Source organism: Natator depressus, chromosome 2, assembly GCF_965152275.1.
Source record: "Natator depressus isolate rNatDep1 chromosome 2, rNatDep2.hap1, whole genome shotgun sequence".
Taxonomy (NCBI): domain Eukaryota; kingdom Metazoa; phylum Chordata; order Testudines; family Cheloniidae; genus Natator; species Natator depressus.
In genome coordinates, this window is record NC_134235.1 from 262,625,376 (window position 1) to 262,769,554 (window position 144,179).

General features: G+C 45.7%; 2 protein-coding genes and 1 pseudogene across 2 annotated transcripts; 2 read left to right on the top strand and 1 right to left on the bottom strand.

The window, feature by feature from the left end:
• Positions 1–20,165: 20,165 nt before the first annotated feature.
• On the top strand, positions 20,166–20,913 carry LOC141981952 (GTPase IMAP family member 2-like; annotated as a pseudogene).
• An 18,340-nt stretch (positions 20,914–39,253) lies between these two features.
• On the bottom strand, positions 39,254–82,117 carry LOC141981953 (GTPase IMAP family member 4-like). Its single transcript, XM_074943567.1, has 4 exons — positions 81,933–82,117; positions 75,370–75,424; positions 40,836–41,827; positions 39,254–39,358 (listed from the first exon to the last, which is right to left on the bottom strand). The coding sequence occupies exons 2-4, from the start codon at positions 75,422–75,424 to the stop codon at positions 39,254–39,256; spliced, it is 1,152 nt and encodes a 383-aa protein (XP_074799668.1). The 5' UTR covers positions 81,933–82,117.
• Positions 82,118–102,933: 20,816 nt separating this feature from the next.
• LOC141981954 (GTPase IMAP family member 2-like) lies at positions 102,934–110,121 on the top strand. The gene is made up of 3 exons (XM_074943569.1): positions 102,934–102,969; positions 107,650–107,681; positions 109,329–110,121. The coding sequence occupies exons 1-3, from the start codon at positions 102,934–102,936 to the stop codon at positions 110,119–110,121; spliced, it is 861 nt and encodes a 286-aa protein (XP_074799670.1).
• The last annotated feature ends 34,058 nt before the right edge of the window (positions 110,122–144,179 follow it).

Sequence of the window (144,179 nt, forward strand, 5' to 3'; positions counted from 1 at the left end):
GTGTTGTTCAACAGTAGCCAGCTGAGCCCCCAGAATCCTATTGAACCTTCCCCCCCCCCCCCAACAGACTGTGTGTGTGCTGGGGTGGGGTGAGGTGGGGATCCTTAGACTCTCACAAACCTGCTGAAACACTTTGGAGTCACAGTTTCTCCTTTGATCCATGCAGTGGCGGATTAGCCAATGGGCCCCTGGGCCCCGTCCAATTAGGGGGCCCGGAAAAATGGGCACCCCACCCCCAGCAGACAAGCGCTGGGGCAGGTCAGGGGAAGTCTTCGCGCCCTGCCCCTACTCCCTGGAAGCAGTGCCGGACGGAGTGGGGGAAGCCCATGTGCCCCAACCCCGCTCTGCTCCCTGGCAGGAGCGCTGGGCAGGCAGGGTGGGGCAGGGAAGCCCCCACTCCCTGACTCCGCTATGCTCCCAGGCATCAGCACCAGGCGGGGCATGGCAGTGGAAGCCCCCGCACCCAGACCCCACTACACTCCCCGGCAGCAGCGCTGGGAAGCAGGGGAAGCCCCAGCACTGGGACCCCGGCTCCAGCCATAAGACCGGAGGAGCTCTAGCTCCCTGTTTTTGCCTCAGGGCTGGGGAAGCTGTCACTCTCTGCTGCGGCCCCAGGGAGCAAACGGGGGGCTGCAGTGTGGGGGCGCAGAATGGGGCAGGACCATGGGTAGAACAAGGGCGGGGCCGTAGGGGAAGGGAGAGAACGGTGTGAGGCCCTGGGCAGGGCCACAGGCGGAAGGGAAGGAATCAGGGTGGGACTTCGGGCAGAAGTTGTGGGGAGGGGGCCCCCCACTTACTCTGGCCAAGGGCCCCATGGAACCTTAATCTGCCTCTAGTTTCCTGTGCAACTCACTTGGGACCCCAGATCTGGTGAAGAATTCATTCACTAGAACCCCTGCTACTGTCACAGCAGGTCTGGACTGCATATCAGATAAGGCTTAGGCCATTTTGTGAAGTATCCGTCGCTACCAGCAAATACTGATTGCCAGCGTCTGTGTCAGGCAGAGGCCCCAGCACACGGACAGCAATGCACTCCCTTGGTGCTCGAGATACTGCTGCAAAGGGCCCTCCCTGTGTTAGGGGCGGCTGCTGTAAGACTTGCGGACTGATAGACCCACCCCATTTGTGAGCCTAATGATGAGAAATTGGGGTGGCCAACCTGAGCCTGAGGAGGAGCCAGAATTTACCAATGTACATTGCCAAAGAGCCACAGTAATATGCCAGCAGCCCCCTCCCCGCCATCACCTCCCACACACCAGCAGCCCCGCGGATCAGCTCCTCCCCCTCCCTCCTGATCAGCTGTTTCATAGCGTGCGGGAGGCTCTGGGAGGGAAGGGGGGAGCAGCGAGGGCACGGCAGGCTCAAGGGAGGGGGCGGGAAGGGGTGGAGTGGGGGCAGGCCTGTGGCAGATGATCATGAGGAAAAGTTATGAAAAAGGGAGACAGAAAGACAAATTAGCCCAAACAAAAAGGTCTCCTGCTAGGGATTCATAGATTCCAAGGCCAGAAGGGGCCATTGTGATCGATTAATCTGATCCCCTTCTGACAGGTAGAGGGCTGGGCTTACCCGTGGTGTCGCCTAGTGGTTAGGTCACTGGGCCTCCACTCCCCACACACCTCATCCTCAACAACAACTCTTGCCGGCATACTCTCTCGTTGGGTCACCAATTCATGCCCCTTTCTGGAGTTACAGAGTTCAAAGAAATATACAGAGTCCCAAGGCCCTACCTGTGGTGAGGATGTAAGTCCACCTCCTGACCCCTATAGGTGGCTCACCCTTGCCTCGGGGCTTTGAATGTCTCTACTCTCTCCTTACTTCTGAGAGGGCTGCTGCCGAGGGCATAAACCTCCCTTCTATGCAACAAGAGCCTGGGCCCTCTCTCTCCAGTGGGCTCCGACCAGGGCCCTATGAGAGGTAACAATATCAAGCACCCTGGAGCACTTCCTACCATTCACCTCCCCCAAAAGACTCAAAGTTCAACATAAGAGAGGAGAAATCCAGCTGGGCTCAGCTGGTAGCCTCTTCCTGAGAGCGAAGGCTTCTGCAGTTCCCTCATTTGGAAGCTCTCAGGATAGGTCTGTCCACTTCTGAGCTGTCTGGCTCCCTTTTAAGCTCCTCCTCCAGCAGGAGCAGGCTGTACAGGTGGCGGGGGCAGAGACACCTGGGCCCAGAACTTCTCCTTAACTCCTTCAGTTCCAGTGTGGAACTATATACCCCATCACACACTGTATAACACAGGCCATAGAATCCTCCCAAAATGATTCCGAGAGCAGATCTTTTAGAAAAACATCCAGCCTTGATTTAAAAATTACCAGTGATGGAGAATCCACTGTAACCCTTGGTAAATTGTTCCAATGGTTAATTACGCTCACCATTAAAAACTTATGCCTTATTTCCAGTCTGAATATGTCAAGCTTCAACTTCCAGCCATTGGATTGTGTTAGACCTTTCTCTGCTAGACTGAAGAGCCCATAATTCAATATTGGTTCCCCATGTAGGTATTTATAGACTGTAATCAAGTCACCCATTAACCTTCTCTTTGTTAAGCTAAATAGACAGAGCTCCGTGAGCTTATCACTATAAAGGCATGTTCTCTAATCCTTTAATGATTCTCATGGCTCTTCTCTGAACCCTTTTCCATTTATCAACATATGGGCATCAGAACTGGACACAGTATTTTAGCAGTGATTGCACCAGAGCCAAATCCACAGGTAAAATAACCTCTCTGCTCCTACTCAAGATTCCCCTGTTTATGTATCCTAGGTTCTAATTAGGAAATTTGGCCATAGTGTCACACTGAGAATCAATCATGTTCAACTGATTATCCACCAGGACCCACAAATCTTTTTCCAAGAGAACACTGTTTCCAAGGATAGAGTCTCCCATCCTGTAAGTATAGCTTACCTTCTTTGTTCCTAGAGGTATACATTTGTGTGACAGGGTGCTGGCTAGGAAACCCTGAGCCAGCCTTCTGTCACGCCAGCTCCAGCCAGGAAAGGGGAATTGGAGCTGCCTGAGGAAGCCCAGCCCTAAGTGGCAAATAGAGAACAGCTGTCGGCCTCGTTAGCCACAGCTACATAAAGGCTTGCAGGAAGGAAGCCAAGGGGGAGGAAAGGGAGTTGCAGGCCACTCGCTCCATGGCTGCAGAAGCTAGCAGTCCCTGAGGCTATGAGTCTGATGCTGTTGGTAGCTACAAGTTGGTGGGAAGTTGTACTGTAAATAAATAGCACAGGTGATTTCACCACAGCAGAGGTCTCTGGCTGGTTTGTGGGTGCAGAAGTGGCAGAATACAAAGGGGCCTCCCTGTGGCCTGTTACATGTGGGGCCTTGTCCAGGATCCTGAGCCAATGGATGTGGTTGGTGGCCTGGAGATGGAGGGAACCGTGCAGTGGCTCATCAAATAGCAGGAGCAGATGCACAAGGCCCTGCAAGGCTTCCAGCAGTCCCCCAGGCAGAGTCAGGCCTTGCTAACCTGGCAGGCAGAACAACTAAAAAGCCTACAGGACTTTATAAGAGAGCAGGCCAGTGTAAAGAAGCATCTCCCAATGAATGGTGAGTCATATCATAGAATCATAGAATCATAGAATATCAGGGTTGGAAGGGACCCCAGAAGGTCATCTAGTCCAACCCCCTGCTCGAAGCAGGACCAATTCCCAGTTAAATCATCCCAGCCAGGGCTTTGTCAAGCCTGACCTTAAAAACCTCTAAGGAAGGAGATTCTACCACCTCCCTAGGTAACGCATTCCAGTGTTTCACCACCCTCTTAGTGAAAAAGTTTTTCCTAATATCCAATCTAAACCTCCCCCATTGCAACTTGAGACCATTACTCCTCGTTCTGTCATCTGCTACCATTGAGAACAGTCTAGAGCCATCCTCTTTGGAACCCCCTTTCAGGTAGCTGAAAGCAGCTATCAAATCCCCCCTCATTCTTCTCTTCTGCAGACTAAACAATCCCAGCTCCCTCAGCCTCTCCTCATAAGTCATGTGCTCTAGACCCCCAATCATTTTTGTTGCCCTTCGCTGGACTCTCTCCAATTTATCCACATCCTTCTTGTAGTGTGGGGCCCAAAACTGGACACAGTACTCCAGATGAGGCCTCACCAGTGTCGAATAGAGGGGAACGATCACATCCCTCGATCTGCTGGCTATGCCCCTACTTATACATCCCAAAATGCCATTGGCCTTCTTGGCAACAAGGGCACACTGTTGACTCATATCCAGCTTCTCGTCCACTGTCACCCCTAGGTCCTTTTCCGCAGAACTGCTGCCTAGCCATTCGGTCCCTAGTCTGTAGCGGTGCATTGGATTCTTCCATCCTAAGTGCAGGACCCTGCACTTATCCTTATTGAACCTCATCAGATTTCTTTTGGCCCAATCCTCCAATTTGTCTAGGTCCTTCTGTATCCTATCCCTCCCCTCCAGCGTATCTACCACTCCTCCCAGTTTAGTATCATCTGCAAATTTGCTGAGAGTGCAATCCACACCATCCTCCAGATCATTTATGAAGATATTGAACAAAACCGGCCCCAGGACCGACCCCTGGGGCACTCCACTTGACACCGGATGCCAACTAGACATGGAGCCATTTATCACTACCCGTTGAGCCCGACAATCTAGCCAGCTTTCTACCCACCTTATAGTGCATTCATCCAGCCCATACTTCTTTAACTTGCTGACAAGAATACTGTGGGAGACCGTGTCAAAAGCTTTGCTAAAGTCAAGAAACAATACATCCACTGCTTTCCCTTCATCCACAGAACCAGTAATCTCATCATAAAAGGCGATTAGATTAGTCAGGCATGACCTTCCCTTGGTGAATCCATGCTGACTGTTCCTGATCACTTTCCTCTCATGTAAGTGCTTCAGGATTGATTCTTTGAGGACCTGCTCCATGATTTTTCCAGGGACTGAGGTGAGGCTGACCGGCCTGTAGTTCCCAGGATCCTCCTTCTTCCCTTTTTTAAAGATTGGCACTACATTAGCCTTTTTCCAGTCATCCGGGACTTCCCCCTTTCGCCACGAGTTTTCAAAGATAATGGCCAAGGGCTCTGCAATCACAGCCGCCAATTCCTTCAGCACTCTCGGATGTAACTCGTCCAGCCCCATGGACTTGTGCACGTCCAGCTTTTCTAAATAGTCCCTAACCACCTCTATCTCCACAGAGGGCTGGCCATCTCTTCCCCATTCTGTGATGCCCAGCGCAGCAGTCTGGGAGCTGACCTTGTTAGTGAAAACAGAGGCAAAAAAAGCATTGAGTACATTAGCTTTTTCCACATCCTCTGTCACTAGGTTGCCTCCCTCATTCAGTAAGGGGCCCACACTTTCCTTGGCTTTCTTCTTGTTGCCAACATACCTGAAGAAACCCTTCTTGTTACTCTTGACATCTCTTGCTAGCTGCAGCTCCAGGTGCGATTTGGCCCTCCTTATATCTTTCCTACATGCCCGAGCAATATTTTTATACTCTTCCCTGGTCATATGTCCAACCTTCCACTTCTTGTAAGCTTCTTTTTTATGTTTAAGATCCGCTAGGATTTCACCATTAAGCCAAGCTGGTCGCTTGCCATGTTTACTATTCTTTCGACTCATCGGGATGGTTTGTCCCTGTAACCTCAACAGGGATTCCTTGAAATACAGCCAGCTCTCCTGGACTCCCTTCCCCTTCATGATAGTCCCCCAGGGGATCCTACCCATCCGTTCCCTGAGGGAGTCGAAGTCTGCTTTCCTGAAGTCCAGGGTCCGTATCCTGCTGCTTACCTTTCTTCCCTGCGTCAGGATCCTGAACTCAACCAACTCATGGTCACTGCCTCCCAGATTCCCATCCACTTTTGCTTCCCCCACTAATTCTACCCGGTTTGTGAGCAGCAGGTCAAGAAAAGCGCCCCCCCTAGTTGGCTCCCCTAGCACTTGCGCCAGAAAATTGTCCCCTACGCTTTCCAAAAACTTCCTGGATTGTCTATGCACCGCTGTATTGCTCTCCCAGCAGATATCAGGAAAATTAAAGTCACCCATGAGAATCAGGGCATGCGATCTAGTAGCTTCCGTGAGTTGCCGGAAGAAAGCCTCATCCACCTCATCCCCCTGGTCCGGTGGTCTATAGCAGACTCCCACCACTACATCACTCTTGTTGCACACACTTCTAAACTTAATCCAGAGACACTCAGGTTTTTCCACAGTTTCGTACCGGAGCTCTGAGCAGTCATACTGCTCCCTTACATACAGTGCTACTCCCCCACCTTTTCTGCCCTGCCTGTCCTTCCTGAACAGTTTATAACCATCCATGACTGTACTCCAGTCATGTGAGTTATCCCACCAAGTCTCTGTTATTCCAATCACGTCATAGTTCCTTGACATCACCAGGACCTCCAGTTCTCCCTGCTTGTTTCCAAGGCTTTGTGCATTTGTATATAAGCACTTGAGATAACCTGTTGATCGCCCCTCATTCCCAGTATGAGGCAGGAGCCCTCCCCTCACAGACATTCCTGCCTGTGCTTCCTCCCGGTATCCCGCTTTCCCACTTACCTCAGGGCTTTGGTCTCCTTCCCCCGGTGAACCTAGTTTAAAGCCCTCCTCACTAGGTTAGCCAGCCTGCTGGCAAAGATGCTCTTCCCTCTCTTCGTAAGATGGAGCCCGTCTCTGCCCAGCACTCCTCCTTCATGGAACACCATCCCATGGTCAAAGAATCCAAAGCCTTCTCTCCGACACCACCTGCGTAGCCATTCGTTGACTTCCACGATTCGACGGTCCCTACCCAGGCCTTTTCCTTCCACGGGGAGGATGGACGAGAAGACCACTTGCGCCTCCAACTCCTTTATCCTTCTTCCCAGAGCCACGTAGTCCGCAGTGATCCGCTCAAGGTCATTCTTGGCAGTATCATTGGTGCCCACGTGGAGAAGCAGGAAGGGGTAGCGATCCGAGGGCTTGATGAGTCTCGGCAGTCTCTCCGTCACATCACGAATCTTAGCCCCTGGCAAGCAGCAGACTTCTCGGTTTTCCCGGTCAGGGCGGCAGATAGATGACTCAGTCCCCCGGAGGAGAGAGTCCCCGACCACCACCACCCGCCTTCTCCTCTTGGGAGTGGTGGTCGTGGAACCCCCAACCTCAGGACATCGCATCTCATGCCTTCCAACCAGCGGAGTCTCCTTCTGCTTTCTCCCCCCAGACATATCATCTGGTCCACTCTCCGCAATGGTACCTGTGGAGAGAACATGAAAGCGGTTGGTTACCTGTGTCTGTGTTACTGGAACCCGGACATTCCGCTTACCTCTTCTGGAGGTCACATGTTGCCAAGCTTCCTCACTGGCCTCTTGGCTCCTCTGTGCCACCTGCTCTATATCTTTAGAGCTTTGTGCCCCTAGAAGCCTATCCTGTGTTTTGTCCAGAAAATCCTCAGTTTCTCGTATGCAACGCAGGGTCGTTATCTGTTGTTCCAGACCTTCAATCTTCTCTTCCAATATGGAGACCAGCTTGCACTTTGTACAGACAAAGCCGCTTCTGTCCTGTGGAAGAAAGACAAACATGGCACATCCAGTGCAGGTCACAACAGCTGAACCCCCCCCTTCCATATCACCTACCTACTATGAGCGTCCTCAGAGACGTTTGCAAGATGTAAGAGTCCTGTGGTAGGGGATGGCATTTGGCTGCTGGGCTTGGGACTCTGTAAAATGGGCCCTGCAGTTGACCCGGATGCCTACCTTGGTATGTTTGAGTGGGTAGCCATGGGCCCTGGATGGGATAGGGCATCCTGGGCCCCATAGCTGGCTCCCTACCTAGCAGGAGAAGCTCAAGCAGCCTATATGGCCTTGAGTGGGGAGCAGACCTGGCATTATGAGACAGTGAGGGCAGCCATCCTAGACCGGGTGGGCCTGTTGGCAGAGGAAATACAGCCAAAAATTCCCATCGGCCCAATGGACAGGGGCTATGCAGCCTGGTGCATTCTCCCAGAGACTGAGGGACTGGGCTACCCACAGGCTAAGGCACAAGATGTAAACAGTGCGGGTGATAATGGATGCCCTAGTCCTCGAACAATTCCTACAGGGCCTCCCTGAGAAGCCTTCTGGGGGGTTTCCCCCCCACACCAAAGATAGTACTTTGTCCTATCTCGAGAGTACAAATCTAACCTCTCCCCTCTGGGCCATTGTGGGTTACAAATGATGTTATAACTATCCAGTCTTAGCCAAAGTTCTCTGGCCAATTCCACTCCCAGGTGGTTGATTTCCTTAGTGTTCTGTGACTCTTTGATTTTCTTCTTTAAATGATTTTTCAGCTCCGTAAGTCCTCGCTGCAGCTCATCTCCCTTACCAAGTACCAAGCAGGACAGGGCCTTCCTGGTCTTCCAGTTTTTGTGGGAAACTTTCTTATTCATGACAGTCAGGTTGCAGGTCACCTCATCAATTCGCCTTGGCAACCCAGAGGTAGTTGTGTAATGAGGATTCAAGTTCTTCCCGGAACGCTTTGTAACTGCTTTCCCAACCAAGATTCTCTCCATCCTTTCTGGGAAGCTTCAAGATGTTGCTCTATTTTTCTGTGAAGTCTGGCACATTTGTTTTTGGTCTTGTTTTAATTTATTTTATTAAGCCTACAGCTCTCCAGCTTTAGGTCTTTAAGTTTTATTTTAATTCCTTTTGCAAAGCTCTTGTTTTAAGTTACTTTGGACATCTGTAACTTTTGTCAGCACGTCTCTTATTTGTTCCATCTTGATTCAACAGGAATACCAGCTCACAATTTCTCTCCTTGAAAACTGGCTCCCACTCATGACATCAATGTTATTCCTTTTTAGCCCAAGCTATAGCTTGAGACCCAGATCTTTGGAGTCCTTCTCCTCTCTGGAGCCTCCAAAGTAATAGGGGTTACATTAGCCTGGAAAAAGGCTAATGTAGTGCCCATCTTTAAAAAAGGGAAGGAGGAGGATCCTGGGAACTACAGGCCAGTCAGCCTCACCTCAGTCCCCGGAAAAATCATGGAGCAGGTCCTCAAGGAATCAATCCTGAAGCACTTACATGAGAGGAAAGTGATCAGGAACAGTCAGCATGGATTCACCAAGGGTAGGTCATGCCTGACTAATCTAATCGCCTTCTATGATGAGATTACTGATTCTGTGGATGAAGGGAAAGCAGTGGATGTATTGTTTCTTGACTTTAGCAAAGCTTTTGACACTGTCTCCCACAGTATTCTTGTCAGCAAGTTAAAGAAGTATGGGCTGGATGAATGCACTATAAGGTGGGTAGAAAGTTGGCTAGATTGTCGGGCTCAACGGGTAGTGATCAATGGCTCCATGTCTAGTTGGAAGCCGGTGTCAAGTGGAGTGCCCCAGGGGTCGGTCCTGGGGCCGGTTTTGTTCAATATCTTCATAAATGATCTGGAGGATGGTGTGGATTGCACTCTCAGCAAATTTGCGGATGATACTAAACTGGGAGGAGTGGTAGATACGCTGGAGGGCAGGGATAGGATACAGAGGGACCTAGACAAATTGGAGGATTGGGCCAAAAGAAACCTGATGCGGTTCAATAAGGATAAGTGCAGGGTCCTGCACTTGGGACAGAAGAACCCAATGCACAGCTACAGACTAGGGACCGAATGGCTAGGCAGCAGTTCTGCGGAAAAGGACCTAGGGGTTACAGTGGACGAGAAGCTGGATATGAGTCAGCAGTGTGCCCTTGTTGCCAAGAAGGCCAACGGCATTTTGGGATGTATAAGTAGGGGCATAGAGAGCAGATCGAGGGACGTGATCGTTCCCCTCTATTCGACATTGGTGAGGCCTCATCTGGAGTACTGTGTCCAGTTTTGGGCCCCACACTACAAGAAGGATGTGGATAAATTGGAGAGAGTCCAGCGAAGGGCAACAAAAATGATTAGGGGTCTGGAACACATGACTTATGAGGAGAGGCTGAGGGAACTGGGATTGTTTAGTCTGCAGAAGAGAAGAATGAGGGGGGATTTGATAGCTTCTTTCAACTACCTGAGAGGTGGTTCCAGAGAGGATGGTTCTAGACTATCCTCAGTGGTAGAAGAGGACAGGACAAGGAGTAATGGTCTCAAGTTGCAGTGGGGGAGGTTTAGGTTGGATATTAGTAAAAACTTTTTCACTAGGAGGGTGGTGAAACACTGGAATGCGTTACCTAGGGAGGTGGTAGAATCTCCTTCCTTGAAAGTTTTTTTTAAGGTCAGGCTTGACAACGCCCTGGCTGGGATGATTTGATTGGGGATTGGTCCTGCTTTGAGCAGGGGGTTGGACTAGATGACCTCCTGAGGTCCCTTCCAACCCTGATATTCTATGATTCTATGATACACATCGAATTCAGAGTTCCTCATTCTTTATCAGAAATGGAAGCATCCAGAATGGGAGGCAGCTGCTGATAATATTAGGAAGGTGTCAAAGGTTTTTCTTTGTGGGGTAGGAGGAAATTTCCTTACACTTTTCAAAAGTAAAATCATTTATGTGTGTCCTTGGGGAAGTTGGGTGTGCTGCAAAGTGGGACACAGAGGAGGCAACAGATGGTAGAAGTTGTGGCTGTAACAGGTCAGCGGGAAGGCTGGGCAGTAGGACATGGTTGGGGGGAGGGATGCAGCTGAGAGGTGGAGAAACAGGAGTCATGTGGAAGTTATTCTAACGGTGGGAAAGCAGAGGAGAGTCACAGTTGGACAGTGGCTACATCTATTTTGCTATTTATTCCTATGCTACTAGCTGTCTGTGCGGTATCTGTACTCTACTTATCGTTGTAAATGTAGACATCCAATGAGGCAAGTGGGAGAAGAGAGAAAATGTTTGTCTTGACCCTCCACATAAAACCTAGGTCACTGCAAGGCTTTAGAAACTTAAAATTTGACCCCGATCACTTTTACAGGAGTCTCTCCCTGACTTGCCAGCACTCAGCCACCCTTGGAAATATGGAATCATGGATATTATATCTGTGAAAAGATGGAAATCTATTTCCATAACAAAACAAAACTAGCCAAACCCAAACAGCAGACAAGAGGAGTGAGGCAGACCCACAGCCATGGTTAATTGTCCAGCTTGTTGGGTGCTCAGAACTCGTAGTCACAACATGATCTCCATCGAACTACACTTCATTCATTAATCTGATTAGACACAGGGGTCCGGTTAACACAACAAAGTTAGGTTGACATAAAGCAGTTTATGTCGACCTAATTATGTCAGTGTCTACACCACAGATTGGCAACCTTTGGCATGTGGCCCGTCAGGGAAATCCGCTGGCAGGCCGGGACGGTTTGTTTACCTGCAGCGTCCAGAGGTTTGGCCACTCGCAGCTCCTACTGGCCTCGGTTCGCCGTTCCAGGCCAATGGGGGCTGCGGGAAGCGGCAGCCAGCACATCCCTCGGCCTGCGCTGCCTCCCTGACTCCTGCACCCACCACACATAACCAGCCCCCCCCACATCCCATGCCCTGATTCCTGCACCCCCCCATATTCCCACCTGCACCCCTTGCACCAAACGGAAACTGCTCCAGGTAAGCGCTCCACACCCAATTCTCTGCCCAAGCCCTGACTCCTGGTCAGACCCTGGACACCAACCCCCAGCCTGCTCCTGCACCCCCAGCCCTGGGCATCCTCCCACACCATAAGTCCCTAACTCCCTCCCAGACCCCGCATCCCAACCCTGAGCACCTTACCACATCCTAACTCCTGACCAGACCCTGCACCCCAATGTTTTTTTTACATTTTTTATAAAGCGCTCTTGTCATAAATATAAAGGGAAGGGTAAACCCCTTTAAAATCCCTCCTGGCCAGAGGAAAAATCCTCTCACCTGTAAAGGGTTAAGAAGCTAAAGGTAACCTCGTTGGCACCTGACCAAAATGACCAATGAGGAGACAAGATACTTTCAAAAGCTGGGAGGAAGGAGAGAAACAAAGGGTCTCTGTCTATATGCTGCTTTTGTCGGGGATAGAACAGGAATGGAGTCTCAGAACTTTTAGTAAGTAATCTAGCTAGGTATGTGTTAGATTATGATTTCTTTAAATGGCTGAGAAAAGAATTGTGCTGAATAGAATAACTATTTCTGTCTGTATCTTTTTTGTAACTTAAGGTTTTGCCTAGAGGGATTCTCTATGTTTTGAATCTAATTACCCTGTAAGGTATCTCCCATCCTGATTTTACAGAGGGGATTTCTTTACTTCTATTTACTCCTACTTCTATTAAAAATCTTCTTGTAAGAAAACTGAATGCTTTTTCATTGTTCTCAGATCCAAGGGTTTGGGTCTGTGGTCACCTATGCAAATTGGTGAGGCTTTTTATCCAACATTTCCCAGAAAAGGGGGGGGGTGCAAGTGTTGGGAGGATTGTTCATTGTTAAGATCCAAGGGTCTGGGTCTGTAGTCACCTAGGCAAATTGGTGAGGCTTTTTACCAAACCTTGTCCAGGAAGTGGGGTGCAAGGTTTTGGGAAGTATTTTGGGGGGAAAGACGTTTCCAAACAGCTCTTCCCCAGTAACCAGTATTTGTTTGGTGGTGGTAGCGGCCAATCCAAGGACAAAGGGTGGAATATTTTGTACCTTGGGGAAGTTTTTGACCTAAGCTGGTAAAGATAAGCTTGGGAGGTTTTTCATGCAGGTCCCCACATCTGTACCCTAGCATTCAGAGTCGGGGAGGAACCTTGACAGCTCTTATCCAAAGCGCTTTACAATAGTTAGCTAACGGTACAAACAATATTTGGAAAGATCATTAAGTGGTCCGCTGAGACCCTTAACAATTTTCAAGTGGTCTGTAGAAAAATAAGTTAGACTACAAAAAGAATCAAGGTACCTCACTTTATTTTCATTTACTTCCTATTACTTATAGGAGGAGGATGAAGGAAAAAAAGCATGACAAATGGTGGTTGGGGAGAGGTAAGAGAGAATGTTCTTTTTCTTGGTGGGATCCCAAGGGGGGGCCCCAAAAATGAAGCTGAGCACAAGGTCCCACTAACTCTAAATCCGTCACTGGGCTGGTAAAACAAATAATAGCTACCCAATTTGAATCCATTACTCTTCAGCCCAGGGTGCCCCACTTTCTCTAGGGTATATAATTTCTAGTTTATTCCTCTTTCATAAACTAAGTTACATGTTTAAAAACATGATAAATCAACTCCAAATAAACAACACTATATGGACCTACACTACAGTGAATCTATGGAAATTAAGACTCAGAGCCAGCTTTTCCCCTTTCTCTTATAGAGAGATCAGGAGTGTCTTTTTTCCCTTCACACCTCCTAGCTCTGGGACCTACATAAGGGATATGGGGAATGTGACTGGGGGAGGGGTCCCTTAACACCAGATTTGTTTGTTTTGCAAAATTGCAGTTGGGGCATTTAACTCTCCCAGTTAGGAAGGGTGCATTGAGCATAAGCCACAATTTTATCTCTATATTAAATATGTTTGTCTGGTGACTATCACTTACAGCGGACATGTAGCCTGGAGCTGAGACTATCATGCACATTTCCTGCTGAGATCAGTTCAAGAAACTTTCAGTTACCCCCACAAACAATATTATAAATCAGTCTCTGCTATACCTTTTAATCATTACTGGATTAAGTTTAGAAGTGTGAGCAACAAGGGTGATGCAGTGGTGGGAGTCTGCTATGGACCACCGGACCAGGGGGATGAGGTGGACGAGGCTTTCTTCAGGCAACTAACAGAAGTTACTAGATCACAGGCCCTAGTTCTCATGGGGGACTTCGATCACCCTGATATCTGCTGGGAGAGCAATACAGCGGTGCACAGATAAGTCAGGAACTTTTAGGAAAGTGTAGGGGACAATTTCCTGGTGCAAGTGCTGGAGGAACCAACTAGGGGCAGAGCTCTTCTTGACCTGCTGTTCACAAACAGGGAAGAATTAGTAGGGGAAGCAAAAGTGGATGGGAACCTGGGAGGCAGTGACCATGAGATGGTTGAGGTCAGGATCCTGACACGGAAGAAAGGAAAGCAGCAGAATACAGACCCTGGACTTCAGAAAAGGAGATTTTGACTCCCTCAGGGAACTGATGGGCAGGATCCCCTGGGAGAATAACATGACGGGGAAAGGGGTCCAGGAGAGCTGGCTGTATTTTAAAGAATCCTTACTGAGGTTACAGGGACAAACCATCCCGATGTGTAGTAAGAATAGTAAATATGGCAGGCGACCAGCTTGGCTTCACAGTGAAATCCTTGCTGATCTTAAACACAAAAGAAGCTTACAAGAAGTGGAAGATTAGACAAATGACCAGGGAAGAGTATAAAAATATTGGTCAGGCATGCAGGAGTGAAATCAGGAAGGCCAAATCACACTTGGAATTGCAGCTAGCAAGGGATGTTAAGAGTAACAAGAAGGGTTTCTACAGGTATGTTAGCAACAAGAAGAAGGTCAGGGAAAGTGTGGGCCCCTTACTGAATAGAGGAGGCAAACTAGTGACAAAGGATGTGGAAAAAGCTAATGTACTCAGTGCTTTTTTCGCCTCTGTCTTCATGAACAAGGTCAGCTCCCAGACTACTGCACTGGGCAGCACAGCATGGGGAGGAGGTGACAAACCCTCTGTGGAGAAAGAAGTGGTTCACAACTATTTAGAAAAGCTGGACAAGCACAAGTCCATGGGGCCGGATACACTGCATCAGAGAGTGCTAAAGGAGTTGGCGGATGTGATTGCAGACCTGTTGGCCATTATCTTTGAACACTCATGGCGATTGGGGGAGGTCCCGGATGGCTGGAAAAAGGCTAATGTAGTGCCCATCTTTTAAAAAGGGAAGGAGGAGGATCCGGGGAATTACAGGGCAGTCAACCTCACACCAGTCCCTGGAAAAATTATGCAGCAGGTCCTCAAGGAATCAATTCTGAAGCACTTAGAGGAGAGGAAAGTGATCAAGAACAGTCAGCATGGATTCACCAAGGGCAAGTCATGCCTGACTAAGCTAATTGCCTTCTATGACGAGATAACTGGCTCTGTGGATGAGGGAAAGCAGTGGATGTGGTGTTCCTTGACTTTAGCAAAGCTTTTGACACGGTCTCCCACAGTATTCTTGTCTGCAAGTTAAAGAAGTATGGGCTGGATGAATGGACTATAAGGTGGATAGAAAGTTGGCTAGATTGTCGGGCTCAACAGGTAGTGATCAATGGCTCCATGTCCAGTTGGCAGCCAGTATCAAGTGGAGTGCCCCAAGGGTCGGTCCTGGGGCTGGTTTTGTTCAATATCTTCTTTAATGATCTAGAGGATGGTGTGGATTGCACCCTCAGCAAGTTTGCAGATGACACTAAAGTGGGAGGAGAGGTAGATATGCTGGAGGGTAGGGATAGGATACAGAGGGACCTAGGCAAATTGGAGGATTGGGCAAAAGAAATCTGAGGTTCAAGAAGGACAAGTGCAGAGTCCTGCACTTAGGATGGAAGAATCCCATGCACCGCTACAGACTAGGGACCGAATGGCTAGGCAGCAGTTCCCCAGAAAAGGATCCAGGGGTTACAGTGGACAAGAAGCTGGATATGAGTCAACAGTGTGCCCTTGTTGCCAAGAAGGCCAATGGCATTTTAGGCTGTATAAGTAGGGGCATTGCCAGCAGATCGAGGGACGTGATCGTTCCCCTCTATTCGACATTGGTGAGGCCTCACCTGGTGTACTGTCCAGTTTTGGGCCCCACACTACAAGAAGGATGGGGAAAAATTGGAGAGTCCAGCGGAGGGCAACAAAAATGATTAGGGGACTGGAACACATAACTTATGAGGAGAGGCTGAGAGAACGGGGATTGTTCAGTCTGTGGAAGAGAAGAATGAGGGGGGATTTGATAGCTGCTTTCCACTACCTGAAAGGGGGTTCCAAAGAGGATGGCTCTAGACTGTTCTCAGCGGTAGCAGATGACAGAATGAGGAGTAATGGTCTCAAGTTGCAGTGGGGGAGGTTTAGGTTGGATGTTAGTAAAAACTTTTTCACTAGGAGGGTGGTGAAACACTGGAATGCGTTACCTAGGGAGGAAGGTGCTCCTTCCTTTGAGGTTTTTAAGGTCAGGCTTGACAAAGTCCTGGCTGGGATGATTTAGTTGGGGATTGGTCCTGCTTTGAGCAAGGGGTTGGACTAGATGACCTCCTGAGGTCCCTTCCAAACCTGATATTCTATGATTCACGCATCTGTAAGGCATGTGGTTTAGTCCCCCATCACATTCTGATAAAAAAGAATTAATACAATATCAACGTAGCTCACATAAAATAAAACAAAAATGGTTAACCAATAGAGCCCTAAAAGTAATTATAAATAGGGGATCATTCTTGTGTGGGAGTGTTTCTCATGGGGTCCCACAGGGACCTATTCTTGGCCCAGTGCTGTTCTATATCTTTATCAATGATATGGAAAAAATATAAAATCATTGCTGGTAAAGTTTGTAGATGACACAAACATTGGTGGAGTGGTAAATAACAATGGGGCTAGATCAGTTATAGAGCATTATAACATACTTTTTAACACAGCCAAATGCAAGGTCGTACAGCTAGGAACAAAGAATGTGTAGGTCACACTTACAAGACAGGGGAGTGCACCCTGGAATGCAGTGACACAGAAAAGGATTTAGGGATTACGATGTATAACCTGTTTAACATGAGCTCCCAGAGCAAAGCTGTAGCTAAGAGGGTTAACACAACTCTTGGATGTACAAGCAGCAAAATATCAAGTAGGAGTAGGGAGGTGATATCACCTGTATACAACATTAGTGAGACCATTACTGGAACACTGTGTCCAGCTCCTGTGTCCACACTTCAAACATTATGTTGACAAATTGGAGAGGGTTTGGAGAAGAATGAGGTCTGGGAAACCTGCCTTATAGGGAATAACTGAAGAAGCTCAGTCTATTTCTTTGATCCAAGAGAGAGCTGATCACAGTCTATAAGTACCTATATCTAGCAGATTAAAGCATAAAGAGATTCACTGGTTGGAAGCTGAAGTCAAAGTCAAACTCGAAATAAGGCACGTATTTTTTAACAGTGAGTAATTAACTGTTGGAGCAACTTCATGTGCTTTCCCTTTACCCTCCCCCTTGGTTCTTGTCACACAGACAGAAAGCAGAAGTCCGAAGTGCAGTGCAATGAAATGTTTATTGGGGTTTGTCATAAATATAAAGGGAAGGGTAAACACCTTTAAAATCCCTCCTGGACAGAGGAAAACGCTTTAACCTGTAAAGGGTTAAGAAGCTAGGATAACCTTGCTGGCACCTGACCACAATGACCAATGAGGAGACACGATACATTCAAAGCTGGAGGGGGGGGGGGGAGAAACAAAGGGTCTGGGTCTGTGTGTGTGATGCTTTTGCCAGAGACAGAATAGAAATAGAGTCTTAGAACTTAGTAAGTAATCTAGCTAGATATGCGTTAGATTCTGTTTGTTTAAATGGCTGAGAAAATAAGCTGTGCTGAATGGAATGGATATTCCTGTCTTTGTGTCTTTTTGTAACTTAAGGTTTTGCCTAGAGGGATTCTCTGTTTTGAATCTAATTACCCTGTAAGTATTTACCATCCTGATTTTACAGAGGTGATTCTTTTTACTGTTTCTTGTATTAAAATTCTTCTTTTAAGAAACTGAATGCTTTTTCATGGTTCTTAAGATCCAAGGGTTTGGATCTGTGTTCACCTATGCAAATTGGTGAGGATTTTTATCAAACCTTCCCCAGGAAAGGGGGGGTAACGTTTGGGAGGATTTTTTGGGGGGAAAGACGTTTCCAAACGGACTCTTTCCTAATAAAATAAAGCCAGTTAGACGTTTGGTGGTGGCAGCGAAAGTCCAAGGGCAAAAGGTAAAATAGTTTGTACCTTGGGGAAGTTTTAACCTAAGCTGGTAAAAGTAAGCTTAGGAGGTTTTCATGCAGGTCCCCACATCTGTACCCTAGAGTTCAGAGTAGGGAAGGAACCTTGACGGGGTTAGTTTCCAGCAAGCATGTGTACCATAACTCTGATGTCGCAGAGCCTTATTTGTTAGTCTTTAAGGTGCTACAGACTCCTCCTTGTTTTTGCTGAAACAGAGTAACACGGCTACCCCTCTGAAATAAATACCAGCAACCCCCACTGGCCCTTTACCTAGCCAGTTTCTTGTGGATATCTCAGTATAATTAAAACTTGAGAAGGAATTCAAAGGAGAAGAGATTAGTGGCTTCATATACTGTATGAGTGGTCTCACTGATTTCAGTGGGACTATTCACATACCTGAAGTTAGGCATGTACTTAAGTGCTTTGCAAAATTGGGGCGAGAATGCTAAGCACTTAGCAGGACTGAGCCCTAAGATAAAAGAGCAGATAAAGAGAGAGTGAAAGAATCAATACCAAAGCGCAGGGTGCATTCTCTTCAACCTGATGCATCAAAAGGCAAACTGTCAGGTAAGTTCTCATTTCATTTCTGATGAAAATGTATTTGTATATATAGAGCAGTACATAGGAATGGCCACACTGGTTCAGAGCGAAGGTCCATCTAGCCCAGTATCTTTTCTCCCAACAGTGGCCAATGCCAGGTGCTTCAGAGGGAATGAACAGGACAGGGCAGTTTATTGAGTGATCCATCCCATCATAGAAGGTTAGGGTTGGAAGGGACCTCAGGTGGTCATCTAGTCCAACCCCCTGCTCAAAGCAGGACCAATCCCCAACTAAATCATCCCAGCCAGGGCTTTGTCAAGCCTGACCTTAAAACTACTAAGGAAGGAGATTCCACCACCTCCCCAGGTAACCCATTCCAGTGCTTCACCACCCTCCTAGTGTCCTTCTTCTGTCCTAAGTGCAGGACTCTGCACTTGTCCTTGTTGAACCTCATCAGATTTCTTTTGGCCCAATCCTACAATTTGTCTAGGACACTCTGGACCCTATCCCTATCCTCCAGCATATCTACCTCTCCTCCCAGCTTAGTGTCATCTTCAAATTGGCTGAGGGTGCAATCCATCCCATCATCCAGATCATTAATGATGTTGAACAAACCCAGCCCTAGGACCGACCCCTGGGGCACTCCTCTTGATACCGGCTGCCTACTAGACATCAAGCTGTGGATCACTACCCGTTGAGCCCGACAATCTAGCCAGATTTCTATCTACCTTATAGGCCATTCATCCAATCAATACTTTTTTAACTTGCTGGCAAGAATACTGTGGGAGACCTTCTTCCTGGCTCATTGCTTCAATCATATCACCCTTCCTCTTTGCTTTCTTCCACTGGCTCCCCCTTTTCCATCCCTTCAACTGTCTTTAATTTAAGTCCCTTCATAGTCTATATCTGCCCTACCTATCGTCTCTCATACAGTAAAGGGAAGTGGACTTGCAACTCCACTCTGCCAATGATGCTAGCCTTCATCACTGTCCAATTTTTGGAAAGACACTTTTGCAAAGTCTCCCATTCCACCACCTGCACATGTCAAGAGCTCCCTGTAAAACTCCACAACATTTTCCTCCTTTACATTTGTCCTTAAACCCACCTATGCCATGGTGCCTACAAAACACATGACAATGGTGAGGCAGCTGATGTGCTGTAATCGGGGATAACAGTCTCACAATTATCTTGTGCTCCTTCCATCTGTTTCTTGTATTCACTTGTAGTCTCCGTTTTAAATTTAGAGTGTAAGCTCTTTGTGTCAAGAAGTGTCTTTTGGTCAAGAAGTGTCTTTTGGTCATGTTCTCCACCTCATTGGTGAAGTGGTTCCTGGAGGTGGGGACCATCTGCTGTGACTTCTCCTCACCACTTCAGACTCTTGTATACCCCCTCATACCAATAGTACCACTGGCCAGAATCTGTGGACTGGAGGAAAAACAAACGGTTCTGTACCATATATTTTTACATTTCAGTGGGTGTGTTGAATTTTAAATGTTCACAAATATAAAGGGAAAAATCAGTCATGAGGCAAACTTCTGCAAACACACTCAGTCCTGACCTCCACCCCCACTCTCCACACACAGATCTTAAGCCCTTCAACCACAACTTGAAACCTTCCTTCCTGCTATCCCAGTCTTGGTGTGTGCTTGAATGGAGAATGATAGATTTGCTAAATTGTGTTGTGGTTTAATGATGTGGCTGAATAATCATTAATAAGGATAAAACAAGAAAGCGGATTCCACTGATTCATCTAATCTGAATCAGTGTCCCCACTGGTAAAAGACTAGTGTTCTGACCCATCCTGGGCCTCACAGCTATAATTATAGGAGTAGAAGTACTGCTCAGGTTCTTACTATGTCAGACTTGCTCCCAGCAGACCCAGATATGGGATCAGAACTGAGACTCATCCTCGATGGGAAAAGTGCGACAGGAAACTCCATCCTTGTCAAAGAAAAGTTTGTGTCCAAGCTCTGGGCAAAGTCAGTAACTTTGACTTGTGAAAAGGGGCAAAGGAGCTGGAATGGGAGGGAGCTTGTGGTTATTGACACACCTGCCATTTTTGACAGAAAGGTTTGTGATACAATAACCTCAAGAGATTGGTCGCTGTATCGCACTCTCTGCCCCTGGCTCCCACGCTCTGCTGCTGGTGACCCAGCTGGGCCGTTACACTGAGGAAGACAAGGACACAGTGAAACAAATACAGGAGATTTTTGGAGTTGAAGCCGTGAGGCACATGACTGTCCTGTTCACTTTTAAAGAAGATTTAGGGGTTGACTCACTGCGTGACTACATGAGATACTCAGATAATAAAGATCTTAAGGGGCTGATTCAGATGCATGGGGACCAATATTGCGCTTTCAATAACAAAACAACTGGAGCAGAACAGGCTGAACAGGTTTCTGAGCTGACTGAAGTGATCCAGGGAATGGTTCAGGAGAATGGGGGCAGGTATATCAGTGAGATCTATGTAACTGAACAAAACGGGAGACGCCCGCTGGGAATAAATAAAACAGCCGCAGTGAAGGCCGTGAAAGCAGGTGGTACAAAGTATAGTGACGTTATTTTGGGCTTCGGGGTTGCTGCAGATTGTATAGTTGTTGTTGTATTCCTCCTGATTTATCTCCCTCATTAACAGCCATTAATAAAGTTTCATTGCAACCTAACCCGACTGCTTCCCAAACCCTGCCTCTCAGCTTCTCCGGCACCTCACTCTTATGCTAGTGCAGCACGTTCATACAAAATACAAGTAATAATGTTAATATTTCTTCCTTATTAACATTATGTATTATAATAATATCGAGTTCTTATATAGAGCTTTTCATAAGTAGATCTCAAAGTGCTTCACAAAGGAGGCTGGTATCATTCTCCCCATTTTACAGATGGGGAAATTAAGGCTCAGAGAGGTGACGTGATTTGCTCATAGTCACTCCGCAGGCGAGTGGCAGAACTGGGAATAGTCCAGTGGTCCAGCCATGAGGCCTCAATATTAGGTTGCTTTAAAGAGTCTCGATCAAACTCTGCCCTCACTTACCCTGCATTTGCAATAGTTTGAGTCCATTAATTTAAGTGAAGTAATCTGGATTATGGCCATGTAACTGCTCCCAGTTTCTCTGGAGTTGCAGTGGGGTAGCTCTTTTAATTTCAGTGGAGTATTGTGAATTTACAGTTATGCAACAGACTACAATGTAGCCTTATGAATAGAGGTGTCAAATAACTTCAGTTATTTTGTAAATTTACAGTAGTTCAAACTCTGTGAAATTGAACATTGTAAAGTTTCCACTAAAAATTAAATCTTGAACATTTAGAGGGCCAAATTTAGACCTGTGAGTAGATGGAAACTCCATTGGCTTCAGTTACACAAGGAATTAATGTGGCCCATTCAGTGTACCCTCATTTGATATTTTGAAAGGAAAGTGTGTAAAATCACCAGAGATATGTGTATGAAATATGGTAATATATGGAACTGTTACTTTAAAAAAATAAACTTCACTTTCTTTCTCAGTTAGAACTGCTGCCAAATACAATGGCAATTTCCCCTGAATAGAGAGATCAGCATTTGTCCAGTACCTTGTGTGAACAAATCATGAGAACATTAAAAACTTTTCTAAAGATGAATCCATGTAATAGAACATCTGGCAGTGCTGATTCAGGGAATGCAATTCATTTTTGTGGAGATTTCTGTTTCCAGGCTCTCTGAGCTCAGTGATTTTTCAGGACTGCGGGGTACATAAATATGCAAACAAAAGATGTCACTCTGGTTTTGATGCACAGTTCTGCTTCTTTAAGTGTAAAGGTGTCACCATAGCCTGTCTGCAAGGGCAGTGCTGTGAGGCAGTTCAAGATGGAGGATGTTCCAGAGACTGAAGCTGGGCTGTTACTCACTTAGAAACTTTATATTTGTTCTGATTTTTTGCTGTTTTTTCTTAATCAGAAATAAAGTTATAGAGATTGAAGTTTGGTATTTTTCTTAATGCATAAAGATGAAAGATAACAGAATCTGAGAATAGAAAAGTGAAACCACAAATTGCTAACAAAATGTAGAAGCAGGGAGAAATCTTCTGTGTTTCATGTACTGCATTTTGGGTAATAACATGAGAGGAATCTGTGACAGGTTAGACCCCTTTGGGATGCCACCTGACGTACCATGGTTTCACTGAGCCTCTCCTGCCCAGCCAGCCTGGATTCCCTCTCCCTGTTTTGCTGAATTAGGCTCTCCGGCCTCTTGCAGCACACACACAGGTAGGGTCACAACCAACTGCTGACACAGACTGAAGTCAGCTCTGTGTGAAAGGGCACCAGCAGCACTCATGTGCACACCCCCTTTGTGTGCCCAAAATAACACTGTCTTGCTCTGTATAGGAAGATCCGCACAGTGCAAACTCATAAAAATTCACCCTCTCCATCAGTGTGAAGCGAGATATGCACAGCCTCTCCCACCCCCCAATTATAAATTGCACAAACTGGGTTTAATAATAAACAAAACAAATTAACTATAAAATGCAGATTTTAAGTGATTATAAGAGACAGGCAACAAAATAAAGCAGATTACCTTAGTAAATAAACAGAAACCACAAACTGATCTTAACACACTAGATAGGTAGGATACAAATTAGCAAATTCTCACCCTGAGTGATAATCAGGCTGGCAGATTTTTAAGGCACAAGCTGCCTTGGCTTTCCCAGGTTTTCATACACAGGCTAAAAATCTTAGCCCGGGACCATCACTTCCCCCAGTTCAGTCTTTGTTCTCCAGGTGTTTCCAGGTGTGTTTTTGCAGGGAGAATGAGGTCCCCTCATGTTGTCATTGTCCCCCTTTTATATCTTTCCCTCACTTGCTGGAAAGCTCTTTTGCTGTGACCTGGGTCAAACAGTTCCCATTGTGTGGCGCTCTCTCTGAGAGGTTTCTATTGCACACAGTTCCTGGGGTAATCCTTATGTTTTTGCACATTTCCTCAATAAGCCGTAACATAGCACATTTGAAATACAGAGACATGGTCAATATCCCCAGTTTTAGATACAAAAATAATACATGCATGCAAATTGGATAAGCACATTCAGTGGGTCATAATCTTTTCAATGATACCTTACATGAGCTATTTTGCATAAAGTATATCTTAGTTATGCCATATTCATATCATAACCAAACTTCTATGAAAAATATGGGGTGTAACCTGTGTCAGACTCCATGCATGAAAACTGAAACTGGCTCTTTAGCAAAGCAATTATTTACAGGGCTGCTCCTACTGATACTTAGCATTCTAGCCATGTACACACAGAGTGACTTCCTGGTGCCGCCTCCAAATCCTTCCCTCCTGCAACCTGTACAACTCCATGCATGTTCCCACATCTTTCTGTTTAAAAATTAATTGTTTTTATTATGTCTTTGTGCAAACATTTCATTACTGGAAGGGTCAGAGGTTAATACTACATAGCCAATCCTGGGCAGATGGCCTTTATCACCAGCCCATTGTGGGTGGTTAGGCATCATAGTCCTTCAAGTGTGCCACTCTTCAAACCAGTCTCCCACTTCTTCTTTGTGTTATTGCTGTTGATGAGGGACTTGATTTCACCCTGTTGCCTCCTCCACTCTGTTGGGTGGCACCCTGATAATCCTCTGTATTGTTCATATTCCTGTTACTTGTTACAGTCAAGTTGATGGAGGAGACTCATTCTAACTAAGCAATAATTGGATAAGAGGGAAGGTCTTCTCATGGATCGTAACTGGTTAAAAGACAGGAAACAAAGGGTAGGAATAAATTACCAGTTTTCACAAGGGAGAGAGGTAAATAGCAAGGTCCCCCAGGGATCTGAATTGGGACGTATGCTGTTCAACATCTCCATAAATGATCTGGAAAAGGTAGTGAACCGTGAGGTGGCAAAGTTTGCAGATGATACAAAATTACTCAAAATAGTTAAGTCCAAAGCTGACTGCAAAGAATTACAAAGGGATCTCAGAGAACTGGGTGACTGGGCAACAAAATGGCAGTTGAAATTCAGTTTTGCTAAGTGCAAAGTAATGCACATTGGAAAACATGATGGGGTCTAAATTGGCTATTACCACTCAAGAAAGAGATCTTGGAGTCTTCATGTATAGTTCTCTGAAATCATCTGCTCTATGTGCAGCGGCAGTCAAAAAAACTAACTGAATGTTAGGAACCATTCGGAAAGGGATAGATAATAAAACAGAAAATATCATAATGCCACTGTCATGGAGTCCCCGGGCGATGCTCTGGAACTGCTCCCTACGAAGCCAGGCAGGACTCTGGGGAAGTCTCCTTTCTGTGAGCAGCCTGTCTGCAGGACACACAGCTCACACGGCTTCCACCTTCCTGGGTCTGACCTCGGAGCATTCAGCATCCTCTGCCCCTCCGTGCGCTTCCCACAGCGAGTCCGCCCAGGCGGGCTCCTGGGGAAGCCAGAGGGTCCTGCACCCCAACTTCGCAGTCAGACGTGACTCTCAACCAGCCAGTAAAACAGAAGGTTTATTAGATGACAGAAACATGGTCTAACACAGAGCTTGTAGGTGCAGAGAACAGGACCCCTCAGCTGGGTCCATTTTGGGGGGCAGTGAGCCAAACAACCACGTCTGCACTTCACTCCATGTCCCCAGCCAGCCTCAAACTGACTCTCTCCCACCCCTCCTCCTCTGGGCTTTGTCCCTGTCCCGGGCCAGGAGGTCACCTGATTCCTTTGTTCTCCAACCCTTTAGCTCTCACCTTGCAGGGGGGAAGGGCCCAGGCCATCAGTTGCCAGGAAACAGGGTGTTGGCCATTCTCTGTGTCCAGACCCCTGCACACACCTGCCCTCTAGGGCTCTGCAACGATCACAGACCCTTATCCCACCACCTAGATACTTAAGATCTGCATAGGGGAAACTGAGGCACCCCCCACAATATTCAGAGGAAACATTAAGAACAGTCCCACTTCGTCACAGCCACTATATAAATGCATGGTTTGCCCATATGTAGAATACTGTATGCAGTCTGGTCACCCCATCTCAAAAAAGATACGTTAGAATTAGAAATGGTACAGAGAAGGGCAACAAAATTGATAAAGGGTATGGAACAGCTTCTTTATGAGGAGGGATTAAAAAGACTGGGGGATTGCTCATCTTAGAAAAGAGAAGTCTAAGTGGGGAGACATGATAGAGGTCTATACAATCATGACTGGTGTAGAGAAAGGGAATAGGGAAGTGTTTACCCCTTCACATAACACAAGCACCAGATGTCATCCAATTAAATTAATGGACAACAGGTCTGAAACAAACAAAAGGAAGTACTTCTTCACACAACGCATGATCAACCTGTGGAACTCATTGCCACAGGAGGTTGTGAAGGCCAAAACTATAACAGGATTCAAAAAAGAATTAGATAAGTTCAAGGAGGGTAGGCCCATCAAAGGCTATTCGACAAGATGGTCAAGGACACAACCCTATGCTCCAGCCACTGTCAGAAGACATGATACTGGACTAGATGGACCATTGGTCTGACCCAATATGGTCATTCTCATGTTCTTATTTTCTCCTTGTTCTGGCCTTAGCATTGTCTGTCCAGATGTGTCAGCTGTCTGCTGATACACCACAGTTGTCTCCATCATTGTCCTGAGTCTGGAGTTGCCTCACATGACCTGTGACCAACTTCAGCTTGGACTCTTGCATTTGCCTTTGCTTTGTGTGGCTGTTCAGTGGTTGGACCTAGACCTGCTCACCTGTCCATAGTGTCTGCAGGTGCTTGGTTGCTCTGTTGTCTTCTTAGCTTGGTATCCTCTTAACTGCTTCCGTCTCCTGTCTGTTGGTCTTCTGCTGTGACTCACTCTATGCCTCATGGTAAGCAGAGTCACAGTTCTACAGCTCATCAGTCCCTGTGCTGGGCTACTATCTAGTTCACTGGCGGATGTATTGCGATGGTTCAGCATTGCCAAATAGGGATCCCTTCCTTTCCGTTTTGCCTTTGCGATCAGTCTCTTTGCTGTTGTTGGTGCTGATTCTGCCTTCCTGTTTTGTGTGAATCCAGGGGAAGATGTCTTAAGATCAAATTCCCATTTGTTGCTGAATTGTTTGAATTCTGTTGCAGTGTACTGTGGCCCATTGTCTGAGACAGCGTGTCAGTTATGCCAGGTCTTAATAGATTCATGGATTCCAAGGCCAGAAGGGATCTTGTCACACCTCCAGTATAACACAGGCCAGAGAACTCCCCCAAAATAATTCCTAGAGCAGAACTTTTAGGAAGACACCCAACCTTTGTTTTAAAATTGCCAGTGATGGAGAATCCACCACAGCCCTTGGTAAATTGTTCCAATGGTTAATCAGATGCTCTATTAAAAACGTTTGCCTGATTTCCAGTCTGAATTTGCTGAGGTTTAGCTTCTAGCCATTGGATCCTGGTGTTACCCCTGGGTGCGCTAGATTGAAGCGCCCATCTTAATAAGTATGGCCCACGCATTTGTTCCTAGATCTGTGAGCTTATATTTGGCATTGAAATGCATATTGCTTGCTTGTGGATAGTTTACCATGTGATCCAGATCACTCTGTATACGTGACCTGTCCTCTTCATATTTTTGCCACACCCCCAATCTTTGTGTCGTCTGACAATTTTATCATTAATGATTTTACTTTTTCTCCCAGGTCATTGATAAAAATGGCAGTATAGGGCCAAGAACTGATCCTTGTGGGAGAAACACCCAATTAGTGACGATTCCCTGTTTACAATTATAATTCCCTGTTCCGAGACCTTTCAGTTAACCAGTTTTTAATCCATTTTACGTGTGCCACATTGGTTTTGTATTGTTCTAGTTTCTTAATCAAATTGTCAAGTGGTACCAACTCAAACGCCTGACAGAGGTCTAAGTATATTACATCAACACTATTATCTTTACCAGCTAAACTTGTAATCTCATCAAAAAAGCTATCAAGTTAGTTTGACAAGACCTATTTTCAATAAACGCATGTTGATTGGCATTAATTATATTACCCTCCTTTAATTCTTTATTAATCAAGTTCCAAATCAGATGTTCATTTAATTTCCCAGGATCGATGTCAGACTGACAGGTCTATAATTTACCAAGTCATCCCATTTGCCCTTTTAAAATATTGGCACAATATGAACTTTCTTCCAGTCTTCTGAAACTTCCCCAGTGTTCCAAGACTTATTGAAAATCAACATTAATAATTCAGTGAGCTCCTCAGGCAGCAATAAAACTCTTGGATGCAAGTTATCCTGACCTGCACATTTAAAAATGTCTCACATTAGTTGAAACAATGAGGAGTCCAGTGGCACCTTAAAGACTAACAGATTTATTTGGGCATAAGCTTTCGTGGGTAAAAAACCCACTTCTTCAGATGCATGGAGTGAAAATTACAGATGCAGGCATTATTATACTGACACATGAAGAGAAGGGAGTTACCTCACAAGTGGAGAACCAGTGCTGACAGGGCCAATTCAGTCAGGGTGGATGTGCTCCACTCCCAATAACTGATGAGGAGTTGTCAATACCAGGAGAGGGAAAGTTGCTTTTGTAGTGAGCCAGCCACTCCCAGTCCCTATTCAAGCCCAAATTAATGGTGTTAAATTTGCAAATGAATTTTAGTTCTGCAGTTTCTCTTTGAAGTCTGTTTTTGAAGTTTTTTTGTTCAAGTATGGCTACTTTTAGATCTGTTATTGTTTTTGTGGATACAGACTAACACGGTTGCCCCTGATACTTGACATTAGTTGCTGCTGTTTAACATCCGTGTGGTATGACTTTATCATCTGGCTTTTTCCCAAATAGAGAACAAACATATTTACTGAAAACTTCTGCCTTTTCTGCTTTAGTATTCTACCACATGTGTACACCAATTTACAGTCTATGTCCGCCTAGTAATGGGACAGTACCATTGTTAAGGCTTTTTTTGGTTCCTATATAATTTAAAAACTCCTTCTTATTGTCTTTAACTCAGCTGGCCATAGATTTCTTCTTCTAACCTTTTGTTTCTTTTTCAAATTTTCTGCAGTTCCTATCCTCTGACTTACGTTCATTATTATCAGGTTCCTCTTTCTTTCTTTCTTTCTTTCTTTCTTTCTTTCTTTCTTTCTTTCTTTCTTTCTTTCTTTCTTTCTTTCTGTCTTATATATAATTTTTTATAGCTGCCTTCACTTCCCCTCTAAGTCAGATTGTCTGGGTTTTTTCCATCAATGTGGCCTTCTTTCTTGATTGTGAGTTTGTGGCTTTTGAGACATCTATTAAAATGTTCTTAAACAGTTTCCAATTATAATTCATATTCTTCAGTTTAAATTATTTCTCCCAGCTGATTTGGCTCATAATTCTTTCCACTTTTGTGAAACTGGCCCAAATTTGCTAGGGCTGCTGAGGGTCTCTGGGCCTCTGCACCTTCAGAAAGTCTCCAAGACACATCACAGAGCAGAAAATGTACATAAGTCATAGAAACATAGAAGATTAGGGTTGGAAGAGACCTCAGGAGGTCATCTAGTTCAATCCCCTCCTCAAAGCAGGACCAACGCCAAATAAATTATCCCAGCCAGGGCTTTCTCAAGCTGGGCCCTAAAAACCTCTAGGGATGGAGATTCGACCATCTCCTTAGGTAACCCATTCCAATGCTTCACCACCCTCCTAGTGAAATAGTGTTTCCTAATATCCAACCTAGACCTCCCCCACTACTATGTGAGACCATTGCTCCTTGTTCTGTCATCTGCCACCTCTGAGAACAGCCGAGCTCCATCCTCTTTGGAACCCCCTTTCAGGTAGTTGAAGGCTGATATCAAAACCCTCCTCACTCTTCTCTTCTGCAGACTAAACAAGCCCAGTTTCCTTAGCCTCTCCTCATAAGTCATGCGCCCCAGCCCACTAATCATTTTCGTTGCCCTCCGCTGGACTCTCTGCAATTTGTCCACATCCCTTCTGTAGTGGGGGCAACCAAAACTGGACAAAATACTTAGATGTGGCCTCACCAGTGCCGAAGAGAGGGGAATAATCACTTCCCTCGATCTGCTGGCAATGCTCCTACTAATGCAGCCCAATATGCCGTTGGCCTTCTTGGCAACAAGGGCACACTGCTGACTCGTATCCATCTTCTCGTCCACTGTAATCCCCACGTCCTTTTCTGCAGAACTGCTGCTCAGCCAGTCGGTCCCCAGCCTATAGCAGTGCATGGGATTCTTCCTTCCTAAGTGCAGGACTCTGCACTTGTCCTTGTTGAACCTCATCAGATTTCTTTTGTCCCAATCCTCCAATTTGTCTAGGTCACTCTGGACCCTATTCCTACCCTTCCGCTTCTCTACCTCTCCCCCCAGCTTAATGTCATTTGCGAACTTGCTGAGGGAGCAATTCATCCCATCATCCAGATCATTAATGAAGATGTTGAACAAAACCGGCCCCAGCACCAATCCCTGGGGCACTCCGCTTGATACCGGCTGCCAACTAGACATCGAGCCATTCATCACTACCCATTGAGTACGACAATCTAGCCAGCTTTCTATCCACCTTATAGTCCATTCATCCAATCCATACTTCTTTAGCTTGCTGGCAAGAATACTGTGGGAGACCATATCAAAAGCTTTTCTAAAGTCAAGATATATCACATTCACCGCTTTCCCCATATCCATTGAGCCACTTATCTCATCATAGAAGGCAATCAGGTTGGTCAGGCATGACTTGCCCTTGGTGAATCCATGTTGACTCTTCTTGATCACCTTGCACTCCTCCAAGTGCTTCAAAATGGATTTCTTGAGAATCTGCTCAATGATTTTTCCAGGAAAAGTAAGGAAATATTCCCCAATGCACCATATTCTGTCCTAGATCCCCTCCCCGAAGGTCTTGCAAAAAACATTTGGCACCACATTCATCTCCACACCAGAGCAGAACCTGGTATAGGGGTGTGGTGTTGGGATGGTTTCATGGGTCAGCCAGGAATCAGTTTGACCCCCAGTACTATTTAGAGCAGTCCACTTGACCTTGGCTGCCCAAGGCCCATGTTGGCCATTCAGCAGCTGGGGACCTGCTGAGTTGTAGGTGCACCCAACCCCTCCCTGCTCCCACTTCCAGAATGCCTCCTGCACTGGAATTTCTGGTGGAAGAGTGCTGGCTCTGGTCTGCTGAGGAGAGCCTCCTATAATGGGTAATGAGCCTGGAAGGGGCTCTCATGAACTCGGCCCTGGAGCGCAAAGCCCAGAGATTCTCCTCTGCACAGTTTATTGATGTTAATCCATTCTTTTCCAGGCACAGTAGATTGTTGTCGTTTTTCACAGTACAGCCCATGATGAGGAGTACACCCCACACTGGCTCTGAAATGCTACAAGGGCTAATCGGACATGCTGTGCCTGGATGAGGTGTCCTGGAAGGACAGCCCTAACTGATGATGAATCCCAGCCAGGTAGGAAAGAGCTGGGCTGCAGGAAGGTGCTGAACTTGAATAAAACCTGGAAGAAGAGAGCAAAAGGGGGGTGCAGGGGGAGAGAGTCTGCAATCACTCTCGGGGTTGAGAGAAAGGAGTAGGAAGAAGTCCACAGAAACAGCAGCAAGGGGTAAGACTGTACAGATCTTGGCCACTTGTTATAGGGTTTCTGGGCTGGAATCCAGAGTAGAGGGCGGGCATGGGTTCCCATCCCAGCCGTTGAGGGAATGGCATAGGCAGGGCAGTGGGCTTTGAAGACTGCCTGAGGCAGTTTGTCCAGTGATACCCTCATACCCTGAAAGGGGCAAACTAAAGTAACCTGGCTGGAGGGCCAACCAAGGAACAAGAAGTGCTGCTCGTCCTGGAGTATGGGAGAGGCAATGGCAGGGGAGATTGCAAAAACAGGCTGAGACTGTTGAGAGGCAGATAGAGACTTAATCCCCAGAGTAACCATGAGGAGGCACCACCTGTGGTGAGTGGAACCCATCCCAGGCTCCCTAGATCCTTCCCCATACTGGCTGTGCTTGATGGACTCATTTAATCAGTTCTTGGTCGCTGGCTCTGGCTGCTCCTCCTTCCTCATGAGGCAGCTGATGACTGCATCTTGCGCCCAGTGAGGACACTGAGCAGTGACTAAGCCCCAGCTCCAGAAGCTTCCTATTAATCCCAAATATAATGAGAGCTAGTTAGTTAATCATAAAATCCCAGACCATGTGCTGTGTGACCACTTTTTCCTACAGGAACCAATGGAAGTCTCTCAATCTGATAAGGAAATTTCCTCAAATGACCTGCAAAACCAAAAACTTCCAACAATTTCTGCTTCATACACCAGAGTCAACATGACTTTGTACACCACCCCTAACCTCCCACCGCCATCAGCTGTGGAGACAAAAGAATCCTGAGTCCCATTCCTTTATCAATGCACTCCGCAGCTTTCTACCCAAATTCTCTCAGAGACCCTCCCTTGCATGTAGTAGGGCTCCTCCTTCTCACAACTTCCTGATCAGGGAACCAGAGCGAGAGACCCCAAGCTGAACTGAGGCAGGAAGCCTGCAGCCTGTCAGGACACAATGTGTGTGTGGCGGTGGGGGGGGAGGGAGGGAGAAGTAATGTTTGAGGGGTGGCAGCCGAGAGGGGACGGGGTGACTGTTCTAAGGGAGATGGTAGATTTGGCAGTGGTGAGGCTGCTTTTCACTGAGGGTGGGAAGGTTTCAGCAGCAGAGGGCACTCAGTGTCCTGTCAGGTGCAGGCCTCAGGACCATTTGTCAGTGATCGGGTAGAGGCTCCTGTTATATGTGATAGTGACCCTGAACTAAAATTCTCACAGAACCAGGCTGGAGAAACCAAAGAGACAGCTCCTGACCTGACTAGAAACTAAGCCCATGTTCATGGCCTGGGCAACAACTAAGGAGCCGTGCATGAGCACACACTCCCAATTCAGAGAGAGCAAGGGAAAGAAATTCCAGCTCAGTGAAGGTGACATGCCCCCATTCACACCCACACCCCCCCCCCCCTACAGATTCTGCACATGCTTCAGATAGAGAGACAGGAAGAGAGACAGGAAGCGAAATTAGTCTCTGGTGCGGGAGACAGAGACCTGCAGTTACTGCTGATTAAGACAGAGGAGCGGGAACTGCTTCAGCAGAGTGTGACTGGTGACCACAATTGCGCCCAGAAACATGTGTTTGCAAGTGCTACACAGCTACAAAAACAGTAAGGGAAAGAGGCACTAACACAGCGTGTGGGTAACCACCATGCCTCAGTTATCACACTGCAGATAGAGACAGGAAAGAAAGACGTGAACAGCAACGTATCTAACTATATTTCATCGTAAACAAGGTGACTTTTTCCTCTCAGCCTGCCCTGTTAGACGTCCCAGCATCTGACAGTATAGAAATGTATTTCAGATCACACATTTTACAATTAGCATTTTACAGTGTTATTCACACAGCTCTCTCCCATTTCATGGCAGTTACAATAATGGGAAGTCTGCAGTATAAAAGTGGGAGGGTGTATGGGGGGGGAACAGTAGAAACGGCCAGGTGGGAAGAGGCGTGAGGAACTGGTAAGCAGCTCTCTGATAACAGGTAGGAGAGAAGTGCTGGGTTTTGAGCTTCATTTTAAGATGGACTGGGAAAGCAGAGAAGTCCAGCTAGGTGGGCAGAGTATTCCAGACAGCTTGGTGTCAGCAACAAAGAGTCAACCCCTGAGAGATGAGAAAAGAGAGCAGGCGGCTGGTAGGGGGCAGAATTGGCGGAGAGGAGGAAGCAAATAGGGATCTAGGAGGAGATCACATAAGTAAGTGATAAGGAGCAGGTGAGGCTGTAGGGGAGGCCCAGCCACTCCTCTGAATTCTGGCCCTTGGATTCTAATCCAGGGCTGCGGTCTCTCCTACACCCAAACATTCCCTGGTTCACACTCTCCTGTAGCTAATTCCTACCACTTCAACTTTTGTAGCTGTCAAAGCTTTCCAGAGAGTCCTGTTCATGGATTTTAAGGCCAAAGGGACAATTTGATGATCTAGTCTGACTTCATGCACAATGCAGAACACCTGACGAAGCGGGTTCCAGCCCACGAAAGCTTATGCCCAAAAAAATTTGTTCGTCTTTAAGGTGCCACAGGACTCCTCGTTGTTAATGCAGAACATAGAACTTCACCCAGTGATTTCTACATCAAACCAAATAATGTGCTGGAATTAGAGCATCCACTTTACAAAGACATCCAATCCTCATTTAAAGATGGAGAATCCACTTAGTTAGTTGTTCCAGTGGTTGATTATCCTCATTCTTAAAAATGTGTGCTTTATTTGTCTAGCTTTTACTTCCAGTCATAGGAGCTTGTCATACCTATAACTTGTTATTCTAGTCCTAGGAATTGTGATCCAGACATCTCTTAATCTACTCTTTGATAAGGTAATAGTTTGAGCTTCTTAAGCCTTTCATTGGGAGGCATGTTTTCCAGATTTTGAATCACTCTCATGACTCTTCTGTGAACCTTTATGGTTCTTTCCAGCATCATTTTTGAAGTGTAAACACAGTATTCCAGTAGTGGTCTCAACAATGCCATGTACCAAGGTCATATAAACTCTATTCCTACTTGAGATTCCCCCGTTCATGCATCCAAGGGTCCCAATAGCTACTCTGGCCACATCTTTGCACTGGAAGCTCATGTTCAGTTGATTATCTAACATGGACCCCCAGTCCTTTTCAGAGATGGTACTTCTTTGATATCATCCCCCATCCTGTAAATATGGCCTACGTTCTTTGTTCCTAGATGCATGGCCTTCCGTTTGGCCACATAAAATGCATGCTGTTTGATTGTACCCAGTATATGAAGTGATACAGATTGCTCTGTAACACGGACCTGTCCTCATGTTATTTCACTTCACTGATCTCAGTTATATGCAAATTTTACTAACAGTTGTATTGTATTTTCTGCCAGATCACTGGAAAAACTCATAAATAGTGTTGGTCCAAGAACCCAACCCCACTAGCAACACACCCTGTTCTGAGGTCCAGAGGAAGGTGAGAAGTACTCCTGTTGAAAGTCTCTGGTTGAAGACAAAAGCGGGGTGGAAAGCAGGGGTGACGTCACTGTAGGGGGGTCTCCTATAGGCCACCCGATCAGAACAAGGAGGAGGTGGATGAGGCATTTGTAGAACAAACAACAGATGTATCCAAAGCATGGCTAGTGAACAGGAGGGGCAAACGGGAATTTTGCAAGGGAGTTCTCCAGGTGAAGGAGGAGCGATGAGGTGACCCTTGAGGTGAGTTTGTTGTCTGTTAGTTTGTTTGTGTGTGGTGTGCTTGCTTAGTGTGTGACTGCTGGATTAAAGTGTATAATATGGTCTGTTTGAGGGCTGTGAGCTGAGCCAAGCAGTCTGCCAGGATAGGCTGAGAGTTTACTAATGAGCCTGCCATGCTTCGATCCCTAATCCCTTTAGGATCCCTTGGCAAGGGGGCAGAGCTAACTCAGGGAGAACAGAGGTTTAAAAAGCCAGCTCCTCAGCAAACAGGGGAGTTTTGCAAGGGAGTATGAGACACAGATACACCCAACAAACATACTCTAAATTTGGACCAATAACCCCCCAAAACATAAAGAACAAACGCAGCCCCCCGCCCCGCACCCCATGCCAGGGTAAATGTAATGCAGGCAGAGTCCAGCAGCAGAGTGGGGGCTATCCAACTTATTGCTCTGAATGCAGCAGGTAGAAGTTCCTGCCTTGTGGGCAGGTGGCCTATGTGTGCATTCAGTGAAAGCTGCTTCTGGCCCACTGAGACTGCATAAGGGCTCTGGAGGCCAGAGTGGCTGAACTGGAGGAGCTAAGAGAGTCAGAGGGGTATAGATGAGACTTTCAGGGACACAGTAGCGTGGTCCCATCCCCGATCCAACAGCCTTTGTGCAGCTGAGGGGCATGAAAGCCCCAGGGAAGGAGAACATGAAGCTGGAGTGGAGGGAAATGATCCCGGTGGTTTGGTACTTGAAAGTACCAACAACATAGGGAAAGGTAGGAGAGGAGTCCTGGAGTCCAGATTTAGGCTGCTAGGTAAGGATTAAAGACCAGGACCTCCATGGTAACATTCTCTGAGATGCTCCCAGTTCCATGTGGAGGGCCAGTTACGCAGGCGGAATTGTAGGGTCTCAGTGTATGGGGGATGAGATGATGGTGTAGGGAGGAGGGGGTTAGGTCTATTAGGAATTGGGGAGCCTTTTGGGAAAGGAAGAGCCTATATAGGAACAATGGGCTCCACCCAAACCCCCAAGCTGGATTTTGGAGATGTTTAAGAGCAGTTTAGACAAACCGTCAGGGATGATCTAGATACTACTTAGTCCTGCAATGAGTGCAGGGGGCTGGACTAGTTGACCTCTTGAGGTCCCTCCCAGTCCAACAGTTCTATTAGATCTATTTTCTTGGCTCCCTGCAGTGCTGAGCTCAGGTCAGGTGAATGCTCCAAGCTCTGGGCTCTCCCTTTCGCTAACCTGCCAGCTCAAATCCAGGCTGGCAAGAAAGGGAAGCTTGGCTGAAATGAACCAACCCCAGCCGACCTGGGCTGCAGTGTACAGAGCTCCCTGTCCAACAAGCAGAGGGCACCCTCCTGGTGATGACAGTGTGCTGTTTTGGTTGTTTCTGCTCGTAGGCAGCAGTGATAGTTATGGAAAGCAACATGCAGAAAGCTGTAGTATTTAAGCAATAATAATTTTTGCAGTCTATCCGAAACAGACGTCAAAACACAAAGCAGCCCATGCTCAGCGATTCTAAGAGGAGTGGCAGTCTCAGGGGCAGTTTACGTTTGATTTCTGAAAACAGCTGGGCAGCTAACCTCAGGCCAAGCCAGGGGAAGGAGTAAAGGGGAGCTGAAATCAAGCTGGCTCCACCTTTGATCCTACTACGGAGCAGCGAGAAAGATCATCTGGACACAAACAAGCCCTGGCTAATGTGCTGCTCTCTCCAAAGTGCGCCTGGCTTTCGCAAAACATTGAATTAGCCTCCACAACCTTCCTTTCCTCCCCTGCAGACTATAGCGATCTCAGCCCAAGAAGCCCTGGAATGTGATTCCTCCTGAGGACATGCTCAATTGAGATGTAATGACATTGAGTTGGGGTGCAACAGAATGTAGTGAGGAGAGCATGGAATGGATTTTATTAACACTAATGAGCTGCTCGTGAATGATTTTATGACTATACATATTGGTGACTTCTTTCTCTGAACATCATTGTAATCGGCAAAGTCACTAGCTTTGTCGCTGGTCACTTTGACACTTCTTTCCTCGCTAGGGAAACCAAAAAAATCACTAAAACTAGTGACCAAGTAGCTAAGTTGGCAAAACTCCTGTATGGATACCCACTCTAGACTCCAGGCTCATCAACCATCGCGTCTCTTGAGTAGATACCTATATCTCTGTCCCTCCTGACCGGTATTTCCAGGCAGCACAGTCCCCTGACTCTACTGTGACTTTCTTTGCCCAGCAAAGTCAGACTGCCTAAGCAGACCTGCTTTGCTTTTCTCCTCAGAAAACAGTGTAATTACCCACAGTTAAGTTACTACTCAGGTCGTTCGAAGCAAGCACATTTATTGTTAAGGTAAAATCGTTACAGGTAAAACATGTTAAAACAATAAAAGAACTGACACATATGCTGATAAACTTACCAGAGATCACCCTAACTCCAACCAGGTCTCTGACTAGGGAACAGACCTTCAAACCCCACTCACGGTTTTTTTGTTGTTGTCCCAAGCTCCTAACAGTTTATACTCAGAACAAGCACACTCATGAGTAATGGGGCCTCAGAGGCCAAAGTCCTTCCAAGCTTCCCTAAGGATTGGGGCCCTCCGTGGATCAAAGGTCTTGTCCATTTGCTGGATCAGGAAGAAGGCTCTGAGTCAGTTTAAACTCAGGTTATTGACTCATCTTTGACTTCTGGACTCTAGAGAAGCCAGCTGGGACCAATCGATGTGAGTATTTCAAAGGGGTGGTGCCTCTTGGGAGGTGTTACAACCTGAGTGAATTTGCCTAATCACTCCCCGCTGTTAGTTCCTGGAGGGATTTCGGTTCCACTCCCTCATGGAATTACACACAATCGCTGTCCCACAGTGATCCATGAACATAACGTAGCAAGACTTCCCATAATTCAGTCAGGAAATTACCAAACCCTGTCACAAGAGGCAATACGTTTTGTTCACATTACTTTTGCCTGACAGGGAGGGGGAGTGTGAGATTTTCTTGTTGAAACAAACAATGTGAACACAAATATTTGACAATTATTGTGAAGACAAAAGCCTGCTAGGGAGGAGAGAAAAGAAACATGGGAGAAAGGAGGATCATAGAAATCCCTGAATGCTGCTTCCATTCAGAAGTCAAATTGGGGGAAAGGGATGTGGTGACTCTCCTCCAAGATCCCTCCACCAAATAACCTCGGCTAAGGTGAGTTACCAGAATGAGGCACCACTCCCAGCGTATTATGCAAAATCTGATGGTGTGTATCACTGGGCTCCACGAGCTTGGTACCCGCATGGCAGAGCTTGAGTATGCCCAAGGATTTTTCTGGGCTCGTTGGGTTTGGCTCCTTGACTGGGGGAAAAAGTGATGACATCTCCCAAATGTCACCCCCTTGTCTCACCAAAATGAGACATCACTCACCGGAAATGGTGCACATTTGTGACTCTCCCTTTTCTTCTTACACAAGGAGTGAAAGTTGACTATGCTGACATTTAAATTGCCGTGACTGGGCATCTGAGCTAAAATGTCTCTGAGATGCATACGGCGGTTCACACCTTTCAAAGCTATTGGCCCAGGCTCTGCGGCGGAATCAGGCAGATGTTGCTGCATCGTCACATTTTAAGGTTTTATCTGCAACCATAATAGCTAGAGACCTACCGTTTAAAAAAAAATGAAAGCTGAGACACTGGAGAACAAGACAGTATATTCGGTGATGCTCTGGTGTGGGTTTCTGAGCCCTGCTTCCATTGAAATCAAAACAAAAGCTCATTGACTTCACTGGAGGAGAAGCAGGACCATAGGAGGAAATGAATAAAAAAATGATGTTTTTTATTTACCTCATTTAAAAAGTTGTTTTAATTTTAGTAACTTACCAGCCCCATTTCCTTTTAATTTTAATTTTTTCTTCATTTTCATATAAATTTAGGAGCGTAAAAAGTGTCCTCAAAGTTATAAAGGTGCCTAACTCTCATTGATACCAATGGGTGTTAGGTACCTAAATACCTTTGGAGATCTGAGCCTGAATCTTTACTGAGAATTTCCATTAAGTAATTAGGAAAATCCTTGGGCCTGAATTCATAAATCCATAGATCTTAGGCCAGGAGGGATGGTGATGATCAATTAGTTTGCCTTCCTGAACCCAGGCCATAAAGCCTCACCCAGTAATTTCTGCATCAAACCCATAACTTCTGTTTAAGCCACAATGTATCTTTTAGAAAGATGCACCATATCCCGGGGTAAATTGTTCCAATGGTTAAAAACCCTCAAGACTAAAACTTTGTGCTTTATTTCTAGTCTTGCAGCCATTGGATCTTAGATCTTTTTTCTTCTAGATCAGTGGTTCTCCAACTTTTTTTTCACAGGTTACTTGAAAATTACTGAGGGTCTCAGTGGACCACTTAATGATCTTTCCAAATGTTGTTTGGACCATTAGCTAACTATTGTAAAGCGCTTTGGATAAAAGCGCTATATATAAAAACCGTTAATAATAATTAACTATCCCTCTCGCATGCACACTATCTGCACACATAGCTCAGCTTTAACATGCTAAACAAATCTAGGAGTCAACTAGAAATAGTCATGCTTTCATTGCAAATATTCATACAATATTTTCTTGCTCTGCTCTGTAGAGCCCCTCATGGATACAAAATAGGGTTAGCAGATAGCAACTGTGAAAAAACGGGACAGGGGGTGGGGGGCGTAATAGCAGCGTATATAAGAAAAAGTCCCCAAAACTGGGACTGTCCCTTTAAAAACGGGATGGATGGTCACTCTAATACAAAATGTATATCTGTGGATGCGATAATCAGATATTAATGGAGCTTCAGGGCTCTGCTGGGAGCCACAGTGGGGAAAGCAGGAGAACGTCAGTCCGCTACTCGCAGGAACCAGCGCCCCGTGTCGGCAGCTCCTCCGACGTGGCTGTACCGCCCCCAGGCCCGCTCACTGGGGCTGGAACCAGGCTCACCGACAGCTGTCCCTATTCACACGAGTGTGTGCGAGCGGCTTGCACACCGCTGGAGAGGAAACGCAGACGGCTGAATGGACGGGATGACTGTCCAGGCTGGGGGCGGCACAGCCACGCTGGAGGAGCTGCTGGTGCAGGGCCCTGGCTTCTGGGAGCGACGGCCCGACATGCTGCTGCTTTCGCTGCTGCAATTCACTGTCGAGTCCTGCAGCTCCGCGGATCTGTGATTTAGATCCGGGGGTATCCACATCCCTGGATATCGGTTTTGTATCCACGCAGGGCTCTACTGCTCTGGACTCTCCCCTATTTGTCCACAGCTTTCCTAAATTGTGGTGCCCGGAACTGGGACTCCAGCTGGGGCCTCACCAGTGCCGAGTAGAGCAGGACAGATACTTCCTGGGTCTTACATACGCCACTCCTGGTAATGCGCCCCAGAATCGCGTGAGCCTTTCTGGCAGCTGTGTCCCATTGCTGACTCAGGTTCAGTGTGTGATCCACTCTAATCGCCCGGATCCTTTTCAGCACTGTTACCACCTAGGCAGTCATTCCCCATTCGGGAGTTGTGCGTTCGATTTTTCCTTCCTAAGTGAAGTACTTCGCACTCGTCTTTATTTTTATTGAATTTCATCTTGTTGAGTTCAGACCAATTCTCCAGTTTATCAAGGTCATTTTGAATTTTAAACCTGTCCTCTAAAGTGCTTGCAACCTTTCCCAGCTTGGTGTCATCTGCAAATGTTGTAAGCATACTGTCTAATCCAGTATCATTATTTGTCACCCCACCAACTTTTGTGTCATCTGCAAATTTTGACAGCAATATTTCTAAATCCTATAAAAAGATACTGTATAGCACTGGGCCAAGAACAGATACCTGTAGAATTCCACTAGAAATACGGCCGAGGATGATGATTCCTTATGTACAGTTAAATTTTGTGATCCATTAACCAGTTTTTAATTCAGTTAATATTGGCAACAATGATTTTGCATAGTATTAATGTTTTTTTCAGCAAAGTTTCATGAAAGACGATGTCAAATCAATTGACTGACCGTCATTATTAGCCAATCAGTGCAGGGATTTGTTTAATACTATTAATGAGAAATAACCATAGAATGATTATGGAAATAACTTACCCGTAACCAATCACAGAGTCGGGTATTTCATAATTAGGAAAAAATGTGGGTACACTTCAGTGACAGCACAACATCCCTGTTCTCTGACTGCCTGAGATATTTCCATTTCTGTATAATACGAAATAAATATTTATGGATGATTTTATTCATGCTCATTCAGTTGTCCCATGCTACTCTGACTGCGAAGTTAACAGAAGAACTAGACATGACACTTCAGACTGTACAGTCAAAATGGGGTTAAACTTCATTAATAACAAGTCAGATTAAACCACAGGGGGAAATGCAAAGAAACATAATTCATTCACCACCAGGATGGAAAAAAATTGCCAGATGTGTCCCAGTTTGGCAAATATGAATATACCCAAAGCCACAGATCCCAAATCACATTCACTATGCTATAACTATTCTCAGCTTCTTCTCTGATTTGTTTTTGTTTTTCCTCATAACATTTCTGTATTTCTTCCAACTCTTTCAGCAGCTTTTGCTCCATGGCTTCCATTTCTTTTTGTTCCTTCTGCATCAGCTGCAGGAAAGCATCTTCTTTATCCTTCTCCTGCTTTTCAAGTTTTTCCTTTAATTCCTCTTCTCTCAGGTTTGACTCTTCCTTTATCTTCTTACAGTTCTCTGTAAAGCACTGTATTATTTCTTCTTTCTTTCTTTCCATCTCTTCCCTGTACATTTTCTGTAACTCGTCCATTTTGAATTGGAGCTTCTTCTCAACATATTGGTAAGTCTCATTTGTATATCGGCCTCCATTCTCCTGTACCATTCTCTCCATCAATCCCATCAGCTCTTCAACCTGGACATCCTGTTCCGCTCCTGTGGCTTTGTTGTTGAAAGCGCAGTATCGGTTCCCACACTCATCTATCAGCCTTTGAAGATCTCTGTTATCCGAATGTGTTACATAGTCACTCAATGAGCCATCCCCTAAATCTTCCTTTCGGGTGAATAAGATAATGACATGCTTCATTACCTTTGCTCCAAAAATCTCTTGCATTCGCTGCACGGCATCCTCATCTTCCTCAGTGTAACGGCCCAGCTGGGTCACCAGCACCAGGGCATGGGGGCCTGGAGAGGAGAGCACAACACAGCGACAGATCTCCTGGGAGGTTTCTTCGTCAGGTACCTTTGTGTCCAAAATGGCAGAAGTATCGATAACCACCACCTCCCTCCCATTCCAGCTCCTGCTCCCTTTAACACATTTCTCAGTTACTGGCTTTGCACTGAGTTTGGAGTCAAACACTTTCTGGCCCAGGATGGTGTTCCCTGTTGCACTTTTCCCATCTCCACTTTTACCAACAAGGATGATTTTCCGTTCAGGTTTTCCAGGGTATTGATCACCGTTGCCTTGGGCTGTTGGAACAAATATGACAGAATTGACACATCACTGCAACACTCACAGGGAAGAGATTATTTAAGAGTTCTCTTTTTGGAATAAAAAATGTTTTAACTCTTAAAGCGCTGTTTAAAAAGCACTACTCTTACTGACATGTCATAGCATAATAGTTGAAATATTCTATCATTTTTATTCTATCTTATTTTAAATCAGTAAGATCAGCTGCTGTATATTACTAGTTGAACAATCTTATCTTCTTTCTGGATCAAAGTGTCTCCTGTTTATGTTACAATGGAACAGTTTGGCTCTGTGTGCATGACTATTACCGACGTCATGAAATAAGGTAAAAACAATAAAGATATAAAAATGAAAACACTCCACAAACTAAGATAAAATTCAGAGTAATTTTTTTTCAGTTTGGAATGAAAACAAATTTTGCAACATCCTGCAACATGGAAATTCAGAATTTTGAGTAGCTCCAGCAGAGAGCTTATGCAAAGTCAAGGCAGACCCAGAATCTAGCTCTCAAATTAGTTTAGCGAACCCCAGTTTTATCCTGTGCAACAATTTCCTTTTCAAACAGATTACAGCAGATTGGGACATTCTACCCCAACCACTATAATCTCCACTCCTCCCCCATGGCCACAGGTAGAATTCACGATTCCTTATAACCAATAGTCTATTGCTGATGAGTAAATAGTTGTGTAACACACTCGGAAAGTGTGTATCCAGTCCTCACTCCCGTAATGCAAGTAATAAGGGTCTAAAATATAAATGAGAAGATCAAAGGATTCAAACCTGTTACTGATCTTTGGGGGGTTGGTATCGTTTTATATATACCTCTAGAAATAAAGAATGTCAGCCATACCTACAGGATGGGGGACACTAACCTGGGAAGCAGAGACTCTGAAAAATATTTGAGGATCATGGTGAATAATCAGCTGAACATGAGCTCCCAGTGTGACACTGTGGCCCAAAGAGCTAATGTAATCCTGGGATGAATTTGGCACTGTTGAGACCGCGGCTGGAATATGATGCGCAGGTCTGGGGCCCACAATTCAAGAAGACTGTTGAAAAATTGGAGAGGGGTCAGAGAAGAGCCAGGAGATTGATTAAAGGATTAGAAAACCTGCTTTACTGTGATTCAGCTCTTTGAGTCTATCTATTTAGTTTAACAAAGAGAAGGTTAAGGAGTGACTCGGTTACATTCTATAAGTATCTACATGGGTAAGAAATATTGAATAATAAGCTCTTCAGTCTAGCAGAGAAAGGTCTAATATGCTCCAATGGCTGGAAGTTGAAGCTAGACAAATTCAAACTGGAAATAAGATGTACATTTTAAACAATGAGAATAATTAACCACTGGAACAATTTACCAAGGGTCATGGGGAATTCGCCATCACTGACAATGTTTAAATCAAGGTTGCATTCTTTTCTCTAGGAATTATTTAGGAGCAGTTCTCTGGCCTGTGTTACACGCGAGGTCAGACTAGATTTAATTCTGTTTGAACCAGAGCAGATCATTTTTAAAAAAAATCCACTCGGTTTAAAAATTGCCTGTGCTGGAGAATCCACCACAACCCTTGGTAGGTTTTCAAGTGGTTAATTACTCCCACTGTTAAAAAAGTATGCCTTATTTCTGTCTGACTTTGCCTAGCTTCAACTTTCAGTCATTGGATCGTGTTATACTCTTCTCTGCTAGATTGAAAGGCCCATTATAAATATTTGTTACCCATGTACATACTCACAGACTTTGATACAGTCACCCCTTAACCTTCTCTTGTTAAGGTAAATAGTTGAGCACCTAACGTTTATCTCTAAGGTGTATTTTCCAATCCATTCATTATTCTGAACCTCTACCATTTATCAACACCCTTCTTGGATACCAGAACTGGATACAGTATTCCAGCAAAGGTCATACCAGTGCCAAACACAGAGGTCCTATAACCTCCCTATGATTACTTGAGATTCCTCTGTTTATATATCCATGAATTGCAGTAGCCTTTTTGGCCACAGCATCACATTGGGAACCCATGTTCAACTGATTTAATATGATATTACCAGTACCACCCAGTAACTAATGTAGAAACTAAAAATGCAAAGCAGAGTGTGTATGTAAAGAAGCAATGAAAGTTTTAGAGCTAAAGCTCTTTTGCCAAGAAGGTGGGTGGTCCTGAAAAGAGCCTTTGGGTTACAGATGTTAACATTCTTTCAACAGACCTTTACTTAGAGCTGGTGTACTTGGTAACAGGCTTTGTACCCCCTAGACAAAGTCGTGTCTGGCCAACTCCCCTTGAAGCAGCAGGCACACGTTGCTTTGGATCTTCCAGGAAGTGATGGTTGAGCACTTGTTGTAATGCACCAAGTGAGATGTTTCTCTAGCAATGTGGTCAAAGATGTAATTTACAAAGGAAGTCATATTATCCATGGCCTTAGAGGAGATGCCAGTGTCCAGGTGAACTTACTTCAACTTGATTTTGAGGAAGTTCTATGGTCTGTGTTATACAGGACATCAGACTAGATAAGCACAATGGTTCTTCTGACTTTCAAAACTATGACTCTATGAACACTTCATGCACATGGATGCATTTCTTGTCCCCCTTCTTCTGGGTCATGGTCATGACTTTCTTTACAGCCCTTTTTCAGAGCAGGGGTAGATTTTGCTGGCTCAGGCAAGACTTTGCTGGCTCAGGCATTTTGACAGCTCCGTCTTCTCTCCAGTTCAATAACAACTTAGTTAAAATGGCTGCTCCTCTCTTTATTTACAGGTTTCTTATGCAAATGAGCTGCATATACTTTAAAGTTTTCTATTGGAATTTAGATGATGTATATGGGAAAATGTTATATTCTGCAACTTGCAGAAGAGAGATTCTCATCTCCACTGATTGTTCAGACAATGACATTTTTCAGCCAATCATGGATCACTACCCCTCCAGGAAAAGGGATAAAAGGAAAAGAAACATTGAGTTGCATCACCACACTTACTCTGTGACAGTCTGTGAAAGGTAATTGTTGCAGTAAGAATTACAATGCCTGCTGCGAGGGTTCCAGATTTCTTGAAACATATAGATAGACTTTGATGTAGTGCTGGGGAGGAGCCAGTGGTTGTGGTACATGTAGGTACCAATGACAGGGAAGAATAGGAGAGAGGTCCTGGAGGCCATATTTAGGCTGCTAGGTAAGAGATTGAAGCCAGGACCTCCATGGTAGCATTCTCTGAAATGCTTCCAGTCCCAGACACAGGGCCACTTAGATAGGCAGAGCTGCAGGGTCTCAATGCATGGATGAAACGATGGTGTAGGGAGGAGGGGTTTAGATTTATTAGGATTTGAGGAAACTTTTGGGAAAGGGGGAGCCTATACAGGAGGGATGGGCTTAACCTAAACCAAAATGGAACCAGGTTTCTGGCCCTTAACATTAAAAAGGTCATAGAGGAGTTTTTAAACTAAGGGCTGGGGAAAGCTGACCGGTGCGGAGGAGCATGTGGTTCTAACAGAGACCTCCCTTAAGGGAGGATCTACTAATTGAAATTCTCTATGTCCTAGTAAGGAGGAGAGGATGGAAGATAAAATACAGGTAGGATCTGATGAGAAACAGTGAAATGAAAAAAAGTGCCATTCAATTACATCATGTAATGGGAGACAGCTAAAAAGTGACAAGTTTTTGAAGTGCTTATATACCAATGTTAGAAGTCTAAATAATAAGATGGTTGAACAAGAGTGCCTCATATTAAAGAGACTATTGATATAATAGTCTGTAACGATGCTGGTTCTGGCGGGACCCAACCGAGAGTGCCAATTCAGGACAAACTGCTTAAAGCAGGGCAGTTACAGCCCAAGGCTAGGGTTTCTGTGCACACCAAGGCAAACCCAACCAGCCAGACAGAGAAGACTTTGGTTTTACCCCACTGGCTAACCACAAGTCACGCAAGCAACTCCTTTAGACACCCCAGTTTCCCAGTATCACCACAAGTGCCACTCGTTATGGGGACAAATATTATGAAAACCAATACCGCAGTAAAAGAAAAAAGGTTCTCCCGATCCCAAAGGACCAAGCCCCAGACCCAGGTCAATATACAAATCAGATCTTACCCACAAATCACGCTGTTGCCAGTCCTTTAGAATCTAAAATCTAAAGGCTTATTCATAAAAGGGAAAAGCTAGAGATGAGAGCTAGAATTGGTGAAATGGAATCCATGACATACAGTAATGGCTAAGTTCTTGGTTCAGGCTTGCAGCAGTGATAGAATAAACTGCAGGTTCAAATCAAGTCTCTGGAGAACATCCCCAACTGGGATGGGTCATTCAGTCCTTGGTTCAAAGCTTCAGTGTAGCCAAGTCCCTCCAGAGGTAAGGAGCAGGATTGAAGACCAGATGGAGGAGCTGCAGCAGCTTTTTATAGTCTCTTGCAGTGTGGTCTCTGCTTCCTTTGTCCCAAAGACAAGCTGCCCATCCCATGGCCTGGAAAAACCTCAGAGTTCTGTCCATAGGCAGGTCCCTGCCTACCTTGCTGAGTCACAAGGTGTGTCTGCCTTCTCTCAGTGGGTCAGTTGTGTCGCTGATGGTCCTTAATGGGCCATCAAGCAGGCTAGGCAGAGCTGACACCAACTTGTCTGGGGTGTCACCCAGAAGCATAGCACAAGTTTGAACTACAGACAGTAGAGAGCCAATAATTATAACTTTAAATACAAAAATGATACATGCATATAGATAGCATAATCATAACCACCATACCATAACCTTGTCTTAGACACCTCATTTGACCCCCTTTATACAAGACTTGGTGCCACTACAGGACCTTGGTTGCAACAATGTTCTGTATGGTCCTAGTTCAAGTCAATAACGTCACATAGGCATCACAGAAACTTGGTGGAATGAGGATAATCTATAGGACACAGTTGTGATGTTATTGACATGAACTGTGACCGTACAGATCATTGTTGAAACCAAGGTCCTACAAAAGAAAAGGAGGACTTGTGGCACCTTAGAGACTAACAAATTTATTTGAGCATAAGCTTTCGTGAGCTACAGCTCACTTCATCGGATGCATTCAGTGGCAAATGCAGTGGGAAAATTCAGTGGGGAGATTTATATACATAGAGAACATGAAACAGTGGGTGTTACCATACACACTGTAACCAGAGTGATCACTTAAGGTGAGCTATTACCAGCAGGAGAGCAAGGGAGGCAGGGGGAGAAAAACTTTTGTAGTGATAATCAAGGTGGGCCATTTCCAGCAGTTGACAAGAACGTCTGAGGAACAGTGGGGGGTGGGGGTGGGGGAAATAAACATGGGGAAATAGTTTTACTTTGTGTAATGACCTATCCACTCCCAGTCTCTATTCAAGCCTAAGGTAATTGTATCCAGTTTGCAAATTAATTCCAATTCAGCAGTCTCTCGTTGGAGTCTGTTTTTGAAGTTTTTTTGTTGAAGAATTGCCACTTTTAGATCTGTAATCGAGTGACCAGAGAGATTGAAGTGTTCTCCGACTGGTTTTTGAATGTTATAATTCTTGACGTCTGATTTGTGTCCATTTATTCTTTTATGTAGAGACTGTCCAGTTTGACCAATGTACATGGCAGAGGGGCATTGCTGGCACATGATGGCATATATCACATTGGTAGATGTGCAGGTGAACGAGCCTCTGATAGTGTGGCTGATGTAATTAGGCCCTGTGATGGTGTCCCCTGAATAGAGATGTGGGCACAGCTGACAACGGGCTTTGTTGCAAGGATAGGTTCCTGGGTTAGTGGTTCTGTTGTGTGGTGTGTGGTTGATGGTGAGTATTTGCTTCAAGTTGGGGGGCTGTCTGTAGGCAAGGACTGGCCTGTCTCACAAGATTTGTGAGAGTGATGGGTCGTCCTTCAGGATAGGTTGTAGATCCTTGATGATGCGTTGGAGAGGTTTTAGTTGGGGGCTGAAGGTGATGGCTAGTGGCGTTCTGTTATTTTCTTTGTTAGGCCTGTCCTGTAGTAGGTAACTTCTGGGTACTCTTCTGGCTCTGTCAATCTGTTTCTTCACTTCAGCAGGTGGCTATTGTAGTTGTAAGAACGCTTGATAGAGATCTTGTAGGTGTTTGTCTCTGTCTGAGGGGCTGGAGCAAATGTGGTTGTATCTTAGAGCTTGGCTGTAGACGATGGATCGTGTGGTGTGGTCTGGATGAAAGCTGGAGGCATGTAGGTAGGAACAGAGGTCAGTAGGTTTCCGGTATAGGGTGGTATTTATATGACCATCACTTATTAGCACCGTAGTGTCCAGGAAGTGGATCTCTTGTGTGGACTGGTCCAGGCTGAGGTTGATGGTGGGATGGAAATTGTTGAAATCATGGTGGAATTCCTCCAGGGCTTCTTTTCCATGGGTCCAGATGATGAAGATATCATCAATGTAGCGCAAGTAGAGTAGGGGCATTAGGGGACGAGAGCTGAGGAAGCGTTGTTCTAAGTCAGCCATAAAAATGTTGGCATACTGTGGTGCCATGCGGGTACCCACAGCAGTGCCACTGATTTGGTATACATTGGTAGGTATACATTGTCCCCAAATGTGAAATAGTTATGGGTGAGGACAAAGTCACAAAGTTCAGCCACCAGGTTTCCTGTGACATTATTGGGGATAGTGTTCCTGATGGCTTGTAGTCCATCTTTGTGTGGAATGTTGGTGTAGAGGGCTTCTACATCCATAGTAGCCAGGATGGTGTTATCAGGAAGATCACCGATGGATTGTAGTTTCCTCAGGAAGTTAGTGGTGTCTCGCAGATAGCTGGGAGTGCTGGTAGCGTAGGGCCTGAGGAGGGAGTCTACACAGCCAGACAATCCTGCTGTCAGGGTGCCAATGCCTGAGATGATGGGGCATCCAGGATTTCCAGGTTTATGGATCTTGGGTAGCAGACAGAATATCCCAGGTCGGGGTTCCAGGGGTGTGTCTGTGTGGATTTGTTCTTTTGCTTTTTCAGGGAGTTCACTCCTAGTGTAGACCTATAGTTGCACCAAATCTTGTGCACAGGAGGTCAAGTAAGGGTCTATGAAAAGGTTGTAATTTGCTGGTTATAATTATGCTGTCTGTATGCGTGTATCATTTTTGTATTTGAAGTAATGAATATTGGCTATGTACATGTATCTCAATGTGTTTGATTCTAAGTAGCATTAGTGAAGCATTTGGCCAGCTTATTGTGAAGGGACTCTTCAGATTAAGTGCCCAATCAAGAAACACTTAACTGACAATGGACCTTGGGAGACTCCAGTCCACACATGAGGAGCCTTCCTGGGAACGTTCAAGGTAGCACGTGAGCAATGGCTGCTCTACCTGTAAAGAACTGAGTTAAGCATGGACATGTGACTTGCTCATGTGACTCCAAACTCCATCTTGCTACTGTGATTTTCCACAGTAAGAACAAAGAGGTGTACTTCCACATGGCAGAGGATATAAAAGGCCCTGGAATCCCCTCCATTTTGTCTTCATTCCTGCTTCTTACCTCTGGAGGAACTTTGCTACAAATTGAAGCTCTGAAAAATGGACTAAATGACTCATCCAAAGCTGTGAATGTTCTCCAGAGACTTGATTTGAACCCGCAGTTTATTCCATCACTGCTACAAGCCTGAACCAAGAACTTTGCCATTACTGTATGTAATTGATTCCTTGAACCAATTTTAGCTCTCATCTATATTTCTTTCTTTATATGAACAAACCCTTAGATTTTAGATTCTAAAGGACTGGCAACAGCATGATTTGTGGGTAAGATCTGCCTTGTATATTGACCTGGGTCTGGGGCTTGGTCCTTTGGGATTGGGAGAACCCTTTTTCTTTTACTGGGGTATTGGTTTTCATAACCATACATCCCCATAAGGAGTGGTGCTGGTGGTGATACTGGGAAATTGGAGTGTCTGAGGGAATTGCTTATATGACTTCTGTTTAGCCAGTGAGGTAAAACTGAAGTCCTCTCTGTTTGGCTGGTTTGGTGTGCCTTAGTAGTAAAGGAACCCCAGCTTTGGGCTGTGACTGCCCTGCTCTAAGCAATTTGTCCTGAACTGATACTCTCAATAGTGTCCCACCAGAGGCTGCTTTGTTACAACAGTAATATGAGGGTACAAAATATATCAGAAGGAAAGAACAGGTCACGCTGATGGGGGAGTGGCACTATATATGAAAGGAAGCATAGAAGAGAAGAATGAGGGGGGATTTGATAGCTGCTTTCAACTACCTGAAAGGGGGTTCCAAAGAGGATGGATCTAGAGCTTCGCGAACCAGCTGAGCGGCGGCGAACCAGCTGAGCAGCGGGGGACAGCAGAGCAGCACACAGCAGGAGTTTGCCTGGGATTGGGGAGTATCCGAGTGCGTGTTTGCTGAGTAAGTATCCGAGTGTGTGTTTGCTGGGAGGGCAGTGTGAGAGCCTGAGCGAGTGCCTGATTGGCTGGTAGCCTGCAGGGGCAGGCATTGGGGCTGTCTGCTTGTTTGTTTCAGGGAAGCCTGGCTGTTTAAAAATAGCCAGAGCTTCGCGAACCAGCTGAGCAGCGGGGTACAGCAGAGCAGCACACAGCAGGAGTTTGCCTGGGAGTTCGCCTGGAGTGAGCCCACGGAGGCTTACATCTTGTCAACTTCTCTGAGGAAGCTCATAGTAGGAAGGTGATATGGAAGGGGGGGTTCAGCTATTGTGACCTGCACTGGATGTGCCATGTTTGTCTTTCTTCCACAGGACAGAAGCGACTTTGTCTGTACAAAGTGCAAGCTGGTCTCCATATTGGAAGAGAAGATTGAAGGTCTGAAGCAACAGATATCGACCCTGTGTTGCATATGAGAATCTGAGGATTTTCTGGACAAAAGTCAGGATATGCTTCTACGGGCACAAAGCTCTAAAGATTTAGAGCAGGCTGCACAGCGGAGCCAAGAGGCCAGTGAAGAGGCTTGGCAACATGTGACCTCCAGAAGAAGAAGGGGGAATGTCCGGGTTTCAGCAACGCAGACACAGGTAACTAACCGCTTTCATGTTCTCTCCACAGGTACTAATGCAGAGAGTGGACCAGATGATACGTCTGAGGGAAGGGAGCAGAAGGAGACTCCACTGGTTGGAAGGCATGAGATCACTGTCCTGAGATGGGGGCTTCCATGACCACCACTCCCAAGAGAAGGAGGCGGGTGGTGGTGGTCAGGGACTCTCTCCTCCGGGGGACTGAGTCATCTATCTGCCGCCCTGACCGGGAAAACTGAGAAGTCTGCTGCTTGCCAGGGGCTAAGATTCGTGATGTGACGGAGAGACTGCCGAGACTCATCAAGCCCTCGGATCGCTACCCCTTCCTGCTTCTCCACGTGGGCACCAATGATACTGCCAAGAATGACCTTGAGCGGATCACTGCGGACTACGTGGCTCTGGGAAGAAGGATAAAGGAGTTTGAGGCGCAAGTGGTGTTCTCGTCCATCCTCCACATGGAAGGAAAAGGACGGGGCAGGGACCGTCGAATCATGGAAGTCAACGAATGGCTACGCAGGTGGTGTCGGAGAGAAGGCTTTGGATTCTTTGACCATGGGATGGTGTTCCATGAAGGAGGAGTGCTGGGCAGAGATGGGCTCCATCTTACGAAGAGAGGGAAGAGCATCTTTGCGAGCAGGCTGGCTAACCTAGTGAGGAGGGCTTTAAACTAGGTTCACCGGGGGAAGGAGACCAAAGCCCTGAGGTAAGTGGGAAAGCGGGATACCGGGAGGAAACACAGGCAGGAACGTCTGTGAGGGGAGGGCTCCTGCCTCATACTGAGAATGAGGGGCAATCAGCAGGTTATCTCAAGTGCTTATATACGAATGCACAAAGCCTTGGAAACAAGCAGGGAGAACTGGAGGTCCTGGTGATGTCAAGGAATTATGACGTGATTGAAATAACAGAGACTTGGTGGGATAACTCACATGACTGGAGTACTGTCATGGATGGTTATAAACTGTTCAGGAAGGACAGGCAGGGCAGAAAAGGTGGGGGAGTAGCACTGTATGTAAGGGAGCAGTATGACTGCTCAGAGCTCCGGTATGAAACTGCAGAAAAACCTGAGTGTCTCTGGATTAAGTTTAGAAGTGTGAGCAACAAGAGTGATGTAGTGGTGGGAGTCTGCTATAGACCACCGGACCAGGGGGATGAGGTGGATGAGGCTTTCTTCCGGCAACTCGCAGAAGCTACTAGATCGCACGCCCTGTTCTCATGGGTGACTTTAATTTTCCTGATATTTGCTGGGAGAGCAATACAGCGGTGCATAGACAATCCAGGAAGTTTTTGGAAAGCGTAGGGGACAATTTCCTGGTGCAAGTGCTAGACGAGCCAACTAGGTGGGGAACTTTTCTTGACATGCTGCTCACAAACAGGGAAGAATTAGTGGGGGAAGCAAAAGTGGACGGGAATCTGGGAGGCAGTGACCATGAGTTGGTTGAGTTCAGGATCCTGACGCAGGGAAGAAAGGTAAGCAGCAGGATACGGACCCTGGACTTCAGGAAAGCAGACATCGACTCCCTCAGGGAGCGGATGGGTAGGATCCCCTGGGGGACTAACATGAAGGGGAAAGGAGTCCAGGAGAGTTGGCTGTATTTCAAGGAATCCCTGTTGAGGTTACAGGGACAAACCATCCCGATGAGTCGAAAGAATAGTAAATATGGCAGGCGACCAGCTTGGCTTAACGGTGAAATCCCAGCGGATCTTAAACATAAAAAAGAAGCTTACAAGAAGTGGAAGGTTGGACATATGACCAGGGAAGAGTATAAAAATATTGCTCAGGCATGTAGGAATGAAATCAGGAGGGCCAAATCGCACCTGGAGCTGCAGCTAGCAAGAGATGTCAAGAGTAACAAGAAGGGTTTCTTCAGGTATGTTGGCAACAAGAAGAAAGCCAAGGAAAGTGTGGGCCCCTTACTGAATGAGGGAGGCAACCTAGTGACAGAGGATGTGGAAAAAGCTAATGTGCTCAATGCTTTTTTTGCCTCTGTCTTCACTAACAAGGACAGCTCCCAGACTGCTGCGCTGGGCATCACAACATGGGGAGTAGATGGCCAGCCCTCTGTGGAGAAAGAGGTGGTTAGGGACTATTTAGAAAAGCTGGACATGCACAAGTCCATGGGGCCGGACGAGTTGCATCCGAGAATGCTAAAGGAATTGGCGGATGTGATTGCAGAGCCATTGGCCATTATCTTTGAAAACTCGTGGCGAACGGGGGAAGTCCCAGATGACTGGAAAAAGGCTAATGTAGTGCCAATCTTTAAAAAAGGGAAGAAGGAGGATCCTGGGAACTACAGGCCAGTCAGCCTCACCTCAGTCCCCGGAAAAATCATGGAGCAGGTCCTCAAGGAATCAATCCTGAAGCACTTACACGAGAGGAAAGTGATCAGGAACAGTCAGCATGGATTCACCAGGGGTAGGTCATGCCTGACTAATCTAATCGCCTTCTATGATGAGATTACTGGTTCTGTGGATGAAGGGAAAGCAGTGGATGTATTGTTTCTTGACTTTAGCAAAGCTTTTGACACGGTCTCCCACAGTATTCTTGTCAGCAAGTTAAAGAAGTATGGGCTGGATGAATGCACTATAAGGTGGGTAGAAAGTTGGCTAGATTGTCGGGCTCAACGGGTAGTGATCAATGGCTCCATGTCTAGTTGGCAGCCGGTGTCAAGTGGAGTGCCCCAGGGGTCGGTCCTGGGGCCGGTTTTGTTCAATATCTTCATTAATGATCTGGAGGATGGTGTGGATTGCACCCTCAGCAAATTTGCGGATGATACTAAACTGGGAGAAGTGGTAGATACGCTGGAGGGCAGGGATAGGATGCAGAGGGACCTAGACAAATTGGAGGATTGGGCCAAAAGAAACCTGATGAGGTTCAATAAGGATAAGTGCAGGGTCCTGCACTTAGGACGGAAGAACCCAATGCACAGCTACAGACTAGGGACCGAATGGCTAGGCAGCAGTTCTGCGGAAAAGGACCTAGGTGTGACAGTGGACGAGAAGCTGGATATGAGTCAGCAGTGTGCCCTTGTTGCCAAGAAGGCCAACGGCATTTTGGGATGTATAAGTAGGGGCATAGCGAGCAGATTGAGGGACGTGATCGTTCCCCTCTATTCGACATTGGTGAGGCCTAATCTGGAGTACTGTGTCCAGTTTTGGGCCCCACACTACAAGAAGGACGTGGATAAACTGGAGAGAGTCCAGCGAAGGGCAACAAAAATGATTAGTGGTCTGTAACACATGACTTATGAGGAGAGGCTGAGGGAACTGGGATTGTTTAGTCTGCAGAAGAGAAGAATGAGGGGGGATTTGATAGCTGCTTTCAACTACCTGAGAGGTGGTTCCAGAGAGGATGGTTCTAGACTATTCTCAGTGGTAGAAGAGGACAGGACAAGGAGTAATGGTCTCAAGTTGCAGTGGGGGAGGTTTAGGTTGGATATTAGGAAAAACTTTTTCACTAGGAGGGTGGTGAAACACTGGAATGCGTTACCTAGGGAGGTGGTAAAAAACTTCCAAGGAAGGAGATTCTACCACCTCCCTAGGTAACGCATTCCAGTGTTTCACCACCCTCCTAGTGAAAAAGTTTTTCCTAATATCCAACCTAAACCTCCCCCACTGCAACTTGAGACCATTACTCCTTGTTCTATCATCTGGTACCACTGAGAACAGTCATAGAATATCAGGGTTGGAAGGGACCTCAGGAGGTCATCTAGTCCAACCCCCTGCTCAAAGCAGGACCAATCCCCAATCAAATCATCCCAGCCAGGGCTTTGTCAAGCCTGACCTTAAAAACTTCCAAGGAAGGAGATTCAAGGTCAGGCTTGACAAAGCCCTGGCTGGGATGATTTGATTGGGGATTGGTCCTGCTTTGAGCAGGGGGTTGGACTAGATGACCTCCTGAGGTCCCTTCCAACCCTGATATTCTATGATTCTATGACTGTTCTCAGTGGTACCAGATGATAGAACAAGGAGTAATGGTCTCAAGTTGCAGTGGGGGAGGTTTAGGTTGGATATTAGGAAAAACTTTTTCACTAGGAGGGTGGTGAAGCACTGGAATGGGTTACCTAGGGAGGTGGTGGAATCTCCTTCCTTAGAGGTTTTTAAGGTCAGGCTTGACAAAGCCCTGGCTGGGATGATTTAGTTGGGCTGTGGGCGTAATGGAACACCTCCTTGTTGACCTGCTTGTTGGTAATGATTTTTTCTGTGTAGCTCAGGTTAAGGTATTTAGTTGGGGATTGGTCCTGCTTTGAGGAGGGGGTTGGATTAGATGACCTCCTGAGGTCCCTTCCAACCCTGATATTCTATGATTCTATGGGATAATTAGAAAGGCCAAAAAATAATCTGAAGAACCGCTAGCCAAAACTGAAAAAGTGACAGCAAATTTTCTTTAAGTAAATCAGAAGCAAGAAGCCTGCTAGACAACCAGTGGGGCCACTGGACAATCGAGATGCTGAAGGATCACTCAAGGACAATAAGATCATTGTGGAGAAACTAAATGAATTTTTTGCATCAGTCTTAACAGCTGAGGATGTGAGGGAAATTCCCAAACCTGAGCCATTCTTTTTAGGTAACAAATCTGAGGAGCTGTCCCAGATTGAGGTGTCATTAAATGAGGTTTTGGAACAAACTGATAAACTAAACAGTAATAAGTCACTAGGACCAGATGGTATTCACCCAAGAGTTCTGAAGGAACTCAAATGTGAATTTGCTGGACTACTAACTGTCATTTAAATCATCTTCTCAGCCAAATAACTGGAGGATAGCTAATGTGATTCCAATTTTTAAAAAAGGGGTCCAGAGGTGACCCCAGCAATTACAGGCCAGTAAGCCTGATTTCAGTACTCGGCAAACGGGTGGTAACTAATAAAGAACAAAATTGTCAGACACATAGATGAACATAATTTGCTGGGGAATAGTCAATGTGGTTTTTGTAAAGGGAAATCATGCCTCACCAATCTACTAGAATTATTTGAGGAGGTACAAGAAGCGTGTGGACAAGGGGGATTCAGTGGATATAGTATACTTAGATTTTCAGAAAGCCTTTGACAAGGTCCCTCACCAGAGGCTCTTAAGCAAAATAATCTGCCACGGGTTAAGAGGGAAGGTCCTCATGGATTCGTAACTAGTTAAAAGATAGGAAACAAAGGGTAGGAATAAATGGTCCATTTTCAGAATGGAGAGAGGTATATAATGGTGTCCCTCAGCGGTCTATACTGGGTCCAGTCCTATTCAACATATTCATAAATGATCTGGAAAAGGCGTTAAACAGTGAGGTGGCAAAATTTGCAGATGATACAAAAGTATTCAAGAAGTTAAGTCCCAGGAAGACTGCGAAGAGCTACAAAAGGATCTCTCAAAACTGGGTGACTGGGCAACAAAATGGCAGAGGAAATTCAGTGTTGATAAATGCAAAGTAATGCACATTGGAGAACATAATCCCAACTATACACATACAATGAGGGGTCTAAATTAGCTGTTACCACTCAAGAAAGAGCTCTTGGAGGCATTGTGGAGAGTTCCCTGAAAACATCCACTCAATGTGCAGCGGCAGTCAAAAAAGCAAACAGAATGTTGGGAATCATTAAGAAAGGGATAGATAAGGAGACACTACTTTCGGCGGCATGTAGGACAGGTGTAGCTGCATGTCGCAGTGAGAAGTAGGCTGTGTTCACACTGGGGTGTGGAGCTGCACGTGTCCATGAAAGGCTCTGGCGGGGTAAGCAGTGGAAAATGGCCTCAGCAGCTCTGCACTGCCAGAGCCTTTCACTGGGATGAGGAAAGGCTCTGGTGGCATGGAGGCAGCAGGGAAAGCCTCAGCCTGCCCCTGCTGCCTCGCCCCTGCCAGAGCATTTCCTGGCTGCCTCCCAGCTGCTGGTGTCTTTCCCTGTAGCAAGAAAAGGCTCTGGCAGCAGGGAGGCAATGGGATGCTACCCAGCTAAAAACAGCAGTGTAGATGGAGGCATGGCTTGGGCGAATAGAGAGCCAGATAGGGTGTGAACTCAAGTACATACCCACACCTTTCAGGTGTATGTGTACTCTACCTGCCTAAGCCATCCCTCAGTGAGTACACCACGATTTATACCCATGTTGAGGAGGGGAAGAAGGGAGAGGGCTACTCAGGTTTGGACTCTACATGTGGCTGAAATAATGTGCAGTGTAGATATACTCCAAGTCTGGTTCCTTTCAAGCTGGATTTCAGTTCCCAGGGGGCCATGGTCATCGGCTGCTCTTGGAGGGTTATTTTGCTGAGCAAGGTGGGGCTACAGACCTGGTCTATATGGCTATGCTGCTGGAGTATCTGACCACTGAGATTCTCCAGCTGGCTGGTGATGCTGCTCAGGACAACAAGAGAAACCAGAATCATAGAACGATAGAACCACGGCGTTAGAAGGGACTGCAAGGGTCATGCAATCTAATCCCCTGCCACGATGCAGGATTTGTTGTGTCTAAACCATGTGGTGTGGGAAGGAAGGAAAGTATTTTGACTGTGGGCGTAATGGAACACCTTCTTGTTGGTAATGCTTTTTTCTGTGTAGCTCAGGTTAAGGTATTTGCCCACAGCAAGTATTTGCTGGGACCCCCAAGGGAAAGGGTAAGGTCTCAGGAATTGCTTGGGGAATGGGAGAAAGCCTCCTTAATTCCTCTGCGGCAGCGGGAAGCCACATGCTTCCAGGTGTGGAGGTGGTTGAGACCTGCTCCTGCATTGCAGATGAGGGATGGGAGTATAGGGCCTGCCAAGGAGAGAACTGTCCAGGTAGTTAGCTGCCAGCAGGTTGCAGATCATAGAATCATAGAATATCAGGGTTGGAAGGGACCCCAGAAGGTCATCTAGTCCAACCCCCTGCTCGAAGCAGGACCAATTCCCAGTTATATCATCCCAGCCAGGGCTTTGTCAAGCCTGACCTTAAAAACCTCTAAGGAAGGAGATTCTACCACCTCCCTAGGTAACGCATTCCAGTGTTTCACCACCCTCCTAGTGAAAAAGTTTTTCCTAATATCCAATCTAAACCTCCCCCATTGCAACTTGAGACCATTACTCCTCGTTCTGTCATCTGCTACCATTGAGAACAGTCTAGAGCCATCCTCTTTGGAACCCCCTTTCAGGTAGTTGAAAGCAGCTATCAAATCCCCCCTCATTCTTCTCTTCTGCAGACTAAACAATCCCAGCTCCCTCAGCCTCTCCTCATAAGTCATGTGCTCTAGACCCCTAATCATTTTTGTTGCCCTTCGCTGGACTCTCTCCAATTTATCCACATCCTTCTTGTAGTGTGGGGCCCAAAACTGGACACAGTACTCCAGATGAGGCCTCACCAGTGTCGAATAGAGGGGAACGATCACGTCCCTCGATCTGCTCGCTATGCCCCTACTTATACATCCCAAAATGCCATTGGCCTTCTTGGCAACAAGGGCACACTGCTGACTTATATACAGCTTCTCGTCCACTGTCACACCTAGGTCCTTTTCCGCAGAACTGCTGCCTAGCCATTCGGTCCCTAGTCTGTAGCGGTGCATTGGATTCTTCCATCCTAAGTGTAGGATCCTGCACTTATCCTTATTGAACCTCATCAGATTTCTTTTGGCCCAATCCTCCAATTTGTCTAGGTCCTTCTGTATCCTATCCTTCCCCTCCAGCATATCTACCACTCCTCCCAGTTTAGTATCATCCGCAAATTTGCTGAGAGTGCAATCCACACCATCCTCCAGATCATTTATGAAAATATTGAACAAAACCGGCCCCAGGACTGACCCCTGGGGCACTCCACTTGACACCGGCTGCCAACTAGACATGGAGCCATTGATCACTACCCGTTGAGCCCGACAATCTAGCCAGCTTTCTACCCACCTTATAGTGCATTCATCCAGCCCACACTTCCTTAACTTGCTGACAAGAATACTGTGGGAGACCGTGTCAAAAGCTTTGCTAAAGTCAAGAAACAATACATCCACTGCTTTCCCTTCATCCACAGAACCAGTAATCTCATCATAAAAGGCGTTTAGATTAGTCAGGCATGACCTTCCCTTGGTGAATCCATGCTGACTGTTCCTGATCACTTTCCTCTCATGTAAGTGCTTCAGGATTGATTCTTTGAGGACCTGCTCCATGATTTTTCCAGGGACTGAGGTGAGGCTGACTGGCCTGTAGTTCCCAGGATCCTCCTTCTTCCCTTTTTTAAAGATTGAATGATGAACCAGAGATAGTCCCCGCTCTAGGGAGCATAAAGAAATGTGTCTTAGAGGGGAGCCCAGAGAAGGGAGAGGGAACCTCAGAAACCACTGGGGTGTGTGAGGATTCCTGTGACTTTGTAACACAGGGAAGCAGGGTGCTTCCAAGTATGGGAGGGGCTGAGACTAGCTCCTTTCCTGCAGAAGGCAGCATGCCTTCAGGATCAGGGGCAGGGGAGGTGTTGTCAGTGATTAAGGAAACTGTCCCAGTTGTTAGCTGGCAGGATTTTGCAGTTGAATAAGGTAAGGACCCCTTCTCAAGGAGGACAGAGAAATATGTCTTAATAGTGGGGGTACAGGAATGTCTCCTCACTGGTCACTCGGGAGAGGATTCCCAGGACCAAATGGATGAGACAGCATCTGAACACCCAGGCAGTCAGCCTGTGACCCAGGTATTCAGAGGGAAGTGTGTAACCGACCTCCTGGAGACACAGCCGACTTCCTAGGGACAGAGAAAGAGGTGACAGGGGGAACCCCAATCCAGGTATCCTGTTTTTCAGGATGCTGTTTCGGATAAATTTTTGGAAAGTAGCTGTCTCTTTAAACCAAGATGTAGCTCCAATGCCTGTGATAGCAGATGAGTTGAGACCAGAAAATTGCCAGGTGATGGTTTGTGAGAATGCAAATGACCCAACTGACAGAGATGGGAGTGTTTTCCCCCAGGCTGGTGAGACACAGGGAGCAGTTATGGAAAAGCTGCAGGGACAGGTGCACCTGATCAAAGGGTAAACACACCTCGCCCAGGGAACAGAGATCACAGTCCTCTAGGAAAAGGAGGCAGGGAAGGACTCAGGGCTGGGAGGAGGAAACTCAGGGTAACCCCAAAAAGGGAGCTGGATTTTTTCCATATGTACTGCCCTCGGATTGGGAGACAGCTCCCCAGAGGGCCCGCCAATGTGCAGGATCCCCCTGGACCCTTATCTCACCAAACCTTGAGGTACCAAACTCCCAGAAACATGATTAAATTAAGAGCCCACACTGAAGGGAGCATGGGAGGGAAAGAAAACCCAGTGACTGATGACATGGGAGAGAGTCAAAAAACAGGAGTTCTCACAACAAAATGTTTGGTGGCCTCACAAGGCGGCCATCAACTCGTGCTGGTGGCCACACTGACACGTTTTCCTAAAATATTTAATTAACTTTAGGAATAAATAAATATGCACAGATCCACATCCAAATCATTGTAAGTTAAGTAGGGTTTCTTTTTGCAGACTCGGTAATAAAAATAACACTTTGAAAAGTGATATTTGTGTATTTGTTAGTATCACTTTTCACAGGACACTTAATAGCTCCATGGGAGGCTGTGAAAAGCAATAAGTGACATTCACAAACATACACCTATCACTTTTCACAGCAAGCCCCAGGACAAGTTAGGCCCTGGGTGGGGAGGTCAGAGGTGGAGGCAGCAGGTGCCAGGGACAATGGTGGGATGAATATGGGGTCAGGGAAGGCAGCCAGGGGGCTTGGGAGGGCTTGGGGGGTGAATGCGGGGCCAGGAAGGCAGGAGGGTCCAGAGACGATAGGGTGGGGTTGAATGTGGGGCCGGGGGAGGCAGCAGGAGTCAGGGATGATGAGGGTGGGTGGTGAGCTTGCTGCAGTGTGGCCAGAGCTGGAGTTGGCGCCCTCTGCCGCATGGCCAGGGGTCAGTGCCTGTGACCAGAGCCCAGAGCAGGAGTTACGTGGCTGGAGCTGGGGGTTAGAGCCTGCTGCCAGGGGTCAGTGCCTATGGCCAGAGCCAGGGGTAGGAGCCTCATGGCCAGAGCTGGGAGTCAGAGCCTACTGCTGTGTGGCCAGAGCTGTAGGTCGATGCCTGGGGCCAGTGCCCAGCACCACACGGCCAGAGCTGGAGCTGAGTGCCGAAGCCCGGGGCTGCGTGGCTGAAGCCAGGGGCCAGTGCTCGGCACTCGCTGCTATGTGGCCAGGGCCAGGGGTTGGCATCCAGGGCCAGCTCCCGCCATCACGTGGCCAGAGCCCAGGACCAGAACCGGATGCATCCGATGAAGTGAGCTGTAGCTCACGAAAGCTTATGCTCAAATAAATTTGTTAGTCTCTAAGGTGCCACAAGTACTCCTTTTCTTTTTGTGAATACAGACTAACACGGCTGCTACTCTGAAACCTGTATTACCTCACTGGTTACTCAGAAATTCAAACAACGCAGTTCCCTTAAAGCACCCAGACTCAGGCCGCCATCCAGGTACACATGTCAACATATGATGATGATTACTGAAAAATCTTATTTTATCATATAAAAGAAAAGGTTCTTCTGATCCCAATGGATCTGCCACATTCCCAGGTCAACATATAACTTAGACCTTACCCAAAATACACACTTATACCCAATTATTAACTAAAATTTATTAAAAAAGAAAAGGGAGAGAATATTGGTTAAAAGATCAATATACATACAGATATGAACTCAATTCTTGAGATTCAGATACGTAGAGTTGTTGAGCTTTGTAGATTCAGACAATCCTTTTCAGATCAGTCCAGAGCTATAAAGTCAATGTCCATTATGGGGCACCAGGAATCCTTGGATCTCATTCTTTGTAGCTTGCAGCTTTCCCATAAGCATTCAAGCAGATATGAGATAAAAAAGGATCGTGTCCTAGGGTCTTTATAAATTTCGAGCAATCTCTTGGCCTGAGAGAACAATTCGGGTTAACCCTTTTGTCTCTCAAACATCATGGCAATTAGCATCGGGTAATTTATCCATTGAACAGTTCATATACAGTTTACCACAACCTTCAAAGAGACATGTAGACAATAATACTACCTATTTCAAACAAGTGTCATCACAGATGTTAATATTCCTTTTGGATCTTGAATCAAAGCTAGAGTAACAGACAAGAATTGTTTGTTTACATCACAAGACCTGAGCAAACACCTACCCTTCTATGGCTCTAACAATGCTGGTTTGCATTTCAAAATTCCATTCTAACCTAATGCAATAACCCAACTACCATTTACCTATCTTCCTAACAAGTCTTTAAAGGTCGACCATGGCTCAGCTGGCCTGCAGATTTTCCTTAACCCTTTTCTGGCCATGTGTCATATTTCATAAGATGTTATATTATAGACAGATAACATCACGTATGGTTTTCACTAAAATATGCTGTTGGTTTGGGAAGTGCCCAGACACTAGCTGTCCAGAGACAGTGACAAAGGAAGAGGTAACCAATGCCCGGGTGGGAGCTGAAAAGACATCACCAGCTATTGTCCAGCAGAGGAGTTACAATTCAATGACTCATTCACAGGAGACACACAGGAGTATTGATTCACCTTGTGACTGAGCAATGCCCACCAGACATGCCTGGACTTGTGTTCTCCAAGCACATGGGACTAAGGGTATAAATCAGAATGCATGGTCCCCATGCTTGGTTTTTCTCCCTCCCCACCTATGGTGCAAGCAACAAGGATGATCAGAAGACTGAAGACTCCAATGGAGGAGACTGGCCCAGGTTTCAAGAGTGAAATCTGTGTACTATGAACTGCAATGTCCAGTGGGGTGAGAAAAACTGCTTAATCTAGATGTTGCCCTGTGTAATAGGCTTGAGAGTTTAGATTGCATGCTTATATTTTATTTTATTTTGGTAACTAACTCTGACTTTTTGCCTACCACTTATAATCACGTAAAATCTATCTTTTGTAGTCAATAAATTTGTTTAACTATTATTTATCTTTATCAGTGAGTTTGGCTGAAGTGTTTGGTAAGGGTGTTTGCTCAGGTTTACAAAGGCTGGTGTACATCCACTTTCAATCGATGAAGTGGTGAACCAATTAATAAATTTGCACTACTCGTCTTGATCAGTGCAAAATGGTATATTCCTGAGGTACAGTGCCGGGAGCTGGGGGGGATTCAGCTGGTGCCTCTCTCTGTGTGATTTATGAGTGGCTCTGGGAGCATTCATGCCATCTAGCTGGATGTGGGGCTCCACATGCGGTTGTGCTGAGTGATCACAGTGCCTGGAGGGGTTTGCTGCTTGTCATTAGCAAAGCATTGTGAGAGACAGCCCAGGTTGGAGAGTTAAGGGGGCACAGCAGTTCCACAGTCCCAGGCTGCACCCCAGGGATCCCGTCACACCCATTGCCTCTCATCCTGCCATCTGTGGCAAGAGAGAACAACTTTTCTCCATCTTTTTTTAATGGCATCTCTTCAAGTATTTGAAGACCACTATCATGGCCTACCTTAATCTCTCTTTTCCAAACTAAACATACCCAGTTCCCTCAGCCTTTGCTCAAATGGTTTCCAGCTCACCATCCATAATGACGAGGAGCTCAAATAACTGCTGGGGAAAGCCGCAGTTTCTCACAGTGGTGTCTTTCCCAGCATACAAGCCTTGCTTCTGCCTAAGAAAACCAAGAGCCACGAAGCCAAGAGCAAGTAAAACTGACCCCAAAAGTTATGAGAGCTCCAAATCTGTGCTAAAAAGAACATTTAAAAATAAAATAACTCAAAGACTGTTTTCAGAGCCACCCACAAGATCAGAAAAGAGCTAAATGCTGTTTTGATTCTCCTTACTGATTTAACAAAGTGAGTATTTCTGATAGTTTTTTCCTCCCTATGTTGTAGCAGTTTTTTTGGGTGGAGCTATTTTGATTTTTTTAGTTACGTTTTCTACATGTTCTCCTGGATGAATGAATAGACCTTGCCAAGTACCAGTGGGTGATATCTAAATGGAGTTTCAAATTCTAGTTAACAACCACGAGCAAGAACCTGGTTTTGTAGTTTCAACGTGTGTGATTTATCTATACAATAATACACACGATGATTGAGGTGTATGTTTGCGATGGGTGTTGGGCTGGCAGAGTGTGGGGAGGTTGGTAGCATTTCTTAAAAGAATTTTAAAACATATGTAAATGTTTCGCTGAGGGGTGCATCATCATTAGGAAAAAGGTGTGTTCTTAACTAACTCCAGGTAAAACTGCCAGGGAAAACAAGGTAGTTTGTATTTTTCCCATGAGTTAGCAGGTAGGGTTATAGCCTATGGGGAGGATAGGATAAACCTTCTAATTTATCTTTATATTCTAATCTATCAACTACCTGCTACAAGGAAAATTTAACTTACAAAATCAGCATTGTCTCTTTAACCCTTCTGAAGTGATGACAGTGACATTGTTACGTTCATAATGGCAATTTTACTACAGCTATGATAACACAACTAAATAGGTTGTAACCAAAATATTGTCAATGATGTACAAAGCTGTGATTTTTTTACCATGAATTTTCCCAAACAAACACAGACAAACACAGGCAAAGATGAGACAGGAGAAGAGGGAAAGGCAAAGAAAGAAGAAAATTGATCTAGAAAAAGGGGTAAATAGTGAGGTGACAAAATTTGCAGATGATACAAAACTACTCAAGATACTATGACCAGGGAGAGGGCGACTCTAACCTGGGGAAGGTGGAAAATAGCTGTTGGTATGTGAATGAAGTTTCTGAATGTCTGTCTAATATCTCAGAAGTGAATCAGGAATTAGATCAAGCACAGAGAGAACTCATGATCCGGAAAATGTTTCTCAAAAGCAGATTAAAGTTGGTGATCAGGTTAAAGCCCTAGCTGAGGAAGGAAAAGGTAGATTTTTAATGGATGATGGATTGTTGGCTAGTACAGGCTGTAAAAATGAACCCAAAAAAGGTGATTTGCTGGAAGCAGCTCAGTGCAGTGTGAAGAACAACAGTTTATCTGTTGGGAGTGGCAATTTGCCTGGTAAGGAAGCTGCCCCACTATCCCAGTATTTGTCTGTAACTAGCCTTGGGTGCTGGGACAAGGGAGAGGAAGGCAAGGAAAGTTTGGATGAGCCTAGGCAGCCTTGTGAGCAGATGGCTTTGTCGAATCAGCAGTTTGCGAAGGCAAGGTTAGTGGAACATGAGTGTCCCTACACCTTACCTGCTACCTGTGTGGAGAATTGTGACAGTGAAGGAAATATTCCTGTGTCTGTTAGGGGTAATGTCTTGCCCATGGAGGGAGCTACTCCAATCTCCAAGCTGTTTGTCCGTTGAAGGAGAGTGTCTCTCCAGTTCCTTGTCTGTAAAGCAGACAGGAGAAGCCTGTCAGCCTATGATGGTTGAGAATTTGTCTGTTGTCCCAGGGTTGGTTCTGGATACAACTAAAGCCCAGGACAAGGATCATCTTGAGTTTGTGTCTGCTAGGGAGAATGACACTGTAACAAGGTTACATCCAGTTAGTGTCATGGAAGAATCCCAGAGAACAGACAATTCTGGCACTTTTATTTTGCCTGTTGCTGGTGTGTTGATGGGTAAGGGTGACAATTCTGTCTGATCATAATGATATCCTAGCCAGGGCACAAGGACAGCATAAAGGTGATTTGACTCAGTTACCCACTGACAGTGAGGAAACTTGTAACAAGAAAGAAATGATTCCTGAACTTGTGTGTGTTGAGCCTAACAACTGGCATGTTGCCAGTGGCTATGAGGAAAATGGCAAAGGAAAAGAGAATGCTTCTGACCTTTTGACTATGAAATCTAGCAGTTTGCCTGAAAGGGGTGTGACGGATGAGGTCACAGAAACTCCCTCAAGACTGTCACTAGATGTGCTGGGATACCACTGAGAACAAACCCCCCTGCCAGAAAAGGCTTCCCTCCACTCCCGTCTTGCTGAGCTAGACACGCCAGTCGGCTCTAGCACAGACCAAGAGGTTGGGCCACACCCGCTGAAGTTTACAGAAACTAAGATTCACTTAGCCCAGGGGCTTCTCAGTTAACAGGGCCTTTCCCAGCACCCATTATTCAGTCTTTCTGGGAGCCTAAACCCTGAATAAATCTGTTTTACTCTGTATAAAGCTTATACAGGGTAAACTCATAAATTGTCCACCCTCTATAACACTGATAGAGACGTATGCACAGCCGTTTGCTCCCCCAGGTTTAATGGCTTTTTCAGGGTTAATTAATAAACAAAAATGATTTTATTAAGTATAAAAAGGACGTAAATGGTTCCAAGTAAAAACAGATAGAACAAAGTAAGTTACCAAGCAAAATAAAACAAAACACGCAAGTCTAAGCCTAATACATTAAGAAACTACTTACAGATGAAATCTCACCCTCAGAGATGTTCCAATAAGCTTCTTTCACAGACTGGACTCCTTCCTAGTCTGGGCCCAATCCTTTTCAGACCAACGTTGTAGTTTATGGCCTGGGACTACCAATCACTCACACCCCCGTAGTTACAGTCCTTTGTTCCAGTTTCTTTCAGGCATCCCTTTAGGGTGGAGAGGCCATCTCTTGAGCCAGCTGAAAACCAAATGGAGAGGCTTCCAGGGCCTTTCAGATTCTCTCTCTTGTGGGAGGAAACTCCTCTGTTCTTCTGTGCAGAGTCACAGCAACAAGATGGAGTTTGTAGCCACCTGGGCAAGTCACATGTCCATGAATGATTCAGCTTTTTGCAGGCCGATGCCATTATGTACATGTTAGTTTGAACGTTCCCAGGAAAGCTGTGGATTGGCATCTCCCAAAGTCCATTGTCAGCTAAGTACTTCCAATTACCTGAATAACCCCTTCACACTATATTGGCCAAATCTGCCTTATGTGTTTCCTACAGCAAACACTTTAAATACAAGCATTAAGCCAACGCTCATAACTTCAGATATAAAAAATGATACATGCATACAAATAGTATGAGTATATTCAATAGATCATAACCTTTGCAAAGATATGTTACATGTCATATCCAGCATCAAACATATTCCAGTTATGTCATATTTACACTCATAAGCATATTTCTATATAGCATTATGGAGTGCAAAGTCACAAGGGGATTGTGTAGGAATTCGCCTGATGGGCCAGAGGGGATTCTGGGTGTAGGTGAAACTCAGGAGTTGGTAGTGGCTCAGCAGAGCAATGCTTCTGTGGAGCAGAGTAAAGGTGAATTGTTGCTTAGAAAGATTCCTGAAGAGAAAAATCATCAGGGTAGGCTTTGCAAGCAGTTTGCTGCAACTGAAGGGCGTGGAACTTGTGATTTGATTAAAGTAAATCAGGATGAATTTCTGTCTGTAGAAGGCAATGGTTTATTGATGGAGAGATTTGTTTCAGTTCCTAACAGCCAGAAATTTTCTGTTGAGAATGGATCCACTAACTTTCCTTTGGAAAGGTCCAGTGTGGATAGCTTTGAGAGGGTCTCAGACGGAGTGAAAGCTGTTAAGGAAGTTAAACAGCTCTATAACCAAGCGGCTGTGCTTGACCAGTTTTTTGGGAGGTCACATGTATGCCCAACATGCTGCAGAGGAAGGCCAAAAACACCCAGGTTCACTGCCAGTCTGACTGGGGGGAAATTCTGTCCCAACCCCACATATGGTGACCAGTTAGACCCTGAGCATCTGAGCAAGAACCAGCTAGCCAAGCACTAGAGACAGAGAATCATAGAATATCAGGGTTGGAAGGGACCTCAGGAGGTCATCTAGTCCAACCCCCTGCCCAAAGCAGGACCTAATCCACAACTAAATCATCCCAGCCAGGGCTTTGTCAAGCCTGACCTTAAAAACCTCAAAGGAAGGAGATTCCACCACCTCCCTAGGTAACGCATTCCAGTGCTTCACCACCCTCCTAGTGAAATAGTGTTTCCTAATATCCAACCTAATATCCTCCCCCACTGCAACTTGAGACCATTACTCCATGTTCTATCATCTGATACCACTGAGAACAGTCTAGATCCATCCTCTTTGGAACCCCCTTCCAGGTAGTTGAAAGCAGCTATCAAATCCCCCATCATTCTTCTCTTCTGCAGACTACATAATCCCAGTTTCCTCAGCCTCTCCTCATAAGTCATGTGCTCCAGCCCCCTAATCATTTTTGTTGCCCTCCACTGGACTCTTTCCAATTTTTCCACATCCTTCTTGTAGTGTGGGGCCCAAAACTGGACACAGTACTCCAGGTGGGGCCTCACCAATGTCGAATAGAGGGGAATTATTACGTCCCTCGATCTGCTAGCAATGATCCTACTTATACAGCCCAAAATGCCGTTAGCCTTCTTGGCAACAAGGGCACACTGCTGACTCATATCCAGCTTCTCGTCCACTGTAACCCCTAGGTCCTTTTCTGCAGAACTCCTGCCTAGCCATTTGGTCCCTAGTCTGTAGCAGTGCATGCGATTCTTCCGTCCCAATTGTCCTTGTTGAATCTCATCAAATTTCTTTTGCCCAATCGTCTCATTTGCCTAGGTCCCTCTGTATCCTATCCCTACCCTCCAGCGTATCTACCTCTCCGCCCAGTTTAGTGTCATCTGCAAACTTGCTGAGGGTGCAATCCACACCATCCTCCAGATCATAAATGAAGATATTGAACAAAACTGGCCCCAGGACCGACCCCTGGGGCACTCCACTTGATACCGGCTTCCAACTAGACATGGAGCCATTGATCACTACCCGTTGAGCCCAACAATCTAGCCAGCTTTCTATCCACCTTATAGTCCATTCATCCAGCCCATACTTCTTTAACTTTCTGGCAAGAACACTGTGGTAGACTGTATCTAAAACTTTTCTAAAGTCAAGGAATAACACGTCCACTGCTCTCCTCTCATCCACAGAGCCAGGATGCTCGATGCTACCTCAGAGCCCTGGCGCATCCTTTCTAATGTCACATCTCCAGCCATGGCCATCCCTGATGCTTCTAAAGAAGGAGATTTTAAAAAATAGCAGAATACATTGTGGGGAATCCCTTCCTGACCACAGCTAGTAGCTTGTTGAAGCCGAAACCATGAGGAACCATTAGAAATATAAGACATAAACTAGCTGTGAGCCCCAGGACTACTGAGCCCTGCCCCTATCAGAAGCAATCCCATCATACAATCCCACTCATATATTTGTCCCAATCTCTCTTAAAACTTATTCAGTTGTTTACCCCATGTAGCAAGGAGGCATGGCCTCCCTCAGGATGCAGAGGGAACTCCACAAGCCACCTGGTGGGTGGAGCCAGGAGGACCAAGCCCGGCACTCTGGAAGCAGAGGGGCAGGACAGGAAGTATGAAATGCCGGCCCAGCAGCTCAGTTGGAAGGGAGCTGCCAAGTGCGACAGATGTGTCTTCCCTGCTGCTGGAGTGGGATGCCAAACAGAACCGCAGCTGCCCGGAGGGCCTGCACGATCTTCCAGAGAGCTCTGCCTCTCCCGATGCTGAGGAGCTGCTACCGCCGTCCTTGGTGGTATATCCCGGGGAGACTGAGGATGACCCCTGGACGAGGTATGCCCAGGGGGAGAGTAGGAAGCAGCCCAGGGAAACCAGGCAACTGTTGGGTTGAAAGCTGGCCTGATACAAGGTCAGCGTATTATGGGCAGATCCCTGCTGACCCAGTGGCAGATCACTCCGCTGTTAGGGCCCTGGGCTGAGATGTGATGGAATTGGGAGGGCCTATGTCCCCCCTGCCACCCCACCCCTGAGGTGGCAGTACTCCCCTTCTTTAGGCCAAGAGGCCTGCATTCCTCAGACAACCCTGCCGCAGCCCCATAGATTGTACACAAACTGTGCTGTGTGCTTTGTTTTGGGACAGTAAAATTCCAAGCACATGGCAGAGGGTATAAAAGACCCTTCAATCCTCTCCATGTTCTCTCTTTCCTGCTCTGATTCTCTGGACTGTGTATTTACAACTAAAAGGAGCATACTGAACTTTGGAAGCTACCAGAGACTTTACAAGCCAGCAGTTTATTCGATCACTGCTTCAAACCTGATGCAAGAAATTTGCAATGATTTATGTATATTATCTATTAACCATTTTAACTCTCTTCTCTTCTTTATAAATAAATGTTTAGATTTTAGTTACTAAAGGATTGGCAACAGCATGATTATTGGGTAAAATCTGAGTTACATATTGATCTGGCTGTGTGGCTGAACTCTTGAGATCAGAAAGACCCTTTGATGAAATTGGTTTTCAGTAACCACTCATCATAATGTCTCATGTCTGGGTGATGAAATAAGGGCTGGAATGCCTAAGGAGACTGCATTTTTGACTTCTTGTTAACCAGTGTGGTGAGATAGAAGTTTACTTTTCTTGCTGGCTTGGTGTAATCTAATAGGGCAGACTATTTCTCAGCAGTTTATCCTGAATCTGTTATTCTCATCTGTGACCCACTGAGGCATGGTGACAACTGGTTAAAGGGGAGACTACAAGGGGCCATGCTGAAAGGTGAACTGTCAGGCTGGAGGGAGGTTATTAGTCGAGTTCCACAGGGATCAGTCTTGAGACCAATCTTATTTAATATATTAGTGACCTTGGCACAAAAAGTGGGAGTGTGCTAATAAAATTTGTGGATGACAAAAATTTGGGAGGTATTGCCAATACAGACGAGCAGAATATCCTACAATAAGCTCTGGATGACTTTGAAAACTGGAGTAATAGAAATGATGAAATTTAATCACGCAACGTGCAAGGTCATGCACTTTATGGACTAACAACAAGAATGTTTGCTATAAGCTGGGGACTTATCAGTTGGAAGTGACAGAGGAGGAGAAAGATCTGGGTGTACTGGTTGATCACAGGATGACTATAAGCCACCAGTGCGATGTGGTCATGAAAAAGGCTAATGAAGTGCTAGGATGCACCAGGTATTTCCAGTAGAGATAGTGTTAGTACCATTATACAAGGCACTAGTGAGACCTCATCTGGAATACTCTGTGCAATTCTGGTCTCCCATGTTTAAGAAAGATGCATTCAAACTGGAAATGATACAGAGAAAGGCTACTAGGATGATCAGAGGAATGGAAAATCTGCCTTATGAGAGGAGACTAAAAGAGCTTGGCTCATTTATCCTAACAAAAGGACGGCCCAGGAAGATATGATTGCTCTCTATAAATACATCAGAAGGTGAGGAATTATTTTAGTTAGTTAGTTAAGCAGAGTGATGGGGCACTAGATGGGGAGGGCTCTGAGTTACTCCAGAGAATTCTTTCCCAGGTCTTGCAAAAATGCTCAGGGACTAACTGACCACCATATTTGCTGTTGGGAAGAAATTTTCCCCCAGTTCAGATTGGCAGAGACCCCGGAGGGTTTTCACCTTCTTCTGAAGCATAGGACAGTTGCAGATTTAAACTAATGTAAATGGTGGATTCTCTGTAACTTGAAGTCTTTAAATCATGATTTGAGGACTTCAGTAACTCAACCAGAGGTTTTGGGTCTATTAGAGGAATGTGGGGGGGGGGCACCGAGGTTCTGTGGTTTGTGATGTGCAAGAGGTCAGAGTAGATGATCATGATGGTCTCTTCTGGGCTTAAAGTCTTTGAGTTTATCCCCATTTGTTCTTGTCTCAACATTGTCCTTTAGCTTAAATAGCTCTTAACCCGCCCTGATGTTTACCCCTCTAACGTATTTATAGAGAGTAAACAGATCTCCTCTCTGATCAGCCTAGTAGCTGTTCCCTACACATCAATTCATTCTTCATCCAGCTTGAATTCATCCTTCTTCAACATGGGCGACCAGAATTGAACACAGTATTCTGATGACGTTTTACCAATGCCCTGTACAGTGGCATTGATACTTCTCTATCTCCATAGGAAATACCTCAACTGATACATCCTAGGATCGCATTTGCCTTTTTTTTGCAGCTGCATCACATTGATGGCTTGTAGTCCTCCTGTGATTGACCCACAGTCCCAGGTCTCTCTCCTCTTCTGTCGCTTCCAACTGATGATCCCCCAGGATGTAGCAGAAATACTTACTATTAGACCCAAAGTGCATGACCTTGCACTTTGTATTATTGAATTCCATCCCATTTCTGTCACTCCAGTCTTCCAGATTTTCCTATATAATGTTCTGATCCTCCTCTGTATTGATGATGTCTCCCAATTTTGTATCGGCAGCAACTTTCATTAGCACACTCCTGTGCCAAGGTTATTAATAAAAATATTTAATACAATTCGTGACAAGACTGACCCTTGAGAAACTCCACTAGTAACCTCTCTCTAGCCCAATAATTCACCTTTCAGCACAACCCATGGTCTCCTCCCCTTTAGCCACTTCCTTCTCCTCCGGACAATTCTTGTACTGATTTGCATCTTCTCTAATTCCACTAATCATTTCTCAAGTGGTACTGTATCAAATGCTTTATTGAAGTCCAAGTATTTTAGATCTAGTGCATTTCCCTTATCTAAAAAATCAGTTATTTTCTTAAAGAAGGAAATCAGGTTAATCTGGCAAGATCTATCTTTGGTAAAGCCATGTCACATTACATCCCCTTGACCATTTACCTCATGAATTTAATTATTCTTTCCTTCACAATTTGTTCTAAAGCCTTGCATACTACTGAGGTCAGACTCAGAGGTCTGTAATTGTCTGGATCACTTTTTTTCCCTTTTGTTAAATACAGATATGCCATTAGCTCTTCTTCAGTCATATGGTACCACCCTCAAATAGACAGATTTATTAAAAATCCTTAGCATTGGAATAGCAATCTCATATGCTAGTATTTTTGGGATGGAAATTATCCGTTTCCCCCAGTTTGAGCTCATTAAGCTCTTTATGTTTTTTCTTCCATCTCAGATGTGATAATTTCCATTTCTACAGACTCATTTCCATCAGCAGTCCTGCCTTCATGTTCATGTTCCATATTATCATCCTTATTGTAAACTGAAGCAAAGTATTTAGTTTTGGGGCCACAGCTAGATTATCTTTAATCTCTTTCCCATCCACATGGTGTAGCAGCCCCACCTCATCCTTCCTTATTCTCTTTTTATTTATATAACTAAAAAACCTCTTATTTATTTTAATTACCTTGGCATGAGCTAATTCAGCTTGACTTGTAGTAATTCTGACTCCTCCTTCAACTCTGTTATCTCTCTAGTGATGCCGCACAACTTCGCCATTCTCATTGACTCCCGTGCCCATAACCCTAGCCACTGATTCAGAACTTTTGAATGCCGCCTAAACCCCTCACCCTCTTCCACACACTTTCTTCCCTCTTTGCACAGCATTCTGCCAGTTAGTTCAAAGAAAAAACTGACAAAAATCCAAGGAAACCCCTCTTCCCCCCTTCTTCCATCACCTCCTGTCACAGTCTCCTCCTTTTCCTCTGTCACAGATACTAAGACTCTCCTCCACCTGCCCCAGTGACCCCCACACTCTCCAGCCTTTTGACCTTCCTCATCCCCCATTCTCGCCATTGCCCTCACCCTTCTCAATCTCTTGCTCTCATCAGCCTCCTTCTCATAACACGTGTGTGTGTCATCATCACCATCGTCATAAAATAATTGCAGTGTTGACCCCATCGCCCCTTCAAATTACCATCCCACCTCTTTTACCCCTTCAGTCTAGCTCCTGCTCCCTATACTGCACTGAAATGGCTCTTACCAAAGTCTCTAATGATCTTTTCTTGACCAGATTTCCTTCTTTATCTATGGGTGGCCTTTGACACTGTCACCCACAATCTTCTTTTTCAAATCCGATCATCCCTGGGTTTTCCTTATGCCATCCTCTCTTGGTTCTCCTCCTACCTCTTGGATCACTCCTTCAGTGTCTCATTGGGTGGGTCTTCTTCTTCTCCTCTCTCTTTCAGTAGAGGTCCCTTAGGGCTCTGTCCTTGGCACCCTCCTCTTCTCTCTCTCCCCACTACATCTCTGAGCAATCTCGTCTGCAAATATGTCTTTGAAACCCATTCATACTGACGATGCACAAATCCACCTGTCTACTCTGGACCTGTCTCCCTCCAACCAAACTAATATCTGTCGCCTATAGGTATAAGTTTTTGCTAGGTAAGGCATAGGTTTAAGTCAAGGCAATAATGCCAGGATCCTACAGGCCTCAAGGTCTGTAAGACAATAGCTTAGCTAAACTAATCAAGGCCTAAAAAGCCTTAGCTTAAGCAGTTAACAAGGAGTAACCCTAAATCATAAGCTAACACAAGACAGAGGGCTGTAATGCCGAAACTGCTGACAGGTAACCACAAGGTGTTAGTTTATACCAGCTTGAGATACTTTTAAGTTAGGGACATCAGCACATGTCTGACCACAGGAACGCCGTGGTAACTAATGGACGTGTATGCCAAGGAGCTTGAGGTAAAAGGACTACTAACCTCTGGGAGAAGGGCACCCCAACATTAGTAGGATGAGGAAATGCAGATAAGGAAAAGGGGGGAAGCTCCTGCTGAATATGCATCACGCATAGTAGCTTCAGCATAACACATTATAAAAGCTGTATCCCAGCTGCTGTGCCTTGGGAGATGCCAGGAGGACGACCACTGGTGATGTGATGAGGATGATGACTAACATTTTAGGTGTGAGTATATGGATGCTCATGCTGTATTATCTACTTTGCTGGGATGGAGCATTTGTAACTTTGCTAACTGTATTAATAAAACTATTACAAATAAACACAGGTCTTTCCTAAGTGTGACTGTTGCAACCCTGCACATTGGGGTCGCCAAATTAATAGCAATTCTAATAACTATGGGCCTGTTTTTGAGACTAGAATCTACAAAACCCTACAGTGTTAATGGGAATTCTTACGTAATCAATAGAATTAATATATAATTGATATGTTGATCTATGTCAACACAACTTTCTGACCTCTTCTTGTGGATGTGCAGCCATCAGCTGAAATGTTATATGGCCAACAGTGAGCTCCTGATCTTTCCCCAAAAACTCCTGTTACTCAAACCCATACACTTGGCTTCATCTTTGACTCCCCCTTCTCTTCTGACCCACACTTACCAGCTCTATATACATTTTGCCATTTCTTGCTGCACTGTGTCTCCTGGATGTGACCTTTTCTCTCTGGCTACACCACCAAAACTTCTGCCCATGCCTTGATCATTTTGCATCCTGACTATTGTAATCCCCTCTCTGGCTGACATCCCTGCAGCCTGTCCCTGCAGGTGAGAGTTAAGGTGAACTGGCAGAGTTGTATGGGAATCCTATCAATGGAAAAGTGTGCTGTGCATTGGCAGAGCCATGGAGAGGAGGGAAGAACTGGAATAATGGGGAGATTGCACATCAGGACTGAGGTACATTGGCAGAGCAACGAAGCTGGCACAATTTTTTTTTTTTGCCATATACCTGGCTCTACTCCACACTATCATCAGTCTCTTACTTTTCCAACCATTAATAACTCCAGAGTCATCAAAAATAAAAACAATTTTCAAATAGACAAACAAACAACCTGCCATTTGGTCAGAAACACAGAACATTTGGTAGTCCTGGAAACCTGGATTTCCCTCTCCTATTTGAGGAGCTCACATCTGCACTCACGACAGCCTATTCCCATCCAGGTCGGGAGGCGTTCATCTGTTCCGGGGAGCCACTGTAGCTGTTCAGGTGGATAAAGGTATATCTGACCTGTAAGTTGAAACCTATCATTTTTGGGACTTTCGTTTTCCACTACAGGGAAAGCTGAGTGGAGCATAAAGGCAGCAATGGGGGCACAACAAGGCTTTTAATGTCATTTTCTTACCATGGGAAAGTTCATCTCTTGCCAGATTTCCTTCTTCCATATCTGGGTGAGCCATCTGTAAAAAAAAAACACAGACCCATTTACAAGCAGTTTAATATGGAAATTCAGAACAGAGTGAACTGACAAGCAGGCACGGGATAAACATCTAATACCCCTAAGACCTCTCTTCTATAAAATTGTGGTATTGGCCATGGCAGAAAATTAAACCTTCTCTTGACTCTCCCCCAGCTGCACTTCAGAAACTGCTGGCCACAAAAATTCCTCCTGCAGTCTCAGCATAACTGCCAAGTTTTGTACAGCTCCAGGTGACATTTCTTGCAAATAATTTAAGAGGCTAATTTGCATTAAAACAAACTTCAACTTTAAAATGTTGTGCAGATTTCATAATGAAGTTCATTATCCTTCCTGACCTCTGCGATGGAGGTGGGGCCCCTGAATGGAGGTTCTCCCACAGAACAATCATTTGTCCCCTGTGACATTATCTGAGCAAAATGTGGCACATGGCCAGAAAGGGTTAACAAATCCATGGGCTGGATGACCCAAGCTCGACCTTTAAAGACTTGTTAGGAAGATATGTAAATGATAACGAGGTCATTCGACTAGGTTGGAGTAGAACTTTGAAGTGCAAACCTGTATTGTTAGAAGTTACAGGTAATACTAATTCTATGTGTTTACTTATATCTCAGAGATGTTGACAGTGTAAACAGACAGTTCCTGTCTATTGCCATAGCTATTGCTGCAGAGATCAAAAGGGAAGGCTAACTTTTAGATGAACCTTGAAGTAAGGGCATTGTTTATATGTCTCTTTAAAATTTGTGGTGAACTGTTTAATGGATAAATTATCATGTGGTAATCTGCATAATTACAGGTTTCAGAGTAGCAGCCGTGTTAGTCTGTATTCGCAAAAAGAAAAGAAGTACTTGCGGCACCTTAGAGACTAACAAATTTATCTGAGCATAAGCTTTCGTGAGCTACAGGTCACTTCATAACAGAACGCCACTAGCCATCACCTTCAGCCCCCAACTAAAACCCCTCCAACGCATCATCGAGGATCTACAACCTACCCTGAAGGACGACCCATCACTCTCACAGATCTTGGGAGACAGGCCAGTCCTTGCCTACAGACAGCCCCCCAACCTGAAGCAAATACTCACCAACAACCACACACCACACAACAGAACCATTAACCCAGGAACCTATCCTTGCAACAAAGCCCGTTGCCAACTGTGTCCACCTATCTATTCAGGGAACACCATCACAGGGCCTAATCACATCAGCCACACTATCAGAGGCTCGTTCACCTGCACATCTACCAATGTGATATATGCCATCATGTGCCAGCAATGCCCCTCTGCCATGTACATTGGTCAAACTGGACAGTCTCTACGTAAAAGAATAAATGGACATAAATCAGACGTCAAGAATTATAACATTCAAAAACCAGTCGGAGAACACTTCAATCACTTTGGTCTCCTGCTGGTAATAGCTCATCTTAAGTGATCACTCTCCTTACAGTGTGTATGGTAACACCCATTGTTTAATGTTCTCTGTGTATATAAATCTCCCCACTGTATTTTCCACTGAATGCATCCGATGAAGTGAGCTGTAGCTCACGAAAGCTTATGCTCAAATAAATTTGTTAGTCTCTAAGGTGCCACAAGTACTTCTTTTCTTTCTGCACAGTTAATTGCCAGTGATGCCTGGGAAACAAGAAGTCACCTCAAAAGAATATTGTTCACCCAGAACTGAATGGTTAAGAGGCTTCTGGAAATGTATAAAAGCCTGGGGACCTGATTCTGTTTTATCTCAGATTTCCTTCAGGTTTCATATAGGGGAAACCTAGGCCATAAGGACTGGAATCACCCTGGACATGGACATTGGACTATAACCTATGGACTATTTCTAAAAGAACTTTTGGCAACGACAAGCTCACCACCTCTGCTATGTATCTGAATCTCAAGAATTGAACTCATGTCTGTATGTATATTGATCTTTTAACCAATACACTCTCTTTTTTCTTTTTTAATAAATTTTAGTTCAGTTAATAAGAATTGGCTATAAGCCTGTATTTTGGGTAAGATCTAAGTTATAATTTGACCTGGGCATGTGGCTGGTCCTTTGGGATCAGAAGAAACTTTTATTTTATAAGATGAAATAAGATTTTCAGGCACTTGAAGGAAACTGCATGGTTTGAATTTCTGAGTAACCAATGAGGCAATACAGAAGCTGTTTTGTGCTGGCTTGGTAAATCTAAGTTTGGAACATCAACCAGTTTTTGGGGTTTGTCTGCCCTGTTCCCTTTGCAGTTCACCCTAATTGAGCAACCTCAGCTGGCTCCCACAGGGCACACCTTGTCACACCTCCTCTCCATAGAGGGGAGGAGACACAAAGACACAGGGGTCTGCTAAATGGGGCAAAGGGAAACAAAAGGGTAGGGGTGGATGTGGGTTTACATGTTTAATACAGGTTTGTGGGAGGGACATGACCAGACAACCGCAGCTAATGACCACTGCTGCAAGGGAATCAATGAACACCAACCAGAGGAATTCTGCCCTGATGTGAGAATGTGCGAGCCTCAGGAAACTGGCCTCACAAGTGCAGAGAAACTCCCCATAACTAAGCTTCCTCCTCCAGGACTTAGGTGTTCAGCTTGGCCAGTGCCAAGAGGAGATGCACAAGAAGGTCCCAGAATTTGACGAGGCCCAGGACAAGGTGTCCAATGATAAAAATGGGAGGTGAAAAGTTCAGTCAGAAGCTCAGAAAGAAGCAGAAGAGGGGCTGCAACCTGGCACAGCGGTGATAGACATGCACCAGTCTCTTTCTCACCCATGTCCCCATGTAGGAGGCACCAATGGATGTCCCCAACAGCCTAGGAAACGAGGGGGAGTACAGGCTTGTACACGAGGGACCCTTGCACTCAGACAGAGGCAGCAGCTCCTGTGCTTGCTGTCTGGGTGGGACACGAGATGAGCAAGGTCACAGACTGAATGCAGCAAGATTATGTACAGATATGGGTCAAATCTTGTTCCCTGTTCACAGCCCCAGCCAATGAGCATCTTGCAGGGCTGTTTCACAGGGTTCAGCAGGTTGCACTGATGATATAGCTGCTATGGTTTGGTCCAACCCCAAGGAGTGGCTTTTGCTGGCTGGTGGATCCATATGCTTGGACCAGTGCATGAGGAAGCAAATCACTGTCCATGTCCCTCTCCCTCTCCTTCCAATCCCAAGTCTCCCGGTCACTAGGGCAGCTGAAAGAAGCAAGGTCTGGGGATACCTTGAGTGAGGTCCTCACTGTCAGGGTTCCGGGGTAGCTGCACCTCCGTCCCCTTCCTGGTCTTTCTGAGAGCACCCCTCAGGTCTCAGGCCTGGTGTCTTCACCATTCCCAGGGTGGAAGCCCATTGTTCTGCCACTCACAGACTGAGCCCTGGGCTGCAGAACCATTCTGACCCCGAAGGCCTGACTGAGTTTGGGCCCCTGCACTTGATCCTCTTCGGGAGTCTGTGAGCAAGTGTAACCCACACACCTCCTGGGGGTGTGATTCTGTCCCATCTAGTGGCACCGAGACCACTTAGAGAGAGAGTTAAAGAGGTCTGCTCTAGAGCCTTAGCTACCAGGCAGTTGGCTTTTAGCTCATGCGGTAGAGGCTCATGCACTAAGCTCCAGAGGTCCCCGGTTCGATCCCGCCCACTGACGACCGGGGTCTGTCGCCGTTATACAAGCATAGAGTGACACAAATACGCTGCTTCAAGTAAAAGTATTGCTTAGGTCATAGGAACAAAGCTTTAGAGAGAAAGGATTTTAAAACAACAAAAGGTCTACACATGTCTATCCTACCTAGAGTCCTGTGAGACCCAGCTTCCCACCACTCCTAACCTCTGGGCCTGGAGGTCAGTCTGTTCCCCTTAATTGTCTCCCTTGCTGCTTGAGAGAGTGTGTGTCTTTTAACATTTAGTGAAGCTCTCTGTTCTCCTGTGTTCATAGGGTTGGGCCCTTCCCTTTGCAAACTACTCTGCAGGACAGCCTCATCTTGAATTAACCCTACATATTCATACAGCAAACCCCCTTACAATGACAAATCAAACAGAACATTGCCATTCACAGTCACAGGCAACTCCAACTCCATCACATATCTCCTTCCTTTAGATCGTACTGGATGGGCATGTTCACAGGCAGGCATAAGAGGCTTTCATGTGCCCTCTCGTGCTAGCGTTACCCCAGAACTTCTAGGTCTGAAGTTGGGACCCAAACCTGCCACTTCTTCCCATTCAGCTTCTAGGTAGCATGTAGGGTGATGAGCCCTCATTCCTTAGCGTCCCAGCCACCACGGCTGTATGCTGGGGTCGCTTTTCTCCCCCAAAGGACAGGTAATAGCATCTGTAATATCATCTAAAAGGCTGTCAAGAAGGACTTTCCCCCATTAAAAACTCTGTACAGTTAAAGGGATTAAGGAATATTGTTCAAACGAAAGCCTATTTACTTGTTTACAGATTTCAAACACCAGAGCTGATCAAACAGCCCAGGACTCTAGCCACACAGCCCTCCCCAAGACACAAACAAACAACAAAGAGACCAAACAGACAATGCCTCAGGTGCCTTGACCACTAAGCATAGAATCCAAAGTCACTCCTCCAAAACGCCCAGTAGCCTCTCCTGGTCGCCCTCCTTGTAAGGTATGTTGTGCAGAGAGTGACCTCAGCTCACACAAACTAGTATTTTTGTGTGCTTGTTAAAGAAGTGACTAGTGGCCCCAGCCAAGACTTCTGGCCCCATTGGGCTAAGTGCTGTGGATACGTTTATAGTAAAATACAATCCATGCCCTGAAGAGCTCACAGCTCACGAAAGCTCATGCTCAAATAAATTGGTTAGTCTCTAAGGTGCCACAAGTCCTCCTTTTCTTTTTGCGAATACAGACTAACACGGCTGCTACTCTGAAACCAGAATAATTTTGAGACAAGACGTGACGAGAGAGCAGGGAGGACCAGAGTATCAGCGATGAACTCTTGTAATTAAACAGGTGAGCTAGTGCCCAACTTGATGAGTCTTTTGTCTTATAACATAAATGGATTGAGAGCTGGATTGTGGCACAGCCCAGGACTGGGGTACTGAAGAGATTCACAGGCCAGAGGGCACATGGAACCCTTCAGTCCACTGTGTGGAAGCTGCTATACACCTTCCTGGAGTCTGACATATTCTCCCCTGTAGAGCTGAACAGGCCATGGAGGTGGGGGAGCAGGGGCAGAGCAATAGCTCTGTCTACTCTTTTGCCTTCCCCTCCTCTTCTGGGGTGCCAGGGCCCTGCAGGGGAGCATCACAGCAGCAGCCGGGTGAGCCCCTGACCTCAGCGGCAGCAATTTTGGCTGGCACTTATGTGGGCTAGTCTTTAGTGATCTGTTTTCATGTCAGTGGATGCAAGTTACATTTTCACTGTGATATTGAGATGGGATTCTTCAGCTCTCTAAACCGCCTTAATACTTGCAATTTCTTCCGATTTCAGGACAGAGCTAATTAGTCACAGAAATGCAGGAATGAGTGAACTTTGAATGGCCCATCCACAGCTTTATTGTGAATATTGACAAATCCCATGCGATTATTAAAACACACTTCTCCTCATACATCTTCCCACTGAAAACAGATGTAAACATTAACCATGTAGCTATAGCCAAATTCTGCTCTTGGTTACACCACTATAAATGGAGTTACAGACACTAAACACAAGCAAAAACTACATTTAGTGACAGTTAAAGCTGCATCACAATGCACTTGACACACACAACACCTAGAAAGCATGGAGAAAGGAAGCTGAGGGAAAAGTCTCCTGCATTCTTTGCCACCTTCATATCGCCTACAGCACTGTTAATTACACGTACCAACACTCCTATAAAGCTTTCACTTCAGTGTCCCACAGATAACAAAAAATAATGCACATTCCCAATATATCCTCCCATGCCCTCGCTCTTTGTGAGGTTTCTTCTCACCCGTGGATCTGTAATGTTAAATGCAGTGGGTTCAGCTTGGTGCGCTTATTTGCAGCTATCAGGAAACCTTATTTCCCCCCCTCAGAGACAGAAGAAGTGACACAGATAAAACACAAGTGATTCCCAACCATATGTTTTTTCATTAACTGGTGAACCAAATCCCATCCATTTTTAGAAAGTAATTTTGGTACCAGAGAAAACTAACGCCAAGGCGAGACACTGCCTTGCTCAATTCGTCAAATGAGTAGGTGTAAGTCCGTCTTAGAAAAACAATAACCTCCTAACTCCATTCCGAGCAACTGCAAATTCAACCTCTTCCTCCACTGTCCCCTGCGGGTTTTCGTTTTCCCCTGAGCACCCCAGAATGACCAGCTGTGTTTACGTGCTCGTGCCCGCTGAAATCTGTACACAGCCTCACCTCTAGAATCAACCAGGCTGCCCCTAGCACAACCTCTGCCGCTGTGTGCCGAGAGGAGAACATGGCCCCTCGAGCATCAAAAGGAGGTCTCCGAAAATCGTCTCTCTCTCTCTAACTTCACCTGCCAGTTACACAAACATGCGAAGCAAACTTAACGTAAATCGATCACCTGTGGGCTTCGGTCTCACTCACAGCCCCTCGGCTACTCTTCCTCCGGTGTCCGCAGCTCTCTCCAGCTTCTACGCCGGCCCGCCGGGAAGCTGGCGTTTGAGCAGAACAGCCAGGGCAGCGCTCGCGGCTTCTTGCCTCGGCGAAGTCTGGAGGCCAACCTGTGCCCGAGAAGCGTTCAGCCGCGACGGAAGGGCTGCAAAGAACTCGTTCAAACGCTTGCTGCGCACGTGCGGGGGGCAATGGGCGAGAAGGACCCTTTTGCCCAGCAAGGCAACCCGAGAGCCTTTCCCAGGAGCTGCCTTCGCGCGGAGCAGCAGCCCAGACTGAAGCTGAGCGCCCCAGGGTCCGAGACGGGAGCGACAGCCTAGGGCGAGCTCTGCCCCCGGAGCTCCAGCTGTACCATGGCAAGCAATGCACCTCGCAAGTCCGCCTTCTTCTCCCGGTGCATCAGTGGTGAACAGGAAGGGACTTTTACTAATGTAGTCGTTATTTACACTCCGAGTGCACTCCACTAGCAATAATAATCGTGTCAGCAAACACTTGCCTATGGATTGCTTTCAAACTGATGGTTCAAATCCTCCCTTTGTGCTGTGCAAGTACACAGCTAAGTCACAGGGGGCCAGATATTTAAAAGTATTTAGGAACCAAAAGATGCGGGTCGGCACCTCTTAAATGTTTCAAAAGTGAGTAGATGCCTAACTGCCATGTAAGTCAAAGGGAGTTAGGCACCTAGGTGCTTTTGAAATCCCAGTAGCCACCAAACTGCATCTTTAGGTACCTAAATACATTTAAAAACCTGGCCCATGGTATCCCTTTGTTCCCTGGTTGGATGACCCAGTCTTATAAACAGAAGTCTCTCTTATAGTGAATTTTCCATGAACCAATTCCAGTGTCTACGTATTCATTTATTTATTTATTTGTGTTACCACAGCATCTAGGAGCCTCAGTCATAGACCACGAACCCTGTGCGTGAGACACTCTAAATACAGAACAAAAAGACAGACCCCAGAGAGCTGACAATCTAAGTATAAGACAAGAGACAGTAGACGGATACCCACAGACTGATGGGGAAGTGCAAGGAAACAGCGGGACAATATTGGTTAGTATGACAGACAGTGGTCTCTGCACACCAGCAGCCTACCTGTTGTGAAGTTTTTTGTAGACGTCACAATAAAGGGGAGTTTTATGGAGGGATTATGGAGGGAGAACTGGAAGTCCTGGCACAGTCAAGGAATTATGATGTGATTGGAATAACAGAGACTTGGTGGGATAACTCACATGACTGGAGTACTGTCATGGATGGATATAAACTGTTCAGGAAGGACAGGCAGGGCAGAAAAGGTGGGGGAGTTGGACTGAATGTAAAGGAGCAGTATGATTGCTCAGAGCTCAAGTATGAAACTGCAGAAAAACCTGAGAGTCTCTGGATTAAGTTTAGAAGTGTGAGCAACAAGGGTGATGTCGTGGTGGGAGTCTACTATAGACCACCGGACCAGGGGGATGAGGTGGACGAGGCTTTCTTCCGGCAACTCGCAGAAGTTACTAGATCGCAGGCCCTGATTCTCATGGGAGACTTCAGTCACCCTGATATCTGCTGGGAGAGCAATACAGTGGTGCACAGACAATCCAGGAAGTTTTTGGAAAGTTTAGGGGACAATTTCCTGGTGCAAGTGCTGGAGGAACCAACTAGGGGCAGAGCTCTTCTTGACCTGCTGCTTACAAACCGGGAAGAATTAGGAGGGGAAGCAAAAGTGGATGGGAACCTGGGAGGCAGTGACCATGAGATGGTCGAGTTCAGGATCCTGACACAGGGAAGAAAGGATAGCAGCAGAATACGGACCCTGGACTTCAGAAAAGCAGACTTTGACTCCCTCAGGGAACTGATGGGCAGGATCCCCTGGGAGAATAACATGAGGGGGAAAGGAGTCCAGGAGAGCTGGCTGTATTTTAAAGAATCCCTATGGAAGTTACAGGGACAAACCATCCCAATGTATAGTAAGAATAGTAAATATGGCAGGCGACCAGCTTGGCTTAACAGTGAAATCCTTGCTGATCTTAAACACAAAAAAGAAGCTTACAAGAAGTGGAAGATTGGACAAATGACCAGGGAAGAGTATAAAAATATTGCTCAGGCATGCAGGAGTGAAATCAGGAAGGAGAAATCACACTTGGAGTTGCAGCTAGCAAGGGACGTTAAGAGTAACAAGAAGGGTTTCTTCAGGTATGTTAGCAACAAGAAGAAAGTCAAGGAAAGTGTGGGCCCCTTACTGAATGAGGGAGGCAACCTAGTGACAGAGGATGTGGAAAAAGCTAATGTACTCAATCCTTTCTTTGCTTGTGTCTTCACGAATAAGGTCAGCTCCCAGACTACTGCACTGGGCAGCACAGCATGGGGAGGAGGTGACCAGCCCTCTGTGAAGGAAGAAGTGGTTCGGAAAAGCTGGATGAGCAGAAGTCCATGGGGCCGGATGCACTGCATTCGAGAGTGCTAAAGGAGTTGGCGGATGTGATTGCAGAGCCATTAGCCATTATCTTTGAAAACTCATGGCGATTGGGGGAAGTCCCGGACGACTGGAAAAAGGCTAATGTAGTGCCCATCTTTAAAAAGGGGAAGAAGGAGGATCCTGGGAACTACAGGCCAGTCAGCCTCACCTCAGTCCCTGGAAATATCATGGAGCAGGTCCTCAAGGAATCAATTCTGAAGCACTTAGAGGAGAGGAAAGTGATCAGGAACAGTCAGCATGGATTCACCAAGGGCAAGTCATGCCTGACTAATCTAATTGCCTTCTACGACGAGATAATTGGCTCTGTGGATGAGGGGAAAGCAGTGGACGTGTTGTTCCTTGACTTTAGCAAAGCTTTTGACACGGTCTCCCACAGTATTCTTGTCAGCAAGTTAATGAAGTATGGGCTGGATGAATGGACTATAAGGTGGATAGAAAGTTGGCTAGATTGTGGGGCTCAACGGGTAGTGATCAATGGCTCCATGTCTAGCTGGCAGCCAGTATCAAGTGGAGTGCCCCAAGGGTCGGTCCTGGGACCGGTTTTGTTCAATATCTTCATAAATGATCTGGAGGATGGTGCGGATTGCACCCTCAGCATGTTTGCAGATGACACTAAACTGGGAGGAGAGGTAGGTATACTGGAGGTAGGGATAGGATACAGAGGGACTTAGACAAATTAGAGGATTGGGCCAAAAGAAATCTGATGAGGTTCAACAAGGATAAGTGCAGGGTCCTGCACTTAGGATGGAAGAATCCCATGCACCGCTACAGACTAGGGACTGAATGTCTCAGCAGCAGGTCTGCAGAAAAGGACCTAGGGGTTACAGTGGACGAGAAGTTGGATATGAGTCAACAGTGTGCCCTTGTTGCCAAGAAGGCCAATGGCATTTTGGGATGTATAAAGTAGGGGCATTGCCAGCAGATCGAGGGACGTGATTGTTGCCCTCTATTCGACATTGGTGAGGCCTCATCTGGAGTACTGTGTCCAGTTTTGGGCCCCACACTACGAGAAGGATGTGGAAAAATTGGAAAGAGTCCAGCGGAGGGCAATGAAAATGATTAGGGGACTGGAACACATGACTTATGAGGAGAGGCTGAGGGAACTGGGATTGTTTAGTCTGCGGAAGAGAAGAATGAGGGAGGATTTGATAGCTGCTTTCAACTACCTGAAAGGGGGTTCCAAAGAGGATGGATCTAGACTGTTCTCAGTAGTAGCTGATGACAGAACAAGGAGCAATGGCCTCAAGTTGCAGTAGCAGAGATTTAGGTTGGATATTAGGAAAAACTTTTTCACTAGGCGGGTGTTGAAGCACTGGAATGTGTTACCTAGGGAGGTGGTGGAATCTCCTTCCTTAGAAGTTTTTAAGGTCAGGCTTGACAAAGCCCTGGCTGGGATGATTTAGTTGGGGATTGGTCCTGCTTTGAGCAGGGGGTTGGACTAGATGACCTCCTGAGGTCCCTTCCAACCCTGATATTCTATAATTCTATGATTCTATGATTTGAAAGAGGATAATGAGATAGCTTTGCAGATGTTTATAGGAGGCGCCTCCCAAATATCAGGGAAAGAAGGGAGAAAGCATGAAAGAGCTTGTTTGAAAATTTAAGAAGTGGGCCATAGAGGCTGGCATCATAGGCCAATAGGAGGCAAGCATTGACAGCTCTACAGCGAATGAAAGATGATAGGCTGGCTGGGGATTGACCAGAAAGGACCTTGAAAATGAAGACAAGCAGCTTATACTTGATGCAATAGAGAAGAGGGAGCCAGCGAAAGGATGCAAAGAGAGGGGTGATATGGTGAAAGTGATGGGCTAGGAAAACAATCTTCGCAGCACCATTCTGAATAGATATGAGCAGGGCAAGACTGCATTTGTCAAGGCTGGAGAAAAGGATGTTGCAGTAATTGAGATGCAAGGTGAGGAGAACCTGGATGAGAATTTTTGCTCTGTGGCTGGACAGGTATCTTAGAGAAGTTACGCAGAAGGAATTGGCAAGATTTGGACATAACCTGGATGTGAGAACTGAGAGAGAGGTCTGAGTCAAAGATGACAATCAACTTATTTGATTACAATCTGTAAGTACCTACATGGGGAACAAGAATTTTATGATAGGCTCCTCAATCTAGCAGAGAAAGGCATAGCATGGTCCAATGGCTGGAAGTTGAAGCTAAACAAATTTAGACAGGAAAAAAGCATAACCTTTTAGCAGTGAGGGTAATTAACCATAGGAGCAATTTACCAGGGTCAATGGGGATTCTCCACCACTGGCAATTTTTAAATCAAGAGTGGATTTTTTTTTCTAAAAGATCTGCTGTAGTTCAAACAGGAATGGATTCAGGGAAGTTCTCTGGACTATGTTAGGCAGGAGGGCATACTGCTGAGCAAGACTCCGCACCTCTGCCTCCCAGCCCTCGTTAAGGCTCTTTCCCTTTCTTTCATAGATATTGTACAAAACACAGCACGCAGCTTTAATCGAGGCCGATAGTGCACTGTGGCCTCCAACTTTGTCCTGAGACAACGTTACCTGCCTCTCAAACGGCCAGGTGCACACCCCACGGCCATCCTGCAGCTGCTCAGGCAAGTTAAACAGCTTCTGTCTTGTATCCAAGGGCCTGGCAAAGGGCTCCATCAGTCAGGGAAGCAGAGGCTAAACTGGATCTCCTAGGACCATACCATTGATGTCCGTAGTGATCCTGGGGGCACATTCTCCACTGCTCATTAAGGGAAACAGACATGAAGTCTGAAAGATCATAGCTTCGTGGACCTTTCCCGACCACCCTGCATTGATGTTTGGGAACCTGCCACAGTGATCCACCAGTGATCATCCAAAGTGATCCACCAGCCTGAGGTGTACCCCAGAGAAATACCCCTGTCTGTTTATAAACTCTGATAATTGGTGCAGGGGGGCAAATAATAGGCACATGGATCCCATCAGTTGCCCCAGTACAATTCGGGAACCCCATGTGTGCAATAACTTCCTGAACATTATCAATCTTTAGGACCTGGAGCATCAGCATGTTTTGCATAGCAGCACACACCGGCTGCATGACAACAACCCCAACTGTTGATCTGCCCATGCCAAACTGTTAGGTACAGACCAGTAACAGTCACAGGTGGCCAGCTTCCAGGTGGCAATGCTGACCCATTTCTCAATGGGTATGGTAGCTCACATGTTGGAAACTTGTCTTTGTCATCCTAAACTTCTAGCACCGCCGAGGGTCATCCCAAGTCTGCAGAACGAACCTTTCCCTCCAATCAGGAGTGGTTTCTCAAGCCCAGAAATGGCAGCGTGTGAAGCAGCTCAAGGAAAAGTTTTATGCAGGAGCAGTTGCTGGATATCCTCCTCCTTATTCCCCTGCTGCTATTCACTCATTAGCATATTTCCATAAAACACATGGAGTGCAAGTCAGTTATGTATTAGGGGTTTATTAATAAATACTAATACTACTAATAATAATTAATTAAATATAGCTGCCTTCACCTTCCCTCTAAGCCTGCTGGTTTTTGAGGCACAGTGGCCTTCTTTCTCAATTCGGGGATTGTGGCATTCTGGGCAGCTAGTAAAGTGTTCTTAAACAATTCCCAATGATCATTCATAGTTTTCTGATTAAATTCTTCCTCCCAGCAGATTTAACTCATCATTTTTTAAATCTTTTTGAAATTGTCCCTTTTAAAGCATCAGGTATGTTTATCCCTGGACTTCATTCTGTTTGCACATTATAAATGTGATCAAGTACTGATCACTTGCACCTAATTTAGCATTAATTTTTAGTTCTGTGATCAGTTCCTCTTTCTCTGTCAAGATGAGGTTGAATGCAATATTCCCCCGTGTTGGATAAAACACTTATTATAATTCATATGTTTTCTCTATAGGGAAATCAGACACATTTTTAGTACATCCCAGTTCTTCACCAGATTCTTTTGTTTGTCTGTTGTGTCCCCATCCCCTACTCTTCATCTGTTTGTGTCATAAGAACATAACTGTAAGCCGTTTTGGGCAGGGATAGCGTTTTTTTCTGTGTTTGAACACTGCTCAGAATGATGGGGTCCCAAATGGAGCTTTCACATGTTACAAAAATAATAATCCATACAGAGATGTGATTGTGACGTTGCACCCCATAATGCTCTATAGAAATATGCTTATGTGTGTAAATATGACATAACTGGAATATGTTTTATGCCAGATATGTCATATAACATATCTCTGCAAAGGTTATGATCTACTGGATATATTCATCCATTTTACAGGCATGTACCATTTTTTGTATTTGAAGCTATTAATGTTGGCTATGTACTTGTTTGATTTTAAGTAGCCTCAGTGAAGCAGTTGGTCAGCTTCTTGAGAAAAGACTATTCTCAGTAAGTGCCCAGTCAAGAAACACTTAAGCTAACAAGGAACTTTGAGAGACGCCAATCCACATCTGAGCTTTCCTGGGAATGTAGCTCAGCCTGTAAAGTTCTGAGTCATGCATGGACATGTGACTTGCCCACATGACTCCAAAACTCCATCTTGCATCTGGATTCTTGAAGGGTTAAAATCCATTGCTGATGTAATAACCTGGTATATGGATTTGTGAACAGGCCCATAGTCCAGAGTTTGGTCAAGAGGTCAGAGGCCTAGCAATAGCTAAGAGAAAGCAGAATAACCAAAGATAACCTTGCTTTTGCTAAGATATGCCTGGTCAGCAAAAAGCCAGATGTTGGGGGCAATAATTGTATCTTATTCAAAGTTTCAAATAGAACAAAGAAGCCCTGTTTCTGTTGCGTTCGTTTCTTCTGTAGGGAGATGTTCTTCCCACACATCCAACCTTGAGTTTATGAAAGGTTCAAGTATGCTTCCTCCCACCTCCCTTTCCCAGGGACCAATGCCTGCCTTAAAACACAAATGAACAACTTGAAAGACAATCTCTATTGCCATATACTTTCACTGTTTCTTTGCTTTTACCCCTAGATATGTATCTGTTGGACAATCAAAGGAGCTACTTCATTCCTATGGACCCCAAATCAGAATTCAGCAAATATATTTTATACTAATACATTTATTAAAGTACTAATTAAATGTTAATTTGTCAACTTGAGACCATGGGCGGAGACATTATGTAATCTTTGACCATTGGCTAGTGTGCTATCATGTCTTGCAGCTAAACCTATCCGGGGGTATGGGACTGCCTACCCCGTGACTTTGCCCCGCCCATGGAAAATCCATATATTCCATTGCAATCAATTGATTGACAGTGTCTCTGAGCCTAATAAGCGAGGTGACACTCTGTCAGTGCTGTACGTAATAAACTCCTGTGCTTGACCTCTACACAGTGTGGATTTATGTCCTTCAATTCTGCATAAGAGAGGGGAAGGGGTTTCCACCCACAAGAGAGAGTCTATTTAAGCCCATGGAAACCCTTCCATTTTGTCTTCAGATGGCTCAAGAGGTAGCCTCTCCGCCCCCAACGGATACCTGAAAGAAACTGGAACAAAGGAGAGTAACTACAGGGGTGAGTGATTGCTGGACCCAGACCAGAAGGAGGATAGTCTGTAAAAGAAGCTTACTGGAACTTCCCTGAAAGTGAGATTTCATCTGTAATCACTTTCTTACTGTACTAGGCTTAGACTTGTGTGTTTTTATTTTATTTTGCTTGGTAATTCACTTTGTTCTGTCTGTTATTACTTGGAACCACTTAAATCCCACTTTTTGTATTTAACACAATCACTTTTTACTTATTAATTAACCCAGAGCACGTATTAATACGTGGGGGGGGAGGGGGAGGAAACAAATAGCTGTGCATATCTCTCTATCAGTGTTATAGAGGGTGAACAATTTATGAGTTTACCCTGTATAAGCTTTATATGGGGTAAAACGGATTTATTTGGGGTTTGGACGCAATTGGGAGTTGGGTACCTGAGTGCTGGAGACAGGAGCACTTCTTAAGCTGTTTTCAGTTAAGCCTGCAGCTTTTGGGGACGTGGTTCAGACCTGGGACTGTGTTTGTAGCAGGCTAGCATGTCTGGCTCAAACCAGGCAGGGCACTGAAGTCCTAAGCTGACAGGGAAAACAGGCTCAGAGGTAGTCTCGGCACATCAGGAGGCAGTCCCAAAGGGGTTTCTGTGACCCAACACATCAGTCATTATTATTCATCAGCTGCAGCGGCACAGGAGCCAGCAAACAGAGCTGTAAACAGGAGAGTCTGAGGGGGAGTTTGTAAGGGGAGTTTGGATTGTGGTGCTTGTTTGGGGTTTGTTTTTGTTGTGGGTGGTGGGGTTTGGGGGTGTGGTTTGTGTTTCCCAGATTAACAGGATTTAGGTGGGAAGGCTATGACAGATACAGAGGCAGCAGTGGGAGTGACCCATGTAGTGGAAGACACAATGAAGATGACTGGATGTGGAAGCTGCAGTATGTCCATGATCCTGGAAGGGGGACCTGGTAAAAGTTTTGTCTGCATGAAATGCCATCTGATAGAGCTGATGGAGGAGAAGATCCGAGGTTTGGAGATGCAGGTGGAAAGTCTGGTTGAGTTTAGGAAGGGGTTTGAGCAGATTATGGAGCAAAGACATGAGGTATCTGAAGGGAAAAGCTCAGACTTGCAGATGGGAGCAGGACTGGAAAATTCTGAGGGGAGACTGGGTGAGGAAAGTGGTCAGTGGAAGCATGTGACTAAAAGAACCAGGCAGAGGAAAAGATGGGCTCATGAAGGAGAAATAGAGCTCAAGAACAGGTTTGCAGAGTTGGAAAATGAAGAAGGGGCTCAGCAGGTGGTCACTGAAGATGGAGGGGCAAGGAAGAAGAGAAGAGCGGCTAGTCCTATAGGAAAAGGGGAAAAGTCAATGGAGACTACACCAAATATGAGCCCCAGGAGGATACAGGATGGGTTGAAGAGGATTACAAGGGAGAATAGGAATGGAAAGAACTTGCAGCCAGAGGGAACAGGGGAGACTGGAGAATAGCACCGTCACCAGGAAAAGGCAGGTCTACGTGATTGGAGACTCTTTGCTTAGAAGAATAGACAGGCCTGTAACCAGAACTGATCCAGAGAATAGAAGGGTGTGCTGTCTTCCAGGTGCTAAGATATGGGATGTAGACCTGAGGTTGAAAAGGATCCTAAAGGGAGCAAGAAAGAATCCCCTAATTATCCTTCATGTGGGAACAAATGATATAGCTAGATTCTCGCTGGAAAGTATTAAGGGAGACTATGATAGGCTGGGGAAGACGCTTAAGGAAATCGAGGCCCAGGTGATCTTCAGTGGGATTCTGCCTGTTCCTAGAGAAGGGCAACAAAGGTGTGACAAGATTATGACTATCAACAGATGGCTTAGGCAGTGGTGCTATAAGGAGGGCTCGTCCATCCTCCCCGTGGAATGAAAAGGCCAGGGCAGGGACCGTCGAATCGTGGAAGTCAACGAATGGCTACACAGGTGGTGTCGGAGAGAAGGCTTTGGATTCTTTGACCATGGGATGGTGTTCCATGAAGGAGGAGTGCTGGGCAGAGACGGGCTCCACCTAACGAAGAGAGGGAAGAGCATCTTTGTGAGCAGGCTGGCTAACCTAGTGAGGAGGGCTTTAAACTAGGTTCACCGGGGGAAGGAGACCAAAGCCCTGAGGTAAGTGGGGAAGTGGGATACCGGGAGGAAGCACAGGCAGGAGCGCGTGAGAGGGGAAGGCTCCTGCCTCATACTGAGAAAGAGGGGCGATCAGCAAGTTATCTCAAGTGCTTATATACTAATGCACAAAGCCTTGGAAACAAGCAGGAGGGCTTTAAACTAGGTTCACCGGGGGAACGAGACCAAAGCCCTGAGGTAAGTGGGAAAGCGGGATACCGGGAGGAAGCACAGGCAGTAACATCTGTGAGGGGAGGGCTCCTACCTCATACTGAGAGGGAGGGGCGATCAGCAGGTTATCTCAAGTGCCTATATACAAATGCACAAAGCCTTGGAAACAAGCAGGGAGAACTGGAGGTCCTGGTGATGTCAAGGAATTATGACATGATTGGAATAACAGAGACTTGGTGGGATAACTCACATGACTGGAGTACTGTCATGGATGGATATAAACTGTTCAGGAAGGACAGGCAGGGCGGAAAAGGTGGGGAGTAGCACTGTATGTAAGGGAGCAATATGACTGCTCAGAGCTCCGGTATGAAACTGCAGAAAAACTTGAGTGTCTCTGGATTAGGTTTAGAAGTGTGAGGAACAAGGGTGATGTAGTGGTGGGAGTCTGCTATAGACCACCGGACCAGGGGGATGAGGTGGATGAGGCTTTCTACCGGCAACTCGCAGGAGCTACTAGATCGCACACCCTGGTTCTCATGGGAGACCTTAATCTTCCTGATATCTGCTGGGAGAGCACTACAATCCAGGAAGTTTTTGGATAATGTAGGGGACAATTCCCTGGTGCAAGTGCTAGAGGAGCCAACTGGGGGGGGGAGCTTTTCTTGACCTGCTGCTCACAAACCGGGAAGAATTAGCGGGGGAAGCAAAAGTGGATGGGAATCTGGGAGGCAGTGACCATGAGATGGTCGAGTTCAGGATCCTGACACAGGGAAGAAAGGAGAGCAGCAGAATACGGACCCTGGACTTCAGAAAAGCAGACTTCGACTCCCTCAGGGAACTGATGGGTAGGATCCCCTGGGGGAATAACATGAAGGGGAAAGGAGTCCAGGAAAGCTGGCTGTATTTCAAGGAATCCCTATTGAGGTTACAGGGACAAACCATCCCGATGAGTCGAAAGAATAGTAAATATGGCAGGCGACCAGCTTGGCTTAACGGTGAAATCCTTGCGGATCTTAAACATAAAAAAGAAGCTTACAAGAAGTGGAAGATTGGACAACTGACCAGGGAAGAGTATAATAATATTGCTCGGGCATGTAGGAATGAAATCAGGAAGGCCAAATCACACCTGGAGCTGCAGCTAGCAAGAGATGTTAAGAGTAACAAGAAGGGTTTCTTCAGGTATGTTGGCAACAAGAAGAAAGCCAAGGAAAGTGTTGGCCCCTTACTGAATGAGGCAACCTAGTGACAGAGGATGTGGAAAAAGCTAATGTACTCAATGCTTAACGAACAATGTCAGCTCCCAGACTGCTGCGCTGGGCATCACAGCATGGGGAGTAGGTGGCCAGCCCTCTGTGGAGAAAGAGGTGGTTAGGGACTATTTAGAAAAGCTGGACATGAACAAGTCAATGGGGCTGGACGCGTTGCATCCGAGAGTGCTAAAGGAATTGGCGGCTGTGATTGCAGAGCCATTGGCCATTATCTTTGAAAACTCGTGGCGAAGGGGGAAGTCCTGGATAACTGGAAAAAGGCTAATGTAGTGCCAATCTTAAAAAAGGGAAGAAGGAGGATCCTGGGAACTACAGACCAGTCAGCCTCACCTCAGTCCCCGGAAAAATCATGGAGCAGGTCCTCAAGGAATCAATCCTGAAGCACTTACACGAGGGGAAGGTGATCAGGAACAGTCAGCATGGATTCACCAAGGGATGGTCATGCCTGACTAATCTAATCGCCTTCTATGATGAGATTACTGGTACTGTGGATGAAGGGAAAGCAGTGGATGTATTGTTTCTTGACTTTAGCAAAGCTTTTGACATGGTCTCCCACAGTATTCTTGTCAGCAAGTTAAAGAAGTATGATTGTATGATTCTATGTATGGCCACTGGGAGGCATTCATGGACAGAGGACAGTTCTCTCGGGATGGACTTCATCTGAGTAGGGAAGGAAATAGACTTCTAGGATGGAGGCTGGCACAACTGATTAAGAGAGCTTTAAACTAGGAATTTGGGGGAGATGGTTGGCAGATGTCCAGGTAATCTCCACGCCGGATTTTAGCATTGAGAGGGAAGAAAATGAAGTAAGAAAGTATCATAGAATCATAGAATATCAGGGTTGGAAGGGACCTCAGAAGGTCATCTAGTCCAACCCCCTGCTCAAAGCAGGACTGATCCCCGACTAAATCATCCCAGCCAGGGCTTTGTCAAGCCTGACCTTAAAAACTTCTAGGGAAGGAGATTCCACCACCTCCCTAGGTAACGCATTCCAGTGTTTCACCACCCTCATAGTGAAAAAGTTTTTCCTAATATCCAACCTAAATCTCCCCCACTGCAACTTGAGACCATTACTCCTTGTTCTGTCATCTGCTACCACTGAGAACAGTCTAGAGCCATCCTCTTTGGAACCCCCTTTCAGGTAGTTGAAAGCAGCTATCAAATCCCCCCTCATTCTTCTCTTCTGAAGACTAAACATCCCCAGTTCTCTCAGCCTCTCTTCATAAGTCATGTGATCCAGTCCCCTAATCATTTTTGTTGTCCTCCGCTGGACTCTTTCCAATTTTTCCACATCCTTCTTGTAGTTTGGGGCCCAAAACTGCACACAGTACTCCAGATGAGGCCTCACCAATGTCGAACAGAGGGGAACGATCACGTCCCTCGATCTGCTGGCAATGCCCCTACTTATACATCCCAAAATGCCATTGGCCTTCTTGGCAACAAGGGCACACTGTTGACTCATATCCAACTTCTCGTCCACTGTAACCCCTAGGTCCTTTTCTGCAGAACTGCTGCCTAGCCATTCGGTCCCTAGTCTGTAGCGGTGCATTGGATTCTTCCGTCATAAGTGCAGGACTCTGCACTTATTCTTGTTGAACCTCATCAGATTTCTTTTGGCCCAATCCTCTAATTTGTCTAGGTCCCTCTGTATCCTATCCCTACCCTCCAGCGTATCTACCACTCCTCGCAGTTTAGTGTCATCTGCAAACTTGCTGAGGGTGCAATCCACACCATCCTCCAGATCATTTATGAAGATATTGAACAAAACCAGCCCCAGGACCGACCCTTGGGGCACTCCACTTGATACCGGCTGCCAACTAGACATGGAGCCATTGATGACTACCCACTGAGTCTGACAATCTAGCCAGCTTTCTATCCACCTTATCGTCCATTCATCCAGCCCATATTTCTTTAACTTGCTGGCAAGAACACTGTGGGAGACTGTGTCAAAAGCTTTGCTAATGTCAAGGAACAACACGTCCACTGCTTTCCCTTCATCCACAGAACCAGTAATCTCATCATAGAAGGCGATTAGATTAGTCAGGCATGACCTTCCCTTGGTGAATCCATGCTGACTGTTCCTGATCACTTTCCTCTCGTGTAAGTGCTTCAGGATTGATTCCTTGAGGACCTGCTCCATGATTTTTCTGGGGACTGAGGTGAGGCTGACTGACCTGTAGTATACAGCTGTGGGTAGGAGAATGTATATAAGGAGGAAGGGCAGTGTGGATACCAGTCTAATAGGTTATACTGGCTGTAGAATGACCGTGCCTAATAGGGTACAGAATGTGAGCGAGGCCAAACAGCAAAAATTAAGATGTTTGTACACTAATGCGAGGAGCCTTGGTAACAAAATGGAGGAACTAGAGCTACTGGTGCAGGAAGTGAAACCAGATATTATAGGGATAACAGAAACATGGTGGAATAGTAGTCATGACTGGACTACAGGTATTGAAGGGTATGTGCTGTTTAGGAAAGACCGAAATGAAGGTAAAGGTGGTGGAGTAGCATTGTATATCAATGATGAGGTAGATTGTAAAGGAATAAGAAGCGATGGAAAGGATAAGACAGAGTCCATCTGGGCAAAAATCACATTGGGGAAGAAAGCTATTAGAGCCTCAACTGGGATAGTGCTTGGGGTGTGCTATAGACCACCAGGATCTAATTTGGATATGGATAGAGCCCTTTTTAATGTTTTTAATAAAGTAAATACGAATGGAAACTGCGTGATCATGGGAGACTTTAACTTCCCAGATATAGACTGGAGGACGAGTGCTAGTAATAATAATAGGGCTCAGATTTTCCTAGATGCGATAGCTGATGGGTTCCTTCAGCAAGTAGTTGCTGAACCAACAAGGGGGGATGCCATTTTAGATTTGGTTTTGGTGAGTAGTGAGGACTTCATAGAAGAAATGGTTGTAGGGGATAATCTTAGTTCAAGTGATCATGAGCTAATTCAGTTCAAACTGAACGGAAGGATTTACAAAAATAAATCTGCAACTAGAGTTTTTGATTTCAAGAGGGCTGACTTTCAAAAATTAAGGAAATTAGTTAGGGAAGTGGATTGGACTGGAGAACTTAGGGATCTAAAGGTAGAGGAGGCCTGTGATTACTTTAAATCAAAGCTGCAGAAGCTATCGGAAGCCCGCATCCCAAGAAAGGGGAAAAAATTCATAGGCAGGAGTTCAGAGTAACAGCCGTGTTAGTCCGTATTCGCAAAAAAAAAAAAGGAGTACTTGTGGCACCTTAGAGACTAACCAATTTATTTGAGCATAAGTTTTCGTGAGCTACAGCTCACTTCATCGGATGCATACTGTGGAAAGTGTAGAAGATCTTTTTATACACACAAAGCAAGAAAAAATGGGTGTTTACCACTACAAAAGGTTTTCTCTCCCCCCACCCCACTCTCCTGCTGGTAATAGCTTATCTAAAGTGATCACTCTCCTTACAATGTGTATGATAATCAAGGTGGACCATTTCCAGCACAAATCCAGGGTTTAACAAGAACGTCTGGGGGGGGGGGAGGTAGGAAAAAACAAGGGGAAATAGGTTACCTTGCATAATGACTTAGCCACTCCCAGTCTCTATTCAAGCCTAAGTTAATTGTATCCAATTAGCAAATTAATTCCAATTCAACAGTCTCTCGCTGGAGTCTGGTTTTGAAGTTTTTTTGTTGTAATATCGCAACTTTCATGTCTGTAATCGCGTGACCAGAGAGATTGAAGTGTTCTCCGACTGGTTTATGAATGTTATAATTCTTGACATCTGATTTGTGTCCATTTATTCTTTTACGTAGAGAAAAAGGAGTTGTAAACCAAGTTGGATGAGCAAGCATCTCAGAGAGGTGATTAAGAAAAAACAGAAAGCATACAGGGACTGGAAGATGGGAGGGATCAGCAAGGAAAGCTACCTTATTGAGGTCATAACATGTAGGGATAAAGTGAGACAGACTAAAAGTCAAGTAGAGTTGGACCTTGCAAAGGGAATTAAAACCAATAGTAAAAGGTTCTATAGCCATATAAATAAGAAGAAAACAAAGAAAGAAGAAGTGGGACCGCTAAACACTGAGGATGGAGTGGAGGTCAAGGATAATCTAGGCATGGCCCAACATCTAAACAAATACTTTGCCTCAGTCTTTAATAAGGCTAAAGAGTATCTTAGGGATAATGGTAGCATGACAAATGGGAATGAGGATATGGAGGTAGATATTACCATATCTGAGGTAGAAGCGAAACTCAAACAGCTTAATGGGACTAAATCGGGGGGCCCAGATAATCTTCACCCAAGAATATTAAAGGAATTGGCACCCGAAATTGCAATCCCATTAGCAAGAATTTTTAATGAATCTGTAAACTCAGGAGTTGTACCGTATGATTGGAGAATTGCTAACATAGTTCCTATTTTTAAGAAAGGGAAAAAAAGTGATCCGGGTAACTACAGGCCTGTTAGTTTGACATCTGTAGTATGCAAGGTCTTGGAAAAAATTTTGAAGGAGAAAGTAGTTAAGGACATTGAGGTCAATGGTAAATGGGACAAAATACAACATGGTTTTACAAAAGGTAGATCGTGCCAAACCAACCTGATCTCCTTCTTTGAGAAAGTAACAGATATTTTTAGACAAAGGAAATGCAGTGGTTCTAATTTACCTCGATTTCAGTAAGGCATTTGATACCGTGCCACATGGGGAATTATTAGTTAAATTGGAAAAGATGGGGATCAATATGAAAATTGAAAGGTGGATAAGGAATTGGTTAAAGGGGAGACTACAACGGGTCCTACTGAAAGGTGAACTGTCAGGCTGGAGGGAGGTTACCAGTGGAGTTCCTCAAGGATCAGTTTTGGGACCAATCTTATTTAATCTTTTTATTACTGACCTTGGCACAAAAAGTGGGAGTGTGCTAATAAAGTTTGCGGATGATACAAAGCTGGGAGGTATTGCCAATTTAGAGAAGGACGGGGATATCATACAGGAGGATCTGGATGACCTTGTAAACTGGAGTAATAGTAATAGGATGAAATTTAATAGTGAGAAGTGTAAGGTTATGCATTTAGGGATTAATAACAAGAATTTTAGTTATAAGCTGGGGACGCATCAATTAGAAGTAACAGAGGAGGAGAAGGACCTTGGAGTATTGGTTGATCATAGGATGACTATGATGCTCACCTGGAATACTGTGTGCAGTTCTGGTCTCCCATGTTTAAGAAGGATGAATTCAAACTGGAACAGGTACAGAGAAGGGCTACTAGGATGATCCGAGGAATTGAAAACTTGTTTTATGAAAGGAGACTCAAGGAGCTTGGCTTGTTTAGCCTAACCAAAAGAAGGCTGAGGGGAGATAGGATTGCTCTCTATAAATACATCAGAGGGATAAATACTGGAGAAGGAGAGGAATTATTTAAGTTCAGTACCAATGTGGACACAAGAACAAATGGATATAAACTGGCCACCAGGAAGTTTAGTCTTGAAATTAGATGAAGGTTTGTAGCCATCAGAGGAGTGAAGTTTTGGAATAGCCTTCCAAGGGAAGCAGCGGGGGCAAAAGATCTATCTGGCTTTAAGATTAAACTCGATAAGTTTATGAAGGAGATGGTATGATGGGATAACATGATTTTGATAGTTAATTGATCTTTAAATATTCATGGTAAATAGGCCTAATGGCCTGTGATGGGATGTTAGATGGGGTGGGATCTGAGTTACCCAGGAAAGAATTGTCTGTAGTATCTGGCTAGTGAATCTTGCCCATATACTCAGGGTTTAGCTGATCGCCATATTTGGGGTCGGGAAGGAATTTTCCTCCAGGGCAGATTGGAAGAGGCCCTGGACGTTTTTTGCCTTCCTCTGTAGCATGAGGCACGGGTCACTTGCTGGAGGATTCTCTGCTCCTTGAAGTCCTTTTTCACTCGGAGGGTGGTGAAACACTGGAATGCCGTTACCGAGGGAGGTGGTGGAATCTCCTTCCTTGGAAGTTTTTAAGGTCAGGCTTGACAAAGCCCTGGCTGGGATGATTTAGTTGGGGATTGGTCCTGCTTTGAGCAGGGGGTTGGACTAGATGACCTTCTGAGGTCCCTTTCAACCCTGATATTCTATGATTCTATGATTTGGTAAATATGTCCATTCTAAGGGACAAAATATAGGATTGTACCCTGGAAAATATATGTGCATGAGAAACAATACAAAATGCACAACTGGATTCATCAGGAGTTCTGACCTGCATTCCTGCTCTGGTCCCGGCAAAAGCATCACACAGACAGAGCAAACACTTTGTTCCCCCCCCTCCAGATTTGAAAGAATCTTGTCCTCTCATTGGCCATTTTGGTCAGGTGCCAGCGAGGTTACCTTAGCTTCTTAACCCTTTACAGGTGAAAGGGTTTTGCCTCTGGCCAGGAGGGATTTTATAGCGCTGTATACAGAAAGGTGGTTACCCTTCCCTTTATATTTATGACACAGGCTGAATGTTCTCATACGTTGCTACTGTTCTACACAAACCACTTCCTGTAAAATTCAGACTTGTTTATTTCGCAAATGGTATTTCCTGTTCATTGGCAGTCGCTCATCCCACTGCATTTACTTAGAATGAAATTTGGATCACTGAGTAGTTTGTTTTCATTTTCACAACAATTTCATTAACTACTAATATGAAGCAACTGTCAAAAAGAGGAAACCAGAAGACTTCAGACATTTTTGTATAATACCACTGGCTGGAAGGACTGTGCAGAAGATGGAAATATCTGCTTAATCTGAAGAAATATCACAGGTTTGATCTCCAAGTTGACCAGATGATGAAGAAGGTGTGTGTGTGTGTGTGTGTGTGTGTGTCTATAAGAGTGAGAGAGAGGGATAGGGAGAGAAAATAGGGGTGGGCAAGAGAGGTATTTTAAACTGGCTACAAAGCTTGACAAATGAAAACACTTCTAAGGTAGCAGGAGGAAATACAGGGAACAAGCCTGTGTCTTTCTGTTTGATATTTAGGTGCCTAAAGCCTGCCTGAGATCTGTTTCCAAAGGGGATAAGGGAGCACATGGGGGTGGAGGGGAATAAAGTTTTGACAGAGAATGCTTGACATTTACAGATGGTATACATTTATTCCCAAATGCTGCAACAACCCAAGATAGCCGTGTGTAATTTTGGACAGCCTGGAGACTACTGTGTCCATGAGAGTCCAGCCCTCCCCCAGCCCTGCCCTTGTCCCAAGTTAGTGGAGGCACAAAGTTATTATAAAGCCACCTTCCTCCCTACTCAATCCCACGGCTGAGCTCAGCTCAGGTGCAGAGATGCTCAGTCCCCTCAAACCTGTCTTCTGATACTTATAATGATTTCTCACTGTCTATCCTCCACCTGCTTTGACTAAATGTATGGCTTTGTCTCATCTGCCTTCAGTTACTGTCTCAAAGACAAAAAGGCATCCTCCCCAGAACTTCATTTTGTCTTATGCGCTCCTCAACTCAATATTTCCCTTTTATTTCATTACCTAAAATCAGCCAAGGGAGGGGACACCAGTGTAACAGTGTAGGAATCCATGTTTACCTGGATTTGCTATGTGCACAATTTGCAGGTTTAGAGTCAAACCAGAGTTTTTTAAAGATGGTATTGTATTGAGTCTCTGTAGGCCATCTGCCTAGCTACTTTTCAATTTACTATAGCCATCATAGCACAACGAGCTCACCGACACTATAGATTCAGGCTTAGTCTGGCACAAAACAAAAGCAAGCAGCCAGTCCAAAAAATGAAAATATGAATATATGATGTGTAATGTAAAATGAAATCCTGAGTGGTCTGTCCTTCCTCCACTCACTGCATACAAACGAGTCCACAGTATGGAGTTCCCATGACAAAGCCAGAGTGTGATCCTCAAACCAGGTGAAAAAAAGGCAGGGAAATGCCTGTCTTGCCTGCAGGGCCCAATTCAGTAGGACTATGAAACAGTCTGAGGTGGGTGTCTCTCAGTCTCTCACATTGAAGCCATTCCACTTTTTATTCAATGTGTGTTGGGCCAGAATGATTGTATAGAGCACAGCACTCACTTGAGACACGGGGAAACCCTGTTTAAATCCCTACTCGTCAGACAAAGGGGGAATTGAACTGATGTCTTCTATCCCCTGGGTGACTTCCCTAACCACTGGGCTGAAGGTTATAAGGGAGCTGTTGTCTTCCAACCATCAACCATTCTGTAGGGAGTTAGGCTGGCAACGAAGCTGCCTGACTCTACAAGAGGGGTTCCTGGCTGTGGGTTGCAAGTAGAACAAGGTGCCTTTGTGCAGTTCTGGCTTTAGGCACCAAATTCCTTGAGGGGGCAGGACTTAGGACCACCCCCTTCTCAGCAGCATCTCCTATTGGCTCCTTGCCTAGCATCCTGGCTTTTGCCTATCTCTCCCCATGCATTGTACAGGGAGCCTAGGTGCCTAACCCAGGGTTTGTGGATTCCAGTGATTTTCAAGACACCTAAAAGTCCCTTTACGGATTCTGGCCTTAGACCCCGATACTGCAATTGAATCCACTAGCACCATTTCACTTTGGAAAAGCCACAATTACAGTCAATGGATCTCCATGCAGGCACAGCATCCATGCTAGTGTAATGCCAACAGACCCCGGTCGTCGACGGGCAGGATAGAACCGGGGACCTCTGAAGCTTAGTGTATAAGACTCTACCGCATGAGCTAGAAGCCAGCTGGCTGGTAGCTAAGGCTGTAGAGCAGACTCATTTCATTTCTCTCTCTCTAAGGGTCTCCGTGCCACTAGAGGGGATAGAACACCACACCCAGGAGGTGTGTGGGTTACACTAGCACAGGGGTCGGCAACCTTTGTCACCCAGCCCATCAGGGTAAAGCCGCTGGCGGGCCTGGCCGGTTTGTTTATCTGGAGCATCTGCAGGTACGGAGCCCCGCAGCTCCCATTGGCCGCGGTTCGCCTTTCCTGGCCAATGGGAACTGCAGGAAGTGGCGCGGGCCGAGGGACGTGCTAGCCACTACTTCCCACAGCTCCCATTGGTCGGGAACAATGAACCATGGCCAGTGAGAGCTGCGGGGCTCCGTGCCTGCGGACACTCTAGATAAACAAACCGGCCCAGCCCGCCAGCGGCTTTACCCTGACGGGCTGGGTGACAAAGGTTGCCGACCTCTGCACTAACAGCTCCAATTCTAGGATCGAGATCTTAGCTTCTAAGCTCTTGTTGTAGGGACATGGAGGAAGAGTTTCAAAGGCACAAATATCAGTTAGGGACCTAGCGTCCATGGACATGAACTGCAATTTATGCCTCTGAAAATCTCCGCCCTTGTCTTCTCTTCATCTGTAATGCCATGCATATTCATGGCACTGTATAAATAAAATAATTAAGAAATAAACTACCCTTCAGTTTGCACAGGAACAAAGAAACACATACGAGATGGGATTTGGTCTGGGCTTTCGTGAGTATTAACCAGTTCCATTGATTTTTCAGGAAGAAGCTGTTTAAGATCCCTGTTTTAAAGGAGAAATGTCAGCCTATCAATCACTTGGAACAACCATGCCGGTATGTACTAGTGAAGGACAAATCCACAGAGGTTCTAAGGTTTGGTTACTATGTGTCAGAACCAACTTGATAGAGAAACCAGACTTGTAAGCTCATGAGAACAGGCCCTTTTGAGATTGTGAGCAGCACTGTGAGCTGGCAGCAAGTGATCAAAAAGTAGATCATAGAGAAATATAGGTGGGAAGCTTAGGATGGCAAAATCAGATGCACGCACAGAATCTATCTTTGACTCTGGGTCTTCCTCTGCTTTCTTGAATCCCGGCTTGAACAATTGCTAGAAAAACACACACTGCCTCCTAACTAGGTCAGATCATGGTACATCTTGCCCAGTAGGCTGTTTATGACAATCGCTCATGCCAGAACTTCAGGAGGAGTGTCCAGGACAGGGCAGTATCTTCCACTCCTGGCTTCTGGTAGTCAGAGGTTTAGGATCACCCCGAGCATGGGCTTGTGTCGTCTGGCCTTTTTGGCCAATAGCCATTGATAGACCTATTCTCCATAAACGTATCCAGTTCTTTTTTGAACCCAGTTATACTTTTGGACATCATTACTTCCCATGGAAATGAGTTCCACAGGTTAGTTAGGCATTATGTGAAAAAGTACATCCTCTGTTTAAACTTCCTGCCTATTAATTTCATCAGGTGAAAGCATTCTTCTAAAGCTGGATGAATAAATGGGGTAGGGAGGAACAGGGATTTTTCAATAAATTTTTATACTGACTTTTTTTCAAAATTTCAAAAAAAAATTCATCAGCTCTGTCGTTGGTAAAAGAACAAAGGAAGTTAATGAAAATATTTTCAAAATTTTCCCTGTTTTCTTTTTAAAACCAGTTCTAGTTCTATGAATCTTTGTATATGCTGAAATAACAATTTGGAAACAGTTTGAAAATTGTGACAGGTTTCAGAGTGGTAGCCATGTGAGTCTGTATCAGCAAAAAGAACAAGGAGTACTTGTGGCACCTTAGAGACTAACAAATGTATTTGGGCATAAGCTTTCGTGGGCTAAAACCCACTTCATCAGATGATTGGAGTGGAAAATACAGAAGGGAGATAGAGATTAGAGATAGAGATAGATATATATAGCCAGAAGAGTACCCAGAAGTAACCTACTACAGGACAGGCCCAACAAAGAAAGTAACAGAACTCCACTAGCCGTCACCTTCAGCCCCCAACTAAAACCTCTCCAGCACATCATCAAGGATCTACAACATATCCTGAAGGACGATCTCTCACGCTCAAAGACGTTGGGAGACAGGCCAGTCCTCGCTTACAGACAGCCCCCCAACCTGAAGCAAATACTCACTAGCAACCACATAACAAAAACACTAACCCAGGAACGTATCCTTGCAACAAACCCTGTTGCCAACTCTGTCCACATATCTATTCAAGGGACACCATCATAGGACTTAATCACATCAGCCATACCATCAGGGGCTCGTTCACATGCACGTCTACCAATGTGATATATGCCATCATGTGCCAGCAATGCCCCTCTGCCATGTACATTGGTTAAACTGGACAGTCTGTACATAAAAGAATAAATGGACACAAATCAGACATCAAGAATTGTAACGTTCAAAAACCAGTCGGAGAACACTTCAACCTCCTTGGACACTCAATTACAGACCTAAAAGTGACAGGTTTCAGAGTAGCAGCCGTGTTAGTCTGTATTCGCAAAAAGAAAAGGAGGACTTGTGGCACCTTAGAGACTAACCAATTTATTTGAGCATAAGCTTTCGTGAACTACATCCGATGAAGTGAGCATAAGCTACATCATGAGTTGCATCCGATGAAGTGAGCTGTAACTCACGAAAGCTTATGCTCAAATAAATTGGTTAGTCTCCAGACCTAAAAGTGGCAATTCTTCAATAACAAAACTTCAAAAACAGACTCCAACAAGAAACTACAGAACTGGAATTAATTTGCAAACTGGACACCATCAAATTAAGCCTGAATAAAGACTGGGAGTGGATGGGTCATTACACAAACTAAAAACTGTTTCCCCATGCTAATTTTCCCCCCTACTGTTACTCACACCTTCTTGTCAACTGTTTGAAATGGGGCACCCTGATTACCACTACAAAAGTCTTTTTTTCTCCTGCTGATAATAGCCCACCTTAATTGATTTGTCTCATTAAGAGTTGGTATGGCAACCCCCATCTCTTCATGTTCTCTGTGTGTGTGTGTGTATATATATATATATATCTTCCTACTGTATTTTCCACTCCATGCGTCTGATGAAGTGGGTTTTAGCCCACAAAAGCTTATGTTCAAATAAATTTGTTAGTCTCTAAGGTGCCACAAGTACTCCTCATTCTTTTTGAAAATTGTGAAACTGTAACCGTGTGATCCCACATAGTCACAAGAAGATACCTCAGTTTACTACAGTGATTCATGTTATACCAGTGGAGCTTTCTAATGTAGAAGAAAAGGTCAAATACCCTGTCTAACTCAGTCACTTTAAATTCCACAACACAGTCTGTCACTCTTAGTGCACATATCAAATTCTATTCTGTTTTGTTCACTGGTTCTTATGACATCCTCATCATGGTCGTATCTGTGTGTCTTTAGTACCACTGACATGGTGTTGGCAGCCTAGCTGATGGTGAATCACTGTCTCCCCAGTGCTCTCATGTAAATAGTGAAGAGAAGCGCGGATAGTCTGGATCTCGGTGAGTCTCAGGTGAGGGCCTTCAGAGAAGAGGAACAGTTACCACAGTTACCAGAGTTATCATCACTCTGAGTTTTCCTTGAATTTAGTCATAGGAACAGCTATAGTGCCAGTCCACCTACTCCTGCTATGTCACGTCAGTGGGTTAGCAGTGGCTTCTGGACCACTGTGTCTAAAACTGCAGAAAGGTCCAGCAACATGGGCATGGAAAGCTTACCTGTGTCCATGGTCATCTTTTTAGTGCCACTAGAGCTGTCTCTGTGCTGTGCCCTAGTCTGAACCCTGATTGTGAGACATCCAGGATGTTGGCTGATGTCACATGTTGCTGGCACTTTGTGGTTACTACTTTCTCCTTGATTTTGGCCAGAAATGGAAGGTTGAAGACAGGATAATGGTTGGAGGGCATTAGGGACTACTGATGGATTCTTGAGGATTGGGTGAAGTATTGTGCTTTTCATGGATTTTGGCGGGTTTGTTTTCTGAAGAAGGCATTGACTATTTCCACTGGTAGTGAACATAGTTTTTGCTTTCCCTGGCGTTCATCAACCAAGAGGGGTATGGATCCATCTCGCAGGTTGCGGCTCTAATATTTTTCAGGTCTTTTTGATCTTCAGCATGTGTCAAGGGATCGAATTCAGTCCAGGGTAGCTAGAGGGATAGTATGATCTGGTCAGGAATGGAGATTTCTTTCCCATTTAGTTCCATGCACACTTGGTTGATCTTATCAGCAAAGTTCACTGATGCAGTGATTAATAGAGTCATAGGACTGGAAGGGACCTCGACAGGTCATCTAGTCCAGTCCCCTGCATGCATGGCAAGACTAAGTATTATCTAGACAGGTGTTTGCCTAACCTGTTCTTAAAAATCTCCAATGATGGAGATTCCACAACCTCCCTAGGCAATTTATTCCAGTGCCTAACCACCTTGACAGTTAGGAAGTTTTTCCTAATGTCCAGCCTAAACTTCACTTGCTGCAATTTAAGCCCATTGCTTCTTGTCCTGTCCTCAGAGGTTAAGGAAAACAATTTTTCTCCCTCCTCCTTGTAACAACCTTTTACATACTTGAAAATTGTTATCATGACCTCTCTCAGTCTTCTTTTCCAGACTAAACAAACCCAATTCTTTCAATCTTCCCTCAGAGGTCATGTTTTCTAGACATTTAATCATTTTTGTTGCTCTTCTCTAGACTCTCTCCAATTTGCCAACATCTTCCTGAAATGTGGCGCCCAGAACTAGACACAATACTCCAGTTGAAGCCTAATCAGTGTGGAGTAGAACAGAAGAATTACTTCTCGTGTCTTGCTTACAACACTCCTGCTAATACCTCCCAGAATTTAGAAAATGTCAAAATGAAACATTTCAACTTTTTCTGAATTTTTTTCCAGACAAAATATTTTGGCAAATTCAACCCAAATTCGCAAAATGTTTTGGTTGACCCAATTCAGGATTTTTCAATGAAAAAAATTGCATCAAATTTTTTTGCCCAGCTCTGGTTGTGCCATCTTCTCCCAAAATTGGCTCTAACTGAATCATAGCCACTTAATTTATGAACTGACACCTGTTTTGTACAAGTCAGTGCTGCAAAGGCAGTATCAGTACTGAAGTACAAGCTGCATTCTCTCTGCCTTGTGCGTCAACAGTCAAAGTGTTGACTAAGTTCTGATTCCAGAACTTCTATTGCTGATGAAAATGGAGGTATGTACAAGGCTGCAATAACAGAACTGATTTTCAAAGGCTAAACCTAACTCTCGACTTCAGGAGGACGACCCATGTGCTTAAAGTTAGGCAGATGTGATGAAAACACTAATGGAGGTTAAACATGAAATATCAAGGTATCATGTTCAGAAACTCACTTTTCCGACCATAATAGAACCACATAGCAGTGATTATTGTTATTACTATTTATTATGTGTATTACTGAGTTTTTCTAAATGAAAGTATTTTTCTATGTTCTGAGTTCCTTGGTTAAAGTATGTTTGTAAATAACATGTTTTCTTACAAATATTTCAGGGTGAGATGGATGGGAGCAAGCAGAAAGGAGAATATGTAACCTGTGGTAAGACAGTTACACAAAAGGCCCTATTCTGGTCTCACTTCTATATTTTGCTCAGCTCAAGTTTTTCAGTAAAGTAAAAGAGAGCCCCACAAGCTCTAGGGGATTGAGGCATATTCTGAATATACCTTTAGTTGCCCAAAATTATTTTAGTGGCTCTAGCATGGGTGCAGTTACTGGGGGAATGGTAGTGACATTACCCCTGTAACTTTGTCTTCTGTTGGGGACAACCCCCACAAAGAAAATCCCTTTCCCAGTATCTGTAATTTTGTCCATATCTCGGGCTGCTACAGCAGCTGCAAACTGTAAATCAAGAACCTACCACTTTTGATCAAGAAGGAGATGAAAGTGGAAGCACGGCAGAGCTTCTTTCCAATCCAAAGACACTGAGAGTCTGTGTACCAGGCACACCCCATTCCCCAGCTCCCCCAATCGTTTCCAGGCAGATCCGGTCAACTTTTTTCAAATTTTAACCCAAAAAATGGAAACAAATGTATATGAAATGTGTTATCCTGCTTGACCAGCTATATAGAGCTAGGGAAGAACAGGAGGTAATTTATAGGCAAGTCAACCTGATTCACTGTATGCAACACAGCAGAAGTGGGTTTTTAAGAGGGATTTTGATGTGGACAGAGTAAGGATTTTGCAGGTGAGATTAGCAAGATCATAGCATGCGAGGGGGGCTACAATGAAGAAAGCACACAGGTGATTGTGCAAGAATCTGAAAAAACAGATTAGGAGCATTAATAGAGTGGAGGAGATGGGACAAAGCGAGGATATGTAATGAGGTGCAGAGTTCTATAGTAATTTGAAGGTAGAGACAAGAAGCTTAAATGTGATGGTCAAATGTTCAGAGATTTGAACATCTGAAGGAGGAAGTGGTCTGACCAGAACACAAGGGTTTGTTTTTAAAGGCCTCGTATTTACATCTGACGTTAGGATCCAGTACAAAGAGCGTCAGCTCTGTGTGTGGGTCCAGAGGTTATCTGTGTAAAACCAGAGACAGAGGTGCTCCGATTCGACAGTGATAAGTGAGGTATAAGAACCTATTCTGTCAGACAGGGAGCCAACGGCAGACTAGAAAGAGAGAAGTTGCATGATCGAACCAACAGGCAAGGAAGACACATTTAGTGGTAATATTTTTAATGGACTGAAGGGTCTGATGTGTATGTTTGGGAAGCCAGAGAGGAGGAGTTGCAGTAATCAAGGCAGAATACACTGAGGTTCTGAAAGGGAACTTAGGTGTAGGGCTGGAGAGAAAAGGACAGAACTTGAAGGTGCTGAGGAAGAAGAACCAGTTGGATTTGGATCTGGCCTAGATGTGTGGGACAAAGGAGAGAGAGGATTAAAAAAGCACCCCCGGATTGCTGGCCTGAGTGACGGTGAGAATGGTGGTGATCCAAAGAGTGATAGGGAAAGGAGGAAGCAGAGAAGGTACAGGAGAGAGGATACGGAGTTTAGGTCATGTTCAGTTTAAAGTGACAAGACATCCCAGAGGAGAGAGACAAGCTGGGATGTGGGACTGGATGGATGTTGTTTACTCTAGGACTCTCAGCCTCAGAATTAGGTGTAACTCCTACTCATTTACTTTTATCTGTGCAATGATGTTCTGACTGTCAAACCTGTCCCCATCAACTGCAGATGACGGCAGGAGATCAGAACTCAGAATCATCCTTGTTGGCAAAACTGGAGCTGGGAAAAGTGCAACAGGAAACTCCATCCTTGGGGAAAGAAAGTTTGAGTCCAAACTCGGGGCAAAGTCAGTAACTTTGACTTGTGAAAAGGGGCAAAGGAGCTGGAATGGGAGGGAGCTTGTGGTTATTGACACACCTGCCATTTTTGACAGAAAGGTTTGTGAGCCAGTAACATCTAGAGAGATTGTTCGCTGTATCGCGCTCTCTGCTCCTGGCCCCCACGCTCTGCTGCTGGTGACCCAGCTGGGCCGTTACACTGAGGAAGACAAGGAAGCGGTGAGGAGAGTAGAGGAGATTTTTGGAGTTGAGGCCATGAGGTACATGATCATCTTGTTCACCCGGAAAGAAGATTTAGCGGTCGGCTCACTGCATGACTACGTGAGATACTCAGATAACAAAGATCTGAAGGGGCTGATTCAGAAGTGTGGGGACCGATATTGTGCTTTCAATAACAAAGCAACTGGAGCAGAACAGGCTGAACAGGTTTCTGAGCTGACTGAAATGATCCAGAGAACGGTTCAGGAGAATGGGGGCAGGTATTACGTCAGCGAGCTGTATTTGGAACCTAATTTAACGGAACAAAAAGTGAGGTATCTTATTGGAATAAATAAAAGAACCAGGGTGACCACTCCTTTTACCAAGTATAGGAAAGTTATTTTGGCCTTTGGGGTTGCTGCAATAGTTCTTATTATTGTACTTCTCCTGATCTACCTCGTCACTGACAGTCATTCATAAAGTCTCATTGCAACCTAACCCTGCTGCGTCCCAAACCCTGCATCTCAGCTTCTCAGGCACCCTCACCCTTATGCCAGTGCAGCACATTCAGACAATATGACTAAAGCTATCAGCATTTGTTCTTTATTAATGATATATATTAGAACAATTTAAATATGCTGAGCCTGTTTCTACACTCACATAAACTGTTGTAAATCCAGAGTTACTCCATTAACTTAAGAGTAACCATATGGATTTACAGTCCTGTATCAGCTCTCAGCCTGCATTTGTAATGGAGTGTTTCCATTAGCTTCACTGGAATACTCTGCATTGACAGCCAGGTCACTGAGGGAAGAATTTGGCCCTTTGGCTAGAGCTGAGAGATCTATTCAGCTTTCACATAAACTTATAGTAGCTCAAACTGCAACATCAAACAGGGCAGTCATTTTACTAAAAATAAAATCTCAGACACTCACAGGGCAAAGTTCAGACTAGGTGTAAATTGGTGAAACTCGACTGACCTTACTGGAGTTACACCAAGGATTAGCCTGGCCCCATTGCCGAAGCTTCTTTTGATATTTTAAAAAACAAACTTTAAAACCCACCAAAGATGTGACATGGTGATATGCAGCATTGTTTTTTGTCTTTTCTTTAAGATATCATAGAATCATAGAATATCAGGGTTGGAAGGGACCTCAGGAGGTCATCTAGTCCAACCCCCTGCTCAAAGCAGGACCAATCCCCAATCAAATCATCCCAGCCAAGGCTTTGTCAAGCCTGACCTTAAAAACCTCTAAGGAAGGAGATTCTACCACCTCCCTAGGTAACGCATTCCAGTGTTTCACCACCCTCCTAGTGAAAAAGTTTTTCCTAATATCCAACCTAAACCTCCCCCACTGCAACTTGGGACCATTACTCCTTGTTCTGTCATCTGCTCCCACTGAGAATAGTCTAGAACCATCCTCTTTGGAACCACCTCTCAGGTAGTTGAAAGCAGCTATCAAATCCCCCCTCATTCTTCTCTTCTGCAGACTAAACAATCACAGTTCCTTCAGCCTCTCCTCATAAGTCATGTGTTCCAGACCCCTAATCATTTTTGTTGCCCTTCGCTGGACTCTCTCCAATTTATCCACATCCTTCTTGTAGTGTGGGGCCCAAAACTGGACACAGTACTCCAGATGAGGCCTCACCAATGTCGAATAGAGGGGAACGATCACGTCCCTCGATCTGCTCGCTATGCCCCTACTTATACATCCCAAAATGCCATTGGCCTTCTTGGCAACAAGGGCACACTGCTGACTCATATCCAGCTTCTCGTCCACTGTCACCCCTAGGTCCTTTTCCGCAGAACTGCTGCCTAGCCATTCGGTCCCTAGTCTGTAGCGGTGCATTGGGTTCTTCCGTCCTAAGTGCAGGACCCTGCACTTATCCTTATTGAACCTCATCAGGTTTCTTTTGGCCCAATCCTCCAATTTGTCTAGGTCCCTCTGTATCCTATCCCTGTCCTCCAGCGTATCTATCACCCCTCCCAGTTTAGTATCATCCGCAAATTTGCTGAGAGTGCAATCCACACCATCCTCCAGATCATTTATGAAGATATTGAACAAAACCGGCCCCAGGACCGACCCCTGGGGCACTCCACTTGACACCGGCTGCCAACTAGACATGGAGCCATTGATCACTACCCGTTGAGCCCGACAATCTAGCCAACTTTCTACCCACCTTATAGTGCATTCATCCAGACCATACTTCTTTAACTTGCTGACAAGAATACTGTGGGAGACCGTGTCAAAAGCTTTGCTAAAGTCAAGAAACAATACATCCACTGCTTTCCCTTCATCCACAGAACCAGTAATCTCATCATAGAAGGCGATTAGATTAGTCAGGCATGACCTTCCCTTGGTGAATCCATGCTGACTGTTCCTGATCACTTTCCTCTCCTCTAAGTGCTGTCAAAGCTCCTAAATGCTTAAATCCCATTTGAAAATGAGACTTATGCTCTTAAACCAGTTAGGCATTGCAATGCTGAGAGCAACAAAGCCTAAATGCCTTTAAGAGTCTAGCCCTGTGTCTACAAGGAAAATTAACCTTACAGAATCAGCCTTGGTTTTTCACACTGTTAAAAGTTACAATGCTAAGATTAAATTACTTTAGCTTACTTACAAATCTGTGATTGTTAAATTAATTTCTCCAAGCAAACCCAGGCTGTGAGTCTGAGTCCCTCAATCCCAACTGCCAAAGGGTCACTGTCCTATAACAGCAACTCCTACGTGGCCTGTCCGCCACATGGCTGTCAGAGTATTTATCTGTAATGAAGGTCATGAGAGAGTCAAATGAAAGCTTATAGCATACTGGTATAGGCACTGCATGATGTATGTACAGGAAATAATTATATTGTTTTTAATTAGAAGTTTTTAAGGTCAGGCTTGACAAAGCCCTGGCTGGGATGATTTGATTGGGGATTGGTCCTGCTTTGAGCAGGGGGTTGGACTAGATGACCTCCTGAGGTCCCTTCCAACCCTGAGATTCTATGATTCTATGTGTGTATGTATTAAAATATGTTCAAATCACAGGGTTTGATAAACAGGGTTGACAAACAAGTCTTTCCCCAGCAAAGGAATGTTGATGTACGTGTCTGCCTAGGTCTCTGATGTAAGTCAAGTATTGTGAAGCCAAATGCAATGGGAGGTACATTTGCATCTGAGCTAAACAGGAAGATTAGGTTAGCCGGAGGATGAAGAAAGCACCATGATGTCAGCACACCAGAGAACAAGCGGGGAGGGGAGGGGTGTGTGGTTACACTGGAAAAAGAATCCATTTCCAAGGTTTACTGGATAATAAGAAGGAGGAAGAAAAACTCCTTGGTTATCCTTCACTGAGGAAGCAAACAAGACGGTGCCCTTTGCATTCATGAAAGTTAGATCTTGCCCATGTGAGCCAGTGACTTTAGGTGAGAAACTGCTTTACATAAGATTAACTTGCTGAAGTTAAGTCCTAGTCTTGTAGAAGCGGCTTATCTTTTTGTTCTATTTGTAACCAATTATTTCCATTATCCTTACTCAGTATCACTTAAATCTCTAGCTTTGTTAATAAACTTCTTCTTGTTTATCACAAGTACCTCTCTGTGTTGTAATATGAAGCCATGTGTGAATCCTCAGTTGAATCAAACAGGTTGATGTGTATAATGTCTCTTGGGAGCCAGCAAACTGGGTAATTTCGGGGAGTGTCCAGGGACGGGGCTGGGCACAACAGGGGAATGCTCTTAAAGGGGATTCAGGAACTGGGCTGTACCAAGTGTTACCCACAAGGCCAAGTAAAGGCTAAGGCAGAGGGATAACAACATGACTCATAGTTCTGGGCACCCTGAGAAAGCGTCACAGTGCCATAGTGATGGCAGAATTTACACACAGTTGGTGAGCGTCACCCTCCAAGCACTGGTCAATTAGATTCTACAAGATTCACAGATGAGAAAGTTGGAAAGAGACAAAAAAGATTCCAGTTTTGACATTTTCTGTTTGTTTATCTTGGGTGATAGAAACGGAAGAAAAGAAAGTACAAAAATGATCAAGGCTGAAGCAGGCAACCGTGAAACCTCCATGAACTTAGAGTTGGCCAGACTAGAATTAGAGAAAGCCGACAAGGAGTGTGAGCACCAGAAATGGGAAGCTGAACAGAGAGCCAAAGAGGGGGAGGCAGAAAAGCAATAGCAAATGGAAGCACACCAGAAAGCTCTGGAACTGGAAGACAGGAAGCGTAGGGAGAGGGAACACCAACACAAAAAGCTGTTGACACACACGCAAAACCCTCAACCTGTAATCAGTCCTTTCCAGAAGCCACCCCGGTGGGACAAAGGGTGCTCTAGTGTAACCCCCACTTGCCTCCCTGGGTTACTCGGGAGCAGGCAACACTCCCCTGTGTCACTGGGCGCCTGATGTTCCTGACAGCAAATTAGATGCTGCGTATCCTAGTGGTGACGTTGGGTAGGTGGGAATCCTCTATCCACCCCTCTGCTGCAGTCCCTTTACTCCTAAAGGAATTTAAAATTGGCGGTGCCTCCATCTGGCTGGTTCCTATACACACTCAATGGTGTGCCTTGGGAACCTCTAGGAATAAACCCATTCTAATAATAATAATTATAATTAATAATAATCTGTGGCATGAGTGTAACTCAGAAATACCAATTATCAATATACAGCCCATCCACTTAGATAAGAGTTAACACACTTTTACTTCCTTTACTTAACAACTTATGTAAAGAAACAGGGTATGACCGACTAAGATTAAATGTCACTATTAATTTAAATCCACAGGGGGCAGTTAAATACAATCAATTAACAAATACAGCATACAGCGGGGTGGATAAAAATCAATGATTTTAAAATTAAAAAAAAAATGGATTTTTTTTTTAAATTTAAATCAGATTTCTTGATAAGTTTTTTCCTCAAAGAGCATTTTATCTAAAGATACTTTTTAATTAAGATACATTATAGCTCAAAGATATCTCATCATGGAATAGGAATAATAAATTCTAATTCTATAGTATGAGACAATATATTCATGTAATGTTTAAGAAAAGTTCTGTAAATGAGTTCCAATAGTTCATGGATTAGGGACCCAATCTTATGGGGCTCCACAGGCTTCTGTATAGATTATTTAGGTTAATATTTCTATCTACCCAATAGGACTCAGTGCTCAGACTAGAAGATACCATCAGAGATGCTTAGTTTTGCCGTTCTCAAACTGTGGATTTGTGTCTCCAGAGGTAACATGCTTGTTAACAGCAAAAATGGTTTAAAATAAATAAATAAATAATATATAGAGGTGAGAAATAACAGACCTCAACTCTGTTGTCCCTCTGCAAATTTGTGTACACAGAGTCAATCCCTTACCTCTCTCGAAAAGGGTAAAGTTTCAAAAAGTTCAGTGAATAGAAGATTGTTGGGGGCGGAATAGATCTGGACAAGGAGAAGTCTGGAGATAAATGTGAGAAGGGAGGGACAGGCAGTAGAAACAAAAGTGAAACTGTTTGAGCAGCATTTCTAACCCTGAGTTGTGAAGAAAATGTATTAAGGTTACAACAACAAACAAGAATGCACTTTTATGTAGAAAACCATGATTAAATCGAGTCTTCCTGACTAGTGATTTAAAAAAATCATGATTTAAATCAAATCCACCCGCGCATACAATAATAAATGAAGCTAATCTAACTGGCATTTACACTGCCACCATTTACCCCACCCCGCAGTATACACTCCTCTGAATTTCAGAGTCCTGGACACTTGCTTGCGTGGGCACGCTTGAAGAGCGGAAGCTGGAGATAAAACATAAGAACATAAGAACGGACATACTGGGTCAGATCAAAGGTCCATCAAGCCCAGTGTCCTGTCCTCTCACAGTGGCCAATGGCAGGTGCCCCAGAGGGAATGAACAGACAGGTTATCATCAAGTGATTCATGCCCTGTCACCCAATCCCAGCTTCTGGCAAACAGAGGCTAGGGACACCATTCCTGCCCATCCTGGCTAATAGCCATGGATGGACCTATCTTCCATGGACCTATCTAGCTCCCTTTTGAACTCTGTTATAGTCTTGGCCTTCACAACACTCTCTGGCAAGGAGTTCCAGAGGTTGACAATGCGTTGCATGAAAAAATACTTTCTTGTGTTTGTTTTAAACCTGCTACCTATTAATTTCATTTGGTGGCTCCTTGTTCTTGTTTTACGAGAAGGAGTAAATAACACTTCCTTATTTACTTTCTCCACACCACTCATGATTTTATAGACCTCTATCATATCCCCCCTTAGTTGCCTCTTTTCCAAGCTGAAAAGTCCCAGTCTTATTAATCTCTCCTCAGACGGAAGCCGGTCTATACCCCTAATTGTTTGTGTTGCCCTGTGCAGGTTCTCTGGATCAGTCCAGCCAAGGCAACAAGCTGTACAACCCCTCTGACGACTGGAGCCGGCCCCAACAAATGTCAGCAGCTCTGGGTCCTGGGTCAATGGGAAGATCACTCTGCCTCTGCTCAGACTCAGACTCCATCTCTCTACCGTGCCCCTTCCCTTGCCGGCACGTTCCCAAAGTACAGTCACAGTTGTCAAGGTTCTTTCACTGCAGGCCCACCTCAGTCAGCTCCAGGCACAGCAACAGTCTCTGCCTTAGCTCCAGTGAAGCCACCAACCGCCTCGACCAAAGCCCCCGCAGGCTCCCAGCAGCAGCTCCTGGCATGGACAGAGCTCCACCAAAGCAACCTCGCTCCTCTCCCCAAAATGGAGCCCACTGCCTGCTCTCCCTGCACTGCCTGGCAGAGAGAGTCTCTCGCTCTTTCCCCAAGCCATCATGGGAGTTGTAGGCTCTAAGACTAGACTGCAGCTCACAGGATCTTCCCAACTGGAACCCTCCAATTAAATTCAGAGGCCCCACTAGTAAAGGGGGCCTACGCTAGTTACAAGGAAAGTGATTGTATTGAGCAGTCTTTTTTATCACCTTTGGAAGAATCTGTAGTGTTCAGAACATTCCTGAGAGCCAAAAAAATCACTGTCCTTCTCTCTAAACTGATGGGTAAAGCATTACAAGCATTACAGATGTTCAATGATGTGGATGGAAACGAGGCAATGAAATACGATTTTCTAAAATGTCTCTGTTAAAATGGTTCAGGTTCAGGAACCTTCAAAAGGTTGATAAATTAAGTCATGGGGAATTTGTGCATAAAATGGGCATTATGATCAAAGAGGAAACACCCATGACAAGTTGGTGGATTTAATTGCTCGAGAGCAGTTCTTTGAGGTTTGCGCTGAGGAAGTGAAGACAGTTGTGTGGGAGAAAAGTCCAGGATCGATACAGGATCCAGCTGCTGCTGAATCAGCTGACTTGTACGTACAGGTCAGGCTGTTCAGGGAGCAGAAGCCTCAAAGAGAAGGTGTGAAGGGGTCAGCTCCCTGCTGGCGCCTCCTCCTGGCCAGGTGTGGTGTGGCAGCTCTCTCCCCGCAGTGCATGTCTCATGATGATGGTTGCTCTGTCTCAGTGGTGGCCTGCCTCTTCCTGTGACTTGATCCTCCAGTGGGTCACTTCCAAGTCTCCCTCCTTCCGGGGTAATCTGCAAACAAAAAGCAAGCAGAATTAATGCAAATAAACTGAGTTAGCAAGAGAGAAAGGGGAAAGACTCCCTCTCAGGATGTACCAGGCTCCGGCCCCATTTTCCGAGGGAGGGGCTTTCAGGCAGAGAATATTGGGGAAGCTTCTGCCTCCAGTCAGCCCTGTCCTCAGGGCTGAGGGCTGAAGGTCTGTTCTCTCCCCTGGTCTGCCCACAACTGAGCTGTTCTGCTCCCCTTTTACCTCCTTCTCCAACCTGAGCATGTCTTGCAGGTGTGGTGGGGGAGGGGGCTGGCTGAGCCCAGGGCAGCTCCTTAACCCCTTGTTGTCCAGTGAGGGGTCCGTATTCCCTATCGCACAAGGACAAAAGCCAAGTGTAAAGGGTGGGGGCTGTTTTCTCCCTGGGAAAAGAGCAGGTGGTTTGGAATCCAGGCACCCACCATCTCAAAACTGAGCCCCTGCTGCTAATCGTATTCACAGAACTCTATCCGAGGAGGACAGTCCAAGGAAGTGTTTCTCAGAGGATCCACTGAACACATGGAAAGAGATGTCCCTGAGCAAGAGGAATCCAAATTTGCACCCCACCCAGCCCAGGTTAATGAGGCTGTCATGGACACAGGACCCACAGAGGTGCCTGAGGCAATCCTGGAAAATTTTGTAAGGCCTGACCCATTGGAGGTCATGAAGTTGCCAAGGTGAATGGCCAGGTAAGCCAAGGATGGAGAGACACTGGCACCCAGTTTTCTCTGGGCATGGTTAGGGAAACTGAACATGTCCCCAGGGTAAAATGTAAACTCCTGGCATTGGGAAAATCTGAAACCACTGTGCATGTAGTGAAAGTGAAGTTGGAGTGGGAAGGTCTAAAAGGGACCTTAAAACTTGGTGTACTGGGTAGCATTCCAGCAGAGGTGTTAATTGGTAGTGATCTACTGACTGCAACCGAAGCAGTTGACTCAGTCAAAAGGAATATGTCTCTTTGGTCCCGGATGGCAACTACAAAGAAAGAGAAACCGCTGAGTTGGGAGGGGACATTTCCAGCCCTGGCTCAGGAGAGAAAGGCAGTGTGCATCCAGGAAAGGGTGGGGAGGAGTCACCACCACCCCATCCCTGAGACAGCTTTCGGAGCTGGCAACAGCCACAACTTCGCAGCAGAGCAGAGAACAGACCCCTCTCCAGAAAGCGTAAGGGGAATCATCTTCAGTTAAGGAAAACACAGGAAGGTTTTCTGAAGAGGAAGGAAAGGTGTCCGGAGAAGCACCTTTGGAGAAAAGTAGGGGTCCTAGGAAGCCTCAGAAGCAGCTAATGTGCCTGCTATGCATCGTGGAGAGATAATGTTGTTCGCTTGTGACTGTCCTTTTGCTGGACACTTGGTGTCAGAGAGGACATACAAGAAGTTAAAAAATAATTGTTATTGGCCAGATATTCAGAACAGGGACTACAAGTCTTATGGCTTCTGTCAGAAGCAAAAGAAACCTTTAGGGCCCCACAAAGCTCCCCTATGGGCATTTTTAAGGTGGCAACAGATATGGTCGGCTGTATGCACTGGCCCACCCAGAGGGGAAAGAAGTATAGTTTGGTGGTAGAGGACTTTGCCACTACCCAGAGGCAGTTGCTCTGTCTAACACAGAGGCTGACACAGTAGCAAAAACTCTAGTCAGTATTTTCAGCTGAGTGGATTTTCCTAAGGATCCACCAGCCAGATTGTGGATCAGATTTCATATCTCAGCTATTCAGTGAATTATGGAGGATGTAAAACAGCTGAGGGATGACTCATATCCCCCCGAGATAAATGGTTTAGTTGAAAGGTTCAAAAGGATGCTGAAATCTATGCTGGGCATGTATGCAAACAAGAGGGCAAGTGACTGGGATATAATGTTACCCTACCTGTTATTTGCTTATAGGGAAGTTCCCCAAGAATTCATAAGATTTGGCTCATTGATCTCCTGTATGGGAAAAATGGGGGAGGCCCCCGGCTCTCCTCAGGGACTGCTGAGAGCGAGGCACTGAGGCAGAGGAGGGCCAGTGACTGAATATATACAGAAGTTCAGAGAGGAGTTAAGGGACATGATGGGAGTGGTTCAAAGTAACCTCACAAAAAGCCAGGCTGCACAGAAAAGACAGTATGACCAAAATGCTTGTGAAGGCTCCCTTGAGATGGCATCGGGGAGGATGGCAGGTGGCCTGCTTGGAAGAGGGGGCAGAGTCAAATGATGGATAAGGGAAAGCCCGAGAAGAAGAGCTACCTTTACCAATAGGGAGTGAGATGCCCTCCTCGGAGAGCCCTGGAGGGGGGAGAAGCCATGTTGGAACAGTCTGGAGCCAACCATGGAAAGGGCAGGACTGGCTTTGCGGGAGGCTGGTGAGGCCCAGGTCTGCATGCAGAGACACCCTGAGAACTGGCATCTGGGCACCTGGGAACAACACCCCTCAGCTTGGCCCTTTCCCTTTCCAAGCTGACTCCCAGTTTACAGAACTTTGCTGGGAAAATTTCCCCCAGCAGGCGGAGTTAGCGCCCTAGCTCCCGAGATGAGATCAGTCACCACATGGCACCACTGCTCTGGCTACTAGTCCAGGACTGCTGCCTGCTGGGAGTGAGTCTGAGCGCTGGGGTGGGAGGCGAAAGTTAGGATTTTTAGTGTAGTTTTTGTAATCTGCACCTTGAGCCCTGCACCCATTGTGGTGAGGGGAAATCCTGGGGCCAGCAGCAGCCTGACCCCTGCATGAAGAGGACACCTACCAGCGGTGATCACCAGCCCATTTGCAGTGACTGCGGAGTCCAGAATCACCTCTGAAACTCAGGATCCTTCATGGAGTTGTGAGTGCACTGTCCTTTAGTTAGCTAGTCAGGGAGATTGTTTGACAGATCCCTTCCTCCCTGTGTCCCCAAGCCAGGGGGTCAGGATTTGGGGATTTTATTACCTGCTACCTATTAAATCTGTGGAGGGATTTATCACCGTATCCCATGTGTGAATCATATGGGGTGTACTGAACCCAGCCAGCCACATTGCTAGCTGCTGCACAGAAAATATCGTGGTCTCCGGTGATCCAAGGCTCCTACAAAGTACATGTACCAACGGGACACTGATTTTATGTTTGCTGTATCAGGTCATGTGACTGGGAAAATGCACAGGTATTAACAGTGCGGGCACCAGTGACCCTGAGATCAGTGTTTTACTCTGTTATGTTTTATTTACCTCCTGTTTAATATAATTACTGTTGTGACGTTGCACTCCATATGTTTTATGGAAATATGTTTATAAGTGTGAATATGATGTAACTGGAATATGCTTTATGCAAAAGGTCTCTTGTAAGGTATCATTACAAAGGTTATAACCTACTGAATATATTCATCCTGTTTGTATTAATGTATCATTCTTGTATCTGAAACTAGGAATATGAAAAAAGAACAGGAGGACTTGTGGCACCTTAGAGACTAACAAATTTATTTGAGCATAAGCTTTCGTGAGCTACAGCTCACTGCATCAGATGCATTCATGAAAAATTTCAAGTTTTTGGAATTTTTTTCATCCCATATCTTCGAAAAGCCAGAAACTCAACATTTTTCATGGAACTTGAATTCCACGATATTTCATTTTGGACACATCAAAATGTTCCCAAAACAAAACATAATCCCCAGGATACCGGGTTCCCCCTCCAGGTGAGATGCAGGTGACCTGGTATCCTCAGAGCTCTGTGAGCACTGGCTTTGGGCTACTCCATCAGTCAATCTGCTAAGGACCCAAGGAGCTTGGGAACCAGGGTTTCCATGTTCGTGGGTCCTTGGCAGCCCACCTGATGGCCAGCTGGTAGCACTGGTAGTTTCCCACTTGAATTACATCAAAATCTATATGTTCCCACAGAACATTTCAATTTCAGTGAATCAGTATTTTCTGATGGAAAAATATTCCACTGGAAAACTTCTGACCAGCACCATACATGAGGGAGGGCCTGACAGCAGGAGCCTAAGCCTTACATTCCAGATGTTACTCATGATTTAACTGAAGGCATTACTGGTAGTGATATTATATGGTTCCCTCTCTCTCTCCACGTCTAGTCATGACATATTTCAGGATCGGAACTAGAGCTAGTCAAAAAATGGATTTTCCATCCTGCAGGAAATTTTGACATTTCAAAATTTGTTTTCTGACCTGCAACAAAAAATGGAAATTTCAAAATATTTAGTGAAACAGAAAATCTAAAAACAATCACTTTGGAAACACCCAAATGACATTATCGAAACAACATATTTTGACACTTTCAAAACAAAACATAAAAAGAAAAGGAGTACACGGCTGCTACTCTAAAACAAAACATTTTGACTTGAGCTAGGAGAAACTTTTTAGACAAATGGTTTGTTCACCAAAAACTGCAGTTTTGTGTTGACTGATTGGTCCTTCGGACTGCACGGACTGTTTCTCACCATGAGCTCTGACGAGTCAGTCCAACTGAGTTCAGACTCCCTCTTACAGACATTTTCCCCTCCAGAGAGCAATGCTCTCCTGGAGCAGGGGGAAATGATTCTGCAGTTGGGACCCTCCTTCCAGATGAAGTCATGGTATCCTCTCACACTGAGGATAGCCCTCCAGGAGTGGGGACAGCAGTTATTAGAAAGAGACATTAATAGTAATGGGGGATTCAATCACTAGAAATACAGGTTGTTGGGTTTGTGATGACCCAGAGAATCGCATCGTAAATTGCTTGTCGGGTAGGAAATTTGTGGCTTACTTGAGACATCTATACAGACTTATGTGCAGTGCTGGGGAGGAGACAGTGGTCATGGTATATGTAGTTACCAATGACATAGAGAAAGGTAGGAGAGAGATCCTGGAGGTCAAATTTATGCTGATCGGTGAGAGATTAAAGTCCAGGACCTGCATGGTAACATCCTCTGAAATGCTTCCAGTTCCACACACAGGGCCAGTGAGACAGGAAGAACTGCAGGATCTCAATGCCTGAATGAGACGATGGTGTAGGGAGGAAAGGTTTAGATTTATTAGGAACTTTGGCAACCTTTTGGGAACAGAGGCACCTATACAGGAAGGATGGGCTCCACCTAAAACAAAACACAACCAAATTGCTGATTTAAAATTAAAAACGTCATAATGGAGTTTTTCACTAAGGGCTGGAGGAAAGCCAACAGGTTCAGAGGAGCACATGGTCCAGACAGAGACATCCCTTAGGGGAGGATCTATTCGTGGGGATTTGTTATATCCAAGTAAAGAGGACAGGATAGACGTTGATAAAGTACAGGTGGGAGCTTAAAAGAAACAGTCAAATGAAGAGTCCCATTTAAGTACATCACATGAAGACAGACAAGTAAATATTGACAAATGTTATAAGTGCTTGTGTACAAATGCTAGAAGTCTAAGTAGTCATATGGGTAAATCTGAGTGCCTTTATTAAATGAGGATATTGATATAATAGGAATCACAGAAACTTGGTGGAATGATGGCAATCAATGGGAGTTGGTAATACCAGGGTACAAAATATATAGCAATGACAGAGTATGTCTTGCTGAAGAGGGTGTGGCACCATATGTCAATGAAAGCAGAGTCAAATATAGTAAAAATCTTAAATGAATCAAACTGTACCATAGCATCTTTACGAATAGAAATTCCATGCTTGAATTTCAGACTATAGCAATAGGAATATACTACCAACCACCTGATCAGGTGGGTCATGGTGCTTGTTAAATGCACAGTGAGATTAGAGAGGCAATAAAAACAGAAAATCCAGTAATAATGGGGAATTTCAGCTATCCCCATGTTGACTGGATAGATGTTATCTCAGGACGGGATACAGAGATAAAATTTCTAGACACCATTAATGACGGCTTCTTGGAGCAGTTAGTCCTGGAACCCACAAGAGGAGAGGCAATTCTTGATTTAGTCTGAAGTGGCACACAGGATTTGGTCCAAGACACGAAGATAGCTGAACCACTCATACTAACAACCATAATATTGTTTACCATCCTTTTGAGGTAGGAGAGGGAATACCAAGAAGCCCACCATGGTAGCATTTAACTTCAAAAGGGGCAACTACAGAAAAATGAGGAAACTAGTTGAAGGGAAATTAAAAGGTACAGTCACAGAAGTGAAATGCTCCCAGCTGCATGGAAACTTTTAAAAAGCACCATAATAGAGGCTCAGATTAAATGTATACCCCAAATAAATACAATAGTAGAAGGAGAAAAATGCCACCATGGTTAAACTACAGAGTAAAAGTGGGAGTTAGAGGAAAAAAGGCATCCTTTAAAAATCAGAAGTCAAATCCTACTAGGAAAATAGAAAGCAGCATAAACTCTGACAAATCAAGTATGAAAGTATAATTATACAGGGAAAAAAAGAATTTGAAGAGCAACTAGCAAAAGACACAAAAACTAACAGGAAAACATTTTTTAATATATCAGAATCAGGAAGCCTGCCAAACAATCCATGGGGCCACTGGATGATCAAGGTGCACTCGAGGAAGACAAGGCCATTGCGGAGAAACTACATGAATTCTCTGCATCAGTCTTCACTGCAGAGGATGTGAAGGAGATTCCTACACCTGAGCCATTCTTTGCAGGTGACAAATCTGAGGAACTGTCCCAGATTGAGGGTCAATAGAGGAGGTTTAGGAACAAATTGATAAATTAAACAGTAATAAGTCACCAGGACCAGAGGGTGTTCACCCAAGAGTTCTGAATGAACTCAGATATGAAATTGTAAAATTACTAACTGTAATATGTGACCTATGGCTTAAATCAGACTCTGTACCAGATGACTGCAAGATAGCTAACATAACACCATTAAAAAAAAGGCTCTAGAGGTGATCCTCATAACTACAGGCTAGGAAATCCAGTTTCAGTACTAGGCAATGGTTGAAACTCTAATAAAGCACGGAATTATGAGACACATAGATAAACACAACTTGCTGGAAGAGTCAACATAGATTTTGAAAGGGAAATCATGCCTCTCCAATCTATTAGAATTCTCTGAGGGAGTCAACAAGCACATGAACAAGGGTGATCCAGTCAATATAGTGTACTTGGACTTTCAGAAGGACTTTGACAAGGTGCCACGCCAAAGGCTCTTAAGCAAAGTAAACAGTCATGGGATAAGGAGGAAAGTCCTCTCATGGATCAGTAACTGGTTAAAAATCAGGAAACAAAGGGAAGGAATAAATGGTCAGTTTTCATAATAGAGAGAGTTGAACAGAGGGGTCCTCCAGGGATCTGTACTGGGACCAGGGCTGTTCAATATATTCATAAATGATCTGGAAAAAGGGGTAAACAGTGAGGTGGCAAAGTTTGCTGATGGTACAAAATTACTCAAGAAAGTTAAGTCCAAAGCAGACTGCAAAGAAGGGATCTCACAAAACTGGGTGACTGGGCAACAAAATGGAGATGAAACTCACTATTGATAAACGCAAAGTAATGCACATTGGAAAACATAATAATCCCAACCAGATACAAAATGGTGGGATCTAAATTAGCGGTTACCACTCAAGAAAGAGATCTTGGAGTCATCATGGATAGCTCTCTAAAAACATCTGCTCAATGTGCAGCAGCGGTCAAAAAAGCTAACTGAATGTTAGTAACAATTTGGAAAGGGATAGCTAATAAGATATGCGACAGGGTCGGGCCGGACGGCTACAGGAGAGTAATTTTTTTTTGAAGCAAAAAGGTGTGTTTATTTGCATAACACACTTACAAAACAAAAACAACAGCATATGCAATGTGTAACACAGCAACCAGTCACAATTGTTTTCGCATTAGCTTCAGGGGAGGGAAGTGTTCAAGCTTGCCTGGGCCCAGGGCAGGGGGGCTTCCTCGACTCTCATGGTCTTCCACCATTCCGAGTTACCTGATGGCCCAGAGCGAGGGGGCTTCATCGACTCTCAAGGTCTGCCACGCCCTCGAGTTACCTGGCGCCACGCCCAGTGTCACCAACAATTCCTCCCTTGAAAGCACCCAACAAGAGGGGCAGGCTGTGGGGTGGACAATCTGGGGGGGAGGCACGTGCACCCACGTGTGAAAGGACCTCTCTAAGGCGGTGGTGTCCGCAGCAGCAATGGCTGGGGCTGTGGTCCCTTACTCTCTCCCCCAGTCAAAGGGTCAAACAAAGGGAACCAGACGGGGACACCAAGCAGAGAACCTCGGACAGTGCCCACCGCTCCTCAAAAGCATCAAGGGAGTCGGTGGACGCAGCGCAGAGGAACTCCGCCTGGATACGTGAACGGACCGAGGATCAGAAAACGGCCCCACAGTCACAGGAACCTCCATCGGCCAACCTCCTCTCTCTGGTTTTATAGATGGCCTTTTTAGCCAGGGCCAGGAGGAGGTTAATTAGGAGATCCCACGGCTTTGTGAGGCCACGAATGGGGAGTGCATAAATAAAAGGTGAGGGGAAAAAATGCAACCAAAAATGTAATAGAAGATTTGTGAGGAGCCGGAAAAGGGGCTGCAGCCTGGTGCACTCCAAATATACGTGCGCCAGGGTTTCCCTCACACCGCAAAAGGGACAAGTATTTGGGATGGGGGTGAACCACGCCAAATACGTGCCCGTGCTCACAGCTCCGTGGAGGAGCCGCCAACTGATATCCCCGACGGGCCTCAGAACCAAGGTGGAATATAGGCTGGCCCACTGGGGCTACTCACCCTCCAAAGGTGGCAGAAGGTCTCGCCACTTTGTGTCGGGGCAGGACACTAGGGTGAGGGCATGAAGGGTGTGGAGCGTGAGTGTGTACAGATGTTTCCTTGGCTCTACCTAACGAAGAGAGGGAAGAGCATCTTTGCGAGCAGGCTGGCTAACCTAGTGAGGAGGGCTTTAAACTAGGTTAACCGGGGGAAGGAGACCAAAGCCCTGAGGTAAGTGGGGAAGTGGGATACCGGGAGGAAGCACAGGCAGGAGTGCATGAGAGGGGAGGGCTCCTGCCTCATACTGAGAAAGAGGGGCGATCAGCAAGTTACCTCAAGTGCCTATATACAAATGCACAAAGCCTTGGAAACAAGCAGGGAGAACTGGAGGTCCTGGTGATGTCAAGGAATTATGACGTGATTGGAATAACAGAGACTTGGTGGGATAACTCGCATGACTGGAGTACTGTCATGGATGGTTATAAACTGTTCAGGAAGGACAGGCAGGGCAGAAAAGGTGGGGGAGTAGCACTGTATGTAAGGGAGCAGTATGACTGCTCAGAGCTCCGGTATGAAACTGCAGAAAAACCTGAGTGTCTCTGGATTAAGTTTAGAAGTGTGAGCAACAAGAGTGATGTAGTGGTGGGAGTCTGCTATAGACCACCGGACCACGGGGATGAGGTGGATGAGGCTTTCTTCCGGCAACTCGCAGAAGCTACTAGATCGCAGGCCCTGGTTCTCATGGCAGACTTTAATCTTCCTGATATCTGCTGGGAGAGCACTACAGCGGTGCATAGACAATCCAGGAAGTTTTTGGATAATGTAGGGGACAATTTCCTGGTACAAGTGCTAGACGAGCCAACTGGGGGGGAACTTTTCTTGACCTGCTGCTCACAAACCGGGAAGAATTAGTGGGGGAAGCAAAAGTGGATGGGAATCTGGGAGGCAGTGACCATGAGTTGGTTGAGTTCAGGGTCCTGACACAGGGAAGAAAGGAGAGCAGCAGAATACGGACCCTGGACTTCAGGAAAGCAGACTTCGACTCCCTCTGGGAACTGATGGGTAGGATCCCCTGGGGGAATAACATGAAGGGGAAAGGAGTCCAGGAGAGCTGGCTGTATTTCAAGAAATCTCTATTGAGGTGACAGGGACAAACCATCCCGATGTGTCGAAAGAATAGTAAATATGGCAGGCAACCAGCTTGGCTTAACGGTGAAATCCTTGCGGATCTTAAACATAAAAAAGAAGCTTACAAGAAGTGGAAGATTGGACAACTGACCAGGGAAGAGTATAATAATATTGCTCGGGCATGTAGGAATCAAATCAGGAAGGCCAAATCACACCTGGAGCTGCAGCTAGCAAGAGATGTTAAGAGTAACAAGAAGGGTTTCTTCAGGTATGTTGGCAACAAGAAGAAAGCCAAGGAAAGTGTGGGCCCCTTCCTGAATGAGAGAGGCAACCTAGTGACAGAGGATGTGGAAAAAGCTAATGTACTCAATGCTTTTTTTGCCTCTGTCTTCACGAACAAGGTCAGCTCCCAGACTGCTGCGCTGAGCATCACAGCATGGGGAGTAGGTGGCCAGCCCTCTGTGGAGAAAGAGGTGGTTAGGGACTATTTAGAAAAGCTGGACGTGCACAAGTCTATGGGCCCGGACGCGTTGCATCTTCCTGTGGCACCCTAGAGACTAATGAACATATTGGAGCATAAGCTTTCGTGGATGAATACCCACTTCATCAGATGCAGCCTCTCCTCATAAGTCATGTGCTCCAGCCCCCTAACCATTTTTGTTGCCCTCCACTGGACGTTTTCCAACTTTTCCACATCCTTCTTGTAGTGTGGGGCCCAAAACTGGACACAGTACTCCAGATGAAGCCTCACCAATGTTGAATAGAGGGGAACGATCACATCCCTCGATCTGCTGGCAATGCCCCTACTTATTCAGCCCAAAATCCAGTTCTCCTTCTTCGCAACAAAGGCACACATTTGACTCATATCCAGCTTCTCGTCCACTGTAACCCCTAGGTCCTTTTCTACAGAACTGCTGCCTAGCCATTCGGTCCCTAGTCTGTAGCGGTGCATGGGGTTCTTCCGTCCTAAGTGCAGGACTCTGCACTTGTCCTTGTTGAACCTCATCAGATTTCTTTTGGCCCAACCCTCTAATTTGTCTAAGTCCCTCTGTATCCTATCCCTACCCTCCAGTGTATCTACCTCTCCTCCCAGTTTAGTGTCATCTGCAAACTTGCTGAGGGTGCAATCCACACCATCCTCCAGATCATTTATGAAGATATTGAACAAAACTGGCCCCAGGACCAACCCTTGGGGCACTCCGCTTGATACCGGCTGCGAACTAGACATGGAGACATTGATCACTACTCATTGAGCCTGACGATCTAGCCAGCTTTCTATCCACCTTATAGTCCATTCATCCAGCCCACACTTCTTTAACTTGCTGGCAAGAATACTGTGGGAGACCGTATCAAAAGCTTTGCTAAAGTCAAGGAATAACACATCCACTACTTTCCCCTCATCCACAGAGCCAGTTATCTCATCATAGAAGGCAATTAGGTTAGTCAGGTATGACTTGCCCTTGGTGAATCCATGCTGACTGTTCCTGATCACTTTCCTCTCCTCTAAGAGATGCCTCCCTGTCCCATCTTTGATGCAGATGAGGCTAAGGGAGTTGCCTTAACCCTGTCACCCCTGTCAGGAGGGGTCTAGGGGTCACCGCCCTTCACTGCTCTCTGCAAGTCTTTTCTCTGATAGGTTTTGGTTCAAGCAGAGGCTGAGGGGGGTATCCTTCATGAGTCAGACAGGCTACCAGGATACTGTGCCCTGGTTCCCCAAGAACACAGAGCTGACTGGTATCAACAGCACTAGAGAACTAACTCATTGTGCCATTCAATAGATTACTGTTGCAGTTATTTTATACTCTCTGATGTGGTAGGGTGGCCAGGCAGTGAGGAACAGTGGCTGGTGGGTTGGCCAGCCAAAGCAAGTACTCAGATGGTGGAGCAAACAAGGTCCCTTCTTTCCTGGGTGGGAGGTGAACTCTCACAGCAATGCACTTCTGTAGCCAGGGACCTTACTGATGAAGGACAACCACTGTGAGTTGGGTATGGTGGTGGAGCAGAGATGGGCATGTGTCATAAATATAAAGGGAAGGGTAAACACCTTTAAAATCCCTCCTGGCCAGAGGAAAAATCCTTTCACCTGTAAAGAGTTAAGAAACTAGGATAACCTTGCTGGCACCTGACCAAAATGACCAATGAGGAGACAAGATACTTTCAAAAGCTGGGAGGAGGGAGAACATCAAAGGGGCCTGTGTCTGTCTGTGTGATGCTTTTGCTGGGGACAGAACAGGAATGGAGTCTTAGAATTTAGTAAATAATCTAGCTAGATATGCGTTAGATTATGATCTCTTTAAATGGCTGAGAAAATAAGCTGTGCTCAATAGAATGGATATTCCTGTCTGTGTGTCTTTTTGTAACTTAAGGTTTTGCCTAGAGGGATTCTCTATGTTTTGAATCTAATTACCCTGTTAGGTATCTACCATCCTGATTTTACAGACGTGATTCTTTTTTACCGTTTCTTCTATTAAAATTCTTCTTTTCAAGAACTGAATGCTTTTTTCATTGTTCTGAGATCCAAGGGTTTGGATCTGTGGTCACCTATGCAAATTGGTGAGGATTTTTACCAAACCTTCCCCAGGAAGTGGGGCGCAAGGGTTGGGAGGATTTTGGGGGGAAAGACGTTTCCAAACTATGCTTTCCTAATAAAAATAAACCCAGATAAACATTTGGTGGTGGCAGTGGAAGTCCAAGGGCAAAGGGTAAAATAGTTTTGTACCTTGGGGAAGTTTTAACCTAAGCTGGTAAAAGTAAGCTTACAAGGTTTTCATGCAGGTCCCCACATCTGTACCCTAGAGTTCAGAGTGGGGAAGGAACCTTGACACGCTGCCTGGGGAAACGCATGGCGTTTCATGTTTTCCATTGCTAAAACCAAAGGACTGATCTTTACATGCCTCTGTAACTTTCCTTTTTGTAAACTGTATCTGGACGGAGAACAAATAGAGCTAGTTAAAAGTTTCAAATTCTTTGGGCAATATTTGATATTAAATTTGGGAAAAGAGTAAAAATAAACAGGGATTCAGAGAGAATCTCTGCTGTCACTCTGTAGGAATAGAGGAGTGAGACTGAGAGAGTCAGGGAGGAAGCCCAGGAAGAGAGTTGGCCATGGAATCCTCTCCTGAGAAGCAGAGTCTGGGAAGAGGCCAGGAGAGACATGGAGTAGCCACTGGGATGGAGCAAGCCTTGATAAAAGCACAGGATTTGGTGGCACAGGGTGGGGTGAAAGGCCAAGTCTGACGATGGCAGAAGTAGGTTTACATTTATACTTGTTTCAGAGTAGCAGCCGTGTTAGTCTGTATTCGCAAAAAGAAAAGAAGTACTTGTGGCACCTTAGAGACTAACCAATTTATTTGAGTATAAGCTTTCGTGAGCTACAGCTCACTTCACCGGATGCATTCAGTGGAAAATAACAGTGAGCAAATTTATATACACACGACATGAAAAAATGGGTGTTTATCATGCATACTGTAAGGAGAGTGATCACTTAAGATGAGTTATTACCAGCAGGGGAGTGGGGTGGGGGGAGAGACAGAGAACCTTTTGAAGTGATTGTTAGGATATAGATATTCAGGCCTGTCGGTAAAGGCCTGTACTCGAAGAATTTAGGTGTATTCTTATCACTTGGCTAGTTAGAGATATAAAAGAGAGAATCAAAATCACTGTCTGCCAGTGTAAGGTCCTTCTCTTACTGTGACAGTCTGAGACCCTGTGCTTAGGCTAAGGCCTTTGGCTAAGCAGCAGAGGCAGCCATAAGCTGGGAAGCGACCGGTCACCTCCTCACATTCCAAACTAGTCACATTGAAAGAAGGTGCTATTGGGCTGTTAGGATACAATCCTGTCCTGATAGCGCCTATCACCTCCAGAGAAAGGGAAGTGCCTAGAAAATGTAAAAGGAAACTTAGTTTGATAGCATCCTGTCTGGCAAGAACTCACTTATCAATAGCTGGGATGTGAAATCCTCACTTCTGTATTGTTTTGTCATTATAGTTCCCACTTTGCTATTGTTTGTCTGTATAATCTCTGTCTGGTTCTGGGATTGTTTCTGTCTGCTGTATAATTAATTTTGCTGGATGTAAACTAATTCAGGTGGTGGGATATAATTGGTTACATAATCATGTTACAATATGTTAGGATTGGTTAGTTAAATTTCAGGAAAGTGATTGGTTAAGGTATAGCTAAGCAGAACTCAAGTTTTACTATACAGTCTGCAGTCAATCAGGGAATGGAGGTGGGGGTGGGTGTGCGTGTGGGGGAAATGGGAATGGGGGAAAGGAAATTGGAATCATGTTTGGCTAAGGGCAGGAATGGGAACAGGGACACGGGTGTAAGGCTCTGTGGTGTCAGAGCTGGGAAGGAGGATACTAAGGAAGGAAACTGGAATCAGGCTTGCTGGAAGTTCACCCCAATAAACATCGAATTGTTTGCACCTTTGGACTTCGGGTATTGTTGCTCTGTTCATGCAAGAAGGACCAGGGAAGTAAGTGGGTGAAGGAATAAGCCCCCTAACAGTGATAATCAAGGTGGGCCATTTCCAGCACATTTCCAGGAGTTAACAAGAATGTCTGAGGAACAGTGGCGGAGGGGGGGGAGAAATAAACAAGGGGAAATACATTTACTTTGTATAATGACACAACCACTCCCAATCTCTATTCAGGCCTAAGTTAATTATATCCAATTTGTAAATTAATTCCAATTCAGCAGTCTCTCATTGGAGTCTGTTTTTGAAGTTTTTTTTGTTGAAGGATAGCCGCTTTGATATCCAAAATCAAATGCCCAGAGAGATTGAAGTGTTCTCCGACTGGTTTATGAATGTTATAATTCTTGACATCTGATTTGTGTCCATTTATTCTTTTACGCAGAGACTGTCCAGTTTGACCGTTGCTTATTAGCACTGTAGTGTCCAGGAAGTGGATCTCTTGTGTGGACTGGTCCAGGCTGAGGTTAATGGTGGGATGGAAATTGTTGACCATAGCAAGGCTGTGAGAGGCGTGCAGATAGGCTAGTTAGGAAGAAATCCAGGGAGAAAGCAGCAAGTAACCTGGCAGAATGAACTTTGCCTCCCCGTTCTACGGTCTCTGGACTGGAGCCCAGTGAAGGGGGCAGGCCTGTGTTCCCCTCCCAGCCACTGGCAAGGTGGTATGAAGCCTGAGAAGGGGATCTGGACCACCAGAAGCCCTGAGAAAAGGGGCACATGTACCACTGGGCCCAGAATTGATGGTGGCATTCAAGACAGAGGGATTGGACTTTTTGTAGCTGTTGTTGGACTTCCTGTTATGGCAGAAGAGGAGGGAGTAAACATGACCTGGCCGGAGGGCTGAGTTATGAGAAGAGGCAGACCACTGCAAGTCCAGAGAAGCTGTTGGCAGCGGGTGCTAGTGAGACGAGCCTGCCATGCCACTATTTCCATGGTGAGGCCAGACATTTGGGGAACTTCAGTAGCAAGAAACTCACCAATGCATTTGTGGTTTATGCACTGCCGAAGGAATTTTTTAAAAGCGAGCAAGCAAGCATTAGGTATGTAAGGAATCCCTACAAGATCCCATCCTTGAGCATCTTCCTCTCTTAGGAGACCACACCAAAGTATCCTCAAATTCATGCCAAATTCTCCAAGCACAGTTCTGTCCTTAGCAAAAGTCCCCTCTTCATTCAGCCTCTACTTTTTGCCGATTCCCTATTAGTCACTTAAGTCTGGTTTCACTGGCGTATGCTATGCCATACTCAGCCAGGAGAGGGCACACCAGCAGCGAGTTGAGTCTCCTGCAATCCTGGTCTACTGGAATGGGCTGGGAAGGCAGATGGACTTGACAAAGGGGAGCCAGCATACGAAGGCCGTGGATGCATTCCTGCTTGATGTGTTCTCAGATCTGCTTCAGTCCGTGCAGTGATGATTTGGGGCCCGGCCAATGAGCATTAAGGGTGAGATGTAATCATTATGCAGGCTTGCACTGATCAGCAGTGGCTCCAGAACTTCAGGATGTGAAAGGCCACATTGCTGGAGTTGTGTGACACTGCTAAATCCTGCTTGAGCTCCCCCACCCAGAAACCTGGGAAAAACTAAAATCCCACCCCTGGGCACCCTTAACAGTCAGTGCTTCCCTGCTTGTAAGCACTGATGTCTGTGTTTAAAACAAAACACAACAAAACTTTATTAAGGGGAAAAGGAACATAGCATTAACTTGGGAAAACACACGTGTTGGTGTGACCGTCCAGTGGACAAATGGGCCTGTGACTCCTCACTTCTCCCCACACCTTTTCCCACCAGAGCTCCGCACTCATGGTTTGTTGTCAGTGGTTAATGAATTCTGAAAGAGCCTGGGATGCCTTCAGGCAGGTCCATCTCCAGCCCCGAGGGGGAAGTGCTGCCTGGCTGGAAGCCCTGCCTTGCTCCCACTGCTAACTGTGATGCCATCTCTCACAGCGCTGCTGCTCCACCACCTGTCCCTGCTCTGCTGTTCCTGCACCATCTCTCACTGCCCCACCTCCTCTGCACCTGCCCCATTTGGTCCAATCAGTTTGCATCAATTGGGGTTTCAGTCCAACAATTTATTGGGATTACTTCACTCAATTTTTGCCCTAACCCTATTAATTGAAGCGCTTTAGGGGGATTATTATAGAGGAGCACTAACTCCTCTTCAGTTAAGGTTGAGCAGCACTTTCTCTAAGCCCTGGTCTACACTAGGACTTTAGGTCGAATTTAGCAGCATTAAATCGATGTAAACCTGTACCCGTCCACATGATGAAGCCCTTTATTTCGACTTAAAGGGCTCTTAAAATCGATTTCTTTATTCCACCCCTGACAAGCGGATTAGCGCTTAAATCGGCCTTGCCGGGTTGAATTTGGGGTACTGTGGACAAAATTCGATGGTATTGGCCTCCAGGAGCTATCCCAGAGTCCTCCATTGTGACCGCTCTGGACAGCACTCTCAACTCAGATGCACTGGCCAGGTAGACAGGAAAAGGCCCGCGAATTTCTGAATCTCATTTCCTGTTTGGCCAGCATGGCAAGCTGCAGTGACCATGCAGAGCTCATCAGCAGAGGTGACCATGATGGAGTCCCAGAATCGCAAAAGAGCTCCAGCACGGACTGAACGGGAGGTACGGGATCTGATCGCTGTATGGGAGAGGAATCCGTGCTATCAGAACTCTGTTCCAGTTTTCGAAATGCCAAAACCTTTGTCAAAATCTCCCAGGGCATGAAGGACAGAGGCCATAACAGGGACCCGAAGCAGTGCCACGTGAAACTTGAGAAGCTGAGGCAAACCTACCAGAAAACCAGAGAGGAGAACGGCCGCTCCGGGTCAGAGCCCCAAACATGCTGCTTCTATGATGAGCTGCATGCCATTTTAGGGGGTTCAGCCACCACTACCCCAGCCGTGTTGTTTGACTCCTTCAATGGAGATGGAGGCAACACAGAAGCAGGTTTTGGGGATGAAGAAGATAGCTCACAGCAAGCAAGCAGAGAAACCGGTTTTCCCAACAGCCAGGAACTTCTCACCCTGGACCTGGAGCCAGTACCCCCCGAACCCACCCAAGGCTGCTTCCTGGACCCGGCAGGCAGAGAAGGGACCTCCGGTGAGTGTACCTTTTAAAATACTATACATGGTTTAAAAGCAAGCATGTTTAATGATTAATTTGCCCTGGCATTCACGGCTAGTACAGCTACTGGAAAAGTCTATTAATGTGTCTGGGGATGGAGTGGAAATCCTCCAGGGACATCTCCATAAAGCTCTCCTGGATGTACTCCCAAAGCCTTATCAAAAGGTTTCTGGGGAGGGCAGCCTTATTCCGTCCACCATGGTAGGACACTTTACCACTCCAGGCCAGTAGCACGTACTCGGGAATCATTGTAGAACAAAGCATTGCAGTGTATGTTTGCTGGCATTCAAACAACATCCGTTCTTTATCTCTGTTATCCTCAGGAGAGTGATATCATTCATGGTCACCTGGTTGAAATAGGGTGCTTTTCTTCAGGGGACACTCAGAGGTGCCCATTCCTGCTGGGCTGTTTGCCTGTGGCTGAACAGAAATGTTCCCCGCTGTTAGCCACGGGGAGGGGGGAGGGTTGAGGGGGTAGCCACGCGGTGGGGGGAGGCAAAATGCGACCTTGTAACCAAAGCACATGTGCTATGTATGTAATGTTAACAGCAAGGTTTACCCTGAAAGAGTGTAGCCATTGTTTTATAAAATGTGTCTTTTTAAATACCACTGTCCCTTTTTTTTCCTCCACCAGCTACATGTGTTTCAATGATCACAGGATCTTCTCCTTCCCAGAGAATAGTGAAGATTAGAAAGAAAAAAAAACGCACTCGTGATGAAATGTTCTCTGAGCTCATGCTGTCCTCCCACACTGACAGAGCACAGACGAATGCGTGGAGGCAGACAACGTCAGAGTGCAGGAAAGCACAAAATGACCGGGAGGAGAGGTGGCAGACTGAAGCGAGTAAGTAAGTGGCGGGCTGAAGACAGGGCTGAAGCTCAAATGTGGCAGCAGCATGATGAGAGGAGGCAGGATTCAATGCTGAGGCTGCTGGAGGATCAAACCAATATGCTCCAGCGTATGGTTGAGCTGCAGGAAAGGCAGCTGGAGCACAGACCGCTGCTACAGCCCCTGTGTAACCAACCACCCTCCTCCCCAAGTTCCATAGCCTCCACACGCAGACGCCCAAGAACGTGGTGGGGGGGCCTCCGGCCAACCAGCCACTCCACCACAGAGGATTGCCCAAAAAACAGAAGGCTGGCATTCAATAAATTTTAAAGTTGTAAACTTTTAAAGTGCTGTGTGGCATTTTCCTTCCCTCCTCCACCACCCCTCCTGGGCTACATTGGTACTCATCCCCCTATTTGTGTGATGAATGAATAAAGAATGCATGAATGTGAAGCAACAATGACTTTATTGCCTCTGGAAGCGGTGATCAAAGGGAGGTGGGGACGGTGGTTAGCTTACAGGGAAGTAGAGTGAACCAAGAGGCGGGGGGTTTCATCAAGGAGAAACAAACAGAACTTTCACACCGTACCCTGGCCAGTCATGAAACTGGTTTTCAAAGCTTCTCTGATGCGTACCGCGCCCTCCTGTGCTCGTCTAACAGCCCTGGTGTCTGGCTGCGTGTAACCAGCAGCCAGGCGATTTGCCTCAACCTCCCACCCCGCCATAAATGTCTCCCCCTTACTCTCACAGATATTGTGGAGTGCACAGCAAGCAGTAATAACAGTGGGAATATTGGTTTAGCTGAGCTCTAACCGAGTCAGTAAACTGCGCCAGCACGCTTTTAAATGTCCAAATGCACATTCTACCACCATTCTGCACTTGCTCAGCCTGTAGTTGAACAGCTCCTGACTACTGTCCAGGCTGCCTGTGTACGGCTTCATGAGCCATGGCATTAAGGGGTAGGCTGGGTCCCCAAGGATAACTATAGGCATTTCAACATCCCCAACAGTTACTTTCTGGTCTGGGAATAAAGTCCCTTCCTGCAGCTTTTGAAGCAGACCAGAGTTCCTGAAGATGCAAGCGTCATGTACCTTTCCCGGCCATCCCACGTTGATGTTGGTGAAACATCCCTTGTGATCCACCAGAGCTTGCAGCACTATTGAAAAGTACCCCTTGCGGTTTATGTACTCGGCGGCTTGATGCTCCGGTGCCAAGATAGGGATATGGGTTCCGTCTACGGCCTCACCACAGTTAGGGAATCCCATTGCAGCAAAGCCATCCACTATGACCTGCACATTTCCCAGAATCACTATCCTTGTTAGCAGCAGCTTAGTGATTTCATTGGCTACTTGGATCACAGCAGCCCCCGCAGTAGATTTGCCCACTCCAAATTGATTCCCGACTGACCGGTAGCTGGCATTGCAAGCTTCTACAGGGCTATCCTCATTTGCTTCTCAACTGTGAGGGCTGCTCTCATCTTGGTATTCATGCGCTTCAGGGCAGGGGAAAGCAAGTCACAAAGTTCCATGAAAGTGCCCTTACGCATGTGAAAGTTTCGCAGCCACTGGGAGTCGTCCCAGACCCGCAACACTATGCGGTCCCACCAGTCTGTGCTTGTTTCCCGAGCCCAGAATCGGCGTTCCACAGCATGAACCTGCCCCATTAGCACCATGATGCATGCATTGGCAGGGCCCATGCTTTCAGAGAAATCTGTGTCCATGTCCTGATCACTCACGTGACCGCGCTGACGTCGCCTCCTCGCCCGGTATCGCTTTGCCAGGTTCTGGTGCTGCATATACCGCTGGATAATGCGTGTGGTGTTTAATGTGCTCCTAATTGCCAAAGTGAGCTGAGCGGCCTCCATGCTTGCCTTGGTATGGCGTCCGCACAGAAAAAAGGTGCGGAACGATTGTCTGCCATTGCTCTGACGGAGGGAGGGGCGACTGACGACATGGCTTACAGGGTTGGCTTACAGGGAATTAAAATCAACAAAGGGGGTGGCTTTACATCAATGAGTATTTCAGGCAGGACTTCATAGAGGGTTCCAATAAGAAATGGTGCACCTAAGTAATTGTTCTTATTGGAACAAGCAGGTTGGTCTGGCCTCTGATTGATACATGGCTAGATTTACCTCGCTGCACCTTCTCTGTGAGTGACTGCAGTGTGACCTAGAGGAATGAGTCCCCTAGACGGGGGGGGGGGGAAGCAAATGAGTACAAAACAAATCTGGTCTATTTCTTGTTTTGATCCACTCCATCTATCTTTTACATCTTTGGCTGGCAGCAGATGGTGCAGAAGGACTGCAAGCCATCCACATCTCATGGCTGCTCGGCAGAAGATGGTACAATAGGACTGCTAGCAATCCGTATCACCTGCCTGCTCACCATAAGATGGTTCAATGGGACTGACTGCAGGACTAAAGAGAATGACCTGGTCAAGTCACTTCTAATGTAGTCCCTGCACCCATGTCTGCTCAGGTGCTCCTGGCTGACGTGGCCAGGAGCACCTCGGACATGACGATGACGGCTACCAGTCCTATTGTACCCTCTGCTGCCACAAGGCAAGGGGTTGCTGCTGCTGTGTAGCAATGCAGTACAGGGTCTGCCAGCACACAGGAGACATACGGTGACGGTTACCTGAGCGGGCTCCATGCTTGCCGTGGTATGGCGTCTGCACAGGTAACTCAGGAAAAAAGGTGCGAAACGATTGTCTGCTGCTGCTTTCACGGAGGGAGGGAGGGAACGGGGGCCTGACGATATGTACCCAGAACCACCTGCGACAATGTTTTAGCCCCACCAGGCATTGGGATCTCAACCCAGAATTCCAATGGGCGGCGGAGACTGCAGGAACTGTGGGATAGCTACCCACAGTGCAACACTCCGGAAGTCAATGCTTGCCTCGGTACTGTGGAAGCACTCCACCGAGTTAATGCACTTAATGCACTTAGAGCATTTTCTGTGGGGACACACACACTCGAATATATAAAAACAATTTCTAAAAACCCGACTTCTATAAATTCGACCTAATTTCGTAGTGTAGACATACTCGTACAATGCACATTCGGACTCCAACTGTTTTGAAAATTGCTGTGTCTCTTCAGCATCCAGGGTAGGGTTTGTGGTGTTAATTTAGGGTCATTTGGACAAAAGGTTCCTGAGATACAGTACCTGGAATAAAAGCCATGCTGGTCAATTTTTACCATTCTTGTAATTTTTTTAATGCATATCTGTGGCGCTAGCTTTAGCACTGGTCTGCCCCAGAATGATATTACCCACTGGAGCTGGACTCAGCTAGTGTCTGGCAACCAGTTCCATGGCAGGAAAGTAATATCTTAAAAGGTATTAGACGTTCTTTTTGGATTTCTAAATTAGCATGTGTCAGGGACATGTGCCAGAAAAAGTGATTTCTCCATGCACAGCTGGGCTGCTGCGTCTCAAGCCTGAGGTGCTGTGTCTAACAACTAGGTAGGGCAGGTCAATTCCTGTCATCCTCACTGGTTGGCTCAGGGAAACAAGGTGTCATCTTTGAACGTGAGCTCCACCCATGGACTATGAATTCAAATCCTGCCTCAGTAGGTTTCAGGTATGTCTGGAGTTCCCATTGTACTTCTGGCTGCAGCTTCTTTGGAACTTTTTTCCAGAGCAGAAGATTTTTTTTTAACATTTCATTAGTCAAAGTCCTCCATAGTGCACATACCATATATAGGGAGATTGTTTTGAACACTGATATACCACAAAAGGGGCAGGGATATTCTTTGTGGTGGAAATGTTAGTTGTTCCCAAGATATGCCCTCCTCCAAAATAATGATAATAATAATAAATTAGTAAGTTGCTTTTAAAGGTTCCAGATTTGTTATTGTTTTTTTCTCTTCAGAGCTAGGGAAATATAGTGAGTCTGACTTTCATAACATTTATATCACTGGCCCACTACTGAGCTCAGCTACTCAACAGCATCAAGAAGCAGTTTAGAAATATTTTGAAAGTTCGTGTACAGAACATGAGCACACACACTGCTGGGTGAGTTACCTTCTTAGGAATAGATCGACCAGTGTGTTCACTTGGTGGTTCAGAGGATAAGGTCCTACCAGTTGTGTTCAAGGACCATCCGTTCAAAATGATTTGTTATGCGATTAGCATGCAACGCACAACAGCACTCAGCCTATCTTTGACTCAGTGTCTGGGGCTACAATGGGGAACCTTCTGGAAATGTGAGTGACTTGTGAGTTCAAGTCCCCACAATTGTACCTCCATCAGACCTACCCAACTGCTTGGATCCCACCCTGAGATGACTCAGTGGGCAGTTCTGTGTCCAGCATGAAGCCCAGCATAGGGGCATTAGGAAGAATTTGTTGCCAGACTGAAAATGACTCCAGGAGAATGAGCTCAAGAGTCCTGGTCAGGGCACGTTCTGTTCCAGGTGTGGGTTGCTGGACCCCTACTGGGCAGCACTAGATGTGATGCACAAGATCTGTGGTCCAAAGGTGAACCTCTGGAAACCAGGAAATGCAGAGTTAAAGTATTGTCCCCCAGACCACACTGCAGATAACCTTAGTTCTCCCTGCTTTGAGTGATGCCTGTCAGAGATGAAAGGACTGTGTAGTTCTGCTGGGCACTGAGACTATGGGAAGGGGTGTTAGGGATGAAACACTTGGATATCCCGGTGACGGTGCACCCCATCAGGCTTTATGGAAATATGCTTATGAATGTATACATATGACGTAACTGGAATATGTTGTATGCTACATATGCCATATAACATATCTCTGTAAAGGTTATGATCTACTGAATCTATTCCTCCTATTTGTATGCATGTATAATTTTTGTGTCCAAAGTTATGAATATTGGCTGTGTACTTGCTTGATTTCTAAGTAGCCTTAGTGAAGCATTTGGTCAGCTTCTTGAGAAAGGAATGTGCAAATTAAGTGCCCAATCAAGAAACACTTAATGAACAATGGATCTCGGAAGACTCCAATCCACATAAGAAGCCTTCCTGGAGACATTCAAGATAGCATCTGGGCAACGGCTGCTGCCTATAAAAACTAAGTCATGCATGGACATGTGACTTGCCCATGTGACTCCAGATCTCCATTTTGTAGCTGGATTCTACACAGGGGGAGGGAGGGAGGGAGGGGTGTCCACCCACAAGAGAAAGTCTATTTAAACCCCTGGGAGACCCCTCCATTTGGTCTTCAGCTGGCTCAGGAGATAGCCTCTCCATCCCCAAGGATACCTGAAAGAAACTGAACAAAGGACAGTAACTACAGGGGGTGTGAGTGATTGCTGGACCCAGACTAGAAGGAGACTAGTCTGTAAAAGGAAGCCTACTGGAACACCTCTGAGGGTGAGGTTTTATCTGTATTCAGTTTTCTTACTGTATTGGACATAGACTTGTGTGTTCTATTTTATTTTGCTTGGTAATTCACTTTGTTCTGTCTGCTATTACTTGGAACCACTTAAATCCTACTTTCTGTATTTAATAAAATCACTTTTTTCTTATTAATTAACCCAGAGTATGTATTAATACCGGGGGGTGGGGGAGGAACAGCTGCACATATCTCTCTATCAGTGTTATAGAGGGTGAACAGTTTATGAGTTTACCCTGTATAAGCTCTATACAAGGTAAAACAGATTTATTTGGTTTGGACGCCATTGGGAGTTGGGCATTTGAGTGTTAAAGACAGGAATACTTTAACTGGAAGCAGTTAAACCTACAGCTGTTAGGGGACATGGTTCAGATCTGGGTCTGGGTTTGCAGCAGGCTAGTGGGTCTGGCTCATACCAGGTAGGACACTGAAGTCCCAAGCTGCTAGGGCAGGAAAGCAGGGCAGAAGGAGTCTTGGCACATCAGTTGGCAACCCCAAGGGGGTTTCTGTGATCCAACCCGTCAAAATCCCCCTATCTTCTTGACATACCTTGTGGAATATCAGCCTCTAGGGGTGACAGCATTAGCTTTTCTGGCATCCCTGAAATTGTGCATACACTTTTAAAGCTCTCATGCATTCTCTGATTTTAGAGCTTGGAGGCACTAGTGTGATCATCTGTCTCACCTCCTGCTTATCACAGCTCAGGAGAAAAGGGATCCCTGCTTCTTCTAGCTGCATCTGCACCTCTCTGCAGATGATGGTGTGAGCTCTGGCAACTTGCTGCCACTAATTCCTTAGTTAACACAGCTCCACCTAGGAGGGGCAGTGAGAGTGCAGGAGAAGGAGTGACAGAATAGATTGTGATGGGTATAGGACTGGTCAAAAATGCCCTGTCACAACTGTTATTCAGCTGCTATTTGGTTTTCAACTAAACAAAATTGTCAGGAAAACTGTCTTATTTCCTCTAAAAGTTTTGGTTTTTCATCAAAAAACTGAACACCTCAAAATTGAAAATTTTGAAAACTGAAATATTTCAGTTCAGAAATGGTGCTGTGGTCTCATGGGAGTTGTAGTTCAGTTTCCTCATGTCCCCATTCTCCTCCCCAGGCCATGCTCCCCAGCTGGACTACATCATCCAGGATACACTATGGCCAAGGATTCTACCAAAAAGGGAAGCCACAATGCATCATAGGAGATGCAGTCCAACCAAGGAGCCCAGACGGTTGAGGAGAATGTGAGCATAAGTCATCCAAACTACAACTCCCATGAGGCACCACAGCTGCATGGCCAAACTGAACTATTCTGGGTTTTGGTCATTTTTTTTAAATAAAAAAAATCAACATTTTCCATGTTAGGAAAACATTTTTTGACCAACACTAGATGGATACAACAGAAGAAACAATGGCACATTTTATTAGGGATGAGACAGGACAGGTTCAGTATGGTCCCACTGGCTATTGCCAACTCCAGGGGGACAGAGTTAAGAGTATGTGGAGATGGTAGGATGTAGGTGACATCATGGGTGGTGGGTATCATAGGCGTGGGGAGGCTGTGCCTCTCCGAAGAGCCTGGCATGGTCCTGCCCATGCTCTGCCCCCAGGCTCCCTCCTGCCTGCTTCTAGTTTCCTTCCCATTCTTCCGTGGCCCAGAGGCTGGGTGGGCAGGCTGGGGCCAGTGCTTGTAAGGCCTGTGGCTGGGGATGCTGGGGCCATAACGTCTCACCTGCCCAACGCTCTGGGGTTGGGAGCACCGGGGCCAAGCTGCTCGCCCAGTGCTCCGAGGCTGGAGGCCGTGGGGGGGGTGCTCTGGGCTCGGGGAGATGGGGGGGGTGGAAAGGGATCGGGAGGGGCAGGGCCTCAGGCAGAGGGGAAGGAACCAGGGACTAGCCTCCCCCAACAGTTTGTTCACCCACCACCCATGGGTGACACTAGTATTTCCTGATTTTCAAGGTTGACTTTTCTTCACCGTTCACTTTCTAGAAGGGCATGCTGGGAAAGGGCTGGGGAACCTGAACTCTGCTTTAATGAAGTCTGTTGCAGTGAATAGCAGAGTTACAGATGCAAGATTCATTTCAGCCAATTGAGGGACGTAAGAGTTGATTGATCACTCCAGTGTACACAAAGCCTAAATTCACTTCACCTGTAATGTTTAATAATTGTCTTTTTACTTCTCTCCCCCTTAATCCACTGCTTTGCAAGTGGTATCATCTGCATCCTTCACCATCCCCATTCTCTGCTCTTTCATCCCCTCAGGCTCTCTCCCCCCACCAGCATAATTCAGCCTCATCACTCTCTCTTCACTCCCTTATCCCTCCTCTCCTTGCCCAGCTTGGCAGCAGATACTGGGAGCTGGGGAGGAGGCTGCCAGCAAGTGGAGAGATAGTGAGGGGGCTGCTGCTAGCAGGAGGGAGAAGAATCTCCCTCTGCACCCTACTGCCCTGGCCACTCTCCTTCTCTCAGCCTCAGCTAATCCCTGCAGGGGCCATCACTAGCTGCATGTAATAGAGCAAGAGGCAGCTATCTTCTTAACAGACTCTTCACTGGGTGGGGGGAGTGAAAGTGGGGGAATGTCCCTCTTGTCTAACCCCCTCCCCCTGCCCCTGGAGTTGCACCTCTGGTAACTCTTATTGGTGCTGCTGCTCCTGGCCTGTGTTATTCCTCACATGAGCGTTTGGGGCTTTGGCTGCAGGGTGCATTTGTCTGAGGTGTTTCTCCTCTTTGCAAGCAGCCAATCAAGCTACAGGCAGTTTCTGTAAAAAAGTTTCCCAGGGTTGCTTGTTTGGCACAATTTGCTGCTCAGTGTGCTCGGCCTGCAGGCACTTAACTGCACTGCGCTCACCCTCTGCCTTCCTATCTGCACCTCCGAACTTTACCTCTGCCCTCAGTGTGTCCAGTCTATTGACAAAGAGACAACCCCAGGGGATTGTGTCTGTTCTCATCTGACACCAGCAGCCTGGGAGGAGAGTGCCGAAACAAACCAACAGCATAGAGGAGGTAGTGTGTGTGTGTGTGTGTGTGTGTGTGAGAGAGAGAGAGAGAGTGATGAGTTTTAATGTCCTGTTTTAAGCTAGCATTGCCTAATATTTAGATTTGTAAATTTCCTCCAAATATACTTCCTTGCAGTCTGTGGAATTTACTGAAACCAGGGGAAAATAAAATAGTCTTGAAAAGAATTACACTTTTAGTGTTTCATCGTTTAACTGAAGCTAATTTATCTAAATGAAATGTGAATGACCAGGTCTGACTGTAAAGCCTGGTGGTTTTCAAGCTGAAAAATCTAATGTGAAGAAGTAACAAAGGCTTTCATCTCTAGTATCATTTTTTTCATACTCACTGATAATTTTATAATAGAGACGTTAAAAGTTGATCAGTGACTCTCAAAGTGCAGCAGAGGATGCTTGGTTGGCCTGGGCACATATTTGGAGGACTAATGCCCAGAACCACACAAGTGGCACACG

Bases quoted from the DNA above. Each gene is read 5' to 3' on its own strand.
- LOC141981953 (XM_074943567.1), bottom strand. From the start codon at position 75,424: ATGGCTCACCCAGATATGGAAGAAGGAAATCTGGCAAGAGATGAACTT. The intron at 41,828-75,369 runs GTAAGAAAATGA...TTGTTCCAACAG, and splicing joins AAGAGATGAACTTTCCCATG to CCCAAGGCAACGGTGATCAA. The intron at 39,359-40,835 runs GTATATTCATAT...TCGTGTGAATAG, and splicing joins TTTGGGATCTGTGGCTTTGG to GGACAGCTGTCGGTGAGCCT.
- LOC141981954 (XM_074943569.1), top strand. From the start codon at position 102,934: ATGTCAGCCTATCAATCACTTGGAACAACCATGCCG. The intron at 102,970-107,649 runs GTATGTACTAGT...CAAATATTTCAG, and splicing joins CACTTGGAACAACCATGCCG to GGTGAGATGGATGGGAGCAA. The intron at 107,682-109,328 runs ATATGTAACCTG...GTCCCCATCAAC, and splicing joins GGGAGCAAGCAGAAAGGAGA to TGCAGATGACGGCAGGAGAT.